The sequence below is a fragment of the Pan paniscus genome, chromosome 2 (genome assembly GCF_029289425.2).
Source record: "Pan paniscus chromosome 2, NHGRI_mPanPan1-v2.0_pri, whole genome shotgun sequence".
In the NCBI taxonomy this organism is placed as follows: Eukaryota; Metazoa; Chordata; class Mammalia; order Primates; family Hominidae; genus Pan; species Pan paniscus.
Genome location: NC_085926.1, coordinates 123,434,720 through 123,578,898, shown reverse-complemented (window position 1 = coordinate 123,578,898; position 144,179 = coordinate 123,434,720). Strand labels below are relative to the sequence as shown.

General features: G+C 40.2%; 2 protein-coding genes and 1 non-coding gene across 3 annotated transcripts in view; 2 read left to right on the top strand and 1 right to left on the bottom strand.

Annotated features, from left to right (window-relative positions):
- The window catches only part of OSBPL11 (oxysterol binding protein like 11), a 69,762-nt gene extending 17,361 nt beyond the window's left edge, over window positions 1-52,401 (top strand). Inside the window, exons 6-14 of the mRNA XM_063602553.1 lie at window positions 1,789-1,965; window positions 10,566-10,767; window positions 14,330-14,475; window positions 17,654-17,794; window positions 25,508-26,006; window positions 30,685-30,871; window positions 39,612-39,794; window positions 49,234-49,387; window positions 50,677-52,401. Coding sequence (XP_063458623.1) covers window positions 1,789-1,965; window positions 10,566-10,767; window positions 14,330-14,475; window positions 17,654-17,794; window positions 25,508-26,006; window positions 30,685-30,871; window positions 39,612-39,794; window positions 49,234-49,387; window positions 50,677-50,742 — 1,755 coding nt within the window. The 3' untranslated portion in view covers window positions 50,743-52,401. The remainder of the gene's footprint in view (window positions 1-1,788; window positions 1,966-10,565; window positions 10,768-14,329; window positions 14,476-17,653; window positions 17,795-25,507; window positions 26,007-30,684; window positions 30,872-39,611; window positions 39,795-49,233; window positions 49,388-50,676) is intronic.
- Window positions 52,402-62,318: 9,917 nt separating this feature from the next.
- SNX4 (sorting nexin 4) lies at window positions 62,319-135,857 on the top strand. The gene is made up of 14 exons (XM_003825223.5): window positions 62,319-62,600; window positions 77,869-77,990; window positions 84,410-84,545; window positions 84,621-84,770; window positions 85,216-85,263; window positions 93,136-93,191; window positions 102,270-102,342; window positions 105,817-105,878; window positions 113,038-113,103; window positions 121,721-121,810; window positions 125,206-125,305; window positions 128,620-128,765; window positions 131,182-131,296; window positions 134,679-135,857. The coding sequence occupies exons 1-14, from the start codon at window positions 62,460-62,462 to the stop codon at window positions 134,724-134,726; spliced, it is 1,353 nt and encodes a 450-aa protein (XP_003825271.2). The 5' UTR covers window positions 62,319-62,459; the 3' UTR covers window positions 134,727-135,857.
- Window positions 135,858-136,345: 488 nt separating this feature from the next.
- On the bottom strand, window positions 136,346-136,448 carry LOC112439484 (small nucleolar RNA U13). The gene has a single exon (XR_003027759.1). It is a non-coding gene; the product is annotated as a small nucleolar RNA U13 (small nucleolar RNA).
- Window positions 136,449-144,179: the final 7,731 nt, after the last annotated feature.

The window sequence follows — 144,179 nt, the reverse complement described above, 5'->3', positions numbered from 1 at the left end:
TTTTTAATCCATCAATTGGTGGACATTGGGTTATTTTCATTTTGTAGGCATTATGAATAATGCTGCCATGAACACTTTCAAGTTTTCATAATGAAAACATTCATTATTTTAATGAATAACATTATAAGTGTTCAAGTTTTTATGTGAACATATGATTTCATTTCTCTAGTGTCTGGGAGTGGAATTGCTGGATCACATGATAGTTCTATGTTTAACTTTTTGAGGAACTGCCAAACTGTTTTCCAAAGCGGCCACACTTTTTTACATTCCCATCAACAATATATGAGAGTTCTAATTTCTTTTTTTAATTTCTTTTTTTTTTTTGAGATGGAGTCTCACTCTGTTACCCAGGCTGGAGTGCAGTGGCACGATATCAGCTCACCGCAACCACCGCCTCCCGAGTTTAAGCAATTCTCCTGCCACAGCCTCCCAAGTAGCTAGGACTACAGGCACCTGCCACCACGCCCGGCTAATTTTTTGTATTTTTAGTAGAGACGGGGTTTCGCCATGTTGGCCAGGCTGGTCTCGAACTCTTGAGCTCAGGCAATCCACCTGCCTCAGTCTCCCAAAGTGCTGGGATTACAAGTGTGAGCCACCACGCCCAGCGAGAGTTCTAATTTCTGTACATCCTTGCCGACACTTGTTATTGTCCTTTAAAAAAATTATTATGGTTATCTTAGTGGATATGAAGTGGAGTCTTATTGTGGTTTTGATTTCATTTTGCTAATGACTAATCATGTTGAGCACCTTTTCGTGTGCTTATTGGTTAGTCATTTGTATATCTTCTTTGGAGTGTTTTTAAAAATATTTTTCAAGGTGAAAGGAGAGTCTCATTACTTGAAATCTGAGGTTAGAGATGTCTAAAAATTAATATATGGGCAGCATATTTAAAGGATTTCATACCTAGGTGATAACTTGGCTTTTACTATTTTTTTTTTTAATCGTTCTTCCTGGTGGTTTCCCCCAGAAGTGAATTTTTAAAAACTGTTTGTAATTTCGGCCTAAAACCTAGTCTTCAGGATATCCAACACAACAGCTTTTCTCATACTGCAAGGTTCTAGTCATTGTCAGTGAGAAAGTACTAGTTTGTATCAAAGGATACTTGGCATGTTACATTAGGAAATGTATTATATTGCTGAGTGCATTTTCTGTGTTAATCATGGTGTTTAAGGCCGGGCGCAGTGGCTCACGCCTATAATCCCAGCACTTCGGGAAGCTGAGGTGGGCAGATCACCTGAGATCAGGAGTTCAAGACCAGCCTGGCCAGCATGGCAAAACCCTGTCTCTACTAAACATACAAAAATTAACTGGGCATGGTGGTGCATGCCTGTAATCCCAGCTACTCAGGAGGCTGAGGCAGGGGAATCGCATGAATTTGTGAAGCAGAGGTTGCAGTGAGCCAAGATCACGCCACTGCACTCCAGCCTGGGTGACAGTGTGAGACTCAGTCTCAAAAAGAAAAAAAAAAAAATTCATGGTGTTTAAAAAATCTGAAATTAGAAACTTCTTGTTATTCTAATATTTATAAAATGTGAAAGAATATTTTTTGACAGCACAAAGCTGGAAAATAATTTTCTAAATAAATTACCAGTTTCCTTTGGGATATGTAAAATGCTTAAACTTTGAGTATCTCAGATTTTATCTTTGGAAATGTTCTCATAGTCAATTCTGAAGTTAATTTAATTTTAAACGCTGCTCATATGTAAATCTTAAGTGTATGGTAGTTTGATGGTTAGAAATCCTAAATTAAAGAAGAAAACAAAAGGAATGATTTTCTTTGTCTAACAGAATAATCCTCCTCTGAAGTCACGGAGCTTCTCACTTGCATCTAGTGGTAATTCTCCTATATCGCAGAGGAGACCAAGTCAAAATGCCATTTCTTTTTTTAATGTTGGACATTCCAAACTGCAATCAGTGAGCAAAAGAACTAATTTACCTCCAGACCATCTTGTGGAAGTCAGAGAAGTAAGTATGAATTAAAGTCAAGTTAAAATGCACAAAATGATTTTACCTGCTTGGTTTTGTCACAAAAAAACTTAAATACTGTTTGTGTCTTTAAGGGCCTTCATTGTTTCCTATCTAGTATGCTGAGATAATTTTTAAGTTGTAAACATTCCCTTAATATATAGTGTCCTAAGTTTCCTCATGTCTGTCACGTACTAGGTACGTGGTCATTTTTCAAAAGTGTGTATCTTTCAATTCTCAAGTAAAAGTACAGACTCCTTTTATGTAAATTTTATGATCAAAAGGGTAATTAAGCCTAGTGGGAAGACTGTATAGCCAAACAAGTGATTCTTTAAAAAAACAAACTGATATAGGCCAGGCATGATGGCTCAAGCCTGTAATCTCAGCACTTTGGGAAGCCAAGGTAGGAGGATTTCTGGAGCCCAGGAGTTTGAGACCAGCCTGGGCAACAAAGTCAGACCCCGTCTCTAAAAGAAAATTTTTTTTTAAATTTTAGCTGGGGGTGGTGGTGTGCACCTGTCGTACCAGCTACTGTAGTGGCTGAGGTGGGAGAACTCCTTAAGCCTGGGAGTTTGAGGTTGCAGTGATTTATGATTATGCCACAGCACTCCAGCCTGGGTAGCAGAGTGAAACCCTGTCTCAAAAAATAAAAAAACAAACAGTGGTAGGTCGTGGTGTCTTATCCCTGTAATTCCAGCACTTTGGGAGGCTGAGACAGGAGGATCGCCTGAGCCCAGGAGTTCGAGACCAGCCTGGGCAACATAGTAAGACCTGTCTCTAAAACAAAACAAAACAAAACAAAACAAAAAACTTATATATATATAACTGATATATGTATATATAGAAATGGATATACATATAGAGAACATTTCAAACATATAGAATCATTAAATCTTTGATGTTGCCTTATATCACCATTTCTTTCTTTTAAACTGTGTACCAAATAATTCTAGTTAATAAAACACGCAGTTTGTTAAGTTCTAAATATTAAGTTCCAAATATATGTATAGAACATATAGAATATATATATTACAGAACACAACAGAATTCTCATATCTGTTTCTGTATTCAATCTACTGTAGTATGTTGTTTTAGTTGAACTACAGGATGAAAATTTGGCCATTCACAGATAATGTGTTTGGAAAAAAGAGGAACATGTAATAGCCTTTTTATATAATTGTGGCTATTCTTTGTTACTATACCAAAACTTGACAACTGATAGTTTCTTAAATGTTAGATGCCGTGTGGAATCTAATATATATCGGTGAACTTTTTGTATTTTGTTACATGAAAATCCATTGGTCTGTCCTGCACTTTGAATGGATCTTTAACCTGTCCATGATTTTGTAACACTGTGCAGGCATGCATTAGTCATTTTGGAGATATTAGTTTACAGAGTTATGCATATCTTGCAAATATTGATCCATTTTATTATTATACAGTGAGTAAAATTCATATTTATTAACATCCCCAGTGTCATCAGAAAAGTATTGGGAAGCTGTCAGATATACCAGGTGGTTGTCCGAAATTCTGATTTTCATTTTAAAGCTCAAATTTTGTAATTGGTAACAAATACTGTCTTTTTTTAATTGATAACCTCATTTTATTCAATCTTGAGAAAATATCTACCTCATTCCCCAAACCTGAATCTCCAAGGTTTCTTTCTGTCATTCTTTCACATCTGAATAGTAGTCCACAGGAAAAAAAAAAAAAAAAAACAGCTAATCAGCTTACAAGTCAGTCACAGAGGTGCTTTTTCTCTAGGCAACCTCTGTGTATTGGTATGCAACAGAAGTGCTTTATATGTACTTCCCACTTTTTATATAGAGAATTTTTTAAATGTGTAGTTGAGTCAAGATGTAGTAAATTTAATTATTTTTACTGCTTTACAAGGACATTCTTCAGTAAATTGGCTTTTTTTTTTTTTTCCTGTGAGTTCATGGCAGGTAAAGAATACAGTGACCACTAGTGGGTTTGGTGTCACTGCCTTTTCACTATCATTCCAGAAGTTCTACCCACCATTGCTTTTACACCATTAATGCAGATGTCACCACAGTGAAAAAGGCCAATAACTTCTTTGAATTCTTATAAAAATAGTTTGACTTCACAGACTCTCTGAAAGGAGTCTCACAGGGGTCTCTGCAGAGCACACTTTGAGAATTACTGTTCTAGAATTATCCAGTTCCAGGAGGTTGTGATGCAAAGATATAAATTGGTGTGAGTTTGAAACGAACATTTTAATCAAATCTATGGGTAAGTTTAGTGTTAGATTAGGTAGCAGTTTGTAAAAGCAGTTAACTTCTTTTTTTTTTTTTGAGACGGAGTTTTGCTCTTGTTGCCCAGGCTGGAGTGCAATGGCACAATTTCAGCTCACTGCAACCTCTGCCTCCCAGGTTCAAGTGATTCTCCTGCCTCACCCTCCCACATGGCTGAGATTACAGGCATGCTGCAGGCATCCACCATGCCCGGCTAATTTTGTATTTTTTTAGTAGAGATGGGGTTTCTCCATGTTGGCCAGGATGGTTTTGAACCCTTGACCTCAGGTGATCCACCTGCCTCGGCCTCCCAAAGTGCTGGGATTACAGGTGTGAGCCACCGCACCTGGCCTAAAAGCAGTTAACTCTTGTGAGTAGTATCATACTGTCCTTGAAAATGAATTTATTACAAAAGCTTTACTTTATTAAAATCATCTGTTTCCTATTTACTGTTTCTTATTAGTACTACTTATCAGTTCCCTTCCTTTTCAGTCCATGCTTCATGCTGGTACTATGCTATGCCCTGTGAGTAACTCAAATGACCATTCTAGTAAGTGAGACAGAAACTTAAAACACAAGTGATAATTTGGTTTTCAGACAAATTATATGCCACCTGAGTGATATACTCCTATCACTATGATTGCCATTTCTAGCTACAAAACACAGGTTCACCAAGTTTTCAGCTTTCTTGAAGTTTTCTTTTTTTTTTTAAAGGAACTGGTTTTATAGTATCAAGGAACCATCACTAAAACAGTTTCACAAATCACTTTTCCATTTCTTTGAATATATTTGATTAGCTAATTTGTTTTGGAGACAGCCATTACCAACTTTTAACATTTATGCTATAATTATATACTTTGTTTTAAAGCAGACTGCAAGTTATATATATATACACACACACATGCACACTATATATACTATATATATCTTACTATAGATATATATCTTACTATATTTATATCTTGCAGTCTGCTTTAAAGTATGTGTGTATGTGTGTGTATATATATACACACACTTTATAATATGTACATATTATATATATAAAAATATATAAATATATAAATATATATAAATAAAATATATATAAATATATAAATAAAATATATATATACATAAAATATATATGTATAATTAGTCCATATTCATACTGCTGATAAAGACATACCCGAGACTGGGTAATTTATACAGAAAAAGAGGTTGGATGGACTTACAGTTCCATGTGAATGGAGAGGCCTCACAATCATGGCGGAAGGCAAGGAGGAGCAAGTCACGTCTTACATGGATGGCAGCAGGCAAAGAGAAAACTTGTGCAGGGGAACTCCTCTTTATAAAACCATCAGATCTTGTGAGACTTATTCACTATCACAAGAACAGCATGGGAAAGACCTGCACTGATGATTCAGTTACCTCCCACTGGGTCCCTCCTACAACATGTGGGAATTCAAGATGAGATTTGGGTGGGGACACAGCCAAACCATATCATTCTGCCCCTGGCCCCTCCCAAATCTCATCTCCTCACATTTCAAAACTAATCATGCCTTCCCAACAGTCCCCCAAAGACTTAACTCATTTTAGCATTAACCCAGAAGTCCACAATCCAAAGTCTCACCTGAGACAAGGCAAGTCCCTTCTGCCTATGAGCCTGTAAAATAAAAAGCAAGTTAGCTACTTCCTAGATAATGGGGGTACAGGCATTGGATAAATACAGCCATTCCAAATGGGAGAAAAAGGCCAAAACAAAGGGGCTACAGGCCCCATGCAAGTCAGAAATCCAGTAGGGCAGTCAAAGCTCCAAAATGATCCCCTTTGACTCCATGTCTCACATCCAGGTCACCCTGATGGAAGAGGTGGGTTCCCATGGTCTTGGGCAGCTCCGCCCCTGTGGCTTTGCAGGGCACAGCCTCCCTCCTGGCTGCTTTCATGGGCTGGCATTGAGTGTCTGCGGCTTTTGCAGGCACATGGTACAAGCTGTCAGTGGATCTACCATTCTGAGTTTTGGAGGACAGCGGCCCTCTTCTCACAGCTCTACTCAGTGGTACCCCAGTAGGGACTCTGTGTGGGGGCTCTGACCTCACATTTCCCCTCCACACTGCCCTAGTAGAGGTTCTCCATGACAGCCCTGCTCCTGCAGCAGACCTCTGCCTGGGCATCCAGGTGTTTCCTTACATTCTCTGAAATCTAGGCAGAGGTTCCCAAACCCCAATTCTTGACTTCTGTGCACTAGCAGGCTCAACACCACATGGAAGCTGCCAAGGCCTGAGGCACCTGAAGCCTCTGAGGCCACAGACGAGCTCTACGTTGACCCCTTTCAGCCATGGCTGGAGCACCTGGGACACAGGGCACCAAGTCTCTAAGCTGCACACAGCATGGGGACCCTAGGCCCGGCCCATGAAACTACTTTTTTCTGCTAGGCCTCCGGGCCTATGATGAGAGGGTCTGCCATGAAGACTTCTGGCATGCCCTGGAGACATTTTCCCCATTGTCTTGGGGGTTAACATTCAGCTCCTAGTTACTTATGCAAATTTCTGCAGCCAGCTTGAATTTCTCCTCAGAAAATGGGGTTTTCTTTTCTCTTGTGTCATCAGGCTGCAAATTTTCCGAACTTTTATGCTCTACTTCCCTTATAAAAATGAATGCCTTTAACAACGCCCAAGTTACCTCTTGAATGCTTTGCTGCTTAGAAATTTCTTCCACCAGATACTTAGATCATCTCTCTCAAGTTCAAAGTTTCACAGATCTCTAGGGCAGGGGCAAAATGCCACCAGTCTTTTTGCTAAAACCTAACAAGAGTCACCTTTGCTCCAGTTCCCAACAAGTTCCTCAATTCCATCTGAGATCGCTTCAGCCTGGACACTATTGTCCATATTGCTGTCCGCATTTTGGGCAAGCCATTCAACAAGTCTCTAGGGAGTTCCAAACTTTCCCACATTTTCCTGTCTTCTTCTGAGACCTCCAAACTGTTCCAACCTCTGCCTGTTACCCAGTTCCAAAGTCACTTCCACATTTTTGGGTATCTTTTCAGCAGCTCCCCACTTCCGGTACCAATTTACTGTATTAGTCCATATTCATGCTTCTGATAAAGACATACCAGAGACTGGGTGATTTATACAGAAAAAGAGATTGGATGGACTTACAGTTCCACATGGCTGGGGAGGCCTCACAGTCATGGCGGAAGTCAAGGAGGAGCAAGTCACGTCTTACATGGATGGCAGCAGGCAAAGAGAGAGAACTTGTGCAGGGGAACTCCTCTTTATAAAACCATCAGATCTCATGAGACTTATTCACTATCATGAGAACAGCATGGGAAAGACCTTCCCCCATAATTCAGTTACCTCCCACTGGGTCTGTCCCACAACACACAGAAATTCAAGATGAGTTTTGGGTGGGGACACAGCCAAACCATATCATATATGTACTTTGTTTTTGAGAGACAGTGTCTCATTGTTGCCAGGGTGGAGTGCATAGCTCACTGCAGCCTCGAACTCTTGAGCTCAAGTAGTCCTCCCTCCTCAGCCTCCCAAGTAGCTGGGATTACAGGCACACACCACCACACACAGCTTATTTTTTCTTTTTTCTTTCTTTCTTTTTTTTTTTTTTTTTTTTGCTAGAGATGGGTGTCTTGCTGTGTTCCCCAGGATGGTCTTGAACTCCTGGCCTCAAGTGACCCTCCCACCCTGGCCTCCCAAAGATACAATTATATTTTTTTTAATTTTATTTTTTCTAGCAAAGAACATTACTTTCTTTGACCACTTCTAACACCATTACTAGCAGGTGGCTCTTTTGGGCCTTCTACACAAAGAAACATACTATTTTCTCTTTCAAGTGTTTTTATATTGTGACTTCTGATTATGCTGTGAATGTCTTAAGATTCTTTTTCCTTTGTTAAACTTTTATTGGCTTATAACATACTATAGAAAAGTACACAAATTGTAAGTGTGCCTCTTGTAATTTCTGCATAACCACCTCCTGGATCAAGAAGTTAAATGTTACGAGCACCCTAGGGCCACTTCTGTGCCCCTCATCACAACACCCTTCCTCACTATCCTGACTTCTAACACCATAGATTTATTTTGCCTATTTTTGATGCTTCTAAAACTGGAATCATATAGTATGTACTCCTTCGGGTATGGCTGCTTTTCAGTTCACTGTATGTGTTTGAGATTTACTTAGGATGTTGAGTGTAACTGTTCCTTTTCATTGCTATACAATATTCACTGTATGCTTATGCTATAATATTTTTTATCCATTCTGGTGTTGATGGACATGAGTTGCTGAACATATGCATGTATATATCTCTTGGTTAGGTAGCTAAGAGTGTAATTGTTGGATCATAAATTATATTTACTTATGTCTAGTAGATATTGCCACACTGTATTTCAGAGTGGTTCTGCGTGTTCATAAGTTTGGATTAGTGGGAGTTGGTTCCTAAATTTGTATACAAAAACATTTATACACACACAAAGCACACTATATATGCATGTATAAATGTGTATATATTAATAGATACCATCATACCTACATACAGTTCATCCTCTTATGAAACCTTTTTTTCTGGGATGGGTAAATGTTTGATCCTTAACTATGGTACATGTTTTCAGGGACTGTTCCATATATGACACTGATTTGCTTAGTAGGATCATTTTGTACACCTCTTTCACTTGCCCCCGATGAGCCATATTAAAAATCACCTGGGCTGGGCTCAGTGACTCACGCCTGTAATCCCAGCACTTTGGGAGGCCACAGTGGGTGGATCACTTGAGCCCAGGAGTTTGAGACCAGCATGGGCATCATGGCAAAACCCTGTCTCTACTAAAAAAAATACAAAAAATTAGCCAGGCATTGTGGCACACACCTGTAGTTCCAGCTACCCGGGAGGCTGAGGTGAGAGCCTCAGAGCCTGGGAAGTCAAGGCTACAGTGAGCCGTGATTGCACCACTGCATTCCAGCCTAGGCGACAGAGTGAGACCCTATCTCAAAAAAAGAAAAAAAAAATCACCTGGAACAGAGCCTCTGAAAGCTAAAAGAGTCTGTCCACTAAATAGAGTTTCTATGTGAACTAAACTAGTGTTCAAAGGATGGTCCATTAGAGAGCCTTCTGCTCACACCTGAAAGTCATTAAGCATCATAAATTCACTTTTCCTCTAAAAAATTGGCTTGCTCATCAATCATTGTTACTCCATTGGTTCTGTTAGGAAAGCTGGACAATGCTCCTAATAAAAGCAGAGTGTATTAAAATCTTTTAAACTGAAAAGCTTGCATCCAGTACTTGGTCCAAAAGCAACATAACAGGACCAGAAAGTTTGGTTAGGAAAGAGGAAGCAGGAAAGCCATTATGCACTCATAGTAGGTTCAAATTGAGCCTGACCAAAGGTATAAGAAGTAAGTGGTTGAGAGCCCAGACTGGAACTTAATTTAACTTTGGAATGAAGTATTTGATTTTCCTGTTAAGGATCTTCTAGAATCTTTCTGATAACTTGATGGCTTAATATTCCCTTTTTTTTTTTTTTTTTTTTGAGACGTAGTCTCACTCTATCGCCCAGGCTGGAATGCAGTGGCGCGATCTTGGCTCACTGCAAGCTCCGTCTCCCAGGTTCACGCCATTCTTCTGCCTCAGCCTCCCAAGTAGGTGAGACTACAAGCGCCTGCCACCATGCCTGGCTAATTTTTTGTATTTTTAGTAGAGACAGGGTTTCACTGTGTTAGCCAGGATGGTCTCGATCTCCTGACCTCGTGATCTGCCTACCTCAGCCTCCCAAAGTGCTGCGATTACTCTTAATAAAAAGTGCCAGGTCTTTTAAGTTTTGTTGCTTCCAAAGAAAAATTGCAGCTGCCTTAGATAACAATCTTTTGCCCAATTGATAAGCACCATTAAATGTTCATTAAATGAAAATAGCTAAACGAACTTTTTAAAAGCCTAATATGGCCTAATATGTCTTTTTTTTTTTTTTAGACGAGGTTTTACTCTTTTGCCCAGGCTGCAGTTCAGTGGTGTGATCATGGCTCACTGCAGCCTCAACCTCCTGGGCTCAAGTGATCCTCACACTTGAGCCTCCCAAGTAGCTGGGACTACAGGCATGTGCCACCATGCCTGACTAATTTTTAAAATTTTGTGTAGAGTTGGGGTCTTGCTATGTTGCCTAGGCTGGTCTTGAACTCCTGGGCTCAAGTTATCTTCCCACCTCAGCCTCCCAAAATGCCGGGATTATAGGTGTGAGCCACCATGCCTAGCCTAGTAGGTCTTTAAAAATGGCTCAGAAGCTGAATCTGGTAATTAAAATGGCAACTGTATGTATACATGTTTTACAGAAATCATGAGTAGGACCCACAGAACTGTTTTTTCCTTAGATGATGTCTCATGCTGAAGGACAACAAAGAGACTTAATTAGACGAATTGAATGCCTTCCTACTTCTGGCCATCTTAGTTCCTTGGACCAGGATCTCTTAATGCTCAAAGCTACTTCCATGGCAACTATGAACTGCTTAAATGACTGCTTTCATATTCTCCAGTTACAGCACGCATCACATCAGAAGGGCTCATTGCCTTCAGGTAAGTTGTCGATTAAAGGTAGGGCTTCACAATGAAGGCCAACACATGGAAAGGACTGTATTTGTTGTAATTCTAATTTCAGAAAATCTTAACTTAAAAAAAGGAGAAGAAAACCAGAGCCTGTTGGTTTTTAATTATCATGTTGATGTTATACAAATTCTTAATGATTGTGTCCTTTTTTTGAATCTAAAATGATTTTAGGACTAATGTCTAATACCACTGAACATTCCTGAAGAGACCTCAAGCTCAACATGTCAAAAACTGAACTCAAAATGTGCATCTCCTATATTTATGTTAAAATTAGTGGCATCACTATCCATCTGTTCATCCAGTTGACCAAAGTAGAAACCTTGGCATTATTTTTTGAGTTTTGGCTTAGTCCACTGTCATTATTTTCAAGTATATAAAAGTCTATCAGTCACTTTTCAGTTTGAAAAATAATCTGTAGCTAGGCGAGGTGGCTCATGCCTGTAATCTCAGCTACTTGGGAGGCTGAGGCAGGAGGATCCCGAGCCCAGGAGTCCAAGGCTGCAGTAAGCTATGATCCCACCACTGCACTCCAGCCTGGGTGACAGAATGAGACCCCATTAAAAAAAAAATATATATATATATATATATACACATATATATATGTCCACTATTTGAGAACACCTATTTGTTGAAATTAATTGTGCTAGGGAAATGTTATTGCACGGGACTACAAAAAATGAGTCTTTCTATAAATAAGATGCTCATCACATTGTATGAGCAATAACTTAATAATGCTAGTGGTGATAGTAACTTAATACCTTACATCTCTTTGTTCTGTTATTTAACTAATTCACCTTACTCATAAAAGAAAGGTATTTTAGAAAGGTAGAGTCTCTGCTCAGGAGACAGTTTCCCTTACTCAAATGGATATAGGATGGACCTCATCCTCATGTGTGCCTAAATTCAACAATTCCGGCCAACAAACTGTTTTTAGTGGCAATTGTAGTTGCAGGTTAGGGCACTATTGAGAGAGGCCAATCAGTTATGTATGTTCCTCTTAAAAAATTCATAGTCCACTTAGGGAAGAAATATGTAAATAGTAAGTATAAAATAATGTGTAGGGGCCAGGCACGGTGGCTCACACCTGTAAGCTCAGCACTTTGGGCAGCTGAGGCAGGCGAATCACCTAAGGTCAGGAGTTCGAGACCAGCCTGGCCAACATGGTAAAACCCCATCTCTACTAAAAGTACAAAAATTAGCTGGGCGTGGTGGCAGGCACCTGTAATCCCAGCTACTCAGGAAGCTGAGGCAGGAGAATCGCTTGAACCCAGGAGGCGGAGGGTGCAGTGAGCCCAGATCGTGCCACTGCGCTCCAGCCTGGGTGACAAGAGTGAGACTCCATCTCAAAAATAATAATAATAACGTGTAGGGTGCTACTACCAAAAGGAACAAACTGTGGGAGAATAGCTGAATGACTGGTAGAAAGAGTTCTGAGAAAGGCACAGAGAAGCTGCAAAGACTGATTAGTTTAGGAGTGAGAGGTAGAGGGAAGGGCATTCATAGTTTAGGAGTGAGAGGTAGAGGAAAGGGCATTCATAGTTTAGGAGTGAGAGGTAGAGGAAAGGGCATTCCAAAGTGATAGAAGAGTCTAAATTGTGAGTTGTGAACGTGAATTCATGACTTGTAGGAATTGTAAGTAGTTCAATATAAATTTTCTCTTCTTACAAAGCAACATACTCATTATAGAAAATACTGTAGAGTCAAAAGAAGAAACAAAAAATATGCATTGTCCTACCAACCAGAAACCACCACTGTTGATATATTAGTATACTCCCCATCCCAGGTTTTCTCTTTTTTCTTCTTAGTTTTTGTTTCTTTTGCCCTGTTGTTATTGGAAAATATGTTTGTATCTTTTTTCACTTTATATCAAAAATGTTTTCCAATCATATGCTATTTATAAATTTGCTTAGTATTTATATTCCTTTGAGGAGACAAATGTATTTTGGTTTACTTAACTATATCCCTGTGTTGAACATTGGATGAGTTAGGCTTAGCTATGAAATTTGGGTTAATTCTAGTGTTGGTAATCATAATTCTCAGTCAAATGAAACAGTTTGTTTCCAGTTTATACTACTTAATTATTTGCTTATTTTTAAGACAATATATTATATATTTTTTATTTTATATTTTTTCTCACTCTGTTGCCCAGGCGGGAGTGCAGTGGCACCATCATGGCTCACTGCAGCTCAACCTCCCAGGCTCATGCTATTCTCCTGCTTTAGCCCCCCAAGTAGCTAGGACTACAGGCACATGCCACCATGGCTGGCTAATTCCTTTTAGTTTTTGTAGAGATGGAGTCTGTCTGTGTTGCCCAGGCTTACTTAATTTTTTAAAAGTATGTCAAGTAACACAGCGCTAGATATTAGATGCTCAATAAATACTTGATTAATTAAGTACTAAATTTCATTTGTGGCCGGGCATGGTGGCTCACGCCTGTAATCCCAGCACTTTGGGATGCCGAGTCAGGCAGATCACCTGAGGTCAGGAGTTCAAGACCAGCCTGGCCAACATGGTGAAACTCCGTCTCTACCAAAAATACAAAAATTAGCCAGGCATGGTGGTGAGCACCTGTAGTCCCAGCTACCTGGGAGGCTGAGGCAGGATAATCACTTGAACCTGGGAGGTGGAGGTGGAGGTTGCAGTGAGCTGAGATTGCACCACTGCACTCCAGCATGGGCAATAGAGCAAGACTCTGTCTCAAAAAAAAAAAAAAAAAAAAGGATAATACATTTCCTACTCCTACCTTTCTGCTGTAGTAGTCTGAGCGTCCCTTATTATAGCACTCTATAACCAAGCTTCTGTGAAACCTAGATCAGCCACTGAAATCAAATGGAACATTTTCCATTATTGATTAGGCATAGAATCCACTTTGTTAAACTAGTCGAGGGTAACAAGAGACATTTGAATCATTAACCGAGAAGATGACAGGTCTCCAAATGTGACCACTGTCTTCACTGGGTCAGTTATTATTTATTCAGTAGAAGAGTCTTTCAGTTTAAGTTGTATGGGGCTTTTTAAAAATGATTTCGAAAAAGGACATGTATTTGCAATTCTTAAATTAGATCCGGGGGATTATTTTGATTGGTTAGACAATTGTTGCTGAGAGTAAGACTCGATCCCAAATTGAAACAAATCTTATTGTTTCACAGTCCCAGACTCCTCCTGTAGCTGTGCCTCTCTAAAGCCTAATTGCATATTTTTTAATCAGTAGGGGGACAAAGACAGCAAATCAGCTGTTAGGTTGGGAATATACTTCGTGATTCACAGACTTGTCCAAGAAGTAAATTCAGTCCTATTCAGGGTTGATTTCTTTTAAATAGTATCTGATATCAAGTTGCAAGTTGCTCTGTTGTAAAATACCCAATCATGGTGCTCATGCTAATGAGATATAAGTGGCTGTCTTGCAGGGTCTCTTAACAGGTTTAATTGCTTTTAGGCTTGTAGGCTCAAAACAAAATTGTTAAAATCCACATCTGCCGAACTTTCTAGATTATGAGCAAGTTTCAGCGAAAGTTTTCTCTTACTCCATCAGGAACGACAATCGAGTGGTTAGAACCAAAGATATCTTTATCAAACCACTATAAAAATGGAGCTGACCAGCCCTTTGCAACTGATCAGAGTAAGCCGGTGGCAGTCCCAGAAGAGCAGCCTGTTGCAGAATCTGGACTATTAGCGAGGGTAAGGTAATATAAAAATATGATTTTGATGTGAAAAATTAGGTATCACTGAAAAAGGGTCAGTTTTCTTTTCATTGTCAGCTCATGCACATCAACTTAACACCTGAGCAACACTCTTGAAGATTCTAAAACATTTTAAACTGCATTGTTTTTGAAGAGGTCTCTTATATTAAATTTGTTGAATTTTCCAGGTTAAATTATATGCCCTTTTAACTTTTAGTTTACTTTTGCTTGATAAAAATATATTTTAAAAATTGAAATTTATGTTTTTCTTTGTCTAGAAAATAACTTATGAGATTTGCACAATGTTTGTCTCTTATGTTTCTTAACCTATTATCTTAACATTATTTATTATTAAGTTTATAATCTTAAAAGTTGAGTCTTTTTCATAGTAAGCACTTTACCAAGCCAGTTGTTTCAAGTATTACCCTACTTAAAATAGCACATAATCTTAGGGTTTATATTTTTATAAACTATTATTCATTTCACATTTCTTAGAAGCTGAAGAGTGTTTTATTCTATTCATAATCTACCACTGTAACAAATCATATTGATATTTTTGCCTTTTGTGTTCACATCTGTTATTTTAAGCTATTTTTACTTGATAAGCATTTTCCTATGTTGTACTGGTCTGTATAATTAAAGGTTGAAATAGTCTATTGAGTTAATGTCCCTATTGTTGAATATCTAGATTGTTTGGAGGGTTTTTTTTTTAATTATAAATAACAGTTTATTATCTTGTTTCCAACTTTTTCTCCTTTTTTTTTTTTTTTTTGAGATGGAGTTTCGCTCTTATTGCCCAGGCTGGAGTGCAATGGTGCAATCTCAGCTCACCGCAACCTCCGCCTCCGGGGTTCCAGTGATTCTCCTGCCTCAACCTCCCTAGTAGCTGGGATTACAGGCATGCGCCACCATGCCCGGCTAATTTTGTATTTTTAGTAGAGATGGGGTTTCTCCATGTTGGTCAGGCTGGTCTCGAACTCTGGACCTCAGGTGATCTACCCACCTCAGCCTCCCAAAATGCTGGGATTACAGGTGTGAGCTACCGCACCCGGCCTTCTCCTATTTTTTTTCTTAGGTTATCTCTTTAAGTTATATTACCAAGTAGCATTACTGAGTCAAGAGTAATGCATAGTTTATGGTACTTTATATATTCGTAAATTACTTCTTTAAAGAAATATATGGCACAGGGACTTCCAAAGTTGGCAAAAGTTTTGGCTTGATAAGACAGGCATTGCAGGCAAGAGTTGGCAGGGGAGAAGAAAAAACAATAATGTATAAAATGCTTATTTCTGTGTAGCTGTTTGACTGGCTTATTTGTAGAAACAGCAGTTAGTAAGTATTTATTAAGCTTAGTATATGGCAAGTACAATGCTAAGAATTAGAGGAGAAGCAAAAATTAGAAGATACAGGTTTTTCACTGAAGAGACTTATAATCTGCTTGGAGTCACAACATATACACTAAAATGATGAGATGATAATATAAAGCAATATATTTTTTTCTTAATTGATACCATGTAGGCTATTGGGATAGGGGCATTCAGAGAAAGGAAGAAGACATATTGAGTCGGGTACATGAGAAATGCTTTGGGGAGAAAGTGGGATTGGAATTGGGCTTTGCAAGGAGACAGGATTTGAAGGGAGGAGGAAGAGAATGGGAATCTCAAGATGAAGGACTAACACTAGCAAGGATCCTAAGGCATGTGTGTTTATTGAAGAGAAAGCTTGCCTGGTAATTTTGAACCCAGGCTATGCCATTCACTGACATGTGAACCAATTAATTAACCACTCTTAGCTTCAACTTCCTCATCGGTAAGGTAGGGATAATACTACCTTGTAAGATCCTTATGAGGATAAAATGAATTTAGTAGAACATCTGGCTTATGGGAAGTGATCACAGTATTTTTGGATTTTACAACTCTGAATGGCACTATTCATGTTGTACTCTGTGGAATGAAGCTTCCAGGAGCACTGCTCCATAGAATGCAGTGTAAATTGTGCCTCCAAATAACATAAAAATAATGCAGAAGGGTTTAGTCTTAATGACAATAGCGTCATGATCATGGGTAAGAATGTACTATGTTTAAGAAGATTGGTACATGATACGACTTGGAATAAAATGTGAATAGAAGGATATGGAAGTAGACATGAAGGCAAATGAATAGATTATGTGCATTTCAAATGAAAAATCAATTGGATTTGTGACTGACTGGATATAGGTTTGGATCAAGTCAAGTCCCAAGTTTTTGACTCTCAGTGGTTAGATAAAATTGTATTGTCATTCACAAAGGAAAATTAGGAAGAAAGAGTCTTTTAAGAAAAAAGGTTTAGTATAATTATAAACATGTAAATTTTACAAGAGAGGAGGTTATGTGATTATAAATGTGTATAAAAAACAAGGGGCCGGGTGTGGTGGCTCATGCCTATAATCCCAGAACTTTGGGAGGCCAAGGCAAGTGGATCACTTGAGGTCAGGAATTTGAGACCAGCCTGGCCAACATGGCTAAACCTCATCTCTACTAAAAACACAAAAATTAGCCAGGTGTGGTGGTGTATGCCTGTAGTCCCAGCTACTTGGGAGGGTGAGGCAGGAGAATCACTTGAACCCAGGAGGTGGAGGTTGTAGTGAGCTAACACCACTGCACTCCAGCCCAGGCAACAGAACAAGACCCTGTTTCAAAAAGAAAAAAGCAATTAAGGGACTGGGCATGGTGGTGGGCACCTGTAATCCCAGCACTTTGAGAGGCCAAGGCGGGTGGATTGCTCGAGGTCAGGAGCTTGAGACCAGCCTGGCCAACATGGTGAAACTCCAACTATACTAAAAATACAAAAATGAGGTGGATGCAGTGGTGCATGCCTGTAATCCCAGCGACTCTGGAGGCTGGAGGAGACATTCTTCACTCTTTTTGAAAAATTCTATTTTCCCCCCAAAAAAGAAAAATAGTTCTTATGTGATATATATGGCAAAACTGCAATATGTTCAACATCAGCAATAATGGGGCTCTCTGAAGGAAATTTATACCATGGACAAATAGTTGTATTTCTGAAAGATTTTTGCCCATACTCAGATTCACTTAGGTCAAATACAAATGTCTTCAAGTCTGATATTTATTGTTTTGTTCTCAATGGATATGAATAGGTAGTTAAAATACTAGACTTTTGCTTTGTTTTCCATCAAGGAGCCTGAAGAAATAAATGCAGATGATGAGATAGAGGATACATGTGACCACAAAGAGGATGACCTGGGAGCTGTAGAAGAACAACGTAGTGTCATCCTACATCTCTTGTCACAGCTTAAGCTGGGCATGGATTTAACGAGAGTAAGTAATGGCATAAGCTGGCTATGGAGATTGTTAAGGGCTGTACCAGTAATTGTTCATGTTTATGTCAGGACTTTTTATTTATTTACTTTTTAAATTTAAATTTTAATTTTTTTTTGAGACGGAGTTTTGCTCTTGTTGCCCAGGCTGGAGTGCAATGGTGTGATCTCGGCTCACTGCAACCTCCACTTCCTGGGTTCAGGCGATTCTCTTGCCTCAGCCTCCTGGGTAGCTGGGATTACAGGCGCCCACCACCATGCCCAGCTAATTTTTTGTATTTTTGGTAGAGATGGGGTTTCACCATGTTGGCCAGGCGGGTCTCGAGCTCCTGACCTCGTGATCCTCCCACCTCGGCCTCCCAAAGAGCTGGGATTACAGGCGTGAGCCATTGCACCTGGCCGGTCTTTTTATTTTTTGTGATTTTTATTTTTTATGATTTTTTTTTTTAGTCTCCTGATCAGTATTTTTTATTTTCATAAAAAATGGCTTTCTTGGCCAGGCACAGTGGCTCATGCCTGTAATCAAGCTGGCCTTGAACTCCTGATCTCAAATGATCCACTCTCCTCGGGAGACCGAGGTGAAACCCGTCTCAGGAGGCTGAGACAGGTGGATCAATTGAGGTCAGAAGTTCAAGACCAACGTGGTGAAACCCCAACTCAGGAGGCTGAGGTGGGCAGATCACTTTAGGTCAGGAGTTCAAGACCAGCCTGGCCAACGTGGCAAAACCCTGTCTCAGGAGATGGCTGAGGTGGGCGGATCACTTGAGGTCAGGAGTTTGGGACCAGCCTGGCCAATGTGGTGAAACCCCGTCTCTACTAAAAATACAAAAATTAGCCGGGCATGGTGGCCTGTAGTCCAGCTACTTGGGAAGCTGAGGTGGGAGGATCACTTGATCCTGGGTGGTGGAGGTTGCAGTGAGCTGAGATTGTGCCACTGCGCTCCAGTCTGGGCAACAGAACGAGACTCCATCACTAAAAAAAAAGGCTTTCTGGCTTTCTTGTGCAGCAGGAAGTTGTCTGGCAAGTAATACCAATTGTCTTTGAGTTTCAGAACAAAATTAAAGAGTCCATTGGTATACTATACTGGAAAATGTAGAGAAAATTATGTAATCCTACAGAACTATGAAAGACATTGACACTTCCACTTACTTCCCACATGCAGATCATACATTTGGGGTATTATCTATAACAGGAGTCTGCAGACTTTTTCTGTAAAGGGCCAGATAGTAAATATTTGCAGCTATGTGGACATAGGTCTCTGTTGTAGCTATTCAACTCTGCCTTTGTAGTATAAAAGCAGCCATAGACAATATACTGGATGGGGCATGGCTGTATTCCAACAGAACTTCATTTACTAAAACAGGAGGCCAGATTTAACCCAAAGACTACAGTTTGCAGATTCCTGGCCAAAAGCTTTGCTTCTTTAAGTGTGATCTGAAGACCAGTAGCATCACCATCACCTGGAAACTTGTTAGGAATGCAGAATCTCAGGCCCCAGTCCCAGACTTAGTGGACCAGAATCTGCATTTTAATAAGATCCCTGATGATTCATATATACATTAAAGTTTGAGAAGCACTAATCTGTAGTTTTTAATTTCAGTCCAGTTTTCTCTGTTCCCAGTTTAACTAGTGTGCCTTAATTTGTCTTAACAATTAATCCATGACATTAATTTAAAAAGCCAATCAAGTTCAAAACCTATATATGTCAAATATTTATTACTGTAGGATTATTTACTTTGAATGACTGATGAAACAATTTTACATTAGTATGGAATTTCAAAATTGACTTTAGGAGGTAGATGTCAATTGGAGATTTTTTTGATGCCATTGAAGGTAGATTTAAAACATTGTTTCCAACGAACTGTTCATCTGAAAATATAACTTAAATAGAAAGCATAAGAAGCAGACATTGTAGGAATTAATAAAGAAACCCATAAAGCTTTCATTATTTATATAGCTTCAGTATTTCAACTGGGAATCATTTCTGATCTAGAAATATTTTCATATTAATGGTTCAGAAAAGACCTCATAGTTGTGAAATTGGTTAAAAATGAATAGTCTTCTGAAGAGGTTGTTTGGTATTAGTTAGCATGGTGTTTGCAGTCCCTGAGTAGATTTGCATTTATAAGGCACAAGAGCAGCATTGAGGTTTATGAGGCATAAGAGCATTTGAAAAAAGTGTGCTGTGATAGTAATCCACATGGTAGAAGTTCTCTCATGGCATGAATAAGTGCATATACTATACTTTCTCTACATTTGTACCTTGTTGATTAAAAAGTTGTATGTGGCTGGGTGTGGTGGCTCATGCCTGTAATCTCAGCACTTTAGGAGGCCAAGGCAGGTGGATTACATGAGCCCAAGAGTTCAAGACCAGCTAGCCAACATGGCAAAACCCTGTCTGTACCAAAAATTACAAAAATTAGCTGGGCATGGTGGTGCACGACTGCAGTCCCAGCTACCATGTGGCTGAGATACAAGAATTGCTTGAACCTGGGAAGTGGAGGTTGCAGTGAGCCAAGATTGTGCCACTGCCAGCCTGGTCAACGGAGTGAGACCCTGTCTCAAAAAAAAAAAAAAAAAAAAGAAAGTTGTATGTGTTACACATATATTACATTAACATTAACCAACCACAAATTAAGAACATCTATACAACATTTAATGGAATGATACTTTTCAGGCAATATTAAAGAGCCTGGTGGCTGGGTGCCATGGCTCACACCTAATTCCAACACTTTGGGAAGCTGAGGCGGGTGGATCACTTGAAGTCAGGAGTTGGAGACCAGCCTGGCCAACATGGTGAAACCCCGTCTCTACTAAAAACAAATTAGCCGAGCATGGTGGTGCACACCTATAATCTCAGCTGCTTGGGAGGTTGAGGCAGGAGAACCACTTGAACCCAGGAGGCAGAGGTTACAGTAAGCTGAGGTTGCGCCACTGCACTCTAGCCTGGGCGACAGAGCTAGATTCTGTCTCAAAAAAAATAAACAAATAAATAAAAATAAAGAGCCTGGTGACTAAACTGCAGTCACAGCTACCTCTTATCTAAAAATAACACTTAATTAACAAATATTTACTGGGCCCCTGTTATATTCCAGACACTGTGCTAGGTCTTGGGACAGGAACAAATAAGATAACCATGGTCCTAGCCTTCATGTTGTGAATAAGTAGTATGCATTTTCCTACTGTTCATTTTGTTTCTTTTTAAATAATATTATGAAATTATATAAACACAAAATTTTAGAAAACTAAAGAAAATCTATCATTTTACTACCCTAACATAACAGAGCTCTCACTTTTATCTTTCTTCACATTGTCATAGTTTATATGGAATTTTGTTTTACTTCCTTTTTTCAGTTAATTTTTGTGTGTATGAAATGTGTTAAACACACAGAAGACTGAATGGTATACATATAAACATTCAAAGAAAAAAGATAAAATGAATACCCATGTATCTACCTCTGACATTAAGTTGTAGAACACTGCCTGAACTTGGAATCTCTGAGTTCCCCTCTAATTTATAGTCCTCTACTTTTTCCTCCATAAAACAATTTACTTGACTTGTGTGTTAATTAACCCTCTACTTTTTGCTATAGTTTTACTGCTTTTTGGTACTCCATAATGATGTTTAGGAAAAAATGAATAGCTAACATAAGCTTAGCATAAGGAAAGGACTGTGTTGCCATTTGTAGAAAGCAGCTCCCAGAAAAAGACAAGTTAAACATTGGAGTCTCTGGCTTTAGCTTCTTATAAGTTGTTGAGAAAGTTTAGAAGAGCCCTTTCTTGTGAAATTATAAGGCAAAGTTGTGAGTCCTGTAAAATATACATCCCAGAGCATTTGGTGTGAGTCAGCTACAGGAGGAATGTGGGCTGGGGGGGAGTGAGCTGCTCAGTATTTTCAGTTTCAAAGCAAACTGTGACCTACCTCCAACTCTGAGGAATAGATTGAAGTCAGAAGGCTTCTTTCGGGGAAATGAGCATCTTCAGCCAATCCAGACAGCAGAACATGGAGAGGAGACTAAGAACTTCACCAGCAGATAGTCAACACAAGCCAAATACAGATACGCTTGGAATCAGTTTCACTAGGCTATTTTATCCTGAGGTTTGAAAAGATGATACAATGGCAGCATGAAGCATGTGGATGACAGTTTTCAGTACGTCTGTCTCTTGAGTCACATCACTCTAATCTGGACCAGTATTTCCTTTAGCATTCTCTTTGGCTAATCCATTTACTGTATCCGTTTCTTCTTTCTTGGTTGCCTCTCATTTTGTTGGAATATATCCTCCATTAATTTCTCAGAAAGATTTGTAAGAAGCAAATGTGAAAATGTGTGTCTGAAATGTCTGTGTTGCCCTCGTGTTTCATTGCTGGTTTAGATAGAATTTGTTACTTGTGGCCAGGTGCAGTGGCTCACGCCTGTAATCCCAGCACTTTGGGAGGCCAAAGCAGGCAGATCACTTGAGGCCAGGAGTTCGAGACCAGCCTGGCCAACATGGCGAAATCCCCTCTACTAAAAGTACAAAAATTAGCCAGGCATGGTGGCACATGCCTGTAATCCCAGCCATTCAGGAGGCTGAGGCGCAGGAATCACTTGAACCTGGGAGGTGGAGGTTGCAGTGAGCTGAGATGACGCCACTGCACTCCAGCCTGGGTGACAGAGCGAGACTCCATCTCAAAAAAAAAAAGATAATATCTCTGTGCTGCAGGGTTCTAATGAAAAGACTGAAGTCATTCTGATTCCTGATCTTTTGTTTGTGACTTGTTTTGTATGTTCTTCTCTCCAAAATTGTTTAGAATCTTCTCTTTATCATGTCTTGGTATTGTGACATTGATGTAGGTTTCTTTTATCCATTGTATCTGGGCACTTGGTGGGCCTTTTCAGTGTGACAACTCATGTTTTTGAGTTCTCTGAAATTTTCTTGAATTATTTCTTTGATGATTGTATTAGGGTTCCTAGAAGCACAGAAATAAGAGGATAGATATATATATAAAGGGGAGTTTATTAAGGAATATTGACTCATACAGTCACAAGGTAAGGTCTCATAATAGGCCATCTGCAAGCTGAGGAGCAGGGAATCCAGTCCGAGTCCCCAAACCTCAAAAGTAGGGAAGCCAGCAATGCAGCTTTCAGTCTGTGGTTGAAGGTCCAAGAGTCCAAAAGCGAAGAACTTGGAGTCCGATGTTCAAGGGCAGGAAGCATCCAGCAGGGGAGAAAGATGTAGGCCAGAAGACTCAGCAAGTCTAGTCCTTCCATGTTCCCCTGCCAGCTTTTATCCTCGCAGCTGATTAGATGGTGCCCACACAGATTGAGGGTAGGTCTGCCTCTCCCAATCCACTGACTCAAATGTTAATCCCCTTTGGCAACACCCTCACAGACGCACCCAAGAACAGTACTTTGCATCCTTCAGTCCAATCAAGTTGACACTCAATATTAACCATCACAATGATTTTTCTTTCTTCTATTTTGTTTGTTTGTTTTTTTGTTTGTTTGTTTGTTTTCTCTGAAATCCTTATTATATGGCCATTGAACTTCCTGGTCTGGTCTTTTATTTTTCTCTCATACTTTTCTTTTTCTCTCTTTGTCTGTCTTCTGTGTTATGGGAGATTTCCTCGCCTTTTATCTTTTAACTCTTCTTTTGACTTTTAATTATTGTCATGTTTTTAAATTTTCTGATTTTTTTAAAAAGCATTCTTGTATATATATAATATCTTCTTAATTCTCTGAAGATATTATTTTTTATTTTTGTTTTTTCCCCTCCTTTGAGGTTTCTGTTTCCTCCAAATCTGTTTCTTTATTTTGTTCTTTATATTCCTAGTTAGAGGTTTTCTCAGAAATCAGATCTTCTGCTCACGATTAAGTTTAGGGAAACTAAAATCTGATTTTAAGCTTTAACACGTAAGTGGCACCTATGTTTTTCATTGTCCCATAATCTGGATGGGCCATTTGTTGGGAAACTTGGTGTCAGTATCATTAGGTTTTTCTTCTAGGTTTAGTCAAATTTCCCAGAAGAAAAATTTTTTCATCTCATACTTGGTGAGTCCAAAAGGAGTTAAAAAGGAGAAGAAGGCTGCATGAGAGAGGGTGTTAATAGCTAACGTTTAGTTTATATGGAGTTATTAAATGCCCTTGTTATGTATCACTTGGTATCCACTCTCTTAGAATTCCTTGCTATTCTCCAGTCTAGAGAATAGACCACCTTGTTTATCCAGAGGCTAAACCTCTAGACTTTGAGGTCCAAGAGGGTAGTTACTAACAGTGTGGAGTTGGGGGTTTGAGTTAGGCATCTAATTGCTTTCCATACAGATTTTACTCAGTTATTTTTATTTTATCATTTCTGTGACTCCCCAGATCCAGAGGTACCTAGTGCGATCAGCTCCTGAGCCTTCTTAGGAATCTGTGCATATTGTAACCTACTGCCTAAGTTTCAGCTTTCTAGTTAGGAACTCTCAAAATTTTGTTGTTTTGTCTACTTTCCTGGTATCTCTGGGTTTGTCTTTATATGAAGTTAATTTAATTTCAGTGGAATTTCGACAGAAAGTGAAATTAAGATGCATGTGTTCAATTCACCAGCTGAACCTGCAACATCCACTGTCTTTTGTATTATTTGTATCATCTTCAAAACCGTCTTTTTAAATGACTATAATAGTCAATTAAATGAAAGTTCCCTACTTCAGTTAGCTAGAACCGTAGTTTAAAATGCAGGTTGTTCTAATTATTTTTTCACATTGCTTTTCCTTCATTCAATTATTTATTTCCTAAGGCTAGATTCTTGGAATGTAAGTACTAGGCTAAATGGGTAAGAACATCTTAGGGCTCTTGAAAAATATTGCCAGATTTTGCTTTCTCAGACGTTTAAACCATTTTGCAGTGCCTCTCCCAACTCTGCTTTAAGTAAAATATTTAATCTTTCTTACACTTACCTGGTTTTAAGTATAAAAAGTTCTCTTATTGGAAATAGTTCTCTTGTGCTTAAGATTAAATATATGTTGCAGTTTTTGCTTCGGTCTGTGATCTCTTTAGTCTGTTCTCAGGGAATGACATTTATTGACTTTTCTCATGTCTTGGTCATTCATCTACAATTTAATTTTAACATAGGAAAGGAGCAAAGGCATGGCTAACATTTACTTTGAGTTTTAACGCCATTTCCCTGGTGATACTTTTATCCAGTCTAGAAGTTTGAGGATTTTTTTGAAGTTTCTTCTGACTCTCTTGAATTTATGTTTAGTCTTGGGCAGATTTGCGTGTCCTTTTAAGAATGCTTTTTTGTTGTTGTTGTTAAGACAGAGTCTCACTCTGTTGCTCAGGTACAAGTGCAGTGGCGCAGTCATGGCTCATTGTAGCCTTGACCTCCCAGGCTCAAGTGATCCTCCCACCTCAGCCTCCTGAGCAGCTGGGACCACAGGCACAAGGCACCATGCCCAGCTAATTGTTGTATCTTTTGTAGAGACACGGTTCCACTATGTTGCCTCAGCTGGTTTCGAACTCCTGTGCTGAAACAATCCTCCCAAATTGGCCTCCCAAAGTGCTGTGATTATAGGCATGAGCCACTGCGCCTGGCCAAGAATGCTTATTTTTTAATGTGACTGAATACTTTTTCTTTGTGACTTTGTTTTTAATACCCATCTAGAATGAAATGTTTTCAGAGAGAGAATAGTTGTCTACAGATATGCTACACGTGGATTAAATTTCCCCTCTTTCATTGATTGTTGTTTTAGGTGGTGCTTCCTACATTTATCCTAGAGAAGCGTTCCTTGCTGGAAATGTATTCAGACTTTATGTCTCATCCAGACCTATTTATAGCCATCACTAATGGAGCCACAGCTGAGGACAGAATGATTCGCTTTGTTGAGTACTACCTTACCTCATTTCATGAAGGCCGTAAGGGAGCCATTGCTAAAAAACCATACAATCCTATCATTGGAGAAACATTTCACTGTTCCTGGAAGATGCCAAAAAGCGAGGTAGCATCCAGTGTTTTTAGCAGTTCTTCCACCCAGGGAGTCACAAATCATGCTCCTTTATCAGGGGAGTCTTTGACCCAGGTGGGATCAGACTGTTACACAGTCAGATTTGTTGCTGAGCAGGTTTCTCATCATCCTCCAGTCTCAGGATTTTATGCAGAATGTACAGAGAGGAAGATGTGTGTAAATGCGCATGTCTGGACTAAGAGCAAGTTCTTAGGCATGTCAATAGGCGTGACAATGGTTGGAGAAGGTAAGTAGAAAAATTATTTTATATATATATATATATATACACACATATATATATGTATTTTTTTTTCCAAGCAGGAATGAAAGTTTACTTTAAAAGGCTTTAGAACAGGAAAGAAAGGAAAGTTCGCTTGGAAGAAACCCAAGCAGGCACGTGAAGGTCAAGTGCCTGTTTTATAATTTTTAATATCAAACTACAATCTTAAATTTAGGAACCCCAGATAAATATTAACTCTAAGTTTAAAATATTATGTTACTTTTTCGCTCCAATTTCTAGAGTGTTCCAGAATGCTTCTTGGGGGGATGGGAGGAGTATATCTATAAACTAATGTAAATTCTTTTTTTAAATTATTTTGTTCTGATTTTAAATATTTCTTTTCGTTTGTTTTCTTTTCTTTTTTTTGAGATGGAGTCTCGCTCTGTCGTCCAGGCTGGAGTGCAATGGTGCTATCTCCGCTCACTGCAAACTCCACCTCCCAGGTTCAAGCGATTCTCCTGCCTCAGACTCACGAGTAGCTGGGATTACGGCGCCTGCCACCATGCCACCACATCCAGCTAATTTTTATATTGTTAGTAGAGATGGGGGGGTTTCACCATGTTGGTTAGGCTGGTCTCAAACTCCTGACCTCTGATGATCCACCCACCTTGGCCTCCCAAAGTGATGGGATTACAGGCATGAGCCACCGTGCCTGGCGATTTTAAATATTTCTTATCAAATATTTGGAAAACTAGAAAAGTACAGAGCAGAAAATAAAAGCTTCTGTAATGCCTGCATCCATATATATATAAATTTAATATTTTATACTTTTTCTGTGTGTGTATGTTCATACTTTTAGCCTTATAAAATTAGAATTAATAATATATATAGTTTTGAGTCCTGCTTTTTAAATTAAATATATTCATTTTATCATGTCATTGATAAAACATATTTTAATGACTGCATAATATTCTATGAAATAGATCTTCCATCTTGTATTTAAACATTTCCCTTTATTTGGACATTGAGGTTGGTCCCAAATTTTTATTATTATAAAAATCACAAAAAAATCTAGGTAAATCTTTTTTTTTAATTTAATTTAATTTTTTTTTTTTTTTTTTTTTTTTTTTTTTTTTTTTAGAAACAGGGTCTTGCTCTGTTGCCCAGGCTGAAGTGCAGTGGCATGGTCATAACTAACTGCAGCCTTGACCTACTCGGCTCAAGCCATCCTCCTGCCTCAGCCTCCCAAGTAGCTAGGACTACAGGCATGCACCACCATGCTAGGCTAATTTTTTTAATTTTTATTTTTAGAGACAGGGTCTCAATATGTTGCCCAGGCTGGTCATGAACTCCTGGGCTCAAGTGATCCTTTGGCCTCCACCTCCAGGCATTAGCCTGTAATCTCAGCACTTTAGGAGATGGAGGCCAGAGGTGCTATTCATAGAATATTTAGGTGCTATTCATAGAATATTTAAAAATATATACTGATAAAAGTTAATTCTACTTCATCAGAAGATTATGAAAAAATTATTTTTGGAAATGCAGTGTTTTTTGACCAAGAATATGAAACAAAAACAAAAATCTCCACAGAAATTATTGAAGAGTTAATGAAAATATAGTGATAGGAAAAAAACTACCACTTTTATGTTAAAGGAAAACTCTTATGCAAAGAACACTTTGCTCTGAATGTCATCTTACAGTGTAAGCATGGCATCATTAAGCCAATCTAATATTTTGAGATTGTGTTGTAGTCATTATGAAGAAAATATCCTCTTTTTCAGTTTTCCCCATTTTTAAGTTCTGTTGTAATATGTCTTACCAATTTCCAAATAATATTTCAAGTTAATTACAACTTTTATAACACTAGAAAGTACTCTCTCTCTCTCTTTTTTTTTTTTGTTTGTTGTGTGTGTGTGTGTGTGTGTGTGACACGGTCTAGCTGTGTCGCCCAGGTTGAAGTGCAGTGGGGCCATCTTGGCTCACTGCAATCTCTGCCTCCCAGGCTCAGGCCATCCTCCCACCCCAGCTTCCACAGTAGCTGGGATTACAGGCGTGCGCCACCATGCCCAACCAATTTTTGTATTTTTTGTAAAGATGAGATTTTTGCCATGTTGCCCAAGCTGGTCTCAAACTTATGAGCTCAAGTGATCCACCCACCTCAGCTTCCCAAAGTTCTGGGATTACAGTTGTGAGCTACTACACCCAGCTGAAATCATTCATATTTTATTAGTTAAAAAAAAAAGTTTGCTACCCTCTGTTATAAGCTCCATAACGTTAGCCTTAAGCACTTCATAGATCAACTTGCTTATTTTATAAGTGAAAAAAAACTGAAGTCTAGAGATGATGAGACATGTCTAAGGTCATAAATGTTAAGGAATAGACACATTTAGAACCATATTCTTTGACACTCTCCCAAAGGACAGTTAATCTTATCAGTTCATGTAACAGTAAGAATCTGGAAATGGTAGCCTCTCACACTGCAAGAAAGGAGGTACTTCAAGAAGTGAACAAAAGCCCAGCACAGTGGCTCACACCTGTAATCTCAACACTTTGGTGGGCCGAGGTGGAAGGATAGCTTGAACCCAGGAGTTTGAGACCAGACTGGGCAACATAATGAGACCCTATCTCTACAAAAATTAAAAAAAAAAATTAACTGGGCATGTTGGCTTGCTTCTATAATCTCAGGTACTTGGGAGACTGAGGTGGCAGGATCACTTGAGCTCAGGAAATTGAGGCAGCAGTGAGCCATGATCATGCCACTGTACTCCAGCCTGCATGACAGAGGAGAACCTTGTCTCAAATGTAAAATTTTTTAAAAAGAAATGGAGAAAAGCATTCATGTCTTAACCATGCTTTAATTATAAAGGAGGTATGTAAATAATTTTTTATTGTGCTGCTACATATTAATGGAATATATTGGAAATTTAATGGTTATTGATATCCTCAACAGAAAGTAAGTAAAAGTCAGGAATGGGGCTGGGCGTGGTGACTCACGCCTGTAATCCCAGCACTTTGGGAGCCTGAGGTGGGTGGATTAGCTGAGGTCAGGAGTTCGAGACCAGCCTGGCCAACATGGTGAAACCCCGTCTCTACTAAAAATACAAAGAAAGTAGCCAGGCATAGTAGCAGGCACCTGTAATCCCAACTACTTGGGAGGCTGAGGCAGGAGAATCGCTTGAACCCGGGAGGCAGAAGTTACAGTGAGCTGAGGTCGTGCCATTGCACTCCAGCCTGGGCATCAAGAGTGAAACTCCATCTCAAAAAAAAAAAAGACTTAAAATATATACAAGTATGTTGTCTGTCATCTGACAGCTCTCATTATGTATAAATATAGCCAGAACCATGTTTTTTGGGAAATGGCTCAATAAACCTTAATTTATTGTTGCACTTTGTGAAGACTATTAAGAGCAATACAAAAAAAAAAAGTTGATGTTGCTTTGTGTAGGCTACTTTAGAATCTCATTTTGTCTATTTGCTTATCCTAAAAATTAACTATATTAAAATATTTATCATACACTTGCCCTTATTTGTGAACATTGAGAACTGAGTGCTTAACGAGCATTTATTAAGAGGGAGATGCCATAAAAATTTGGACTAGTAGTATATATCCACTTCAATATGTGGTCTGTTGATGACACAGGTAATGAGTTTAGAAGGTTAGTAATGTAGCTCAAGTATCCTTAGTATCCCTTAATTATCTAGTATACAGTGATTATTTATTAATATAGTCCCCTTTTTATAAAACCTTTTAAACCATCTTTAATTAGCATCACTTAATATGGAACAAGCTCTTTCTCCATTAGAATAATATTTGTTTGAAAACCACCACTATTATCTCTTCTAGCTTCACCATAAATATTTTATAATTTGGCAAACAAAATTATTATGACCATAGTTTTTATAATCAAACAACATTTTTTCTTTCTTAATATACATAGAATAGAATGAAGAACAATTTTTTCCCATTATACTGTCTTAGATGAATGTCTATGACTTTATAACATTGAATATCTAGTTATTCCCAAACTGTTAAAAAGTTATTCATACTAATGATAAAATTTTAGCATACCATTGTCTTAAACTCTGACTGAAGGCCTTTTTTAAAAAATTATTTTTAGGGGCCGGGCACAGTGGCTCACGCCTGTAATCCCAGCATTTTGGGAGGCCGAAGCAGGTGGATCGCCTCAGGTCAGGAGTTCGAGACCAGCCTGGCCAACATGGTGAAACCCCGTCTCCATTAAAAATACAAAAAAATTAGCTAGGTATGGTGGCGGGCACCTGTAATTCCAGCTACTTGGGAGGCTGAGGCAGGAGAATCGTTTGACCCAGGAGTCGGAGGTTGCAGTGAGCCAAGATCATGCCACTGCACTCCAGCCTGGGCAACAAGCACAAAACTCCGTCTCAAAAAAAAAATTATTTTTAGGAGCATTAGAGAAAACCCTTGAAATGTTTCCACTGTAACATTTACTGGGCTCATGAACCTCAAATTGATGGAAAGGTCATGTCATAGTGAAAGTAAACCTGATTCACTATTGCCTGGTAATGTCAGATATAGTTATAAATGGAGTCAGTTTCATTGAAAGTTAAATGAAGGTTAGGAAAAATAATGATGCTTATTTACTAGACAAGAAAAAAATTAATATGGATTTTTTCATTAGCTGTTTCTTTAAAAAGATGTTAACCACCCTCATGTTTTCACATTCAGGTATCCTTAGTCTGTTGGAGCATGGAGAAGAGTACACATTTTCTCTACCTTGTGCATATGCTCGGTCAATTTTGACTGTTCCTTGGGTAGAACTGGGTGGCAAAGTCAGTGTCAACTGTGCAAAAACTGGATATTCAGCCAGCATCACTTTTCATACCAAGCCATTTTATGGTGGCAAACTGCATCGGTAAGAACATTTTAATGATTATCTAGTTCTTATTCTTCCACTTTGATTTTGTATTACAACTCCTTATTCTTTTTCTGCTCTGTTTTATGTGAAGTTGGATTTGTATTAATGTTTATTTCTTATTTAAAATATTTCATCTTTTAAGGCATTCTGAAAATCATGCTCTATTTTTAAAAGTAGTAACATTAAGATATCTACTCTTAAAAATTTTCCTGATGAAGTAACTAGTGAGCTTTACAGTAGAATTTCTAACAAGTGAACATGCAGTCTCTGGCCCAATTCTGCCTTTAAGGGATACAGATTTGGATCTGGACCTCAGTGAAGGCAGCTATAGCTATAAGTTAGGGTGGAAATATATCTAATCATGAAGAATGGTTCAAGAAGCACAATGATTAAAGCCAGTGTATGTGCTTCATTAGATGCTTAGGTGGAAGCAACTTGCAGTATAAATTTCCAGATCCAGCACTTCTTATTGTCAATGATATTGATGTATTTTTTTTTTTTTGTCATTTGTTTTTTTGAGACAGAGTCTCACTCTGTCGCCTAGGCTGGAGTGCAGTGGCACAATCTTGGCTCCTTGCAGCCGCCTCCTGGGTTCAAGCGATTTTTGTGCCTCAGCCTCCCAAGTAGCTGTGATTACAGGCATGTGCCACCATGCCTGGCTGCTTTTTGTATTTTTAGTTGAGATGGGCTTTCACCATGTTGGCCAGGCTGGTCTCAAACTCCTGGCCTTAAGTGATCTGCCTGCCTCAACCTCCCAAAGTGCTGGGAGCCACCACACCTGGCTAATATTGATGTATTTCTTAGTCACATGTGATTTTTTAGTCATGGGTGGATCACCTGAGGTCAGGATTTCGAGACCAGCCTAGCCAACATGGCGAGACTCCGTCTCTACTAAAAATACAAAATTAGCTGAGTATGGTGGCGCATGCCTGTAATCCCAGCTATTCAGGAGGCAAGGCTGGAGGATCACTTGAACCCAGTAGGCAGAGGTTGCAGTGAGCTGAGGTTGCACCACTGCTCTCCAGCCGGGGTGACAAGAGTGAAACTCCGTCTCAAAAAAAAAAGAAAAATTGGCCGAGTGTGGTGGAAGGTGCCTGTAATGCCACAGGAGGCTGAGGCAGGAGAATTGCTTGAACCTGGGAGGCAGAGGTTGCAATGAGCCGTGATTGTGCCACTGTGCTCCAGCGTGGGTGACAGAACAGGACTCTGTCTCAAAAAAAAAAAAAAAAAAAACACACACACAAAAAAAAAACGAAATAGACTTTCCTATTCTTTTTTTTTTTTTTTTTTTTTTAAGAGACAGGATCTCCCTATGTTGCCCAGGCTGGTTTTGTACTCCTGGGCTCAAGCAATCTTTGGCTTCCCAAAGTGCCAAGATTACAGGCATGAGCCGCCACGCTCAGCCAACTTTCTTATTCTTGACACCTTTTCTTCTTTGTGCTTACAAATTATTGTAACTAAGGTCTTCTTCATGTCTTTATTTAATGCCCATGCCTCCTTCCTCAGACATAGCCTAGTTTTTTTAACTGCTCTCTGCAGTTGGGACAGACACATTATCTGCTGTCTGCATTTGTTATAAATATATTATATTCTACCTGTCTTCCCTTACTCCCTTAGTTTCCACATCTATCTCTCATGCAGCCAAGTGAGCCTGCTTAACTATTCCCCATTCTCATGTCCACCTTCTGTTCCCATTTTCCACACTCACTTTAGGATGCCTATATATATAGTGTGTGGTGTAATATCATAAAGATTTTAGGATATGTAGATTACACAGACACACACACACACACACATACATATATATACATATATCTATATACTTTACTGCATACTAGAGATACAGAGAAATAAAAATAAAGACTATCTTTGCCTACAAGAAGCTTTCAGTCTGAGATTATAATCCAGGATACTATTTTTGGAAAGCATTTGTAAGGCTTTTAGGAAAAACTCATATGTAATAGTTAAAGATAAAGTCTGTCATAATACCATAAAGATGGGTAAGGACAATGGTACTGTGAAGATAGGATTAGATGGTTACTGTAGCTAAAAAATCAATTTTTAGTTCTGATTCGTCTGTTAAAGCAAATAAAGAAACATGATGCTCAACATACTTCCCAAAGTCTGATGAAGGAAGCATATCACTTTTTCGAGATAGACAAACTGTTTTCCTGGCACTAAATTCTAAAGGGATTTGTTGCATGTGTCCTTACATAGTGATATCGAGTAACATAACAGACAGTGTCTTCTTCAGTAGCTCTCCATAAAATGTAATTATGCTTCATGTGAATTTTTTATATATACCATGAAACCCAAAGCTAACTTTCAGTCAGTAAAATATTTTCTATTTGAAGCTAAGTTAACATAACCAGTGGTTTTCTGGTATCTCAGGGAGCTCTTAGAGACAGGATCTAGAAAATCTAAAAGGCTGATTTGTCAAGTTTTTAAAAAGCAAGAAAGCATATGTTTTATTATTTATCAATTATTCTTACTTTAGAGATGAATGGGACAAGAATGTAAGATTTAGCTCTTTGCTAACTATCTTAAGGGCAGCATATTCTGTATTCTATGTCATTTATTGATACAAGATGTACATAGTTGAGATATTGTAGATTTGGTCAAGAAACCTTTTTTTTCTTTGAAAATAAAATTTTAATTGCATTCTCACCCGCATATAGGGCCATCTCATCTCCATAAGCCTGAGTTGTGGAGAGAGGCAAAGTTTTTATCAAGGAGAAAATTCTGATCTGCTCAAATCCTAGGCAAGTGCTTTGTTGAAATCTTAGATTTCTGTGTTAGAAATATTTTTTAACTTTAAGACAGCCTTTCAGTTGCCTCAGTCATAAAGGATCCAGAATTTGACTTGGATTTGGAGAACTTGCCTGATGGTTAAGATATTAGCACCTAGATAGCAACCACAAGAAGCCGGTACCTTAGCCTGTTAAAGGGAATTATTTAATATCTTATTTTTGAATATTTAACTTTGGTTTTGGCAACATTTATATAACTGTTTTTTATAGGATATAATTAACCATTTGGTAAAATTGCTTCTTAAAACCATTCTTGGCCAGGTGCAGTAGCTCACGCCTGTAATCCCAACAGTTTGGGAAGCTGAGGCAGGAGGATCACTTGAGGTCAAGAGTTTGAGACTAGCCTGGTCAACATGGTGAAACCCCGTCTTTACTAAAAATACAAAAAATAGCTGGGCATGGTGGTGCATGCCTGTAATCCCAGCTACTTGGGAGGCTGAGGCAGGAGACTTGCTTGAGCCTGGGAGGCAGAGATTGCAGTGAGCCAAGATGGCACCATTGCAAGAGTGAAGCTCTGTCTCAAAAAAAAAAAAAAAAAATCTTGGTTCATAAGGATGCTCATCAAAAGCAATGGTTAGATGATTAGTACAATTTATTTGAAGTGTTTTCATCATCTCAGTCAATGATAGTCCCAGATAAATTAATAACTCAGTTATTGTCAAATGAGAGATAACAAAGTGGTTATTTTTATTTTTTTTAATTTTATTTTTGAGATAGAGTCTCACTCTGTCGCCCAGGCTGGAGTGCAGTGGTGCGATCTCAGCTCACTGCAACCTCCGCCTCCCAGGTTCAAGCTATTCTTCTGCCCCAGCCTCCCAAGTAGCTGGGATTACAGGCACGTGCCACGATGCCCGGCTATTTTTGTATTTTTAGTAGAGACGAGGTTTCGCCATGTTGGCCAGGCTGGTCTTGAACTCCTGACCTCAAGTGATCTGCCCACCTTGGCCTCTCAAAGTACTGGGATTACAGGTGTTTGAGCCACTGTGCCCACCCAAAATGGTTGCTTTGAGACAAAGCTTTGCAGGGGACGAGGATATATCAAATTGACATATTCCAATGAAACTAGAGCTTTTGATCCCAGCTTTAACTTCTTGTCTACTATTGATGGTCACATTTAAAAATTTACTTAAAACAAGTAAATAAGTGTTTTTATAAATATTATCTAAAATATCTTACTAGGCTGGGCGCGGTGGCTCATGCCTGTAATCTCAGTACTTTGGGAGGCCGAGTCCAGTGGATCAACTGAGGTCAGGAGTTCAAGACCAGCCTGGGCAACATGGTGAAACTGTGTCTTTACTAAAAATACAAACATTAGCTGGGCATGGTGGCACGCACCTGTAATCCCAGGTACTTCGGAGGCCAAGACACGAGAATTGCTTGAACCTGGGAGGTGGAGGTTGCAGTGAGCCGATATTGCACCACTGCACTCCAGCCTGGGCAACAGAGTGAGACTCTGTCTCAAAAAAAAAAAACAAAAAATCTTACTAGCCCCAGGAGGGAAAGGTATTGGTTTTATAGATGAGAAAATTGAGACTCTTTAAGACCCTCAACAGAACTGGTCTATCTGATTCAATAACCATTTCCTTTCTACTCTTAACCAGACAGCTTTTAAAGAATTATCAAGTATTTCAGAATTTCGCTAAGATTAAGAATCACTTTCGGCTGGGCGCAGTGGCTCATGCCTGTAATCTCAGCACTTTGGGAGGCCAAAACAGGCAGATCACGTGAAGTTGGGAGTTCGAGGCCAACCTGACCAACATGGAGAAACCCTGTCTCTAATAAAAATACAAAATTAGGCTGGGCGTGGTGGCTCACGCCTGTAATCCCAGAACTTTGTCAGGCCGAGGCGGGTAGATCACAAGATCAGGAGATCGAGACCATCCTGGCTAACACAGTGAAACCCCATCTCTACTAAAAATACAAAAAAAATTAACCGGGTGTAGTAGCAGGCGCCTGTAGTCCCAGCTACTCGGGAAGCTGAGGCAGGAGAATGGCGTGAACCCGGGAGGCGGGGCTTGCAGTGAGCTGAGATCGTGCCACTGCACTCCAGCCTGGGCGACAAAGTGAGGCTACGTCTCAAAAAAAAAACAAAAAACAAAATTAGCAGGACATGGTGGCACATGCCTATAATCCCAGCTACTCAGGAGGCTGAGGCAGGAGTATCGCTTGAACCTGGGAGGCAGAGGTTGCGGTGAGCCGAGATCGTGCCGAGCCGAGATCGCACCATTGCACTCCACAAGAACGGAACTGCATCTCAAAAAAAAAAAAAAAAAAAAAAGAATCGCTTTCCATAACCTAACTTCTTTTGCTTTGTGTTAATCATTGGCGTAACTTTTTAAATATACCTTTCTTACGGTAGTTTGGTACAAGCTTTTACTTTTAAATTCCTAAGCTCTGCCTTTGTATCTTCTGTTTATGCAGGAAGTCTGTTTCTGTTACATGCTGCTGCATGTAAGCAGAATGACAGATTTGAATCGGAGCAGAATTTTATTTCTTCGGGTTATTTTCTCAATTTCCCTTTGTCCTGTAAAATATTTCTCTGAAGTACCTAACTTTTATGTGTATATCATAGCTACAAAATAATGGTAATGTCAGACCTCAGGTCAAGTTGTTTTAAGGAAATTTGTACCTAGAAGTATTGGGAAGAACCGGACTTTGGAGTCCTTTAGACATGTATTCAAATGCTGACTCTATTATTTACTAACTGCAAGATTTGGGGGCCGGGTACAGTGGCTCACACCTCTAATCCCAGCACTTTGGGAAGCTGAGGTGGGAGGATCGCTTGAACCCAGGAGTTTAATACCATCCTGGGCAACATAGTGAGACCCACTCTGTACAAGAATAAAAATTAAAAAGTTAGCTGAGCATGATGGCACATGCCTGTAGTTCCAGCTACTCAGGAGGTTGAGGCGGGTGGATGGCTTGATCCTAAGTGGTCAAGGCTGCATTAAGCCATGATTTCACCACTGAAGTCCAGCCTGGGTGACGGAGCAGGACTTCGTCTCCAAAAAAAATAATACAGAAAGAGATTCGGGGCACCTTACCTAAATTTTTGAGCCTTAGTTTCTTCATCTACAGAAATGGGATAGTCACAAGGCTTGACAAATAATTTATGTAAAATGCCCAGCATATTTTAAATGTTCAAAAAATGTTAACTCCCCCTCCATGCACACATTGGCACCCTTTTGTGTGTGTATGCTTTTGCTCACCCTTATGCTATGTAGTGATAATATAATTGAGGTTTTGTTTTCTCATTCATTAATTCAGGCAACAGTTATTAAGCACTTACTGTTTATCAGGCATTCTGCTAAGTGCTATCTGGGGCTATAGAGATGAGACCCATTCCATGCCTGTTAAAGAGCTTACAGTCTTGGGGAGGGGCAAGGATGGCAAACCAATAATAACATTACTGTGTGATCAGTTCCCTAAGGACATACAATGGAAGTAAAGAGCTCAGGCCATTAATGACACCTGTTTTTGTAAATTAAATTTTATTGGAACACAGCCATGCCCATTCATGTACTTGTTTCTGTCTGCTTTCATGCTACAGTGACAAAGTTAAGTAGTTTCAATAGAGATGGTCTGGCCTGAGAATCCTGAGATAGTTACTTTCTGGCTCTTTATGGAAGAAGTGTGATGATTGCCTTACACTGTTGTGAAGAATTGTTATAAGCAAAGTGACGAGGCCTTCCTCCTCCTCGTGCTCCTTTGCAAGTTCCTCATGGCCTACCTATAGTATATGTGATTCCTGTCCCCTGCCCCATTTCTCTTCATGCTGTTTTTGCTGTGTAGCTGCTCTAAACAATAGGGACACTGTAATACCCAGCAGTCATGAGCAGGGCCCTAAGATTGTCCATTGGAAAGCCTTATGGGAGATAACAGTAACTTGAGAGATGCGCTATGGTAGTAAAAGAAAGATCAAGTGAGGAACTGATTATCTTAGAATATCATTCTGGGTGTATGTGGATGGGAAACAGACTAAATAAATGTTCAGTGTCACTTCCTCATGTCCTGTTTGATAGAGATAAATTTTCAAGTAAGGGAAGGATGTTGGCAAGTGGGATCAGAGAGGAAGCATGCAATGACATCACAAGAAACATTCACACTGGCAAGAAACCAGGGCAGTTATTTAAGTGTGTATGCTTTGAGGCATAACCCAGAATTCCCATTCCTGCTGTAATCAAGTTGACTGATAGTCGTAGTGTTCTTTGTGTCCAGTGAGCTACAACTATACAACTACTCTTTTTTTTTGAGACAGAGCCATCCTCTGTCGCCCAGGCTGGAGTGCAATAGTGCAATCTTGGCTCACTGCAACCTCTGCCTCCTAGGTTCAAGCAATTCTCATGCCTCAGCCTCCTGAGTAGCTGAGACTACAGGCCTGTGCCACTACGCCCAGCTAATTTTTTGTATTTTTAGTAGGTAAAATTACTCTTAACTCTTGATTGTGAATGTTTGATTTGCTCTTAGATTCCAGAGATCTGGTTTATAAATAATTTGCTTATTTGGCTCCTTACACCTCTGCCTTGAGCTGAGTTCGCAGACCACTCGCTGCAAAACTGAAACTGGACTCCCTGAATTCTACTTTGTCCTTCTTGTTCCCTTAGCTTATGCTGGACAGATGCTACTTGGGATTCCTGAACTGTCACTTGAACCTCTAGGCTTTGGTCTTTTGGATTTCCTTTTGAATCTAGATAAGCCATATTCTCTTGTACACTGATTAGACCCTAACCTTTGCCTATCATTCCCTAAGTTCTGAACCTCTGTCTAATCTGACCCTGTTGTTATCTGTGTCCTAGAGTGAACATAAAATACCTCACTAAAAATAATTACAGTCCAGGCGCAGTGGCTCACGCCTGTAATCCCAGCACTTTGGGAGGCCGAGGCACGCAGATCACCTGAGGTTGGAGTTCAAGACCAGCCTGGCCAACATGGCAAAACCCCATCTCTACTAAAAATACAAAAATTAGCTGGGCATGATGACGCATACCTGTAATCCCAGCTACTCCAGCTACTTGGGAGGCTGAAGCAGGAGAGTCACTTAACCCAGGAGGCAGAGGTTGCAGTGAGCCAAGATCACACCACTGCACTCCAGTCTAGGCAACAGAGCAAGACTCTGTCTCAAAAATAATAACAATAATAACAATTACACCTGTTCCGATTCCTAGCCTGTTCCTATTGATGTATTTGTGCTGCATCAATACAGCTATCTGCTGATAAACAGCCATATATATAGCTATTTTATATATATATATATATATATGGCTGTGGTGACTCTTCATTAAACTTCAATAGCGGTAGTGTTTAAGGTCTCTCTCAGTTCTGTGGTGATAATGATAGTTTTTGTAGACCAGTGCTCTTTTAATTTTTCTCTTTTGGCAAGAGAATTTTAAACATTTTAATGTATTATTTTATGTTTTTCTACCTCTTATTGGTTTGTGTGGTTTCTAAATTTAAAATTAGGCTTATGTAGTTTAGTACGGGATTGATGTATCCAGAACTTCAAATGTAGGGATGCCAAATATTTCGATAAGTAAAATTAACTAGTAAAAAAAAGTTAAATAGATTGTAATGTTGTAACACTTTTAGACTAATAAATATTGATTTTTTCATATTTCTATTTAGTTTTAATATTATAGTTTTGTTTGTAGCAAGCATTTTAAAGATAACATTTTGACATTAATGATAATGAAGTCTCTGATTTGACTCCTGGCCTTTTTTCTAAAGATTAAAATTGATATTATTTGAACAAATTATGAAGGAAGCTGTCTTAGGACATACAAAGAATCTAACTTTGGCACTGACATATTGAAGTGAGGTATATAACTAATTTCAACAGGATTCACAGGCTGTGTTCTTGGGTTTCAGATCTAAGAAACAAACATGATATCACTTATTAGAGCATATCTTTCTTTTCTGTCTGCTTCTAGGGTTACAGCTGAAGTAAAGCACAACATCACCAACACTGTGGTATGCAGAGTGCAAGGGGAATGGAATAGTGTTCTTGAGTTCACATATAGCAATGGAGAGACAAAGTATGTGGACTTGACTAAATTGGCAGTGACGAAGAAAAGAGTGAGACCTCTGGAGAAGCAGGATCCATTTGAATCCAGGTATGTCATCCTTGCATCTATCCAGGAAAGAGTCAGATGCTCTGCATCTTAATCTAAGCCTTTTCACTAACTGGTGACCTTGGCCAAGTCACTTCACAGGTTGCATCAGCTTTGTAAATTGAAAGCATTAGTCTGATCTGTTGTTAAACCCCTTGCCAGCTGTGAGATTCTTTGATATACAGTCACATTTTAGTAAAAACCAAACATTGTAAATGGAGCAAAAATATTAAAAACATTTACTGTCAAAGAATTACTGTGTGTATCATAAAAACTTTATCATAAAAAATTTTGTTATATTATTAACAAAAAGTCAGGCACCCCAATACAAAAACTGGGCAAAGGATGTAAAGAGGTGGTGCAAAAATATCGGAACATCTTAAATGGTCAACCAAGGAAATGAAAAATTGTTTAGGGTAATTAGAATTCAGAGGTACAAATTAATAAGACAAATTAGTTTTTAAAATAATACTTCTTTGGGGAAAAGGTGTGAGCAAATGGGCATTTTCATGCTGCTGATTAGATGTTAAACCAGTGCAATCTTTGTAGAGGTTATTTTGGCAGTATGTGTCATAGACCTTGAAAAATAAAGTGGATCTATACGTGTTAATAAGGGACAGCTTCCAAAATGTGTTGACAGTGGTTGCTTCTGGAAAAGAGTACTGGGATCTGGAATAGGAAAGAGACTTAATTTTTACAAGATTCCTATTTGTACTGTTTAAATTTTATGTCATGAGGGACATAAAATGTCCCTCTATCAATTAAAAATAGAAAAAAAATATGCAGGGAACCACTAAACATCTTACATTAAGATCACATAAATAGAACCAAACAATTTCTAACTAGGTGTGAAAAGGGATTAAATGTCCACAATCAAACATTCAGAGTGGGTCAAAAAATACAGCAATAATGAATTTTTAAAGAATTCTTACAGGGATTTATCCTAAGGAGAGGGTCTCAAAGTTTGCTTTGCAGACCCCTGTTGGGTCCTTGAGACCTTTTCAGGGCATCTGCTAGTTCACAATTTTTTTATAACAATACAGAGATATTATTTACCATTTTTCACTCTGTGGGCTCTTATGATGGTGCAAAAGGAATGCTGTGGGTAGCACTGGTGGGCCTTAGGACTAATCTAGGCAGTGGCACCAAACGTCACAAGCAGTCATTATATTCTTCACTGCCATGTACTCGCATGCCCCTTTCTCTTAAGATGTCCTTGAAAAAGCAATACAAATTATTAGTTTTTTAAAAATCTGGATTACTGAGTACATGTCTTTTTTTTTTTTTTTTTTTTTTTTTTTTTTTGAGACAGGGTCTCACTCTGTCACCCAGGCTGGAGTGTGGTCGGGCGATCTCGGCTCCCTGCAACTTCCACCTCCTGGGTTCAAGTGATCCTCCTGCCTCAGCCTCCTGAGTAGCTGGGACTGCAGGCATCGACCACCACGCCTGGCTAATTTTTTGTATTTGTAGTAGAGACGGGGTTTCACCATGTTGGCCAGGCTGGTCGTGAACTTCTGACCTCAAGTGATCCTGCCACCTCAGCCTCCCAAAGTGCTGGGATTACAGGCGTGAGCCACCGTGCCTGGCCGAGTACATGTCTTATTAGTATTCTGTATGACAAATTGGGAATATAAATAAGTATTTGTGCTGGCTACCGAAGAAATATAGTAGTTATCTGGAGGAAGAGCACTTGTAAAATTTTTTGAGTTACAAGCAGAATTAATCACTTTGTTCATGAAATACCATGTTTACTTAAAAGAATGATTGATAGACAAACTATGGTTCTTCTAATTTCAATGTTAGGTAGACATTTTTCTTGTAAATGAAAGACGTGAATGTGATACTTAAAGAAAAACAATTGATGGTATGTTACTAATAATAAAATTTGAGCTTCAAGGCAAAATTAGAATTTTAGAAAATTGTATCTGCCACCATGAACTTGAAAACTTCCCAATTAGTTTTCTGGTGAACTTGGTGCTTATATTATTGAACGTGATTTTTTAAAATATTGTATAGTATGTCAACATCTGGAAGATCTGCATAACTCAATGAACCAGTATTTTTCAAATGACTAATGCATGATATTACAGAATCATGCATGGATAAATGATCCATTCAGGATGCACATTAGACCAGTGGATTTCCATATAAGTTATTTGAAAAAATATTGACATTCTTAAATTTTCCACATTGCAACTAGCCTTTTTAAAATTACCAGTTGTCGAGTTTTGAAACAGTATGAAAGAATTGAATTATTTGAAAAATCTGTAAAAATATTTCTTCTCTTTTTCAAACTGTATCTGTGTGAGGCCAGAATTTTTTTTTTTTTTTTTTTTTGAGATGGACTCTCACTCTGTCACCTAAGTTGGAGTGCAGTGGCATGATCTCGGCTCACTGCAACCTCTGCCTCCTGGGCTCAAGCGATTCTCATGCCTCAGCCTCCCAAGTAGCTGGGATTACAGGTGCACACCACCACACCCAACTGATTTTTTTGTATGTTTAATAGAGATGGGGTTTCACCATGTTGGTCAGGCTGGTCTTGAACTCCTGATCTCAGGTGATCTGCCCACGTCGGCCTCCCAAAGTGCTGGAATTACAGGCTTGAGCCACCATGCCCGGCCCAGATTTTTCCTATATATACTTTAAATCAATATATCACCACAGATTGAATGTATGGGCAGATAAAGAGATGCTTCTGGGCTGGTGTGGTGGCTCACGCCTATAATCCCAGCATGTTGGAAGGCCAAGGCGGGTGTGTCATTTGAGGTCAGGAGTTCAAGACCAGCCTGGCCAACATGGTGAAACCCCATCTCTACTGAAAATACAAAAATCAGCCAGGCATCTCTACTAAAAATACAAAAATCACCTGGCGTGGTGGCGTGCACCTGTAGTCTCAGCTACTTGGGAGGCTGAGGCATGAGAATCACTTGAACCCAGGAGGTGGAGGTTGCAGTGAGCCGCCGTTGCACCACTGCACTCTAGCCTGGGTGACAGAGCCAGACTGTCTCAAAAAAAAAAAAAAAAAAGATGTTTGTGAATTTTATTTGCTAAAATTTTGTAATGAATTTTATAGTTTCTATATACATGAGGGATATTGCTCTGTTCTTTTCTTTAGGGGAAGGTTTTGAATTACAAATTACGTATGTTTAATATATAGGGCTGTTAAGGTTTTCTGTTTCTTCAGTGAGCTTTGGTAGTTTGTCTTTCAAGGAATTGGTTCATTTCAGCTAATGTGTCAAATTTATTGTCATATAGTTCCTAATATTACCTTATTTTTTTATCTGTGTAGGATCTGTAGTGATATCCCCATACTTATTCCTTATATTTGTAATATCTTTTTTCTCATCAGTGTGACTAAAAGTTTATTAATTTTACGCAAAAAACCAGATTTTGGCTTCACTGATTTAATCTATGTTTGTTTTCTTTCTCATTGAATTTTGCTCTTTTATAAAATCTCTTTTTTTCTCCTTACATTGTAAATAATTTGCTTTTTTTTTTTTTTTTTTTTTTTTTTTTTTTTTTTTCTAATTTCTTACAATGGAAGCTTAGGTTAGGGGTCAGCAAACTTTTTCTGTAAAAGGCCAATTAATATTTTAGCCTTAGTGGACCAAACAGCCTCTCCCACAGCTACTCAACTCTGCCCTTATAGCATGAAACATCCATAGACAATAAGTCAATGATGAGACATTGTTAAATTGCAATAAAAAATTATTTACAAAAATAGGCTGTGGGCCATAGTTTGATCCCTGGTTTAGCTCATCAATATTTTTTTCCTAAATGTTTAATGCTGTAAATTTTCCTCTGAGGACTGCTTTATTTCTATCTGATGACTTTTTATGTGTTTTCATTTCGAAATATTTTCTTATTTCCTTTGTGGGTTTTTTTTTTTTAACTCATGAACTTATTTACAAATGTGTTGATGATTTCTAAATGTTTAGAGATTTTCCAGCTAGCTTTCCATTATTTATTTCTAATTTAGTTTCATTTTGGTCAAAGAATATACTTTGTATGATTTTAATTCTTTATTTAGGTTTGTTTAATGACTCTGAATATGTTCTGTCTTGGTAAATGTTTCTTTTTTTTTTTTAAGACAAAGTAGTGTCTTACTCTGTCGCCCAGGCTGGAGTGCAGTGATGCAGTCTTGGCTCACTGCAACCTCCACCTCCCTGGTTCAAGCGATTCTCATGCCTCAGCCTCCCGAGTAGCTGGGACTACAGGCGTGTGCCACCACACCCAGCTAATTTTTTTATATTTTTAGTAGAGATGGGGTTTCACCATGTTGGCCAGGCTGGTCTCAAACTCCTGACCTCAAGTGATCCACTCACGTCGGCCTCCCAAAGTGCTAGAATTATTCATGAGCCACCGCACCTGGCCTTGGTAAATGTTTCATGTGCCCTTGACACGAATGTGTATTAAGCCCAAGAGTTTGAGACCAGCCTGGGTAACATGGCGAAACTCTGTCTCCACAAAAAATATAAAAATTAGTTGGATGTGATGGCATCTGCCTGTAATCCCAGCTACTCAGGAGGCTGAGGTGAGTGTGTTCTATAAACGTCAGGTCAAATGAGTTGACAGTATTTTTCTAGTCTTCTGTAGTCTTACAGATTTTCTGTGTATTTATTCTATCAGTTGAGTTTAGTTATTGAGACTGGTTATTAAAATTACCAATTACAATTGAATATTTCACTTTGTAGTTCTGCAAGTTGTTACTTCATTTTATTAGAAGTTCTGTTATTAGGGCAGGCATTTATATTTAGGATTGTTATGTCTTGATGTTTCTGTTTTTGTTTTAATGTCTTTCGTTATTTATGGAGAATTCCTTATAAATTCATTTTTATGTTTGAGCCATCTCATGTATCATATTTTTTTAAAAGGAAATTTGATACTTGATTTTCAGAAATGTGTTAGGAAACCTTTTGGAGCCATTAAGATACATATGTAGCCTTAATTCTTTAAACTATAAGACCTTTGGCATACTATCCAGCACTTTGGGAGGCCGAGGTGGGCGGGTCATTTGAGGTCAGGAGTTCGAGACCAGCCTGGCCAACATGATGAAACCCTGTCTGTACTCAAAATACAAAAATTAGCCGGGCATGGTGGTGCATGCCTGTAGTCCCAGCTACTCAAGAAAGTGAGGCAGGAGAATTGCTTGAGTCCGGGAGGCAGAGGTTGCAGTGAGCTGAGATGGTGCCACTGCACACTCCAGCCTGGGTGACAGTGAGACCCTGTCTCAAAAAAAGAAAAAAGAGAAGAGACGAGAACAGAAGAGAAAGAGGGAGGGAGGGAGAGAGAAGGGAGGGAGGGAAGGGGAGGAAGAGAAGGAAGGGGGGAAGAAAGAAAGGAAGAAAGAAAGAAAAAACAGATGTTTAGTAACTTTCTCGAGTAGTACAGTCATTACCATAAATAAGTTTTAGAATATTTTCATCCTACCGTAAGATCTCTCATGTTCATTTACAGTTAATCCCCATTACCCCCAGCCCAGAGAACCACTAACTTTCTGTCTATAAATTTGCCTTTTCTGGATATTTCATAGAAATCATACAATGTGTGATCTCTTATGCCTGGCTTATTTCCTTAGTATAACGTTTTTGAGGTTCATCCATGAAGTATTAATTGCATGTATCAGTGGTTCATTGCTTTTTATTGCTGAATAGTATTGCACTGTATGGATATATCACATTTTGCCTATCCATTTACCAGTTGGGGGCAATGATGAATAATACTGCTGTGAACATTCTCCTACAAGTCTTTGTATGGACATTTATTTTCATTTTTCTTGGGTAAATACCCAGGAGTGGAATTGCTGGGTTTATGGTAGTTTTATGTTTAACTTACTACATTTTTTTCACATGTATATCCAGTTGTCCCAGCACCATGTGTTCAACAAACAGTTCTTTCCCTAAAGAAGTGTTGTGGCAGTTTTTTGTTTGTTTGTTTGTTTGTTTTTTGCTTGAGATTTGTTAAGCTTCCCTCTCCCTGTGCGTGGCCTAGAAACACTCTGGACAGCGAGTTAGAGCACTCATAGGACTCCCCTCATTTGTTTCCTTTCTCAAGGATCACTGCCCTGCACTGCCTTTTGCTCAGTATCTGAAAACCACTATTGTATTATATGTTGCCTGGTTTCCTGGTTGATGAAGGCAGGAAAATAAATGTGTTCCCCATTATTTCATCATGTCCAGAAGCACAGTTAGTCTTGCTTACATTTTTTTTTTTCTTTTTATATCTCTTGCAATTTTTTTTTCTTTTTTTTTTTTATTATACTTTAAGTTTTAGGGTACATGTGCACATTGTGCAGGTTAGTTACATATGTATACATGTGCCATGCTGGTGCACTGCACCCACTAACTCGTCATCTAGCATTAGGTATATCTCCCAATGCTATCCCTCCCCCCTCCCCACCACAGTCCCCAGAGTGTGATATTCCCCGTCCTGTGTCCATGTGATCTCATTGTTCAATTCCCACCTATGAGTGAGAATATGCGGTGTTTGGTTTTTTGTTCTTGCGATAGTTTACTGAGAATGATGGTTTCCAGTTTCATCCATGTCCCTACAAAGGACATGAACTCATCATTTTTTATGGCTGCATAGTATTCCATGGTGTATATGTGCCACATTTTCTTAATCCAGTCTATCATTGTTGGACATTTGGGTTGGTTCCAAGTCTTTGCTATTGTGAATAATGCCGCAATAAACATACGTGTGCATGTGTCTTTATAGCAGCATGATTTATAGTCCTTTGGGTATATACCCAGTAATGGGATGGCTGGGTCAAATGGTATTTCTAGTTCTAGATCCCTGAGGAATCGCCACACTGACTTCCACAATGGTTGAACTAGTTTACAGTCCCACCAACAGTGTAAAAGTGTTCCTATTTCTCCACATCCTCTCCAGCACCTGTTGTTTCCTGACTTTTTAATGATTGCCATTCTAACTGGTGTGAGATGATATCTCATAGTGGTTTTGATTTGCATTTCTCTGATGGCCAGTGATGATGAGCATTTTTTCATGTGTTTTTTGGCTGCATAAATGTCTTCTTTTGAGAAGTGTCTGTTCATGTCCCTCGCCCACTTTTTGATGGGGTTGTTTGTTTTTTTCTTGTAAATTTGTTTGAGTTCATTGTAGATTCTGGATATTAGCCCTTTGTCAGATGAGTAGGTTGCGAAAATTTTCTCCCATGTTGTAGGTTGCCTGTTCACTCTGATGGTAGTTTCTTTTGCTGTGCAGAAGCTCTTTAGTTTAATTAGATCCCTTTTGTCAATTTTGTCTTTTGTTGCCATTGCTTTTGGTGTTTTGGACATGAAGTCCTTGCCCACGCCTATGTCCTGAATGGTAATGCCTAGGTTTTCTTCTAGGGTTTTTATGGTTTTAGGTCTAACGTTTAAATCTTTAATCCATCTTGAATTGATTTTTGTATAAGGTGTAAGGAAGGGATCCAGTTTCAGCTGTCTACATATGGCTAGCCAGTTTTCCCAGCACCATTTATTAAATAGGGAATCCTTTCCCCATTGCTTGTTTTTCTCAGGTTTGTCAAAGATCAGATAGTTGTAGGTAAGTGGCGTTATTTCTGAGGGCTCTGTTCTGTTCCATTGATCTATATCTCTGTTTTGGTACCAGTACCATGCTGTTTTGGTTACTGTAGCCTTGTAGTATAGTTTGAAGTCAGGTAGTGTGATGCCTCCAGCTTTGTTCTTTTGGCTTAGGATTGACTTGGCGATGCGGGCTCTTTTTTGGTTCCATATGAACTTTAAAGTAGTTTTTTCCAATTCTGTGAAGAAAGTCCTTGGTAGCTTGATGGGGATGGCATTGAATCTGTAAATTACCTTGGGCAGTATGGCCATTTTCACGATATTGATTCTTCCTACCCATGAGCATGGAATGTTCTTCCATTTGTTTGTATCCTCTTTTATTTCCTTGAGCAGTGGTTTGTAGTTCTCCTTGAAGAGGTCCTTCACATCCCTTGTAAGTTGGATTCCTAGGTATTTTATTCCCTTTGAAGCAATTGTGAATGGGAGTTCACTCATGATTTGGCTCTCTGTTTGTCTGTTGTTGGTGTATAGGAATGCTTGTGATTTTTGTACATTGATTTTGTATCCTGAGACTTTGCTGAAGTTGCTTATCAGCTTAAGGAGATTTTGGGCTGAGACGATGGGGTTTTCTAGATAAACAATCATGTCATCTGCAAACAGGGACAATTTGACTTCCTCTTTTCCTAATTGAATACCCTTTATTTCCTTCTCCTGCCTGATTGCCCTGGCCAGAACTTCCAACACTATGTTGAATAGGAGTGGTGAGAGAGGGCATCCCTGTCTTGTGCCAGTTTTCAAAGGGAATGCTTCCAGTTTTTGCCCATTCAGTATGATATTGGCTGTGGGTTTGTCATAGATAGCTCTTATTATTTTGAAATACGTCCCATCAATACCTAATTTATTGAGAGTTTTTAGCATGAAGGGTTGTTGAATTTTGTCAAAGGCTTTTTCTGCATCTATTGAGATAATCATGTGGTTTTTGTCTTTGGCTCTGTTTATATGCTGGATTACATTTATTGATTTGCGTATATTGAACCAGCCTTGCATCCCAGGGATGAAGCCCACTTGATCATGGTGGATAAGCTTTTTGATGTGCTGCTGGATTCGATTTGCCAGTATTTTATTGAGGATTTTTGCATCAATGTTCATCAAGGATATTGGTCTAAAATTCTCTTTTTTGGTTGTGTCTCTGCCCGGCTTTGGTATCAGAATGATGCTGGCCTCATAAAATGAGTTAGGGAGGATTCCCTCTTTTTCTATTGATTGGAATAGTTTCAGAAGGAATGGTACCAGTTCCTCCTTGTACCTCTGTTAGAATTCGGCTGTGAATCCATCTGGTCCTGGACTCTTTTTGGTTGGTAAACTATTGATTATTGCCACAATTTCAGCTCCTGTTATTGGTCTATTCAGAGATTCAACTTCTTCCTGGTTTAGTCTTGGGAGAGTGTATGTGTCGAGGAATGTATCCATTTCTTCTAGATTTTCTAGTTTATTTGCGTGGAGGTGTTTGTAGTATTCTCTGATGGTAGTTTGTATTTCTGTGGGATCGGTGGTGATATCCCCTTTATCATTTTTTATTGTGTCTATTTGATGCTTCTCTCTTTACATTTCAACTTTGAGAATTTACTTCTCTTTTTACTCGTTAATTTCTAAGTTTTCTAAAAACAAAAAATCCTCCTTTTATAACCTGGAAAAATACAAATTATTTTTAATTTAAAAAGAAGCAGAAGGAGCAGCATCCTGGACATAACCATCAGCAGCACAGTATCATTATTCTTGGAATTCATAAGCATGACATTGTAGATGTGATTTAGGAAATGTTATTTTATAAAATTATTGTAATTTTGAGGGTATTGATTCTATTTAATTATCTCTTTTAAAGAATGCTTGTAAAATGTGTGGTTTTTGGATTTCAGGCGATTGTGGAAAAATGTGACAGACTCGCTGAGAGAATCTGAAATTGATAAGGCCACAGAGCATAAGCATACCCTGGAAGAACGTCAGAGGACTGAAGAAAGGCATCGTACTGAAACAGGCACACCTTGGAAAACCAAATATTTTATTAAAGAGGTATGCTGTACATGTGTTCAAGATAAAAATGTATCTACTTGGTTGAGAACTTTAGCTTACTAGGCTTTGTTGAATTGCTATCACTTATCCATCTTTATTTTAAAAGTAGTGTGGCTGTATATAAATACCAACTGTTTTTGAGACCAGCCTGGGTAACCTATAGCAAGACTCTGTCTCAAAAAAAAGGCAGATATACCAGGAACAGATTCTAAGAAAGAAGAGTTTCTAAGTGAGAACATCTCTATATCATTAAAAATGAGCTAGGGGGTGGCCGGGCTCGGTGGCTCATGCCTGTAATCCCAGTACTTTGGGAGGCCGAGGCAGGCGGATCACCTGAGGTCAGGAGTTCGAGACCAGCCTGACCAACATGGAGAAACCCCGTCTCTACTAAAAATACAACATTAGCCAGTTGTGGTGGTACATGCCTGTAATCCCAGCTACTCGGGAGGCTGAGACAGGAGAATTGCTTGAACCCAGGAGGCGGAGGTTGCAGTGTGCCAAGATTGCGCCATTGCACTCCAGCCTGGGCAACAAGAGTGAAACTCTGTCTCCAAAAAAAAAAAAAAAAGAAAAAATGAGCTGGGGGGCCTGGCGCGGTGGCTCACGTCTGTAATCTCAGCACTTTGGGAGGCCGAGGCGGGCGGATCATGAGGTCAGGAATTTCAGACCAGCCTGGCCAACATGGTGAAACCCCCATCTCTACTAAAAATACAAAAATGAGCCGGGTATGGTGGCACGTGCCTGTAATCCCAGCTACTCGGGAGGCTGAGACAGGAGAATTGCTTGAACCAGGGAGGCGGAGGTTGCAGTGAGCCAAGATTGTGCCACTGCACTCCAGCCTGGCTGACAGAGCAAGACTCCGTCTTGGGGGGGAAAAAAAAAAAAGGAAAGAAAAAAAATGAGTTCTGGGGTGCCAGTGGAGACAGGGAGAACAGTTAGTACCTTCCCGATCATTTCTCTGTACTCCACCTGCTGCCCATAACTCTGTGAGTGAGGCTCAATCTGTAGCATCTTGGCGAAATTGGCAAAATTGCTACAAATGGTTCTTGCAAAATTAAATGTTCATGGGTCACAAACTAGATCCTCCCATACCATGCCTTCTCACCTAAATCCTAGCTAAACCACAGGCATTGTTTGATGTCTTAATCACAAAGACTTTATTCCTTCACAAAAACTTGTTTTTGAATGTGAAAATAGAATTCCATTTCAGTGAAGGTGTTGCTTCTAGTTTTGGTTACTGATTTTGATAATATTAGAGGGATGATTCTTTATCTTTTTATTTGTTTCAGGGAGATGGCTGGGTTTATCATAAACCACTTTGGAAAATAATTCCAACAACACAACCAGCAGAGTGACACATACTATCTAAAACTCGACCAAATGAGGTTCTTCTCTGTTTACCCTAAATCCTCCCAGAATGGAGTCATTGCACTGAGTGACCTGCTTCCTGATTGCGCAGACTGAAACTAGCTAAACCTGAATGTACCTACTAGGGCACCATAATACTGCAGCAAGACCAAAGTGGTAAAGAAACACAGTGGACCTTTTACCAACCTGTTCATGTGATGTGAGCAATACCATCTTAAAACTTGTTACCTGAATCAGTAGATGAATCTTTTATCCAGTTCTTGCTCCTAAAGTTAAGTTTGAATCCCCTATTTTTGCACAGGGGCAGCAGATACACACAACAATGAGAACTCAGTGACTTTGATTTCTTTGTAGTGAAAAGTGAAGTCTCCGTTTCAGAGTTTGTGTCTTTCTTTCTGTCCATAACTGAAGTATTCACTACTCTTGTAAACCAACCAAGAGGAGGAGAAAGATGACCCAGAAGTGGATTCAGCCATTGTGCCTGAAATCAGTGTTTAAAAAAAAAAAAATCAACCAGGTTGTGGTAACAAGGCATTCTATTTCTTCAAAAAGACTGTATGCCTGTGTCTGAGGAACTTACCCATTACCCACCTCTGTTGGAACTCTCTTTTAAAAAGTACATTTATAGATTGATCAGAATTATAACCATGGAGAATTTTTTCTTCTGAGCATTTTAATATACTTGAAAACAACATTGACTTGAAAAATTTCAGAACATTTTTCAGTACCTAGTTTTATTAAATATTACACTTGAGAGACACTTTTTAAAAATGTGTTAATGTCAATATGATGAGATTTTAGCCTTTCTCCAGAACTAAGGCATTAAAGAAAATAGCAAATATTAAAAAATAAAACTGTTACTTTTTTCCTTCTTTCTTTTCACCTTTAGGTTAATATCCAGTATTATGTGTTATCCCTTTGGATAAGTATGCTTTATTTTACCTCTGTTAAAAATTAAAATAAATGATTCTATTCATATTTGTCAGTAATTCAAAACTTATATGTGTAACTGAACACGCATGTAAGGTATGGTTTTATTTATTTATTTTTTTTTTGAGGAAATTTAAATGCTAAAGAAACAACGAAATGAAAAGGTATCAGGAAAAAAAGATCAGGAAGTTGTATTCAGGTACAAATCTTTTTTTAAATAAGTATTTTGTTGAGGTTGAAGAATTGCTGGCAATTAAAAGAATAGAGCTAATTATGGCTTTCATCATTCATTCATGTATTTATTGAGCACCTACTTATTATGGTGCTCAACACTTGTTACTGCAAGCTACCTTAATTTCCCAAGAGTGGTGCCTTACTCTGTTTTTTCTGATATGGTCTTCCAATCAGTGTGTGTAACATACCTGTTGTTTATCAGCCATTGTAGGTGGCTGTGTCTGTTGCATCATCATAAGAAGTTTAAGCTTTGTGCTCTGATAAATTGTGTTCTGTTAAAGAGGTTAGTAGGATGAAAACAGCAAAACAATAATTTTTTCAACAAATTGTAAATTATAAGAAAAAGAGTTGGTTTGTGTACAACAATTTTAATGATTCCCTTGTTCATTTTTGCTGTGAAATGCACTGAAAAAAATCCTCAAAATGAGTTATAGTTCCTGTGTTGGGAAAATTGACAAATAATAAAACTAGAGAACAAACAATAATGCTTCTGTCTCTTTTATGAATGGAGAGAGAAAGTTTATATTCAGTAGAGTTATTGCCCTGTTCATTTGAGAGGGGCATGGATTTTCTGTTTAAGTCCTTCAGGAATCTTCAGCTAGGTGGTAAATTTAATAAGAGTTTCTAAAAATTGAAATGTTTAACTTTTAAATATTCTGGAGATAGAAGAAGAATATAAAATGAAACCAGGCTGATCTGCATGCAGTGGCATTTACAACTAACTGATCACAACCAATTATAGATTCCTTATTTTGTTTATTGTGAGGCAGAGTCTGACTCTGTCACCCAGGATGGAGTACAGTGCATAGCTCACTGCAGTCTTGACCTCCCAGGCTAAACCAATCATTCCACTTCACCCTCCCAAGTAGCTGAGACCACAGGCACACACCACCACAACCAGCTGATTGTTGTACTGTTTGTATAGACTGGATCTCACTATGTTGCCCAGACTGGTCTTGAATTCCTGAGCTCAAGCAGTCCTCCCACCTCAGCCTCCCAAAGTACTGGGATTACAGGCATGAGGTACCTCGCCCAGCCCCAGTTACAGATTTCTTCGTTCCTTCTCTGCTCCCACTGCTTAACTTGATTAGCCTTTAAAAAAGAAATAAATAAAAATTTTTAAAAATAAAATGAAACCAGAGATTTTTGTTTCATTTGAATTGTTTGAGTGCTGTGTCCGCTTTCACACTGCTGATAAAGACATGCCCAAGACTGGGAAGAAAAAGAGGTTTAATTGGACTTACAAAGTTCCACACGGCTGGGGAGGCCTCAGAATCATGGTAGGAGGCGAAAGGCACTTCTTACATGGTGGCAGCAAGAGAAAATGAGGAAGATGCAAAAGTGGAAACCCCTGATAAAACCGTCAGATCTCGTAAGACTTATTCACGAGAACAGTATGGGGAAAACTGCCCCCATGATTCAAATTACCTCCCACAACATGTGGGAATTGTGGAGTGGAAGTACAATTCAAGATGATATTTGGGTGGGGATACAGAGCCAAACCATGTCACGTGCCCATTTGTTTCTTTGGATTGTTGAGCCATTTTAAGAATTACTGAAATATTAGTTTTAAAGTTATTATGGAAAGTAATACATTTATGAGTAATGAAATCTCCCCCACATTATTGGGTTGAACTGTTTGACAAGAATGAATTGTTATGCTTCGGGCTGACTGTTTTACCTTCTCCCTATCTAATTGCCTTCCCACTGCAGGGCCCAGAGAGTAAGGAAGGAGCAACATCTGCTTCCAGAAGCTGCAGCTTACACACCTCACGAGAGCTAGAGGCTTTTTCTATTTTGATTTTTTTTGTCTACGCCTTGGTACTATTTGGCTAGGGAAACAAGTCTTTGTGGCAGTTGTGCCATATTTGTATCTCTTTCATTTGGGCCAGAATTTTAAATGTACACTTCCTTCTGGTGGTTAGTGATTGTGTTAAGAAGTCCAAGACTGCTAGGCATCGTGGCTGATGCCTGTAATCCCAGCACTTTGGGAGGCTGAGGCGTGCAGATCAGGAGGTCAGGAGTTCGAGACCAGCCTGGCCAACATGGTGAAACCCCGTCTCTACTAAAGATACAAAAAATTAGCCAGGCATGGTGGCTCATGCCTGTAATCCCAGCTACTCAAGAGGTGAAGCAGGAGAATCACTTGAACGCGGGAGGCAGAGGTTGCAGTGAGTCGAGATTGCACCACTGCACTCCAGGCTGGGCAACAGGGCAAGACTCCATCTCAAAAAAAAAAAAAAAAGTCCAGAAGTCCAGGGTGGCCGGCCACAGTGGCTCATGCCTATAATTCCAAAACTGTGGGAGGCCGAGGTGGGTGGATCACCTGAGGTCAGGAGTTCGAGACCAGCCAGAGCAACATGGCAAAACCCCATCTCTACTAAAAATACAAAAATTAGCCAGGCATGGTGGCGTACGCCTGTTAGTCCCAGCTACTCGAGAGGCTGAGGCAAGAGAATCACTTGAACCCAGGAGGCAGAGGTTACAGTGAGCTAAGATTGTGCTACTGCTCTCCAGCCTGGGCGACAGAGTGAGACTCCATCTCAAAAAAAAAAGTCCAAGACTGAAAGTAACAAAAAGAGAGTGTTCCAGCCATATATTTGGGCTTTTAATTTTTTTTCTCATGGTGATGACACTATACCTTCTGCAAAATATTTGTATTTAAGCCCCCGGTCATGTTCCAGTTAGACAGTTTTTAAGCCTCTAAAGGTAATTTTTTATTGTATATTCGGTAAGTTATGGCATATCCGTATTGATTCACTGAACTCAGTACGTTATGGTCATCATTATCTCCAATACCTGGTTGTCACCAAAAACAATAAGTAGTATTGAATTTCTCACCCCACACACAATTCTAGTCCTTATGCTTAACTCCCACTACGAATGTCTACTACTTGATTAATAACTTCTACAGATTCTTAGAAGGACTTATTATGGGGAAAGACTATACTTTTATGTTTTTATTTTTGCTTGTTAATATTTCCTTAATTTAAAAAATGATTGCCGGGTGTGGTGGCCCATGCCTGTAATCTCAGCACTTTGGAAGGCTGAGGCAGGTGGATCACTTTTTGAGGTCAGGAGTTCGAGATCAGCCTGACCAACATGTGTTTTGTTTTGTTTTGTTTTTTGTTTTTTTTTTTGAGACAGCGTCTCACTCTGTCACCCAGGCTTGAATGCAGTCGTGTGATCTTGGCTCACTGCAACCTCCGCCTTCCAGGTTCAAGCGATTCTTGTGCCTCAGCCTCCCGAGTAGCTGGGGTTATAGGCACGCGCCACCATGCCTGGCTAATTTTTGAATTTTTAGTAGAGATGGGGTTTCATGGTGGCCAGGCTGGTCTTGAACTCCTGGCCTCAAGTGATTTGCCCGCCTCGGCCTCCCAAAGTGCTAGGATTACAGGCGTGAGTCACCACGCCCAGCCGAGTTATCGTTATTCTGAATATAGTCATCATATTTCTCACTTCTACAGAAGCATCCTTAGTGAGTTTTATTGGGTGGGAAAATGACACCCTCATCCACATGACTGTCCATTCCATAGAGGGACACAACCCTATCTAGCCAAACCCAGAAGAACACAGGTGCTTATACAACTTTTCTCAGAGAGTCAAGAAAACCCAAAAGTGGTCTTTGGGCTTACCTTAAATCTGAATGGAATCTACCACTATGAGATGGTTATAATAGGGACACTATAGTTTGCACAGGTGTTACAGGAAAGGGGTCCCAATCCAGAACCCAAAAGAGGGCTCTTGGATCTCGCGCAAGAAAGAATTCAGGGCAAGTCCACAGTGCAAACTAAAAGCAAGTTTCTTAAGAGAGTAAAGTAGTAAAAGAAGAGCTACTCCATTGACAGAGTAGGACATTCCCGAAAGTAAGAGGAGAAACATGTTCACCCTAGGTACAATGCTTGGGTATGTGGGAGAGTGTGGTCTGCTACAAGGGTTTATGATAAATGATTAATTTTCTTAATTACTATATTTTGCGAGAATCGATATTATTATTTTTAAAGCAAAATCAAGAATGCCTTTGTTCTCCAGATATCGGGATACCTGGACACTCCCAAGTCTGGGTCTGTTTAGTAAACATTATTAATTTGTTCCCTTAACTGTAAACATCTAGAGGCTAGGAATGCCTGACTTTCTGGGAATGCAGCCCAGCAAGTCCCGGCCTCATTTTCCTAGCCCTCACTCAAAATGGATTCGCTCTGGTTCAAACGCCTCTGACACAGGGAGTGTGCAATCAGTATACCTGAGGATGGAGGAGGAAGAGGAGTTGGGACTGAAGGGAGGTGGTACATCATAAGCACCGAGCTACACAAAGCTCAGGCTCCATGGGCCTTGCCGTGGCTTACAGGGGATGATCTGCAGTCAGCGGGCAGGTTGTGCATGCAACGTGATTTCAAATTCAAACTAAGTTCCACACCACTAGGAGTTTTCATGGCACGCAATTCCAGAGTGCAAATGGCTTGCACTTGTGCAGTTTTTTGTTTTGTTTTGTTTTTTGTTTTGAGACGGAGTCTCACTCTTGTTGCCCAGGCTGGAGTGCAGTGGCATGATCTCGGCTCACTGCAACCTCTGCCTCCCAGGTTCAAGTGATTCTCCTGCCTCAGCCTCCCAAGTAGCTGGGATTACAGGTGCCTGCCACCACATCTGGCTAATTTTTTTGTATTTTTAGTAGAGATGGGTTTTCACCCTGTTAGCCAGGCTGGTCTTGAACTCCTGACCTCAGGTGATCCGCCTGCCTCAGACATGTGCAGTTTTAACAGAGATTAAGGCAAGACCATATCCCTCTCTCACACTGGGTATGTGCCTCCTGGTGGGCAGTTGTATGCAAGAGGCGGTTATTGTCAGACCTCTGAGCCCAAGCTAAGCCATCATATCCCCAGTGACCTGCACATATATATCCAGATGGCCTGAAGCAACTGAAGATCCACAGAAGTGAAAATAGCTTTAACTGATGACATTCCACCATTGTGATTTGTTTCTGCCCAACCCTAACTGATCAATTTACTTAGTAATCTCCCCCACCCTTAAGTTTCTTTATAATCTCCCCAACCTTAAGAAGTTTCTTTGTAATTCTCTCCACCCTTGAGAATGCACTTTGTGAGACCCACCCCCTGCTGCCAAAACATTGCTCTTAACTCCACCACCTATCCCAAAACCTATAAGAACCAATGATAATCCCACCACCTTTTGCTGACTCTTTCGGACTCAGCCCGCCTGCACCCAGGTGAAATAAACAGCCTTGTTGCTCACACAAAGTCTGTTTGGTGGACTCTCTTCACACAGATACGTGAAATAGTTATGGGCTCCCCTGGGATCTCCACAATGTGGAAATGGTCCCCCGAGAGTTGTGCTTCATGTGTCTGGGGCCCGGAGTTGAATGGGAGGTTGCTGGTGGGAGGTGAGAAACAAGTAGCCAGGCTCTTCTGAGTTTCCAAAATAGCCTTACAGGTAAGCTGTTATTACTCATATGCACAATATTAGTTGAGAGGTGCCACAAGACTCACTTGTCTGGAAGTACTTTGGCCAACCTGTGCTTCCTCCTAACCTGTCTGGTTTAAATTTCTTAGCTGTAAGTGACTATTTGCCTCAGAAGGTCTTTATCAAAGTGTATTTAAGTTACCCGTCTAGGGAGAAAAATTTCTACCTTGTAGAGGCTTCCATGTTTTTAGCTGTTGAAGATTCTGGTAGCTGGCTTGCTGTAGCACTTCGGGGAGTTTCTCAAGCAATAGGGGTTGAGGATATGGTTTTTCTGATTCTGGGTATATATTCCAGTCTTCTCCAAGGGCATAGAACCATGAATCAGTCTGGAAAATCACCTTGGCTGACACTGAGACTGCCAGGGACAGAGTAGATATTTCATAAATATTTACTGCATGTTTAGTTGAGTAGATGAGTGCTTCACTGCAGCCGTTACAGCTCTAGGTTGCATAGAACAGAGACCAGGGCCAGGTGCTGTGCCTCATGCCTGTAATCCCAGGACTTCGGGAAGTCCACGTGGGAGGATCCCTTGAGCCCAGGAGTTCAAGACTAGTCTTGAAAACATAGTAGAACCCCATTTCTACAAAAAAAAATTAGCTGCACATGGTGGCACGGGCCTATAATCCCAGCTACATGGGAGGTTGAAGTGGAAGGATAGCTTGAACCCAGGAGGTTGAGGCTGCAGTGAGCTATGTTCATGGCACTGCACTCGAGCCTGGGTGGCAGAGTGAGACCCTGTCTCTTAAGAAAAAAGAAAAAAGAACAAAGATGAACTCTAGTCATATAAAGCAAATAGAGAAATAGGACAGGAATTCACAGAATTAAGGCTGGTGATTCTGTAGAAAGTTGCAGAATCAAGGTAGCTCCAGACACTTGGCACAGAACACACAGGAAATTTGACTTGGCAAAAACCTGGCCCTAGCACTGCCACAGGCTCAACCTCCAGTATTCCCTCCGACCCAAGATTCAAACTCTTGGGAGTTTAAGGGTCTGAACTGGTGAGTTGAAATAATCTTCCCAGAGGTGGTACAAGAAGGATATGGGCTCCTCAACTCCTATGATGGGAGGCTACAATAGAGGTACATATTAAAAATTGCTCCCCACACAAGTCCTCACACAATGAGGAATTTGCTCCAAAAGAATATGGTGGTACTGATAGGAGGGTGGGAAGAAAGATCCTGTGCTGTGACCAAGGGCAAATGTCATCCACACTGACACTGAAAGGAGAAATGGGGTGGGGTTTGGGTTTGATTGCTGCTGAGAAGAAGGGGATAGTTTCAGAGGAAGGAGACAAAAGTGACTGTCACAGTCCCTGGGAGGCTGGCCAGGCACCAGGAGGAAAATCCTGGGAAGAGGGAGAACAGAACCTGGACGATGGGGACCAGAGAATAGATATTTCTTGGTGTTCCCAGGCTAACATGGGAGCTCAATAAATGTTAAATTAATGACAAATTGAAATCTAAAACATGCTGTTGACATGCAAGGGACTGAAGTACCTTCTGCCTGGCTAGTCATTCCTGCTCCTGAGGCTTTCCCATTCACTCCAGAGCAGGTCACCACAGGCTCTCCCCTAGTGAGGGCTGTGAGGGGGAATTCCTTCCCTTCCAGAGTCAGAAGAAAGGGGAACATCTATTTCCATAATCTCCATGGAGTTAGCCTTGGGCTTTCCCAGACCTCAGCACACAGGTGTGACTTTGCCTTCATATGCCAAGGAAACCTGCTTTTCTTTGTGTGTGTTCACATAAGGAATCAATTCTCAATTTCCGCAAATTATTTGCATCTTCTCTAGAAGAATCTCTCTTCTTCCTCTCCCCCATGAAGAGAAGCAGCATGGCCCAAGAGCTTGGGTTCTGGGTGTCCTACAAATCTGGGTTTGAATCTCTTTCCCTTATTTAATGGCTGTGTGACTTTGTCAAATATTACTGAGCCTGCTTCATTGGTGAAATGGGGAAAATAATGTCTTTTTTGTTTGTTTGTTTGTTTGTTTGTTTGTTTGTTTGTTTGTTTGTTTTGAGACAGAGTCTCTCTCTGTCACCCAGCTGGAGTGCAATGGCACAGTCTCCGCTCACTGCAGCTTTGGCCTCCTGGGCTCAAGGGATCCTCCCACTTTAGCCTCCCAAGTAGCTGGGACTACAGGGGCATGCCACCCCATCTGGCTACTTTTCGTATCTCTTGTAGAGACAGGGTCCGACTATGTTGCCCAGCCTGGTCTCGAACTCCTGGGCTCAAGCAATCACTTCGGCTTCCCAAAGTGCTGGGATTTTTTTTTTTTTTTAAGAGTCAGTCTCATTCTGTTCCCTAGGCTGGAGTGCAGTGGTCCTATCATGGATCACTGCAACCTCAAACTCCTGGACTCAAGCGATCTTCCCACCTCAGCCTACTGAGTAGTTGGGATACAGGCACATGTCACCATGCCCAGCTTGTATAATGCCTGTCTTGCAGGGAGGGGCACTGCATGAAAAAGTATTAATATGTGAAGTGCCAAGCACATAAAAAAACTGCAGCTATCATGATTCTGGCCATTGGGCAGGGTGTCCCAAACATGGACCCATTAAAAAAATTCAAAATGCCAGCTACCCTCCCACCTCAGGCTTTTTACATAACCACTAGTTGCTATCTCTTTATCAAAAATAATTTGTTAGCCTATAGACAGCCCCAAGAATAAGGCATATTATCTAGTGCAGGGGTCCCCAACCCCCATGCTGTGGGCTGGTACCAGTCTGTGGTCTGCTAGGAACTCTTGATTTCAAGCAATCTGCCTATCTTGGCCTTCAAAAGTGCTGGGATCACAGGCATGAGCCACCGAGCCCGGCCAAAAGAACCCTTATTTATTTATTTATTTATTTTTGAGACGGAGTCTTGCTCTGTCACCCAGGCTGGAGTGCAGTGGCATGATCTCGGCTTACTGCAACCTCGGCCTCCTGGGTTCAAGCAATTCTCCTGCCTTAGCCTCTGCAGTAGCTAGGATTACAGGTGCATGCCACCATGCCCGGCTGATTTTTGTATTTTTAGTAGAGACGGGGTTTCACCATGTTGGCCAGGCTGGTCTCAAACTCCTGACCTCAAATGATCTGCCCACCTCGGCCTCCCAAAGTGCTGGGATTACAGGCTTGCGCCACCGTGCCCGGCCTTGTTTCTCTCTTTTTTTTGAGACAAGAGTCTCACTCTGTTGCTCAATTCACTGCAACCTCCCGCCTCCCAGGTTCAGGCGATTCTCCCTGCCTCAGCCTCCCAAGCAGCTGGGACCACAGGCACACAACACCATGCTCGGCTAATTTTTTGTATTTTAGTAGAGACGGGGTTCACCGTATTGTCCAGGCTGGTCTCGAACTCTTGGCCTCCAGTGATCTGCCCACCTGGGCCTCTCCCAAAGTGCTGGGATTACAGGCCTGAGACTCCCGGCCAAGAACCATTTTTTATTTTATTATTTTTCTTTTTTTCTCACTCTTAAATTGTGGCTTTTAATTTTTTAATGCTCAACTTTTCTAATTTTCCCACAATTAACATGTATTATGTGTATATAAAATAGGGGGAAATAACCATCAGATCCATTCTGCCCTGATTTTAAAATCTATTTTTTTTTGAGACGGAGTTTTGCTCTGTTGCCCAGGCTGCAGTGCGGTGCCACGAGCTCGGCTCACTGAGATCAACCTCCGCCTCCCGGGTTCAAGTGATTCTCCTGTCTCAGCCTCCTGAGTAGCTGGGGTTACAGGCGCCCGCCACCACGTCCAGCAAATTTTTTTAGTAAAGACGGGGTTTCACCATGTTGGCCAGGCTGGTCTCAAACTCCTGACCTCAGGCGATCCGCCGGCCTTGGCCTCCCAGTGTTGGGATTACAGGCGTGAGCCACCGTGCCCAGCCCATAACAGATTTATGAACAACTTAGCACTTGAAGATTATAAATGAGCTGAGGTTTTAGGAATGAATGAAAATTTGCTCCCAGGACAGATAAAGCATTCCAGGAAGAGAAAATTGTGTGTTACAGCTTGAAATAACTAAGTGGGCAGAAAAATGTTTCTGTACTTGAAAAATTGAGACCCGACTTTGTATAGAAAGTACTTTAAGGTACCACAATCTGTTACCACCAGTGAGCATTTCCCATCCGGTTGCCATAGTGAAAGCTTGTCAAGGAAGCAGGTTTGGAAAATTTTAAAAAGGGATGTTTGTAGAAAATTATCAGAGGTCTCCAGGGCTTCATGAAACACTTACAATAGAACTCAAGCCCTGCTTCAACAGAACGCTTCACTTTCCTCAAAACCTTGCAAAGGCCAGGCGCGGTGGCTCACGCCTGTAATCCCAGCACTTTGGTAGGCCGAGGCGAGCGGATCACAAGGTCAGGAGTTGCAGACCAGGCTGGCCAAAATGGTGAAACCCCGTCTCTACTAAAAATACAAAATAAATAAATAAATAAATAAAAATTAGCCGGGCGTGGTGGCGGGCGCCTGTAATCCCAGCTACTCCGGAGGCTGAGACAGGAGGATCGCTTGAACCCGGGAGACGGAGGTTGCGGTGACCTGAGATCGCGCCACTGCACGCCAGCCTGGGCAACAAGAGGGAAACTCCGTCTCAAGAAGAAAAAAAAAAAAAAACTTGCAAGTATTACCTTTTGCTGAATGTGTTACTCAACCTGCTGAAAGTTAACAATTTATAGAGCTCTGATCTTTCCGGGAGAAAACAGACCCAATAATAACTGGCAAGGCAGAGGCCCAGAAGGAGCAGGTCAGACTACGCCTCCAATTTCTTTTGAGTTTCGTTGGCTTTAGGATCGCCGTGCCTACTTCAAGTGTTCACTTTCCCCTTGCCTTTCTCTTTGTCTCTCTCTTCACCAGCTGCCCCTGCTTTCTGGGTCTCCTGGCTTAAGCAGCTGACCAGGTCCTCCGCGGGCTTGCGTGTCCTCCCACCCCGGCTCCGCCTCTAGCTGCAGCTCCGGGAGCCCTCTAGGTTGACAAGAGGGGCGAGGCGATGGCTAGCGGAGGGGCGGGCGTCGCTAGCTGAGAGACTGGTTGGCCGCGGGCGCGGCGGCGGCGCAGGCGCACTGGGTTCGCCGCGCCGAACTGCAGCCATGGAGCAGGCACCTCTGGACCCCGAGCGGCAGCTCCAGCCGGCGCCCTTGGAGCCGCTGGGCTCCCCAGACGCTGGGCTGGGGGCTGCGGTCGGCAAGGAAGCGGAGGGGGCCGGAGAAGAGAGCTCTGGGGTCGACACGGTGAGGAGAAGGGGCGGCAGAGCCCTCATGGCCTGTGTGGTGGCCTAGCGGGCCGGGCCGGGCCGGGCCGGTGGGCTCGGCCGTGGAGGCCCAGCAGTGACGGGGAGCGAGGTGGAAAGGCGGGGTCCGCAGGTGCAGTGAGAGGAGGCTTAGTGGAAAAACAGGGTGCTGGGTGTGGGGCGAGCGCCAGGCGCTGCGGGTGACTGAGGGAAGTGTCGAGACTGCGAAGGGGAGGGAAAGGGACGCGGGGGGGCGCCCCCGCAGGCGTGGGGGTCTGGGCCCCGGATGGGCGAGGCTGGAGGAGGGGGTTTTCAGTGGTCGCGTAGCTGGGAGATCTGGACCGTGAGAAGAACGCTGATGTTTCAGCCAGTTGCTAAGGGGTTTTGCTGGGGAGTAGCTTAAAGGGACACAGTGGGGAGTGGGCAACAGTGCTTGAGAAGGAAGGGAATGGGGGACTAGAGTGAGGTGCAGGTCAGGGCCAATAAGGGTAGTTGGCCTGGTGCTGCCTTCAGGAAATTGAAGAAAATGTCAGCTTCAAGAAAAGGTACAAATGAGAAAACATTTTTTAGACTCCTCATTTGGCTGTAATTTCTTTGTTTTGGGGGAAGTGCTGTGTTTCCCATTGGAGACTTATTGATAACCCATGTACTTTTTGAAGACCCTTTAGTAATTAGTGATTTTCATTTGCTTGAGGAAAAGGGGAAAAATGTATCATCTTATATTTGTAAGTGCTTTCATTACAAAGTGTTTGCATATATAATGCAAAATTTGTAGACCTGCTTATATTGAAACCTTTAAGAAACTAACTGCAGTGCTCCACATCAGACCACCCTGCCCAAAGTCTCCTTTTGTGTGCATTGCTCACACAGCTCACTTCACCCTCGACCCCCCAGGCCCAAACAATCCTCCTGCCTCAGCCTCCTGAGTAGCTAGGACTACAGGCACACACTACCACGCACGGCTAAATTAATTAATTAATTAATTTATTTATTTATTTTGAGACATAGTCTTTGTCACCCAGGCTGGAGTGCAGTGGCACGATCTCGGCTCACTGCAACCTCTGCCTCCCAGGTTCAGGCGATTCTCATCCCTCAGCTACCTGAGTAGCTGGGGTTACAGATGGGCGCCACCACTCCCAGCTAAATTTTTTTTTTTTTTTAGTTTTTAGTAAGGATGGAGTTTTGCCATGTTGGTCAGGCTGGTCTCGAACTTCTGACTTCTAGTGATCCACCCTCCTCGGCCTCCCAAGGTGCTGGGATTACAGGTGTGAGCCATCATGCCCAGCCAAATTTTTGTATTTTTTGTAGAGATGGGTTTTCACCATGTTACCCAGGCTGGTCTGCAACTCCTGGGCTCATGCCCACCTGGGCCTCACAATAGTGCTGGGATTATAGGTGTGAGCCATGGTGCCCGGCCTGAAAGACTTTTAAGTTTAGAGACCAGCTAAGCAGGGACTTCAGGATTTGAAAGTTTTGCCTGCTGTGGAACATACCTGGGTATATAAGGTAGCATGAAGACTTTTTTGGATGTGCTTTTTTTTTCTTTGAGACAGGTTCTCACTCTGTCTCCCAGGCTGGAGTGCAGTGGCACAATCATGGCTCACTGCAACCTTGACCTCCTGGCCTCAAGTGAGCCTCCTGCCTCAGCCTCCTGAGTAGCTGGGACTACAGATGCATGCCACCACACCTGGCTAAGTTTTGGGGTTTTTTTTGTAAAGATGAGGTATCTCTGTGTTGCCCAGACTTGCCTTGAACTTTTGGGTTCAAGCTGTCTTCCTGCCTCAGCCTCCTGAGTAGCTGGGGTTACAGGTACACACCACCACACCCTGCCATTAGGTATTTAATTAATATGAAATTGCAACTAGAATATAAAATCTGTTTATGTTAATTTAAAAGGCATTATATATGTCTTTTATTAATTGAAATAACACTATGTATATGTAGTTCTAAATATTTGAAAACCCAGGGATGCTATCATGCAGTATAAGTTGTAGTTACATACTACTTCCTGACATTTTTATTCTTTTTTTTTGAGCAGTCTCTTGACCTGTCACCCAGGCTGGAGTGCAGTGGCGTGATCTCGGGTCACTGCAGACCTCTGCCTCCCAGGCTCAAGCGATTCTCATGCCTCAGCCTCCTGAGTAGCTGGGATTACAGGTGTGTGCCACCATGCCCAGCTAATTTTTGTGTTTTTAGTAGAGTTGGGGTTTCATCATGTTCGCCAGGCTGGTCTCGAACTCCTGACCTCAGGCGATCCGCCTGCCTCAGCCTCCTAAAGTGCTGGGATTACAGACATGAGCCACTGCCCTCGGCCTATGTGGTTTCTTAAAACAACTCCCTAATTTAGTAATTCATAAAGAGGCACAAGCCATTTGGGCAAATATTTCAGAATTACTAGGTGTTTAAACAAACATACATTCAGTGCATTCCTTCCCCTTCCCCTCCTCTCCCCTCAAAGAGAAAATCAAACTAAAAACCCGTCCTTTGAAGGTCTTCACATCCCTTCACTTCTCTCCATACTCTCACTCAGTCTGTCTTCAGTTGAAAATTACTGTAATGTTTTTATGGCCTCATTGTAGCTGTTACTGATAGGAATTTGGTCTCACCAGAAAAGTAAGTTAGTTTTGCGTGTGCTGTGCACAGTGGGGCTCTACTTTTCATTTAATTCCCAAAATTACTTCCAATAGATGGGTAAATGGAACCAGCCAGAGGCTCATAGAGAAGTAATTTGACCATGGTCACAAGCTAGTCAGTAGCATGGCTGGGATTTGAATCTAGGTTCACCTGGCATTGAAATCAGTGCTTTTTCCATTAAGCCATTTTGCTTCATTAAAAAAAAGTTTAAAATAGTCTTGTACATTGTTTCAATACTGTATTTTAAAGTTTTTAGTGTAGTTAACACTAAGTTGTAATTTTTTTAGACTAGTCAAGTGCAGTAGTGAGAAGGGGGGAAACAGTAGAACAAAGAGTTTGATCTGTAACTGATTGTGAAAATAAATTGAGATAACTTACTATCTTCAGACCAGCCTAAGTTGTAATTTTGGAAAGGAAAAAAAGGTTTGAAAGATGTGTTGATTTATCCATTTTTTTACTACAAAGATGTCTAGGCAAATAGTGTTCAGAGATGAAAAAACAGCTTGCTTAACCACCATTTTTTTTCTTTTTTGAGACAGAATCTTGCTCTTTGGCCCCAGCTGGAGTGCAGTAGCAGGATCCTGGCTCACTGCAAACTCTGCCTCCTGGGTTCAAGTGATTCTTGTGCCTCAGCCTCCCGAGTAGCTGTGGTTCAAGGCATGTGCCTCTACACCTGACTAATTTTTGTATTTTTAGTAAAGAGGGGGTTTCACCATGTTGGCCAGGCTGGTCTCGGCCTCCTCACCTCAAGTGATCCACCCACCTCAGCCTCCCAAAGTGCTGGGATTACAGGCGTGAGCCACTGTGCCTGGCCCAACCTTATTTTTGACTGCAGATTTTAAGAGGGAGAGTAATTTATACCAATTATCCTACCCCAAGAGGTTGTGGAAACTGCACTGCCAAAGAGTCACAAGACTCTTCTGGTTTTAACACCACTGATCAGGATTCTTTAAACTCTATGTAAGCTCTTTTTCTGTACAGTTTTTTAAAGCTATAGTCAGTTCTATTTAAAATAATTTGGAAAATGGAAAATATGAGAAGGGAATTCATTCTCTAAGAAAGTAGTAATTAGCCCGAGCAGAAGGAGAGGAAATAGCAAGGGAGTAGAGGACAGAGTAGTTTTTTAGATTCCATTGAGTTGGCAGTTAACAGACAGGTATTTGCCAGAGAAAAACCATTTACAGTATTTGCCAGAGAAAACTCATTACCTGAGGAATTCATAAGTGATTTTTAGGGAGAGTGCTCTAGACCTGGGAATGCTGATGGAGCAGAGTGATTGAGCAGCTGGTGGTTAAAAATTCCCGTGCACATTGACTACCTTCACTGATTGGCAGCAGAGAACTAAGTGGAGTAGACCAGATTGTCAGTAAGGTTTGAGGCATTCTGTTGGTAAGGATAACATTAAAAAGGAAGATAAAGATTATAGGCATAATTACAGAATTCATCACTTTAGCAGCAGATGATAAAATCATACTCAGTAATTTTTTATTGATTGAGAAGAGGTCTCACTTTGTTGTCCAGGTTGGTCTCAAACTCCTGGGCTCAAGTGATCCTCCCATTTCACCTCCCAAAGCACCAGGATTACAAGAGTGAGCCACAGCACCCAGCCCCAAGAACTTTTAAAAACCATTTTCTACCTCAGTGGCTCTCAGATTTTTTTGAAGGTGATTCACAGCACAAAATACATTTTCTTTTTTTTTTTTTTTTTTTTTGAGGCCAAGTCTTGCACTGTTGCCCAGGCTGGAGTGCAATGGCATGATCATGGCTCACTGCAGCCTTGACCTACTGGTCTCAAGCAGTCCTCCCACCTCAGCCTCTGGAGTAGCTGGAACTACAGGCATATACCACAATACCTGACTAATTTCTTCTATTTTTTTTGTGGAGACAAGATCTCCCTATGTTGCCCAGGCTGGTCTCAAACGTCTGGGCTCCAGTGATCCTCCCACCTCAGCCCCGCAAATTGCTGGGATTACAGGCGTGAGTCACCATGCCCGACCCAAAAATATATATATATATTTTTTGAGACAGAGTCTCCCTCTGTCGCCCAGATTGGAGTGCTGTGGCATAATCTCGGCTCACTTCAGCCTTCATCTCCCGGGTTCAAGCGATTCTCCTGCCCAAGCCTCCCGAGTAGCTGGGACTATAGGCACGTGCCACCACGCCTGGCTAATTTTTGTATTTTTTTTAGTAGAGATGGGGTTTTGCCATTTTGGCCAGCCTGGTCTCGAACTCTTGGCCTCAAGCAGTCCTCCTGCCTTGGCCTCTCAAAGCAAAATACACTTTTACATCATAATCAGCATACACATACTTTAATATGTGATTGTTGTTTCAGGAAACAATACTTAGCCATTACTGCATGCAACACTTTCTGATATTTTTCTTTTCTATGTTTTTAAATTAAAAAGAAGCCTTGGGCTGGATGCGGTGGCTCACACTTATAATCTCAGGACTTTAGGAGGCTGAGGCCCATGCCTTGAGACCAGTATTGGGAATGTAGGGAGACCCAGTCTACAAAAAATAAAAACATTAGCCTAGTGTGGTGACCTGTGCCTTTGGTCCCAGCTGCTCAGGAGGCTGAGGTGGGAGCAAGAACCAGGGAGGTTGAGGCTGCAGTGAGCCATGATCATGTCACTGTACTCCAGTCTGGGTGACAGAGCAAGACCTTGTGTCAAAAAAAGTTTTGGAGGCCAGGTACAGTGGCTCACACCTGTAATCCCAGCACTTTGGGGGGCTGAGGCGGGCGGATCACCTGAGGTCGGGAGTTTGAGACCAGCCTGGGCAACATTGTGAAAGCCCAGCTGTACTAGAAATATGAAAATTAGCCAGGCATGGTGGCACATGCCTGTAATCCTAGCTACTTGGGAGGCTAAGGCAGGAGAATCGCTTGAACCTAGGAGGTGGAGGTTGCAGTGAGCTGTGATCATGCCACTGCACTCCACCCTATGCAATAGAGCGAGACTCGGTCTCAAAAAAAAAAAAAAAAAAATGTTGGTCACAACCCACCAAATTAATTTCATGGACCATGAATATGTTACTCAGTTTGGAACACTGTTCAAACTTAACATATTGTTGTATTTAAAAATTAATGTTTTCTGAATAGCTCTGCTGTTATTTTAAAAGTATTTTTATAGAAAAAAGCACAAGAGAACTGGTTATATGTTATAACCCTATTTTTCTTAGTTATTGCTTTGGATTGAATGTTTCTGTCTCCCCAAAATTCATATGTTGAAACCTAATCCCATTGTGATGGTGTTTGGTGGAAGGGCCTTTGGAAGGTGATTAGATCATGAGGAAGGAGGCTTCGTGAGTGGGATTAGTGCCCTTTAAAAAAAAAAAAAAAATCCAGAAGTCTCCTTTTTTCCAGCCATATGAAGATACAGTGAAACACAGCTGTCTGTGAACCAGGAAGCAGACCCTAGCGGAATCTGCCATTTCCTTGATCTCTGACTTCCCAGCCTCTGGGACTGTGAGCAATAAATTTCTGTTGTTTACAAATCACCCAGTCTATGGTCATTTGTTATAGCAGCCTAAACTAAGTTATTTACAGCTGAAGTAAGCATCACTATTAGTAAACACAACATTTTTAACCTAGTACCAGCTACCTCTGATCTGTGTAGACAGAGCCCCAAAGGGAAGTGATTTCAATAGGTGGTTCTTATCCTTAACTCTCTGAATGTTTCAGTAACACGGAAGCATCACGCCTAGAAAAAAGGTGATAAGGAAGTATACCATTATAGTAACAGTGGTTAGTGCTGGGTTGTGGGATACAGATGATTTATATTTACTTAATTTTTTTCAGTGTTTGTACATTTAGCATGTATAATTTTCATCATCAAAAAATTTAAATCTAAAAATAATGGCAGAAAAGTAATACTTGAGCTCTTGCTATGTGCCAAGCAACTTTAAAAACTCTTGATATGCATTAACCCATTAAATGTTCCCGATGACTTTGTGAATTAGGTACTGTCTTAGTCTGTTGGGGCTGCTATAACAAGGTACCAAAGACTGAGTGGCTTATAAACAATAGCAATGAATTGCTTACAGTCTTCGAGGCTGGGAAGTCCAAGATTAAGGAACTGGCAGATTCAGTGACTGGTGAGGGCTGCTTCCTGGCTCATTGTAGGCTGTCTTTTCACTGTGTCCTCACATGGTGGAAGGAGTAGAGGAACTCTCTGGGGCCTCTTTTATCAGGGCACTAACCCCACTTATGAGGGCCCTACCCTCATGTCCTAATCTTTCCAAAGGCCCCACCTCCTAATACCATCACCTTGAGTGTTAGGATTTTAACATACACATTTTAGGAGGACACAAACATTCCATTTATTGCAGGTACTATTATCTCTGTTTTCCACATGAGGAAACTGAAGCACAGACAGGCTAAATTACTTGCCCTGCCTGGCCATCATGGCGAAACCCCATCTCTACTGTTAATAAAAATATAAAAATTAGTTGAATGTGGTGGTACACACCTGTAATCCCAGCTACTTGGGTGGCTGAAACATGAGAATCACTTGAACCCAGGAGGCAGAGTTTGCAGTGAGCCAGGATTGAGTCACTACACTCCAGCCTGGGTGACACTCTGTCTCAAAAAAAAAAAAAAAGTTGTTGTATCTGTTGACCCTGCACTGAGGTGAGAGGATTGCTTGAGCCCGGGAGTTTGAGACCAGCCTAGGCAACATAGCGATACCTCTTCTCTACACATAATATTTAAAAATAAAATAAAAATTAGGTGTCTCTTTAAAAGGTCCCTGGTCTCATCTGCCATTCAACAAGCCAGTCCATCTTTAAATCTGTTGAATGTGTCCTTTTAACAATTATGGTGTTCAGTTGTGTTATTCTTGGCACTGTTCTGTACTTTACTACTGACAGTTTCAGTAATTTTATATCATCTACCAACCCTACTGGTATTATTGTTGTGTGCCTGTTTGTATTCTTTAGCTTTTATGATAGCTGATTTTATGCTTTTATCTTTTTTCCTTCTTTGGAACTGGATGGTATGACAGGGTCAATTTATGATTCATATGTCTTATCTTTTTGACTGGGGAGATATTAATAACTTGCTTTATCAGGATGTGCTTTCAGAATTCAGCGAATTTGTCACTGGAGCAGATGGTAAATCAAAATGCTTGGCTGTGGGCCAGAATGTATTATTAATACATGTATATATGTATGTGTCAACCAATGAGGGCTTCATAACCAACCCTGATGTTGGGTGGCTTGTGCTTAGGTGATTTCTTGAGCTTTCTTTTGGTTGATGATTTCCTGCTGTCTCTCTTATTTTCTTAGTACATAAATATATAAAAACTTATATTTTATAAAAATGCCTTGAGGACTGAGATTTTTGTTTTTGTTGGCTGATTTCAACCCACTGGGTTGGCTCTTTTTCTTTATCTTCTTTTAGCATTTTTACCTTCTTCCTCATTTTTCCTGTACATTTTGGGAGAGCTATGTAGTGTATCATCTGTTTTCATTCCTGATTCATATTTTTGCACTGTCACAGACCTCTTTCAGACCTTATAGTGGCTAGGTTTAATTTGATATGTGTAGCTTTTTCTTTTACCCTTTGCTGCACTGAGTTTCTACTTTTATCTCTCCTTCATAAAACACTCCAATTATAATACAGTACAATATTTTAAATTAAGTTAAAACCCACCTCAATTTTGACAGTGAGCAAAGAAGAAAAAAAAAGCCATAGCATAGCAGTTATCCTGTGGTCTCACTTTCTCTTCCTTGTTTAGACTTGGAGTTAGTTTGGGTGTATTTGAAACCTTTCTGCAGTGATGCACTTTCTGAAACATACGGCCTAGGGTCTGCCAGTGGTGTATTTATTGTTCTTTTTCACCTTTCGGTATAGACCTGAGATATTCTAGTGGGAAAAGAAAGGAGTCTGCTCTTCTTAAAACTCTCCTGCCTCAAGGGTGGAGCCTATTAACCACTGCCAAAAGTTTAGGTGAATTTAAAGTTTAATATAAGATGACTCCTGATTGTTAAAAAAAAAAATTATGCTGACTGCTGATAATCTTGCCTTTCGGCATATGTATAATATTTGACTTTTGAGAGAGAGAGAGATTCGATTTTGGTTAAACCCCAAATTAGATATCAATATTGAGGATCATTCATATTTGTATAATGTGTTTATTCTTCAGTTTAAAAAATTGTGTTAAACTGGGCACGGTGGCTCATGCCTATAATCCCAGCACTTTGGGAGGCCGAGGTGGGTGGATCACCTGAGGTCGGGAGTTCGAGACCAGCCTGACCAACATGGAGAAACTCCGTCTCAACTAAAAATACAAAATTATCCGGTGGTATGCATGCTTGTAATCCCAGCTACTCGGGAGGCTAAGGGAGGAGAATCGCCTGAGCCCAGGAGGCTGAGGTTGCGGTCAGCCGAGATCGTGCCATTGCACTCCAGCCTAGGCGGTAAGAGCGAAACTGTCTCAAAAAACAAACAAATTGTGTTAAAATATATATGATATAAAATTTACCATCTTGATGGTTTAAAAATGTTCAGTCATAAGTACATTCACATACGTTGTACAACCAGCCTCCAGAACTCTTTTCATCTTGCGGAGCTGAAATTGTACCTGTTAAACCACAGCTACCTATTTCCCCCTGCTGCAGCTGCTGGCAGCCATCATTCTACTGTCTGTATGATTTAGACTATTCCGAGTACCTCATATCCATGGAATCATACAGTATTTGTTTTTATGTGACTGTTTTATTTCACTTATCATAATGTCTTTAAGATACATATATCCATGTTGTAGCATATGACAGAATTTCCTTCCTTTTTAAGGATGAATGGTATTCCATTGTTTGTATATATATCACGTTCAAAAAATCCATTCAGCCGGGCGCGGTGGCTCACGCCTGTAATCCCAGCACTTTGGGAGGCTGAGGCGGGTGGATCACAAGGTCAGGAGATCGAGACCATGCTGGCTAACACTGTGAAACCCTGTCTGTACTAAAAATACAAAAAATTAGCCGGGCGTGTGGCGGGCGCCTGTAGTCCCAGCTTCTCGGGAGGCTGAGACAGGAGAATGGTGGCGTGAACCCGGAAGGCGGAGCTTGCAGTCAGATCGCACCACTGCACTCCAGCCTGGGCGACACTGCAAGACTCTGTCTCAAAAAAAAAAAAAAAAAAAACCATTCATCTGTTGATGGACATTTGCATTGCTTCCTTGTTTTACCTATTGTGAATGATGGTACCATGACATCATGGATATGCAAATATCTCTTTGAGACCCTGCTTTTAATTCTTTTGGATATATAGGCAGAAATGGAATTGCTGGATTATATGGTAATTGTATTTTTAATTTTTTGAGGCACCACTGTACTGTTTTCTACAGCAGCTGCACCATTTTACATTCCCGCCAATAGGGCACAAGGGTTCCAATTTCTCCACATCCTCACCAACACTGATTTTCTATTGTTTGTTTTTCATAGTAGCCATTCTGATAGGTGTGAGGCAGTATTTCATTGTAGTTTTGATTTGCATTTACCTAATGATGAGTGATGTTGATTATCTTTTCATGTGCTTCTTCAGAAAAATAAATGTCTGTTCAAGTCCTTTGCTCATTTTTCCATTTTTGAATTGGGTCTTTTTTTTTTTTTTTTTTTTTGAGACAGATTCTCGCTCTGTCACCTAGGCTGGAGTGCAGTGGCGTGATCTCAGCTCACTGCAACCTCTGCCTCCCAGGCTCAAGCGATTCTCCTGCCTCAGCCTCCCAAGTAGCTGGAATATAGGCAACTCACCACCACACCCAGCTAATTTTTTGTATTTTTAGTAGAGACAGGGTTTCACCATGTTGGCTAGGCTGGCCTTGAACTCCTGACCTCAGGTAATCCACCCGCCTTGGCCTCCCAAAGTGCTAGGATTACAGGCGTGAGCCACCACGCCCAGCCCAATTGGGTTGTATTTTGTTGTTGAGTTTTGGGAGTTCTCTAAATAGTCTGGATCCGTGAGAGAAAATACTTTCTTCTGTTTTTGGGTTGCCTTTTTACTCTAATACTGTCCTTTCTCTCTTTTTTTTTTTTTTTTTTTTTGAGACGGAGTTTCGCTCTTGTTGCCCAGGCTGGAGTGCAGAGGTGCAATCTTGGCTCATCGCAACCTCCACCTCCCAGGTTCAAGCGATTGTCCTGCTTCAGCCTCCTGAGTAGCTGGGATTACAGACATGACACCACGCCTGGCTAATTTTTGTATTTTTGTAGAGATGGGGTTTCACCATGTGGGCCAGGCTGATCTTGAACTCCTGACCTCAAATAATCCTCCTGCCTCTGCCTCCCAAAGTGCTGAGATTACAGGCATGAGCCACCACGCCTGGCCTGTTAATATTGTCTTTTGATGCACGACATTTTTAATTTTCATGGAGTCCAATTTGCCAATTTTTTCTTTTATTGCCTGTGCCTTTGGTGTCATATCCAAGAAACCATGGTTAAATCCAGTGTCTTGAAACTTTTCCCCTGTGTTTTCTTCTAAGAGTTTTATGCTTTGGTCTTTGAACCATTTAAAGTTAGTTTTTGTGTCGGTGTTAGGTAAGGGTCCAATTTATTTTTTTTGTATGTAGATATTCAGTTTTCCCAGCATCATTTGTTGGAAAAATTGTCCTTTTCCCATCGAACTGTCTCGTCACAAAATTGTTTGACCATATATTCGAGGGTTTATTTCTGGACAATCTGATTTCATAGGTCTATATACCTGTCTTTATGACAGTACCACGTTGTTGTTATTACTGTAGCTTTGTAGTAAGTTTTGAAACCAGGAAGTATGAGTCCTCCAATTTTATGCTACATTTTCTTTTTTTTTTTTTTTTTTTGAGACAGAGTCTTGCTCTGTTGCCCAGGCTGGAGTGCAGTGGTGCGATCTCGACTCACTGCAAGCTCCGCCTCCCGGGTTCACGCCATTCTTCTGCCTCAGCCTCCTGAGTGGTTGGGACTACAGGCGCCTGCCACCACGCCCGGCTAATTTTGTGTATTTTTAGTAGTGACGGGGTTTCACCGTGTTAGCCAGGATGGTCTCAATCTCCTGACCTCCTGATCCGCCGCCCCAGCCTCCCAAAGTGCTGGGATTACAGGCGTGAGCCACCACACCTGGCCTTATGCTTCATTTTCAAGATTGCTTTGGCTATTTGGGGTCCCTTGAGATTCCATATGACTCTTAGGATGAGTTTTCCTATTTCTGCAAAGAATGTCAAAGAATGTCATTGGGATTTTCATAGGGTTTGCATCGAATATATAGATTGCTTTGGGTAGTTTTGATATCGTCATAATATTAAATCTTCCAAATCATGAACATGGGATGTGTTTTCATTTATTTATCTTCTTTTAATTTCTAGCAGTGTTTTATACTTTCCATTGTACAAGTCTTTTACCACCTTAATTCCCAAGTATTTTTTCTTTTTGATGCTATTGTAAATGGACTTATTTTTATAATTTCATTTTCATTATTTTTTTGTTTTGTTTTCTTTTTTTGAGACAGAGTGTGACTGTTGCCCAGACTGAAGTTCAGTGGCGTGATCTTGGCTCACTGCAACCTCCGCCTCTTGGGTTCAAGCGATTCTCCTGCCTCTGGAAATGTCTTAATTTTTCCCACACTTTTGAAGGACAGTTTGCTAGATATAGGATTCTGGATTGACAGTTATTTTTATTTTTTAGCACTTTGAAGATATCAGCTCCCTGTCTTCTGGCCTCCAAAGTTTCTGATGAGAAATTTGCTGATAACCTTATTGAAGATTCCTTATATATGATCAGTTGCTTCTGTCTTGCTGCTGTCAAGATTCTGTCTTTGAAAAGTTATAAAGTGTCTCAGTAAACATCTTATTTGGAATTTGTCAAGCTTCTTGGATGTTTATATACATTTCTTCTATCATATTTGTGAAATTTTCAACCATTATTTCTTCGGATACTGTCCCTTCTCCTTTTTCTCTCTCCCCTCTCCTTACTACCACAGTGCACATGTTGGTCCGTTTGATGGTGTCCTGCATGTCCCTTAAGCTCTGTTTACTTTCCTTCCATCTTTTTTCTGTTCCTTGGACTTGATCATTTCTATTCTCCTATCTTCTAGTTTGCCAGTTCTCTCTTGTGCTTGCTCAAATTTGCCTTTGAACCCCTCTAGTGAACTTTTAATTTCAGTTATTGTACTTTTCAGCTCCAGAATTTCTTTTTGGTTTCTTTTTTTTTTTTTTTTTTTTTGCCCTATCACCCAGGCTGGAGTGCAGTGGCGTGGTCTTTGCTCACTGCAACCTCCACCTCCTGGGTTCAAGTAATTCTCCATGCCTCAGTCTCTGAGTAGCTGAGATTGGGATTACAAGCGCCCGCCACCACACCCAGCTAGTTTTTGTATTTTTAGTAAAGATGGAGTTTCAACATGTTGGCTAGACTGGTCTTGAACTCCTGACCTCAGGTGACCTGCCTGCCTCAGCCTCCCAAAGTGCTGGGATTACAGGCAGGAACCATCATGCCCTGCCACTTTTTGGCTTCTTTTTAAGTTTTCTATCTCTGTACTGGATACTTCTATTTTGTTCATACAGCTTTTTTTTTTTTTTTTTTTTTTTTTACTTTCTCCACATCTTCCTTTAAGTTCTCTGAGCATCTATAAGATGATTACTTTAAAGTCTTTGTCAGCCAGGCATGGTGGCTCATGCCTGTAATGCCAGCAGCTTGGAAGGCTGAGGCAGGTGCATCATTTGAGCCCAGGACTTCAAGACAAGCTTGGACAACATGGCCTGTAGTCTCAGCTACTCTGGAGGCTAAGGCAGGAGAATCCCTTGAACCCAAGAGGTGGAGGTTGCAGTGAGCTGAGATCGTGCCACTGCACTCCGACCTGGCGATAGAGCAAGACTGTCTCAGGAAAAAAAAAAAAAAAATTAGCCCGGTATGGTGGCACAAGCCTGTAATCCCGGCTACTCAGGAGGCTGAAGCACAGGAATCGCTTGAATCCAGGAGCCTGAGGTTGCGCTGAGTTGAGATTGCACCACAGCAATCCTGCCTGGGTGACAGAGCTAGACTCTGTCTAAAAAAAAAAAAAAAAAAAAAAGAAATGAAAAAAGGGATAAAGTCTTTTTCTAGTAGATCTGTCATCATGTCTTTTTTAGGAGCAGTTTCTGTTGATGTATTTTTCCCTCTGAAGGGATCATACCACCCTGTTTCTTTGTATGCCTTGTGATTTTTTTTGTTGTTGTTGAAAACTAGGCATTTGCATGTAACAATGTGGTAACTCTGGACATCGAATTCTTCTCCTACCCTGGGGGTTGCTGTTTTTGTTATTTATTTATTTATTTTTTAATTACTGTAGGCTGTCTCCATGCCAAAGATCAGCCTGAGAGAGGTGTAAACTTAAAGTCTTTATAGATCTTTCCTGAGCTTGAGCCTTTTCCTGGGCATGTGTGATTATTTTCTAATTGTCCTCACAAATCCAGTTGTTTTTAAATGTCCAATTTTTTCTTTTGAAGAGACAAAGTCTTCCTGTGTTTCCCAGGCTAGTTTTGACCTCCTGGGATGAACTGATCCACCTGCCTCAGCCTCCTTAGTAGCTAGGACTAAAGACACGCTCTACCACACCTGGCTGAAGGTCCAAGTTTTTAACATCTGGCTTACAAAAGGGGGTCAAAAGAAAAATGAAGGGAGGAAAAACAGGATGCTGGCTTTTGAAGTCCCCTGGAAGTCACTTCAGCCAGGACAAGAGGCTTGCAACAACGTGGGGAGGAGCAACAGCAATGACCACCACTTCGTCTGTGCCTCTTAGAAGAAGCAGTTGGTGATCAGAGGACAGATCCTGGATGTTTGGAGAACAAGGCCCTTTTTGCCTACCCTGGCTGCATCAGGCTGTTCCAGGAATGCTGCACAGCTGCCTGCTAGGCACTAAGGGATAGGTAGCTGAAATTGATTGAAATTAACCACATTTTGTCATCCAAGCCTTCCCCTGGGAGTTGCAAGCCTTTATTGGACTCCAGAGTTCCCAAATACTTACATCAGACAGAGTCTGCCAGTGCAGTTGTCGTCTAGGTGGGGAGATGGATTCCTGGTGCTTCCTACTCCACTATCCTCCCAGAATCCTTTGTGTCTAATGTGTTTTTAAGATATTTTCTTACCTTTTAAACTACCTCTGGAAGGCCGGATGCAGTGGCTCATGCCTATAATCCCAGCACTTTGGGAGGCCAAGGCAGGGGGAACACCTGAGGTCAGGAGTTTGAGACCAGCCTGGCCAACATGGTGAAACCCAGTTTCTACTGAAAATACCAAAGTCAGTTGAGCATGTTGGTGCGTGCCTGTAATCCCAGCTACTTGGAAGACTGAGGCAGGAGAATCCCTTGAACCCAGGAGGTGAAGGTTGCAGTGAGCTGAGATCACGCCAGTGCACTTCAGCCTGGGTGGCAGAGTGAGACTTGGTCTCAAAAAAAAAAAAAAATACATACATACATAACTAAAATACCTCTGGAAAAGTTAATGTACTTTTGTTTGTTGACAGGCTATCATTTGCTGCTGCCATTTTGCAACCCCTGGCAACTCAAGAACTATAAGTAACTATTTTGAAATATATAAACCCAATAATGGGTTTAATTTATATAGCTGAGGCTTTTTTCAGTACCATCTTAAAGGTTTTTGTTGTTGTTGTTGTTTTATTTACTTTTGTCCAGATGACACACAATAATTTTTGGTTGAAGAAGATAGAAATCAGTGTTTCAGAAGCAGAAAAACGAACTGGAAGAAATGCCATGAACATGCAAGAAACATATACTGCTTACCTCATTGAAACAAGGTGGGTAACGAAAATTACACCTGGGCAGGTAGACAGAAAGCTTTTTCTGATAGCTATTGATGCAGACTCTGCTGTATAACAGAATTTTTTAAAGGTTATTTTTTTTTTTCGGGATTGACTTTGTTTCTTTACTTTTTTTGAGACAGGGTCTCATTCTGTTGCCCGGGCTGGAGTGCAGTGGTGCAGTCATGGCTCACTGCAGCCTCAAACTCCTGGGGTCACCTCAGTTTCCTGAGTAGCTGGCATACAGGCGTGAGCCACCATGGCTGGCTAATTTTTTTTTTTTTTTTTTGAGATGGAGTCTCACTCTGTCGCCCAGGCTAGAATGCAGTGGCATGATCTTGGCTCACTGCAATCTCTGTCTCCCGGATTCAAGCGATTCTCCTGCCTTAGCCTCCCAAGTAGCTGGGATTACAGGCATGTGCTACCACGCCCAGCTAATTTTTTTGTGTTTTTAGTAGAGACAGGGTTTCACCGTGTTGGTCAGGCTGGTCTCAAACTCCTGATCTCAAACGATCCACCCGCCTCGGCCTCCCAAAGTGTTCGGATTACAAGTGTGAGCCACTGTGTCTGGCAGTTTTAAAATTTTTTGTAGAGATGGGGTCTCACTATGTTGCTCAGTCTGGTCTCAAATTCCTGGGCTCAAGTGATACTCCTGCCTCAGCCTCCCAAAATGCTGGGATTACTCGTGTGAGCCACTGCATCCAGCCCTGTGTCTTTATCTTTTAATGGGTAAACAGCTGTATCTTTTGCTGTGATACTCTTGGTAGATAGCTATATTTTAATGAATTTATTTTGTGGGGAGAGGGGAGGTTAGTGGAATACTTTTGGAATCTGGAATAAATAACATGTATCAAATAACGATACATGCTTTGGAGGATTCCTTGGTCTTAGAATCCCTGTGCAATTCTGTAAAAGAATACCAGGTTCTCTGGCATGTAGAAGTGAACTTGGGCAGGTGGAAATGGTTAACAAAGAATTCTAGGAGTAGAGAATAAGGTCTGAATCCTCTTAGGACAGTTGGGAGTTACAAAAAATTAACAAACAGAAACATTGAGATTGGTGCTTTAGAACTTGGAGTAAATTAAGAATAAAGGGAAGTAGACACCTTTAAAAAACAAAGAAAAAGAACTTGGTGAGTAAAAATAGAAAAGACAAATTATGGAGTAGGAAATAAAAACTCACCAGAAAAGTTGTCTTTTACCTCCTAAGGGAAAAGCTAAAGGAATTAGAGTTGTTTTGTCTAAGGAAAGGCAAGGGAAGACTCAATTTGTTGTTGTCAGTTATTAACAATTTATATAAAGAATAGTGTACTATTTCTTTTCTGTCTGCAGAGATTGAGCAGAAATGCTTTCAATTAAAACAAATAGATATGAGAGAATTGTTGATAGCCAGTAAAATTATAGACTACCAAACCTAGCTGGGCATGGTGGCTCATGCCTGTAATCTCCACACTTTGGGAGGCCAAGGCAGGCAGATCACCTGAGGTCAGGAGTTTGAGACCACCCTGGCCAACATGGCGAAACTCCGTCTCTACTAAAAATATGAAAATTAGCCAGGTGTGGTGGTCCCAGCTACTCGGGAGGCTGAGGCAGGAGAATCACTTGAACCTGGGAGGTGGAGATTGCAGTAAGCTGAGATTGCCACTGCACTCCAGCCTGGGTGACAGAGCGAGAGACTGTCTCAAAAAAAGAAAAAAAGAAAAAAAAAAAACTACCAAACCAAGTTAAGTGTTATAACAATGTTTTAATGTTAATACTTTTTTTTTTTTTTTTTTGAGATGGAGTCTCACTCTGTCACCCAGGCTAGAGTGCAGTGGCGCGATCTCGGCTCACTGCAAACTCTGCCTCCCGAGTTCAAGTGATTCACCTGCCTTAGCCTCCCAAGTAGCTGGTATCACAGGCGCCCGTCACCATGTAGTTTTAGTAGAGATGGGGTTTCACCATGTTGGCCAGACTGGTCTCGAATTTCTGACCTCGTGATCCACCCACCTCGGCCTCCCAAAGTGCTGGGATTACAGGCATGAGCCACCGCATCTGGCCAATGTTAATACTTTTTTAAGAAAAAAAATTTTAACCTACCGTTTTCATAGGCTTTACCTGTGAGCTTGCCTTAGTGCTGAACCCTGTGACTTTTCAAGGCTTCTTCCAGGTCTGTGTTTCTGCCTAAAATAAAAGTTTAAATCTTGGTGAAGATTGTCTACAGACAATTCTGAAAATTTAGTTTTCCTTCTACCAGAAAGAAAGAAAAAGAGAGAAAAGAATCTTCTAAAAAAAAAAGAGAAAATTTTTATACAGTAAGAAGTTTAGGAAAAGAGAGAGGTAATGTGATTCTTTTCAAAATTAGGTCATTTCATGACATATATATGTTTATGTATCCCAGAGATTTGTAAGGTTATTTTTTAAAGATCATGGCCCTGTGAGAGGATTTTTGTTTCTGTTTTTTTGTTTTTTAAGTTAAATTAGCCACTTTAAAAATAATACTTCAGAAAACAGTGTTAGCTGTAGCCTTCTAAGTAAATTTTAAGTTTACAATGAAAAAGGATATATTTGGTATATGCCTGTTTTTTCACCCACATAGGTATTGACTACTTTTACTGCTAGGAGAGAACCTTGATTTGGATAATCTGGAATAACTTAATAATGTTTGTACTTGACTTTGAAATAAATAAAGGATCATTGTTTTCTTCTGTAGCCCAGTTCTAATTTGAACCTGGGAGTTAGAAGTGACCATACATCAGTAATAGCTAGACTGTGAATACATATTTAAGTAGATCATCAATAAATGTGTGGTACACAAAAGGATTATTGAGTCAACTTTCGCAACTGTATTTCAATATAAATTTATTTTAAAACATGGATTTTATACTTAAGAACATGTTGGAATTACTTGAAAAATTGGTTAAACAACTGCAGGATTTGGGGTAGGGCCCAGGATTTTACATTTTTTATTTAAAGGTCCAGCTGCTTTCAGTACAGATGGGCGATGGACCTTTTTTTTTTTTTTAAGGTGGAGTCTCGCTCTGTCACCCAGGCTGGAATGCCGTGACATGATCTTGACTCACTGCAACCTCCTCTTCCCAGGTTCAAGTGATTCTCCCACCTCAGCTTCCCAAGTAGCTGGGATTACAGACTTGCACCACCACACCCAGCTGATTTTTGTATTTTTAGTAGAGATGGGGTTTTGCCATGTTGGCCAGGCTGGTCTTGAACTCCTGACCTCAAGTGATCTGCCTGCCTTGGCCTCCTCCCAAAGTGCTGGAATTACAGGTGTGAGCCAATGTGCCCAGCTGGACCATGATTTTTGATTGTTGTCTTTTAAACTACAAAGGCTTTCCATTTTAAGACAGGTTTATCTGTCTTTTCTCTTTATGATTTATGTTTTTTCTGTTTTAAGAAATTCTTCCCTACTCCACATCATATAGACATGGGATTTGAGAAATACTGATTTTGAATAGATTGTTTTATACTATCCCTAAGGTTAACTGACCTTCATCAACCGCAATCATCAAATTTCTTAATTTAATTATGTAGTATTGTTTCTGTAATTCAGTGTTTTGCAGACAGTTGTGGACAATATGAATATTATTGACCCTTCATGTTAACTAGAAATTCAACTTCTGTCATGTAGCTTACCTACCTACCTACCTTTTGGATACAAGTAGAAAGCCCATTTAGCAACTGTCTGTAGTCCAATTGTCGAGAGGGTTTTGTTTCTGTAATTTTTTTTTTTGTAAATTAGCCACCTAAAAAATACTTTAAAAATTAGTGTTAACTCTAGCTTCCAAAGTAAATTCTTTTTTTTTTTGAGACAGAGTCTTGCTCTGTCGCCCAGGCTGGAGTGCAGTGGCACGATCTCAGCTCATTGCAACCTCCACCCTCTGGGGTTCATACCATTCTCCTGCCTCAGCCTCCCGAGTAGCTGGGACTACAGGCGCGCAACACCACGCCTGGGTAATTTTTTGTATTTTTTAGTAGAAACGGGGTTTCACTGTGTTAGCCAGGATCGTCTTGATCTTCTGAGCTCGTGATCCACCCTCCTCGGCCTCCCAAAGTGCTGGGATTACAGGCATGAGCCACTGCGCCTGGCCAGTAAATTCTTAAGTTTAAAATTAAACAGGATGTTTTCGATATGTGCCTATTCTATAGTGTTATAGTTTAGTGGGCTAAGATTGAATAAAACTAAAGTCCCTGGTTTTTAATTCCCCAAGAGATTTTTGTATGTGTTCTTCTTCATTGAATAGGAACTCTTTTAAAATAAATATGTCTCTTTTAGAATAGGTAGTAATGCCTTGATGGCTTGGAAGGCAGTATGTTATTAATTCTTTTAAGTTGTAAAACATGGTTAATGATCATATTTTCATTGTGGGGGTTAAATATTACAAGTAAAACCATTTAGGTGCTATTGAATAGTTGTTGAGTGATTAGATAAATGAGGTAGTTTTGGGGTCTAATGAAAGTCTTCTCTGTGCTTTTAGTCAGTTTATAATGAAACTACTAGACCCTGCCTTTTTGGGTTTTTTTTTGGTGTTTGTTTGTTTTTCTTGAGATGGAGTTTCGCTCTTGTTGCCCAGGCTGGAGTGCGTTGGCGCGATCTCAGCTCAGTGCAACCTCTGCCTCCCGGGTTCAAGCAATTCTTCTGTCTCAGCCTCCTGGGTAGCTGGGATTACAGGCACCTGCCACCACGCCCAGATAATTTTTTGTATTTTTAGTAGAGACAGGGTTTCACCATGTTGGCCAGGCTGGTCTCGAACTCCTGATCCACCCACCTTGACCTCCCAAAGTGCTGGGATTACAGGCGTGAGCCACCGCATCCAACCGCGTTTTTGTTTTTTTTTTTTTAAACACTTATGCAGACCTTCTATCAGCCCTGTAGATGTACTGCTTATAGGCTTTATTTATCCACTTATTTACAAGTTTTGGGTTCTGTTGGTAGTGATTTTGAATAATTTGAAACTTGAGATTAACCCAAGTATTTTTTCAGCTGAAGTTGGGCATTGTAATTGGGATAGTATTAGTTATAACTAATGTCTAGGTATACTCTTTAAAATGAATTATGATTTAATAATTCTATTTTTTTTTGCCATGGGAGCCATTTGTGCATTTTGCATTTCATATTTTGGTTCATTTTTATTAATATGCAATGAATAAATTTAGTAGCAAACTTAAAAAATGATAAAAATGAGCATCTATTGTGCTGAGCATGGCATGATGTAAATACTTTCTCTAGACTTTATTTGGAGACTGATTTAACTTCTATGACTTTTTGTCCTAATGTACAAATACACCTTGTGCATTTCATGGAGGGCAAACAGGTTATTGTCAAGCAAATTAGAAAATAGCAAGGTCCTGATAATGTTTAGAAGACTGGTGCTTCCTAATAGGTCTTACTTATGCTGGCAAGAAATCCTAAGTAGTCAAAATATTTAAAATATCCTTTATATGATTTTACCTTAACTTTCCGCCAAAAGTAAATTGAACTTTTGTATGTATGAGACATGGCATTGCCTACCAGCCCTTTATAATTAAAAGTAAGACTGGAGATGAATTTTTATGACCCCTCTTCGCCATTCTTTCAGAGCTAACTAATATTTTGTTCTTTTGGATATTTCTTGGTACTTGGATTAATCTGATTTATTAATAACCTAAATTGAAGTTTTTGTGGTGTCTTGGTCTTTGTTGTGAATGTTATTCTCTCATTTTGGCAGAATTGAAGTTAAAAATGCTTTTTATTTAATGAAACACTAGCTAAACTAGATTTTATCATATTATAAAATCAATTATTTATGCATTAAGGCTTTTAGAGTGTTCCTAATAAAACTGTTTCTCTTATGTTTAAACAGGCTTTCTGTAACAGAAAGAAAGTGGTTAGGAGTAAGGGCTTTGAAATCAGATGGATCTGAGTGCTTTATCCACAGACCTTTGTGATCATAGGCAGAGCATATACTGTGCAACTGTGTCCTCATCTGTAAAATGAGGATAATAAATCTCTGCCTCACAGGGTTGTCATAAGGATTAAATATGAAAATACATGAGGCCAAGGCAGGAGGATGGCTTAAGCCCAGGAGTTTGACACCAGCCTGGGCAACATAGCTGGACCCCATCTTTACAAAAAAATTAAAGTATTAGCCAATGTGGTGACATGTGCCTGTGGTCCCAGCTACTCAGGAGGCTGAGGTGGGAGGATTGCCTGAGCCCAGGAGGCGAAGGCTGCAGTAAGCGGTGATTGCACCACTGCACTCCAGCCTGAGCAACAGTGGGACCCTGTCTTGAAAAAAAAGAAAAGAAAATGTATGAAAAGTTCTTTACTTAGTGCCTGGTTCATAATCATTCTGTAGTTATAATTTTAAAGGTAATTATATTTATGTGTATGTATTTTTGTTTATAAAAAATAACAAGTGTTGTTCTGTTCCTTTTCAGGTCAGTTGAACATACCGATGGTCAGAGTGTCCTAACAGACTCACTATGGCGGCGATATAGTGAATTTGAGTTGTTGAGAAGCTACCTTTTAGTTTACTATCCACATATTGTTGTGCCACCTCTGCCAGAAAAACGGGTAAGAAGTGAAATGGCAGTAGTTTAGAAGTATTCAGCGTTGAAACTATTCTTAATGATTATTTTGTTTACCTAGGCAGAATTTGTTTGGCATAAACTCTCTGCTGACAACATGGATCCAGATTTTGTGGAGAGGCGACGGATTGGTTTAGAAAACTTTCTCTTGAGGATTGCTTCACATCCCATCCTTTGTAGAGACAAAATCTTCTATCTGTTTTTAACACAGGTATTTTTCTTTTATTTAGTCTTAGTAAAATATTCATTTAATTTGGGTTTCTTAAAAAAATTGTAGAATACTTATTTTAAGGATCTTTTCATTAATTTATATGCAATTTATTTTTTGTTATGAATTTCTAATTAATGGATTATGTCATTCTTTTGGCTAACTTTTTCTATTTAAAGATACTGATGATGGTATTTTTGGTATCATTTAAATAATATTAAAATTTGTCTTCAGTATTTTGAAGCCCAGATCTATAAAATCTTGGGTTCACCTTTGGTAATCTTTTAGAAGTTGGATTGAATGTTTAATTTTGAAGTGAAAAGAAATTTTTTTAAACTTCTCTCTCCAATTCCTGCTGAAGTAAGAACAGAATGATAGAAATTTAATTTACTTAATTTGGAATATTTGCTTTGCAATAATGATTTCTAAAATTAACTTCAATTTTTAGGAAGGTAACTGGAAGGAGACTGTGAATGAAACTGGGTTTCAGCTGAAGGTAAGAATATTTATATGAAATTTGCCATGTTCCTTTACAGTTCCCAGCATGGTGCCATGCACTCATTGGGAACTTGGTATTTATTGAATAAATGAATGTTGGAAATCGTCTTACAATAAATATCATTGGTAAGGTTTTCAAAGAAACACTACAATTCACTTTTGATTTGTGTAATTTTAGTTACTTATGAGACTATAATGGGCAAATTTATTCTACAGGGAAAGAACATTTTGAAACAGTGAATTTTTTTTTTTTTTTTAGTTAGTGTTTATAGTAATGAAGCAGTAATTTAAATACAAGTTGTAGATTTTCCCCAGTGTACTAGTATTATACCTTGCCTCTTTTTTTCTTCTGTCCTGTTTCCATTCGTATCCCTGCCCCCGACAATTGCTCACTCTATCAGATATGAAAGAGTCCAACCTTAGCAGTCTAAAAGATAAGCCCTTAGTCATGCTTCTTCTGTCTGTTGAGACATGGTGGTCAGTTTGAAATGGGGACAAAGGAGTCATTTTTAAATAGTTCTAAGTTTTATCTGTTAGTGGTATAGGATTATTTAGTTTTTGTAACAGCTTTTTAAATTTAGTCATTAGAATTAGTGTTTGGGAATGAGATGATGATCTGAAAATCGAGGAGCATTAGTAGTGGTAAGCTGGACACTTGAGTTCTATGCTGCTGTTTATTTCTTCCCTAAAAGAAATACAACAAAGGTTATTACAAACTTTTTAAAGTTTTCATCTCTGGTGTAAACTGAATAGGTAAGTAGACTAACAGAATATAAATTGATATATAACATAATATAAATTGTTCAATGACTCACATGATAATACAGTACCAAAAGTTCAATATAATATGTCTAGACAAGAAGAAGAAAATTTTTTTACAGTAATTTAAAAAACACTTCCCATGCATTGGCCCATAGATATTTGAAATTTGGCACAAAACAGACTAGAAAGAGGAAAATTTTTTTCTGCAGAGAAAATATGATAAACCAGTTCTGTCATAAACTGATTCTAATTTATAAATATTTTGGAGTTTTTATGATTTTGAGACAGAGTCTTGCTCTGTCACCCAGGCCAGAGTGCAGTGGTGTGATCATGGCTCACTGCAGCCTTGAACTCCTGGACTCAAGCGATCCGCCTGCCTCAGCCTCCCAAGCAGCTGAGACTACAGGCGCGTGCCACCATACCTAGCTAATTTTAAAATTTTTCTTTTGTAAAGATGAGGTCTCACTATGTTGCCCAGGCTAGTTTCGAACTCCTGGGCTCAATCGATTCTCTCTCCTCAGCCTCCCGAAGTGCTAGTTTTACTGTGCCCAGCTATAAATATTTAGTTGACAGTTATACTGAAACAATTAGAATTTTCTTGGCTGTAATTCATCACTTTATAACACTCAGAGAGAATGGTAGAATTTGAGTTTAGGGATGGATTTGAAATAACTTGGAAGTTTAAAAACTGATTTATGTTTAGATAGAGTTTTCTGAAAAATAGTTTGATATGTTAAAAGCTAACAAGGAAAAGATTAAACTAAAATACAATCATTTTAGTGAATTCTCTTTATATAACAAAAATTTTAAAAATTCTAGTCATTAAGTCTTTACTGCAGTTAATAGTTATCAGTTTTTGTCTTTGAATACAGTTTTTGGCCGTAACTTTAGTGATTCTGAGAAAACTCTGGAGTTTCTCCATCATTATAAAATTGCTATTTACCAGTGCCTTGAATCTTATGTGTAGGTGCTGCTTAAGTATTTAGATAGAATGTTTCATTGTGGGGGAGCCTTATGTATTGTACTTTTGAAAAGTATTTGAAAGGTAATATCAGTATACAGAATTAATAATTGAAAACATCAGACTTCTAATGTAGTGAGCCAGAAATAAAATTGATGGAGAGAATTCGGAAACCCATGTGTCTTTCTGTATTCCTTATTTTGTTGTGGATGTTTCTTGTTTTAAGTCCTTCCTCCCATCAGGGAAATGGGACCTTTTTGCATAGCCTCATATACATGTGTACATCATACAAATGTCCACAATCATATGTAAATAACATACGTGTGTGTGTATGTGTGTGTGTGTATATATATATATATGTATATATATAAAGAGAGAATGAGTGTGTCACATTTCACTTATCTGGAGGTCATATATTTGACAGTTACAGCTAATCTGATCACAGTTGAAAGCTGGGACTTAAGCAAAACTGACTTCTGAGATGTTCAAGGGGATGTAACATGGCTTCCTGCTATACTTTACTACTATGGTCTTCCTGTAGCTGACCCATTAATTTTATTATAGGTATTCAGACAAATTTTGCTGTTTTTTAGGTTACAGCCTATTTTAGCAGAGGATTAAAAAGTGAGTGGAGACAGGCACATTGTGACAGTAGTGACAATTGACAGCTGAGCCTGATAGCGGAAAAGGAGGTAGCAGTGGTATGTGAGTCACACATCGCAGAATGGGTACATTTGGCGTGAGGCAAAATCCCTACCCACCTGTAACCCCTAGGGCTTCACTGTATCATAGATGAGTTCAGTATTAATTGTTTGTAATGGTTAACTGGAGGCCTCAAGAAAAAGTAGAATTTTGTTTGTGTACTCTTAATTCAGTGTGTGGTCAGCGGACTGCATGTAACTCAGTTGATGGGATTGTTTGTTCAAAATACTGAATTCATCCCAGACGTACATCCCATTAGCCTAAAACTTGACAACTATTGCTATAAGGCGATAAAGAAAACTATTTTTAGGAAGATAATTTGAGAAAGATTGTCAAAAACGGTAAAAAAGAAGAAAACTTTTTTTAGAATCTAAAACAGTTTCTTATCTGAGTATTACCATAATCATATATGCTTACTATGTGCTAAGCACTATACTATAATTATACTATGTTTATTTTGCTCAATATTGCCTCAGTACCTTTGAGGTGAGTTAATATTCTCATTTGTTAGATGAGGAACTCTAGAATGTGACTTAGCCAAGGTCACATAATTACAAGTGATAGAGGCTGAATCCAAGTCTAGACTAACTGAAAGCCCTCCTTAATTACCATCCCATATTACCTCTCTTGCTTATTAATTATATAATTAATATTTGCAGAGATGGTTGTTAAAGGAAGTGTTGAAAGCTTTATTTCTGTGAACATGAGGTCATTCTGAATGAGACCAAATAGTCATATCTTATAAGAATATTTGACCTTGGCTCTTGGATTGTTGTCCTCAAATTGAAATGTTATCTTACTTTAATTTTCCTTTTCTCAGACATATTTTGTCTGTAGTTTTGGCGTACTAGATTAATATTTTCTTTTTTTTTTTTTTGAGATGGAGTCTTGCTCTGTCGCCCCGGCTGGAGTGCAGTGGTGCGATCTCTGCTCACTGCAAGCTCCGCCTCCCGGGTTCACGCCATTCTCCTGCCTCAGCCTCCTGAGTAGCTGGGACTACAGGCGCTCACCACCATGCCTGACTAATTTTTTGTTTTGTATTTTTTAGTAGAGACGGGGTTTCACCATGTTAGCCAGGATGGTCTCGATCTCCTGACCTTGTGATCTGCCCGCCTCAGCCTCCCAAAGTGCTGGGATTACAGGCGTGAGCCACCGTGCCTGGCCGGCAATATTTTCGTAAAATTTTTGAGAGTGATTATTACACCCAGAAAGATAATCATAAAATTTAGTTTCTTTTTTTCTTTCTTTTTTTTTTTTTGACACGGAGTCTCACTCTGTCACTTAGGCTGGAGTGCCGTGGTGTGATCTCGGTTCACTGCAAGCTTCACCTCCCCAGTTCAAGCCATTCTCCCACCTCAGCCTCCCGAGTAGCTGAGACTACAGGCGCCCACCACCATGCCCGGCTAATTTTTCTGTATTTTTAGTAGAGATAGGGTTTCACCATGTTAGCCAGGATGGTCTTGATCTCTTGACCTCGTGATCCATCTGCCTCAGCCTCCCAAAGTGCTGGGATTACAGGTGTGAGCCACCATGCCTGGCCAAAATTTAGTTTCTTTTTATCTGTGTTCTATTTAACATAAGCATGAGCAACCAGTTTTTTCATCATTACTGGTTATTGACATTTCTTCTTTTTGGGGGGGTGGAATATTTATATAAATACTCAATCTGGGCTTAGTGGCATGTTCCTATAGTTCTAGCTACTTGGGAAGCTGAGGCAGGAGGATCACTTTAGCCCAGGAGTTTGAGACCAGACTGGGTAACATAGCAAGTCTCTGTTTCTACTTAAAAATAAATACATACACAAAATATAAATACTCATTTTACTTAATTCAGTGAAAGAAGGGCAAAGGGTTTATCCCTAGAGTAATGAACATATAAACTAGTTGCTTTAGTATAAAAGTAACGTTTTAACTCAGTTAACATAGTTAGTCATGAAAGCATTGTTCTAAATACCCAATCCTTAAATGAATTTAGGCTGATTCATAAGAACCCTGGACCCTGCCTCTTCCTTGGGGCAAGGACTACCAGAGCCAAGGTCTGGGCCCTTAGTTAGGATCTCTGTTAATCTCGTTATTGCACAGGAACTCTGAGAGATCCAATGTGGAGATTCCAAATGCTGGTGCCTACAGTGTGAGGTACTCTTCTAAGTGTTGTGGATACAGTAGTGAATGAGCTGGAAATACTCATAAACTCTATGTTATTGTGGAGCTTATATTTTAGTGATTGGAGACATTAAGTTAGCATTTAAATAAAAAATAAGATACTTTAAAATAGTGATAAGTAGTATAAAGGACATAAAGCATCGTCCTTGTTGGGGAATATGACAGCAGGGATTATTTTTCAGGGGTTACCCTAAGATGAGTGACCATAAAGTTTATTATCCAAATGGGACCCCTTTAGAGAGGAAATAGGGACATTTAAGATGGGGACCACATGTTGTGCTCCAGCCTGGGTGACGGAGCAAGACTCTGTCTTGAAAAAAAAAAAGATTAGGACAACAGTTATAAACCAGGACTCTCCTGGGCAAACCAGGCCACATGGTCACCCTCCTTTAAAAAGCTTACATTTGAGCCAAGACATTAGTGATGATAAGAAACCTGCAGTGAAGTCACCAGAGGCCAAGGAAGAGGAATGCTCCTTCAGAGGGAGGCCCAGACTGGGTGTGCTTTACTAGGTAATGTGTGGGGGAAGATAAAGCAGGTAAAAGTGTTGCCACAGCAGCCTTTGTACAGTCCGAGGGCCACCTTCACACTGTGCCTTTTTATGGCTCTTATATTCTTTTTTTTTTTTTTTTTTTTTGAGACGGAGTCTTGCTCTGTCACCCAGGCTGGAGTGCGGTGGCGCAATCTCGGCTCACTGCAAACTCTGCCTCACGGGTTCAAGCGATTCTCCTGCCTCAGCCTCCTGAGTAGCTGGGATTACAGGCATGTGCCACCACACCTGGCTAATTTTTTATATTTTTAGTAGAGACAGGGTTTTGCCATATTGGCCAGGCTGGTTTCAAACTCCTGACCTCATGATCCGCCCGCCTCAGCCTCCCAAAGTGCTGGGATTACAGGCATAAGCCACCGTGCCCGGCTTATGGCTCTTGTATTCTTAACGGACAGCCAAGAATCAAGTGAACAAGATGATTTCAGATAATGCTGTTTTAAAGGAAGTAAAATAGGATCATAGGAAACAATAATGAATTAAGGGGCATCTTTAGGTATTGAATGGGGAATCTGATTAGGTGGGCGATAACCTATCAGATTTGGAACAGTCCAGGTAGTTTTTCAGAGATCCAGCGGTTTGGTGACATTTTAGTCAGCTTCCCCTTTTTTATGTAATCTTGTGAAATGAGCAGATTGAGTTGGGTGTGGAGATGGACCCGATCTGACAAAACATTTGGTTAGCAAAGGTTAGAATGGTGACCTTTTACATTTATATGACTTTTAAAAAATTGGTAAATTGGTGACTTTAAAAGTAAAAAATAAATTGCTGGTGTTAAAAAGCATGAGATTCAAGAAAAGATAGAAATGAATATTTTTTTCTTAGTGTTTTATGTAGTTTCATCCTCATTTAAAGAATCACATTTTGCATGTGACTGAAGTCATGAACACTTACAAGAGCCTTTGGTTTTTAGTGATTTTTAATGTATACCTTAAATTCATAGGTGTTTTTATTTATAAGGACTTTGATGTATATTAGCTAATTTTTCCTTGAGATGTAAGAAGGATCCAGAATTTGTGAAATACTGATTTTAGAAATAGGAGAATTCCATAAGAGAATGCCCTAAAATCAAAATAAACTACTTTAGATATTCTTTAGATAGCCCTTTAAATCTCTTTTGGTCTGGAGTTCTAGGAGGCTGAACTTGTGAGTAGTATATTTGTTATATTTGTTTTTATTTTCTTAGCCAAGTAACCTGGGAAGCCTTAGTAATATTTTTGTTTTGTTTGTTTATTCATTAACAGTATTTGTAATTATGGGTTGGAAGTTGTAATAGTGTAAAATTTTCAAGGTGGGATTTTAAAAACCAGACCACATTTAGAAATTGATTCCTGATTGAGCTACCTTTTATGAACCCTAATAGTTCTTCTACCTTGGTTAGAAAAGTTGTTTGGTTGTCTTTTTTTTTTGTTTTTTTTAATGAGAATTTAGGACAGGACAGGATTTGGATGTGTTAAGTATACATTTTATGCAGTGAAATTATTATTTAGTATTTATCCCTCAGTTTCTTCTTTGAGAGTAATTATCTAGAATTAAGTGAAGAAAATAGTTAAAAAGTTGTGTTGTCTTACAACATTTTCTGCTAGCTAGAAAGTAATTGCTGTAATCTAGCTTGTTTTATTTAGTAGAGTGTTACTTAGTACATGTATTTCTTTTTTTTTTTTTTTTTTTTTTTTGAGACAGAGTCTCGCACTGTCGCCCAGGCTGGAGTGCGGTGGTGCGATCTCGGCTCACTGCAAGCTCCGCCTCCCGGGTTCACGCCATTCTCCTGCCTCAGCCTCTCCGGAGTAGCTGGGACTACAGGCACGCGCCACCACGCCTGGCTAATTTTTTGTATTTTTAGTAGAGACAGCGTTTCACCGTGGTCTCGATCTCCTGACCTCGTGCTCCGCCTGCCTCGGCCTCCCAAAGTGCTGGGATTACAAGCGTGAGCCACCGCGCCCGGCCTAGTACATGTGTTTCTATATTCTTTCTTCTAAAATATAGATTGTGAAAATGAGAAAAACCAATGTACATTTGCTTTGGAACTACCCTCAGTAGATGCAGACTCTAAAGCAGTAGTTTCTTTTTTGAGATGGAGTCTCTCTCTGTCGTCCAGGCTGGAGTGCAGTGGCGTGATCTCAATTCACTGAAACCTCCGCCTCCCAGGTTCAAGCGACTCTCCTGCCTCAGACTCCCGAGTAGCTGGTATTACAGGCACGCGCCATCACACCCAGTTAATTTTTTTGTATTTTTAGTAGAGATGGGGGTTTCATCATGTTGGCCAGGCTGGTCTCAAACTCCTGACCTCAAGTGATCCTCCTGTCTCGGCCTTCCAAAGTGCTGGGATCACAGGCATGAGCCACTGTGCCCGGCCATGAAAGCAGTAGTTTCATTTAGTTTATATATACATATCATTGCCTTTCTTGGCCTAGAGAAAAACTACTGTTTTCACATGACCTCTTCCGAATTCTAATAATGCAGAGCTATATGCCTGTTCGTGTATTGGTTGGTGTGTACAGTTGTTTTACTTTGGTACCATTGAATGCCATGTATTCAGTCTATTTTATAGTATGTTTTTGTAGTGCTTTCAAAAATAATTACTAAGCTATTTTTTTAGGCATGTTTAATGTGTTTACAACAATTGATATGAAGAAAACTGTACTTGAGCATCTTAATTCTAAAGGGAAAGTAAAATTGTTTGAATTTTATACCCTGAAATGTAATTGTATTAAGTGAACAAATTATTTTTTCCAGGCAGACTCCAGGTTAAAAGCGCTTAATGCAACATTCAGAGTGAAAAACCCAGACAAGTAAGGTTTTGTTTTAATAACAGTTACAATGTTGTTTTGAATGGTGCTATCAATCTATTTAATTTTTCATTTCTGAATGTATGCACTTTATTTGCTAAATAGTTTACATATTCACATTTAGTGAAATCCTTTTAAAGTCTAAAACTGAATTTGAAATTTGATAACTTGATTGGGGGTATGATTGTGACTGAAGTTTTATAAAATTAAACCATTGCTTTTTTCTAGAAGGGTTTGTTAAGTGTTGTTGCAAATATCAGAAAAATGAGAAAAGTAATTTTAATTTTATAGTTTTCCTTATATGATTTTGCTTGTTAAATATGCACAGCTCAAGATAAGAAAATTATATACTTTTTACATATACTTAATAATGAACCGTCTAGTTTGTATACCAAGAAAATTTCACGAAGGTATATGACAAATACTTGATTTTATCAATATCAGCTAGTATTTGTGAGAGCATTTCCATATTAAAAGAAGCCAGTGTATTCAGAAATTACTTAACATGGGGTGGGACCTATGTATTTAAGATTTTGGTTTTGCTTAATCTTTAAATTTGGTGGATAATTCAAACTCTACATTATATGGACCTTTACTTGGCAATTTGGTTCAGTTAGAGTTTTTTAATTGGATATGTGCTTAGGCAGATGAGGCTTTTTTGGTTTGGAGGACCAAATTTATGAGATCTGTTAGAATTTCTCTAGTGAATCCTTCAGCACTAATTTCTACATTGTGTAAATTCTTATCAGACAAAGGTGGGGTCTGCATATTCTGATGACCTATTATGCCTGACTTTATAAAACATAACATATTAACAAAATGCCCCTGATTTTTCATATAAATTTTGAATATAAAATCTAAATGAATATTTTTAAATTTTGGTAATTAGGAGGTTGTGATGGTAACTTGAGTTTTTTCATTTTCTTTTTTTTATTTTTTGAGGCAGAGACTTGCTCTGTCGCCCAGCCTGGAGTGTAGTGGCGTGATCCCTGCTCACTGCAACCTCTGCCTCCCGGGTTCAATCAATTCTCCTGCCTCCGCCTCCCGAGTAGCTAGGATTATAGGCACCCCCTACAACGCCCAGTTAATTTTTGTATTTTAGTAGAGATGGGGTTTCGCCGTGTTAGCCAGGCTGGTCTCAAACTCCTGACTTCAAGCAATCCACCCGCCTTGGCCTCCCAAAGTTCTGGGATTACAGGTGTGAGCCACCATGCCTGGCCTTTTTTTTTTTTAATAGACTATTTTTTTTTTACAGCAGTTACAGGTTTAGTAGAGTTAGCAAAATTGAGTGGCGTATACAGAGAATTCCCAAATACCTTCTCTCCACACCCCTCCCCATTGACCTGTCACAGCCTCCCTAACTATCAGCATCCCACACCAGAGAGCTGTGTTTGTTACAGTTGATGAACCTACATTGAAACAGCATTATCAGCAAAGACCATCATTTATGTTAGGGTTCACACTTGGTGTTGGGCAGTTTTTGAGTTTGGACAAATGGATAATGACGTGTATCCACCATTATCATTTTATACAGAATAGTATTACTGTCCTAAAAATCCTCTCTACTGCACCTGTTCATCTCCTCCCTCAACCCCTGGGAATCACTGATCTTTTTATTATCGCTATAGTTTTGTTTTTTTTTTTTGGAATGTCACATCATATACAGTATGTCAACATTGAGATTGGCTTCTTTCACTTAATTTGCATCTATGGTTCCCTTGAGGTTTTTATAAGTATTATACTAACATGCATGGTATATAAGAGGTGTTCTCTAGATTAAGAACTAAAATTATAAGTCACCCTCAAAAAAAGCTCTGGAAAACTTAGTAAGCTAAGTGTATGACTTTGGTGGCTGTACATCCATTAGAGAATCATTTTTGATTGATATTTTGATAATATTTTTGATTAATACTAGTATTTTGTCAATTAGTATTTTTCAGTTGAATGAAAAATATTTTGTCAATTGAATGTTTTTCCTCCCTTTTCTGACCCAGCCAGGTTTTCTGAACTGCTGAATTTTATTTACTATCCATATTGTGTGTAGAATTTTAAGTTTAATATGACCAATAATGTCACCAAGGCAGTTTTTTTGCCCTTATGTTCTTGCTAAAGTGTATAATTGCTGTGTAATTAGTAACAGGATTTGTTTGTCTTAAATTCTGGATAATTGTGTATATTGGTCATTGTTATATCAGATTCTTAATATGTAGAATCTCTTCTAGATCTAGCTGTTACAATAGATTTTTTATATTATTATTAAAATATATTACTAAAATAGTTTTGTTATTTCCTAAAATTCAGAAAACCAGAAAGATTGTTTTAGAGGGATTACAAAGTGATGCTTCTAGTACTCGCTTCATTCATGTTTATCTTTCCTCAAACTAGACTGTTAAGAGCAGTGAGTGGGAGGGCCTGGAGTCTTCTACTTTTATGTGGCCTTAGGTACTCTGTAAATGCTTTCTTTTGCATATTGGATTGCATATACATATATATGTATACACACACATATATATATATTTTTGAGATGCAGTCTCACTATGTTGCCCAGGCTGGTCTGGAACTGCTGGGCTCAACAATCCTCCGCCTCAGCCTCTAGAATAGCTGGAACTACATGCGGATGCCACTGTGCCTGGCTTGTATATTTTTCTTAAAAGAGATGTGCCCAAGGTCTATCTCCATTTATTGAGCATCTTATATTGTTGCAAATAAACTAAACCCACTAAGTCAAAATCTAGGTGGTAAACTGACCGGATTATATAAGTAACGTACTCTCTTTTTTTTGAGACGGAGTCTCTCTGTGTCGCCCAGGCTGGAGTGCAGTGCTGCTATCTCAGCTCACTGCAAGCTCCGCCTCCCAGATTCACGCCATTCTCCTGCCTCAGCCTCCTGAGTAGCTGGGACTATAGGCACCCGCCACCACGCCCGGCAATCTCCTGTCCCTAGTAGAAGTAAACAATACTAACCACTCATGTACTGTGCTACATTGCATAGTAGAAGTTTCATCTAATGTGGCCAGTTTTTCTTGGCTGAAAAAAAAATCTATGTAACTTATACGTAAAGTGATAGTTTTTTTCTTTTAAAAGAAAACCAGTTAGATAATTGAGGTTATGATATGTTCAGGTTATTCCTCGAGCTTCTAAATATCAGGTTATATCATTTTGTTATGCTGAGTTTGGGGCAGGAAGTATGGATAGAGAAAAATCTATATAGTGAGTTTTCTTCAAGGAGCTCAAGGTACATCGTATTAAGAATGCTTACAGAGGCCAGGTGCGGTGGCTTACGCCTGTAATCCCAGCACTTTGGGAGGCCGAGGTGGGTGGATCACGAGGTCAGGAGCTCGAGACCCACCTGGCCAACATGGTGAAATCCCGTCTCTACTAAAAATACAAAAATTAGTTGGGTGTGGTGGGGCACACCTGTAATCCCAGCTACTCAGGAGGCTGAGGCAGGAGAATTGCTTGAACCCGGGAGGCGGAGGTTGCAGTGAGCCGAGATCGCGCCATTGCACTCCAGTCTGGGCAACAGAGCAAGACTCCGTCTCAAAAAAACAGAATGCTTACAGATAGGGAGGCAAGAACCAAAGTGTAGAAACTAGAAGAAGAGGAGGGTGGGGAGTGGACTGTCATTTATGATTTCTAACAGTCACTCAGACTACAGTTTCTTTTCTTTCAGGGCTTTATCTTAGGTAATAGTTGCACAAGTTGTAAAGAAGCATAAGACAATCTGTATGGCTTGATTTATTTTCAGTATAATAGCTAGGTAGAGAAAACTACAGCCGTATGCAAATATGAACTCCAAATAAGGCCGGGCACGGTGGCTCATGTCTCTAATCCCAGCACTTTGGGAGGCCAAGGCAGGCGGATCACTTGAGGCCAGGAGTTCAAGACCAGCATGGCCAACATAGTGAAACCCTGTCTCTACCAAAACTACAAAAATTAGCCAGGCATGGTGGCACATGCCTGTAATCCCAGCTACTTGGGGGGCTGAGGCACGAGAATAACTTGAACCAGGAAGGTGGAGGCTGCAGTGAGTCGAGATTGTGCCAGTGCACTTCAGCCTGGGTGGCAGAGTGAGACTCTGTCTAAAAAAAAAAGGAAAGCCATATAAAATAGATAAGTTATACCCCAAGCTGTGTTTTTGCCTTTGTTGTTTTTGAGACAAAGTCTTGCTCTGTTACCCAGGCTGGGGTGCAGTGGTATGATCTCAGCTCACTGTAGCCTCGACCTCCCAGGCTCAAATGATCCTCCCATCTCAGCCTCCCACGTAACTGGGACTATAGGCAAGTGCCATCACGCCTGGCTGGCTGGTTTTTTGTTTTTGTTTTTGTTTTTTTTTGGAGATGGAGTCTCACTCTCGCCAAGCTGGAGTGCAGTGGCGTGACCTTGGCTCACTGCAACCTCCGCCTCCCGGGTTCAAGCAATTCTCTCTGCCTCAGCCTCCCAAGTAGCTGGGATTACAGGCGCCCACCACCACGCCCAGCTAATTTTTGTATTTTTAGTAAAGACGGGGTTTCACTGTGTTGGCCAGGCTGGTCTCGCACTCCTGACTTCAGGTGATCCACCCGGCCTGGCTAATTTTTTGTACTTTTTGCAGAAACAGGGTCTCACCAGCTCAGGCTGGTCTCAAGTGATCCTCCCACCTTGGCCTCCCAAAGTGCTGGGATTACATATGTGAGCCACTGCACCTAGCCATGTTTTTGCCTTTGAGATTGGAGAGAAGCATTCTCAAAAAGCCTTGATGGAGGGTCTTTTCAACATGAGTCTTGAGAAATGGATGACATCTGATTAGGAGAGGCACCTGTCCAGGCTTACTTACTAAAAGTATGTTAAAGAATATGGAGAATAAGGCCAGACATGGTAGCTCACACCTGTAATTCCAGCACTTTGAGAGGCCAAGGTGGGCAGATCACTTGAGGTCAGAAGTTCGAGGGCAGCCTGGCCAACATGGTGAAACCCCGTCTCTACTAAAAGTATAAAAATTAACCAGGCGTGGTGGCACATACCTGTAATCCCAGATACTCGGGAGGCTGAAATGGGAGAATCACTTGAACTCAAGGGGCAGAGGTTGCAGTGAGCCAAGATCGTGCCACTGCACTCCAGGCTGGGTGATAGAACTAGACCCCTTCTCAAAAAGAATATGGAAAATAAAGGGAAGCATAAAGCCTGTAATGGCAATAGGTGTACTTTGAGGAGAATAGAAAATATGGCTGATTCAGGCCATAGGACATATTGGGTTTGGATATAGACAACCTCAAACTAGAGTCTTATCAGAGTCTGCATTTACACATTCACTTTTGCATGTCTCTAAGACAGGGATTTTAGATAGTTAGTATTTCAGGAGGGAAGTTTTATGTCACCATCTTCCTAGTATGGACTGTCCTCTTTTTAAACTCCCTGTTTTCAAGTGAAACTGCAACATTCTGACGTTATATATGATTTTTAGTCTTTAATATTTCTCTAAGAACACCTAATCATTTATGATAAGATTCCTCATTTTAATATGCAGACATTCTAGATTTTGACTTGGGCTAAGAAGTTATACCCTCGTTTTCAGAAAATTCATTCCTTTATTTCTTAAACATACATTGTTATCTAAGACTTGATGAATTTTTCACTCTTCACCTTTAGGTCTTCTGATTTCCCAGTAATTGTGATTTTTTTCAAAGGTGCACATCTGTCTCTGTCCCCTAGGTGTTTAGAATCTTTTAGCCCTGACTTTCTGGTGATGTGATCACCTGGGGATGATTTGTGTTGTCACTCCTCTCCCCTCACAAGAGATTGTACCAATGTGTTAATCAAACAGAGAAACTTTAGTGTGCCTTTTATGTTCTGTGACCAAAGGTGTTAAGACCTTTCAACTCCAGAAACCTCTGCTTCACCTAATTTAAGTATTCTGAGGCTTACTGTTTATATTCTTATACATTTCTCATATCCAAATATGACAGCTAAGAATTTTGTAGTCATGCCAGATCCTGAGTATGGAAGCTGACAAAGAAACATTTTTAGGGGACCTAGTCAGTTCTGGAGAAGCTCCAGAAGACCTGATCTTTAGAATTTCTAGCTCCTGGGACCCAGCACAGGAAGATCTGATCAGAGTTTAACAAAGTATTAGCCTCTTGACACTTAAATTCAAATCATAAAACTTCTAAGGGAAAATTGTACCAGCTCAGTTGTAACTGGCTCTATGTAAAGAAAGCCGCTCACAGTTATCTGAGTTTTATATATTTATATAAAATACATATTTATATATATTTATATATAAATTTAATTGTATTTAAACGTTTTGGAGTACATAATATATTCTTATGGTTAACCAGATATATATGTAGATTGATAAGTACGGAAAAGTTGTACAGTGAAAAGTCTCATTCCTGTTCCTCTCTATCCATTTCCCCTCCCCAGAGAGTAACACCATGTTAGTTTTTAGGTTTATATTCCTTCAAAGTTTTATCCTACAAATGCAAGTGTACATTTTCCACCTTCCATCTTGGATATAAAGGGAGATTTGTACTCTACTTAATTGGGAGCCAGTCTTGCCAACTCTTTTATCCCTAAATTATTTTCCTTGCTGAAAAACACTGCCCTGGGGGAGTAAGAGTGGTTACGTATTTTATCTAGTGATTTGATGTCCTCAACTTCACCACTGCCTCTTTATTTCAATGAACCACAGTAACTGAATACTTGGGGTCTGTGAAAAGTTTTTTAAGCCACATTACAGAGTTTGGACTTTGTCTCAGGATCAGCGGATAACCTTTGCAGTAGAAAGCTGCTTAAAAGCAAGGGGGTGGTATAGATTTGGACTTTGGAAGATCATCCAAGCAGAGTGGACAGTAGATTAGAGGAGTGTGGGAGTGGGCTAGGAGGCCAGTCAGGAGGACTGGTGAGAGATGATGATGCTAATCTGAATTTAGGGCATTGGCAGAGAGACCAGAGAAAAGTGAGTGGATTGGGGCAATGTTTAGGAGGTAGAATCAACAGACTGGGCAATTAGTGGGATGCATGAGGTGAAGGAGAGGAGAAGGAAATACAGATGGCGCTCAGGTTTTCATTCTTTAGAGTGCAAGGGAGCACAAGGGAAAGATTTGAGGAGTAGTGGAGGATAGGTTGAGCTTTGGCTATGGAAGCAAGTACAAATGTCTACTAAATCAGTTGGTTTTATAGATCTGGAGTTAAGAGAGATTTGGGCTGATGGTAGAAATTTGGAATTTAGCAATATGTAGATCATAATCGTGAAGCTTTGTGAATGACAAGTCACATAGGAATGTATAGATTGAAAGACTGATTGGAAGATAGCTGAGGACCCAGGACTGAACCTTGAAGAATGCCAGCACTTTAAGGATGTTTTCAAAGTATGACTACCTGAGGTCAGCTGGGCATGGTGATGCCCATATGTAGTCTCAGCTGTTTGGGAGGCTGAGGCAGGTGGATCAAGGGCTGCAGTGAGCTAGGATCAAGCCACTGCATTCCAACCTGGGTGACACAGTACCGGGCCTTTAAAAAAAAAAGAAGGAAAGAAAAATAAAGTATAACCTGAGGACTACCAGCATGTGAATCCTGTGGATGAGCTATAAAATTCAGATTCAGATTCCTGAGTCCCACGAGGACCTTGATGTATTCACATCCCTCTGAGAGACCATCAGTAGTGTTTTTAAGAAACATTTCGACCAGGCATGGTGGCTCACGCTTGTAATCCCAGCACTTTGGGAGGCCAAGGCAGGCGATCACCTGAGGTTGGGAGTTCAAGACCAGCCTGACCAACATGGAGAAACCCTGTCTCTACTAAAGAGAGACGGGTGTGGTGGTACATGCCTATAATCCCAGATACTCGGGAGGCTAAGGCGGGAAAACTGCTTGAACCCGGGAGGCGGAGGTTGCGGTGAGCCAAGATTGCGCCATTGCACTCCAGTCTGGGCAACAAGAGTGAAACTCTGTCTCAAAAAAAAAAAAAAAAAGATTTCAGGAATTTTTTGCAGACTACAGTTGGGGATATAAGAGATGGGTGAAGGAAGTGAGTACTACAAAAGAAGCTTCAGGAGTGACCAGAGAGTGAAATAAAAGGAAAGCCATGAGAAAATAATACTGACAAGGAAACAGATTTTTGAGGAGGAGGATGATGTCAGCTGTTGCATTGCCAAAAGGATCAAGTAAGAGGAGAACTAAGATTGATCACTGGATATTACAACATGAAAATAGTTGGTGACTTTGTCAGGAATATTTCCCTACTATATAGTGCTGGAGGCAGAAGCTAGATTCTCATAGGCTGTGCAGTATATGGGAATGGAAGAAGTGGTTATTGCTGGGGAAGTGATGCCTTGTGAAAGCTTGGCTATAAAAGGGTTGGATATTGACAGGGTGTTAATAGCTGGGTGTGTTGTCAAGGGAGTGTGTATTTTAATCTATGAGAGACCTGAGTTAATTGATATGCTGATGAGAAGTTTATAGAGATAGGAAGTCAGGAAACAGGAATATGGGGTGTAGCTGGAATGGAATCTAGAGCGTTAGATGGGAAGAAATCCTAGTGGGAGGGAAAAAATGATGTAGATATGGGGAAGTGTGTAAGTTGATTGGCAGGAGGTAGAGGTGGGAGTCGTTCCCATCTGATGGTTTTTGTTTATCTGTGAAGCTTGGTTGTTTGGAGAATGACAGATGGTGCATCAGAAGTTTTTGGTCCTTATGGAAAATGGCAGTTAATAGATGAGGGAAGCAAATTACTTGAGCAGAATTAAGATTGAGGTTAGAGACCATGAGTTTATGATTGCACCATAATGTATCTTTTAGCTCCTTAAAGTTTTTCCTGTTTTGTATTTTCAAAGTAGTTTTTCATACCAACAGATTTTTTTTATCTATCTCAGTTCCACGAGGTAAATTATGAAGTGTGATATCTTGACTTTCAAAATATCAACAGAAAATATCATTTTATTTTACAGTTTTTTGGATTTATATTGGTGTGTAAATGTTTAAGGCCAGCATATGGTTAAATAGAATCAGTTTTGTTATTGTCGGGAACTACTGTTTTTTTCTTTCAGTTTTTGACTGCTTGTTTTCATTTGAAAAATGATGTTTTATTTGTTTCCTGTTTCAGGAGATTTACTGACCTTAAGCACTATAGTGATGAACTGCAGTCTGTCATCTCACATCTTCTTCGAGTCAGAGCTGTAAGTGGTCCCCAAAAGCTTTTTGATGCACATGCATAAGGAAGTGCTTCTCATGTAATCATTCTGTTTTCAAGTAGTAGGTGGTATTTACCATGAATAACTGATTTTTGCATTTGAATTTATATGTTCATCATCCAAACTGCACTTTTTAAAAAAATGTGCAATGGTTTCTGTCATAAACAACTCACTTAGCCTGTTTTCTCTCCATGGTTTGTAATAGAATAGTTGTTTTGGATGTTATCAAAAGGCCTGCCATTTCAGTGCTGGAATGTAAATAAGTGTAGGATTTTAGATCTACACATCATATTCTTTCATGTTTTTTTTTAAAGGTCTGTGAAATAGTTTATAGGTGTTAGGCCATCCTGTGTCTGTGCTCTTAAATTCTGCCAAATAAACTAATTTCAGATAATAGTCTGCCATGACAAAAGGGACTAGAAATCAAGGAATAATAATTATACTTAACCATATAGTTCAGCTGTAATAGGCAAAGAGGGAAATACTTCTCAGTAAATTAATGTACCTGGAAAATGTACCATCCACTCTGGTCCCTTGTGGCAACCTAGAAGGAACCTTAGAACATGCCTGTGCCAAAGGCATTGAAAGAGACTAGGATACCAGGTAAGGTCACATTTTATGCTGATTGGAATCTGGAATCCTCTTTGTTGTTGTTGTTATTATTGTTATTATTTTGAGATGGAGTCTCGCTCTCTCACCCAGGCTGGAGTGCAGTGGCACAATCTCAGCTCACTGCAACCTCCACCTCCTGGGTTCAAGCAATTCTCCTGCCTCAGCCTCCTGAGTAGCTGGGATTACAGGCATGCAGCACCATGCCTGGCTAATTTTTATTTTTAGTAGAGATGGGGTTTCACCATGTTAACGAGGCTGGTCTCGAACTCCTCCTGGCCCCAAGTGATCTGCCCACCTCAGCCTCCCAAAGAGCTGGGATTATAGTCATGAGCCACCATGCCTGGCCAGAATCCTCTTGAAATGAAATATATTGCCTGGAATTTGTTTTAATAAGAGTCCACCGATGAGCAGTGGAGAGTGGGGGCAGTTTTAGGAGAAATGAGTTTGGCCATATAGTAATTACTGAAGCTGGGTGTTGAGAAATGGAGGTATATCCTTCTGTTCTATATGCTTTTTGTATGTTTCAAGATTTCCATGACAGTACAGAAAAAATACAATAAAGGAAAAAATTCTTCTGAAGGTCTTATATTGTCTTGATCTCCAGTTTAACTGTTCAAGAGTATCGTTGGACTCTTTGAATAAATTATAAGATACCTTCTCATAAAAGTTACCTGTGAGAATTATTAGGCTAGAGTCAAGAACTGGGTATTAGAAAGGACTGTGGATTAATGAGATAAAATTTGTGGACCTTTGGTTGCCTAGAAATTACCCAGACAAATTAGGCAATAGTTCTCGTGGGAGGTGCAGATGGGGGACAAACATTCAGAGAATCTGCATTGTACCCTCACATTGCTTCTAGTTTTTTTTTTTCTTAAGTGGTTTTTCAGCAACTTCTCTTTTCTTCCATGCTTAATATCTTAGTAGAGGATGAATGCTCAGCTTTTAGGAAGGAGGTTTGGTATCTAAAAGTACAGGGATCTAGAAAAGTTAGTGTTAGAATGACATTTTCCATCATATATTCTCTGGAATGCTAACCCTGTAAGATGTTCCCTACTGCAAACCGTATCTCCCTTGAGCAGTCATGATTCATATGTGGTGTTAAAGGTCTAAAATGTCCTACAGAAAAAAAACTGTTAAATTTTATTGTCTCAGTGTTTCCCAACCTTACTTGATGATGGAACCACTTAAAAAAACAAAAGAAAAGAAAAACATTCAACACTGCACAGACTGCTCAAAAAATACTTGGGGGCCAGGCACAGTGGCTCATACCTGTAATCCCAGCACTTTGGGAGGCCAAGGTGGGCAGATCATTTGAGGTCAGGAGTTTGAGACCAGCCTGACCAGCATGGTCTTTACTAAAAATACAAAAACTAGCTGGGCGTGGTGGTGCATGCCTGTAATCCCCACTACTCGGGAGGCTGAGGTGGGATAATCGCTTGAACCCAAGAGGCAGAGATTGCAGTGAGCTGAGATCGTGCCACTGTACTTTAGCCTGGGAGACAGAGTGAGACTCCGTCTCAAAATAATAATAATAATAGTAATAAGAAGAAGAAGAAGAAGGAGGAGGAAATGACATTCTAGAGAAATTAGTTTAGAGGTCTGGGGACAACCTGTAAGAGTTTCAAGTAGGAGTAGGACTATGAGCTTTGTCCTGAAAGCTGGTTCTAATGTATGGGCCAGCATCTTTTTTCTGAAGGCCAGATGGGAGGTGTTTTCAGCTTTGTTAGCTTTATGGTTTCTGTTGCATCTATTCAGCTCCACTGTGAACCTGACAGTGCTCCAGTGAGACTCTGTTTACAAAACAAGTGGCAGACCTGTAGTGTGTTAACCCCTAGTCTAGTGGGTACGTGTTTCCTCAGAGCAGGCCAACAATAGATGGAAAACATTTTATGATCCTCATACACCTACTTGAAGTATTTGCAGTGGCGGTTCTGTCACTGTAAGATGAGATCTTGAAAGGGTTGATTTGTTCTATCATTAATGTCTAATTCCTCATACTCATGTTTGAGTAAGGAATCAGGGAGCTAATTTATCCTTAGAGCTTATACTTAGAAACTGTATACCAGAAATTTTTTCTAGAGCTTTTTGTAGGATGAGCCTTTGGTCTTCCAGTTTGTTTTCATAATGCTTTGGGGGAACGTAAAGCAAATTAATTACCATATTGAGGTTTTGTTTTAACTTGTAAAATTTCTGTGAATGGCTAGGCAGTACACATTTCAGTGATGTAAATTGTAATTCTGTTGTTATTAAAATAATGTGTTCGTTGGTTAGGAGTTATCTTTTGACAAAGTAGCATAGAAGTATATGCATGTATTCAGCATTTATATATAAAACTATATCTCAATAGAATTGAAAATGTATCCTTTCCCTTGGTTAATTCCACTTTGGGGATTTTATTGTAAGGAAACAATCTGAAGGAAAAAGGCTTATTCTCAGAGATAACTTTTTATAATACTGAAAAATTAAGAATAACTGAATCCCAACAAGATTATTCAACAAGGAATGCTTGTATGTCTTATACACTACTTAGTGGAATTTTATGCAACTATTTATAGTGGTATTTATTAAATACCTGATGGGTAAGCATATTACCACTCTTGCTGTAGGCAATTTAAAAACAGTAATTAAAAACTTTGCAGAAAAAGAAGTACAAAAGTATAAGATATGATAAATATGGTAAGAGCACTGGTTTTAGTTTTAGGAGGATGGGATTTTCAGAGATTACTATTTTTCTTTTTTCTATTTCCAAGTTTATTGTAGTAAGCATGTTTTTTGTTTTTTGGGTCTTTTTTTGGATGAGGATATAACTTTGACCTAAAAGCAATTTCTATTAAATATTTATTTCAGAGAGTAGCAGATCGACTCTATGGTGTATATAAAGTACATGGGAATTATGGTCGAGTTTTCAGGTAAGCATCATACAAACTTTAAAAATAATTAGCTTTAATTACCTTTTTGCCTGAAAACAATAATTCTTGAACATTTATGAGTGTGGAGAGAAGATTATTTCTTTTTTTGTTTGTTTTTGTTTTTTGAGATGGAGTTTCTCTCTTGTCACCCAGGCTGATGCAATGATGTGATCTCGGCTCACTGCAACCCCCGCCTCCTGGGCTCAAGTGATTCTCCTGCCTCAGCCTCCCCAGTAGCTGGGATTACAGGCATGCGCCACCACACTGGGCTAATTTTGTATTTTTAGTAGAGATGGGGTTTCACCGTGTTGGTCAGGCTGGTCTTGAACTCCTGACCTCAAGTGATCTGCCTGCCTAGGCCTCCGAAAGTGCTGGGATTACAGGTATAAGCCACTGCACCCAGCCCTTTTTTTTTTTTTTTTTTTTTTTGAGATGGAGTCTTGCTCTGTCGCCCAGGCTGGAATGCAGTGGCGCAATCTCAGCTCACTGCAACCTCTGCCTCCTGGTTTCAAGCAGTTCTCTGCCTCAGCCTCCCAAGTAGCTGGGATTACAGACACCTGCCACCACACCTGGCTATTTTTTTGTATTTTTAGTAGAGATGGGGTTTCACCATGTTGACCAGGCTGGTCTTGAACTCCTGACCTCGTGATCCACCCGCCTCGGCCTCCTAAAATGCTGGATTACAGGTGTATGCCACTGCACCCGGTTTTTTTTTTAATACAGGGTCTCACTTTGTCACCGAGGCTGGAGTGCAGTGGTGTGGTCTTGGCTCACTGCAACCTCTGCCTCTCAGGCTCTAGTGATCCTCCTGCTTCAGCCTCCCAAGTAGCTGAGACTACAGACACACATCACCATGCTCTGCTACTTTTTGTATTTTTTTGCAGAGATGGGACTTTACTATGTTGCCCAGGCTGATCTTGACCTCCTGAGCTCAGGTGATCCATTGGCTTCGGCCCCCCATAGTGCTAGGATTACAGACATGAGTCACCATGCCTGGTCCCCTACTTCGGATTATTAAAAAATTTTCTCAGCCAGGCATGGTGGCTCATGCCTATAATCCCAGCACTTTGGGAGGCCAAGGCGGGTGGATCACCTGAAGTCAGGAGTTTGAGACCAGCCTGGCCAACATGGTGAAACCTCATCTCTACTAAAAATACAAAAATTAGCCAGGCATGGTGGTGGGCTCCTATAATCCCAGCTACTCAGGAGACTGACGCAGGAAAATCGCTTGAACCCAGGAAGTGAAGGTTGCAGTGAGCTGAGATCACGCCAGTGCACTCCAGCCTGGGCGGCAGAGTGAGACTCCATCTCAAAAAATGAAAAAAATTTTTTCTCAGGTGGCGGGTTCTAGGTGGGAAAAAAAATTCTCATTTCTTCTGTATTTTGTGGTTTCATAAATTTTTGATTCAGCTATAATTTATTTGAATATAAGATGTGAGATAGAGATTTAAATTTATTTAATTCATTTATTAGAGTAGTAGGTTATCCATATGTCTTTGGTTGATCAATACATTAAAATTAAATGTCAGTTGAGACAGATCAAGGTTATATGACTTTTTTAATTAAAAGAAGCTTATTGATATTATAAAAATGTAAACTCTTCATAACTAGGACCAGGGTCTATGAAAATATATGGTCAACTGTAAAAGAATAGTATAATGGGAAGAAAGACAAATAGTATTATACTTTTTGAAGTCTACCTCATACTGTCTGACTTAATTGCTTTTAGATTTATGCACAAGTCATCTCTAATTTTTAGTATTATTCAAACTGGAACCCAATTAAGCTTGGGAACAATGCTTATTTAAAAACAAAAATTATATCCCATAGGAGACATGTGGGGGGGAATTAACATAAACTAAACATTCTCAAAGGTAGCACATTTATTATAGTTAATAAATGAACTTTTTAATTAATTTGAGAGGCAGGTAGACAAAAGATCAATTGGTTGAATCAAACTTTAAAGAAAATTATTTGCATTAATGCCACATGATAAATATTGTACATGTTTGTTTTTTTTGCCAGCTTAATAAATTATTAGAAAGCCACTTTACATTTAAAAAATTTCATGAGGCTGGATGTGGTGGCTCTCATCTGTAATCCTAGCACTTTGGGAGGCCAAGGAAGGAGGATCGCTTGAGGCCAGGAGTTCAAGACAAGCCTTGGCAACATAGCAAGACCCCATCTCTACAAAAATAGTTTAAAAATTAGGCATGGTGGCACATGCCTATAGTCCTAGCTGCTTGGGAGGCTAAGATGGGAGGAACACTTGAGCCCAGGAGTTCAAGGTTATAGTGAGCTATGATCACACCACTGCACTCCAGCCCAGGTGACAGAGCAACACCCTGTCTCTCAAAAAAATAAAAACAAAAATAGATAATAAATAAAAACATCTTAGGACAACTGAGCCAGAAAGACCAGAGGTGGTTGAGGTAATTTAATCAAGACCTGAACTACAGCAGTTGCCAGTGAAGAATAAAGAGACCTAAATGATAGACTTACCAGTGGATTTTTTTCAGTCATTCAGCATACGGTAACTGAGCTCCTGTTACCATGGTAGGTGCCAAGAATACCAAGATTTAATTTAGGGCAGTTGAGTGCCTAAGGATTTGTGATAGAGAATGTAGGTGGAATGGTGGGTTTGGGGGATGAGGTTGAGGGTTCTCATGTGGATAAATTGCATTCTAACTAAAGATTTTTATTAAGCAGTTAGAAATTTGGATCAGGAATTTAAGAAGCTAGTGAGAATATGAGTTGTATATATAAAGTGTGTCCTTATAGAGTGATTTTTTAAAACATAGAGTTAGTTGATAATATTAGAGGGTTAGAGCAAGTCTACAAGAGACTCAAGGGAATATCTGCGTTCAGGGATCAGGCAAGAAATTGATGAGGAACATGGAGTATTCAAAGTCAAGCAAGTGAAGGGAACACTTCAATAACGCTTGGAGTTATACTGTAGAGAAATTGAATTTAGGCCAGGCACAGTGGCTCACGTCTGTAATCCCACCACTTTGAGAGGCCGATGCGGGCAGATCACTTGAGGTCAGGAGTTCAAGACCAGCCTGGCCAATATGGTGAAACCTCATCTCTACTAAAAATACAAAAATTAGCCGGGCATGATGGCGTGTGCCTGTAATCCCAGCTACTTGGGAGGCTGAGGTGGGAAAATTGCCTGAACTAGGAGGTGGAGGTTGCAGTGAGCCGAGATTGTGCTGCTGCACTCCAGCCTGGGTGACAGAGCAAGACTCCATCTCAAAAAAAAAAACAAAAAAGAGAATTGAGTTTAGATGAGAAGGGGGAAAATGGGTAAGTACATCTTTGGTGTTAATTTGGAAAGCAGTTTAAGTGGTATGATGTTATGTCCTAGTGATCCTAGGAATAAGAGGAAAGGATTAAGGAAGGAAAGACAGCAAGTTATTAATTAGTCTTTTAAGAAAGTCCCTACTCATGGATGTGAAGATGGCAACAGTAGACACCGGGAACTGCCAGAGCAGGGAGGGAGGGTGGGAGGAGACAAGGGTAGACAAACTAACTATTGGGCGCTGTGCTCACTGTGTGGGTGATGGGCTCGTTTGTATCTGAAATCTTCACACCATCCAGTGTACACATGTAACAAACCTGCACATGTACATGTACTTCCTGAGTCCAAAATGAAAGTTGAATTTTTTTTTTTCAAAAGTGCCTGAGGAAAAAGATGAACTGTGGTTATTTTTGAAGGGTAATAAGACTTTTTTGAGAAGAGGCTGGGGCTGGGGTGGGATGGTGGACAGGGGAGGGATAGGAGCATGGACAAGGGAGAAGATAGGGAAGGTGCAGAGCTGTCTTAAGGCAGGGGAGAGGTGAGTTGTAGAAGGCACCGTGAAGTAGGTATCTTTTTTGAGAACAAGTTTGTGTAATTGTGTGGTTGTGGGGATTGAGGGGAATGACATTGGGCAGTCTGTCTCAAACAGTGCAGAGAATTCTCTTTTGGGGGTTGGAGGGAGGGGTGCCAATAATACTTAAACTTGTCCTACTGCAAAACCTCCTTTACCTCCCTTCACCAATTCACACGACATTGGCCAGAAGCAGCTGTACCAAGTGCAGGAACTCTCTGAAGGCTTGAGTTTTATCAATTCATGCAAAATCTACATTGTATGGATACTTTAATATTTATTTTTAAAAGTTTATTTTTCCCCACTAATGTTTAAGTAAAATTTATTCTTCAGAAAGAGTGTACCATGTCTATTATATGGCTTCCAATATTCATGATGAAAACATCCCAGCTTGAGAAGCACTGATGAAGACAACACTTCGGAATGTGGAAAGGATTGCTGAGCAGCGCCAGTTTGTGGGAGATGGTTTTTATCTTTTCAGTGCTGCTGACCTATAAGAGTAATGAAAAAATTCAAAAGTTGGGGACCACATAATCGGAAAAAAAATTAATTTGTTCTTTGGTTTGCAGTTTGAGAGGGGAAGAAATACAAAGCTGGTTTTATCAGCTTTTTTTTCTTAATTGAAATTTTTTCAATATATTCCTTAAGTAATTTTTGTAAAATTATGGCAATTGGAGGTTGGAGTGAGAGAATGGACTAAGAAAAAAGACTGAGCTGTGACTAGAAAAGGACTGACATGAAGCAACAGATGTTATGTAGGTGAGAAATGAGCAGGAATTAGGCTTACAGAGAAGAAAGGGGAAGATTTTGTAGTATGTTCATGGTGCTGCTGATGTTATGTTTGTTTTGTTTGTTTGTTCATTTAAGTAGAGGAGTTTATTTTGTGCTCTTACATCCCTAGGCCTTTTGCAGCCTCCTTCCCTTATTAATAGCACCTGACCCAATTTAGGATAAGCCTAAAAAAGGGCTATTCCCCATAGGGGCTTATAGGACTAGTTTCATGCTCAGACAGGAACTTTCAGATCCACCTGTGCAGAAATGGACTAAATACATAGGTGGGGTTCACTCTGCAAAAGACTTAGAGAAGAGGAGGAAAGAGTTTTAAGTACCAGTAACTATGCATTTAAAGCTGATGAAAGCGGTCAGGAGCTAATAGCCTAAAATGTTGTGTTCTGTTAATTGAACATTTTAAAATATTCATCTTAATTCATAGGTTGTGAATCCATATGGAAGCAACCAAAAGTAACCGTCTCTCCCAGATTCAGTGTTACAGTTCCTTTCAAGAGATTCCAGGAAAATAGACACATTTCTTTCAAAAAGCTATGTGCAAAGGCATACCAACTTGTTATGTACCTCAAAGCTCAAAGACACAAAGATGTACTTGTGTTTAATAATTCTGTAATTTTTAATTTTTTAATTATATGTATGGTAAGTGGTGAAAAGCTTTTTTTTTTTTTTTTTTTTTGAGACGGAGTTTTGCTCTTGTTGCCCACACTGGAGTGCAATGGCGTGACCTCGGCTCACTGCAACCTCTGCCTCCCGGGTTCAAGCGATTCTCCCACCTCAGCCTCTCGAGTAGCTGGGATTACAGGCGTGTGCCACCATGCCTGGCTAATTTTGTATTTTTAGTAGAGACGGGGTTTCTCCATGTTGGTCAGGCTGGTCTCGAACTCCCGACCTCAGGTGATCCACCCTCCTTGGCTTCCCAGAGTGCTGGGATTATAGGCGTGAGCCATCATGCCCTGCCAAAAAGCTCTTTTGACTAAGACAACAAAAGAAGTTAAGTGCCTTAAGTTGGGACTGGTAGATAGAGGACTCTGTTGGAGGTTGATTCTAGGCTCAGCTCTGTCTCTGATCAGCTGCCTGACTTTGAGTAAACCGTGTTAGGTTTCTGGGCCTGAGTGTCTGTTCTTAACTGTTGGGGTAGATGAGGACAGTGATTTTTAAACCTTTTTTTAGCGTGGAACTCTTATGTTTAAACAAAGTCTCGTACAGAAATATAAACAAATAGAACCTATTTCCACAGACCTGTTTGGGGCTAGAGATTTTATCCTTGATGAACACCAGACTGGGTTACTAAATTTAGCTCTAAACCTTTCTTTTTGTTGTAATTAATATTTTTCATTCCTGTCCAAAATCTTGACTCTCAGGCATTCTTGGAGTCTTTTCCTTTTTTTAATTTCATGGAGCTACAAAATACTAGAGCGACCCTTGTGGTTTTTCAGTTCGAGTTCTAGATCCAAGAGGTGAGGGTGGACTTCAGGTTGTCTGAAGTCTCTGAAATTGTACACAAAATGTTGTGTTTTTTTTTTTTTTTAACTTTTTAGGGAAAAGATACATAGTTTTCATCTATACTAAGAGTATAATACTATTTTATTTTTTATGATATGTTGGAATTGAAGATGTTTATTATACATTCTTTAAATAGCAGAAAAATTGGAAACAACCTGTATAGCCAGGAAAATGGTTAAAAAGATTGTGAGTTGCCATTTAAAATGACATTTAGAACAAATTATTTTAATAGTATGGGAAAATACTATTTAGAAAAAGCATGACACAAACTCACATATACCATATGATCTCAGCCACTTTAAATTACGCAAATAAGACTAGAAGGAGGTGTATCAAATTATGTTATCTCTTGGCATTTGGGATTATAGATTTATTTTCCCAGTTTACTATAATAAGCATATATAACTTCCATAAAAAGATTTTTAATGTAAAGCATTTCACAGAAATGACAACAAAATGATCTGTGGCTCTAGTAGCTTTCTTGTGTAATATGATTATTATTATTAAAACTTTACTCTGCACCTACTGTTTCTATACAGTTGTCTTTTTCTGTTAGCTACTAGAACAGTGGCATGTAATCAGGTATGTTCATCAGAGCCGTACATGGAGTATTTAAAAATGTACATGTCTCACTCTATCCCCACAGCTTCTGATTAAGTAGATGAAGAGTAGGGCTAGCATCCGTATTTTTTAAAAGCTTTACAAATGATTTAAATCAGCCGCCTAACTGAGAATGTTATCTATAACCAGAAGCGGTTGAGTATGATACTTACCTTCTGCTTAGCAGCAAGCATCAATGTTTGAAGCCTTCACTTCACATTTAGTTGTTAAACTTAAGGGGAAAACAGCATATTTGAGTTATAGAAAATAAACCCAAATACGGGTGCTATACATTATTTTAAAGCTAGCTAGACAAGAATCTTGAAAAGAGTCCATTTAATACTATTCCATATCTCTAATGCATGTTGCTTTTGGTTTTATCTTTTACTCCCTAGTGAATGGAGTGCCATAGAAAAAGAAATGGGTGATGGACTGCAGAGTGCTGGTCATCATATGGATGTGTAAGTACCTCGAGAACTTTTGTGAAGCCTGAGGTGAAGTCCTGTAGTGAAGCATTAGTGACTCTTCTATTCTTCTGTTTTTATCAAGTTTGCTGGCATTTATATTGCGCTCTATGTGTACATATCTGACTTAAATTTATCTCAGGAGTGCAAAGTTAGTTTAACATTTGAAAATCCATCTAATTCATATTTTAACAGAATGAAGATGAAAACATTGAAGGTATGTTCATTTCCATACATGTAGAAAAAGCATTTGATGAATTTTAACACCCATTTACAGTAAAAAGTCTCATCAACTAGGAATAAAAGGGAATTTTCTCAGTCTAAAATTTATAGCCAATATTGTACTTAATAGTGAAATATTGAGGCTTTCTCTTAAGGTCAAGAAAAAGGCAAGGTGGTTTGCTCTTGCCGCTTTTAGTAAACATTGTACTGGAGGTCCTACTCAATATGGTGAGACAAGAAAATTAAATAAGAGGCCTAAATATTAGGAAGAAGCAAAACTATATTTTCAGTTGAAAGGTCTTTTATACAGAAAACCATAAACAATCAACCAAAAACATTGTAGAACTAACAACTGATTTTATTTATTTATTTATTTATTTTAAAGAGACTAGGTCTTACTTTGTTGCCCAGGCTGGAGTGTATTGGTACAATCACAGCTCACTGCAGCTTCAACCTTCTGGGCTCAAGCACACCTTCCACCTCAGCCTCCCAAGTAGCTAGGACTACAGGTGCATGCCACCACGCCTGGCTAATTATTTTTTATTTTTTTGTAGAGGCAGAGTGTTGCTATGTTGCCCAGGTCGATCTTGGACTCCTGGCCTTAAGCAATCCTCCTGCCTTGGCCTCCCAAAGTGCTGGGATTACAGGCATGAGCCGCTGTTCCCAGATTGAATTAAAAAATTTTTTTTTCTTTTTTTAGAGATGGGGTCTTGCTGTGTTTCCCAGGCTGGTCTCAAACTTCTGGCCTCAAGGGATTCTCCTATCTCAACCTCCCAAAGTGCTGGGATTAGCGGCGGGAGCCAGCACACCTGGCCAACAACTGAATTAATTTTATTTTTTCCAACTTCTGTTATAGGTTCAGGGGTTACATGTGCAGGTTTGTAAATTGCCTGACATGGGGATTTGGTGTACAGATCATTTCATCACCCAGTAAGCTTAGTACCCGAGAGGTGGTTTTTCGATTCTCACCCTCCTCCTAACCTCCACCCTTAAGTAGGCATTGATTTCTGTTGTTCTCTTCTTTGTATCCACGTGTACTGAATGTTTAACTCCCACTTATAAGTGAGAATATGTGATACTTGGTTTTTTGTTCCCGTGTTAATTCACTTAGGATAATGGCCTCCAGCTGCATCCATGTTGCTGCATCCTTATTGCTGCATCTATTCTCTTACATGGCTGTGTAGTATTCCATGGTATACATGTACCACAGTTTCTTTATCCAGTCCACCGTTCATGGCATTTAGGTTGATTCCATGTCTTCGCTATTGTGAATACTGCTGCAGTGAACACAGGCATGCATGTATCCTTATGGTAGAATAATTTATATTTTGGGGGATATAGACCCAGTACTGGGAGACTGCTGGGATGAATGGTACTTCTATTTTAAGTTCTTTGAGAAATCTCTAGACTGCTTTTCACAGTGGCTGAACTAATTTACTTTCCCAACAGCAGTGTGTGTGTTCCTCTTTCTCTGCAACCTTGCCAGCATGTTATTTTTTGACTATTTAGTAATAACCATTCTGGCCAGGTGCAGTGGCTCACGCCTGTAATCCCAACACTGTAGAAGGCTGAGGTGGGCAGATCTCTTGAGCCTAGGAGTTCAAGACCAGCCTGGGAAACATAGCAAGAACATGTCTCTGTTATTTAAGTTAAAAAAATAATAATAATAATAACCATTCTGACTAGTGTGAGATGGTATCTCATTGTGGTTTTGATTTTCATTTCTTTAATGATGTTGAGTATTTTTTCATGTTTGTTGGCCACATGTATGTCTTCTGTTGAGAAATATCTGTTCATGTCCTTCCCCCCACTCCTTTATTTTTATGTTTATTTTTGTTTTCATTTTTTCTGAGACAGAGTCTCACTCTGTCACCCAGGCTGGAGTGCAGTGGCGCAATCTTGGCTCACTGCAACCTCTGCCTCCCAGGTTCAAGCAATTCTCCTGACTCAGCCTCCCGAGTAGCTGGGATTACAGGCGCCCACCACCACACCCGGCTAATGTTTGTATTTTTAGTAGAGACAGGGTTTTGCCATTTTGGCCAGACTGGTCTCAAACTCCTGGGCTTGAGTGATCTGCCCAACTCAGCCTCCCAAAGTGCTTGGATTACAGGGGTGAGCCACCACACCTGGCCCTTTTTTTTTTTTTTTGGAAGACAGAGTCTCACTCTGTCACCCAGGCTGGAATGCGGTGGCACCATCTCAGTTCACTGCAACCTCTACCTCCCGGGGTCAAGCGATTCTTCTGCCTCAGCTTCCCGAGTAGCTGGGACTACAGACATGTGCCACCACACCCGGCTAATTTTTGTATTTTTAGTAGAGACGGGGATTTGCCATATTGGCCAGGCTGGTCTCAAACTCCTGACCTCATGATCCGCCCACCTCAGCCTCCCAAAGTGCTGGGATTATAGGCGTGAGCCACTGCGTCCGGCTTTTTTTTCTTTTTTTAAACAGAGTCTTACTCTGTCTCCCAGGCTGGAGAACAGTGGTGCTATCAGCTTACTGCAGCCTCCTCCTCCCCGGTTCAAGCGATTCTCCTGCCTCAACCTCCCAAAAGTGTGGGATTACAGGTGTGAGCCACCACGCCTGGCCTCCTTTGCCCATTTTTAAATTGAGTTGTTTTTTGCCTGTTAATTTGTTTAAGTTCCTTATAGATTCTGGATATTAAACCTTTGTCAGATACATAGTTTGGGAATATCTTCTCCCATTTCATAAGTTATCTGTTTACTCTGTTGATAGTTTCTTTTGCTGTGCAGAAGCTCTTTAGTTTAATTAGGTCCCAACTGTCATTTTTTGTTTTGTTGCAATTGCTTTTGGAGTCTTCATCATGAAATCTTTGCCATAGCCTATGTCCCAAATGGTATTTACTAGGTTTTCTTTTTCTTTTTTTTTTTTAATAGTTCTAGGTTTTACATTTAAGTCCTTAGTCTATCTTGAGTTGATTTTTGTATGTGATAACAGGAAGGGGTCCAGTTTAAATCTGCATATGGCTAACCAACAACTGAATTTAATTAAGATGCAGGATGCAAGTTTAATATCTAAAAATCTATTATATACTAGCAACAACAATTTGAAAATAAAAAATTTAAAACAATGCTATTTATGATAACATCAAAACATAAAACTTAGGTATTAATTTAATGAAAGATATGAAAGACCTCTACAGTGAAAACTACATAAAAAATTGCTGAGATAAATTAAAACCTAAATAAATGGAAAGATAAACTGTGTTCATGGATTGGAAGGCATTGTTAAGATGTCAGTTCTCCCCAAATTGCTAATTCTAAAGTTTACATGGGCCAGGCACAATGGCTCACGCTTTTAATCTCAGCTGTTTGGGATGCCGAGACAGGTGGATCACTTAAGGTCAGGAGTTTGAGACCAGGCTGGCCAACATGGTGAAACCCTGTCTCTACTAAAAATACAAAAATTAGCCGGGTGTGGTGGCGCATGCCTATAGTCCTAGCCACTTGGGAGGCTGAGGCAGGAGAATCACTTGAACTCGGGAGGCAGAGGTTGCAGTGAGCTGAGACCACACCACTGCACTCCAGCCTAGGTGACAGAGTGAGACTTCGTCTCAAAAAAATAAAATAAAAAATAAAAGTTTATATGGACATTTAAAGAACCTAGAATAGCTACAACAATCTTGACAAGGAACAAAACTGGAATATATTACTTTCAAGATTTACTAGGCCGGGCACAGTGTATCACGCCTGTAATCCCAGCACTTTGGGAGGCTGAGGCGGGTGAATCACCTGAGGCCAGGAGCTCAAGACCAGCCTGGCTGACATGGCGAAACCCCATCTCTACTAAAAATACAAAATAAATTAGCCAGGTGTGGTGGCAGGCACTTGTAATCCCAGCTACTCAGGAGGCTGAGGCGGGAGAATCACTTGAACCCAGGAGGCGGAGGCTACAGTGAATCGAGATTGCACCATTGCACTCCAGCCTGGGTGACAAGAGTGAAACTCTGTTCCCACCTCCCAAAAAAAAAAAAAAGATTTACTGTAAAGCTAAATTATAAAGATAGTGAGGTATTGGCATAAAGTTAAACAGATTGACCAGGTACAGTGGCTCATGCTGTGATCCCGGCTCTTTGGCAGGCAAACGTGAGTAGATCCCTGGAGTCCAGGAGTTTGAGATCAGCCTGGGCAACATGGCAAAACCCTGTCTCTACTAAAAACTACAAAAATTAGGCCCGGCATGGTGGCTCAAGCCTGTAATCCTAGTACTTTGGGAGGCCAAGGTGGGTGGATTATGTGAGGTCAGGAGTTTAAGACCAGCCTGGTCAACATGGTGAATCCCTGTCTCTACTAAAAATATAAATATTAGCCAGGTGTGGTGATGTGCACCTGTAGTCCCAGCTACTCAGGAAGCTGAGGCAGGAGAATTACTTGAACCCAAGGAGGCAGTGGTGGCAGTGAGCCGAAGATTGCACCACTGCACTCCAGCCTGGGTGACAGAGGAAGACTCTTGTCTCAAAAAAACCAAAACTACAAAAATTAGCTGGGAGTGGTGGCATGCACCTGTAGTCCCAGCTACTCGGGAGGCTGAAGTGGGATGATCACTTGAGCCCAGAAAGTCAAGGCTGCAGTTGAGTCATGATCCTGTCACTGCATTTTAACCTGGGTGAGAGTGAGACTGTGTCTCAAAAAAAAAAAAAAAGAAAGAAAGAAAGAAAGATAAATAGATCAATGGAACAGAATTCTGTACAGAAATAGACTCACACTTCTATAGTTCATTTCAACAAATGGTGTTGGAATAACTGGATATCTACATGGGAAAAAAAAAGAACCTTGAGCCTTATCTTACACTTGACACAAAACTAATTCAATTTGGATCATACACATAATTGTAAAAGGTAAAAGTATAGCTTTTAGTGGAAAACATTGTTAAGAAGGATATGAAAAGAAAAAATTACTTTAAATGGCAAATTGGTCTTCATCAAATTTAAAATTTTTGTTTAAATTTTGATGACCAATTTACCATTTGATACCATTGAAGGAGCAAGAAATTGAGAGTTAAATGGGGTGCAGAGTTTCAGTTGCAAACGATGAGAAAATTATGGAGGTGGGTGGTGGTAATGATTATGCAACAGTGTATATATACTTAATACCACTGAGTTGTATACTTAAAAATTATTAACAAGGTAAATTTTATATTATGTATGTTTTACTATTTTTTAAAATTTTAATATAAATTGATACAGGGTCTCACTGTGTTACCCAGGCTGGTCTCAAACTCCTGGGCTCAAGTAATCCACCGTCATAGCCTCTCAAAGTGCTGGGATTACAAGCATGAGCCACCCCACCAGGCCTTTACTATTTTTTAAAAAGCGAGACTATTAAGACAGTGAAGAAGCAAGTATAGGAGCAAACATTTCTAACCATAGTATAGAAAGAACTCCTGTGATTCAAAAAGACAAAAAATAGATCTTAAATATTCTCACCACAAAAATAATGCTAAGTATGTCAGGTGATGGATATGTTAATTAGCTTGATTGAATCATTTCATGATGTATACATACGTCAAAACATCACATTGTACACTGTAAATACATACAGTTCTTTAATTATACTTTAAAGCTAGGAGAGAAAAAAGAAAAAATGTGTTTATCTAAATATTACTTTTCCTTAGGCCATGTTCCAAACCAACTAGCTACTTTTTTCAACTATTTTGTTTAACCTTAAGTTGTCCTGTGGTCTCTTGATTTGGCATTTCAATGTTTCCAAGAATTTAGGATTATCCCTTCAGTTGATTTATGAAAGTGTTAAATAAAATTCTGAGTACTGAGATCTAAAAATCTTTATCATTTATACTTCCCCACCCTAGGATGTTCCAATTTCTCCCTACACTGTGTTTCCTATCTTCAGGCCACAAGTCCTCTTTGTTTTCTTCACATTAACTCTTCCAGAATCATAGACTTAGGAACTAAAGGCAGGTTTTCCTACTCTTAATAGTGATTCTCAAGACTTTTTTTCAGTCACATATAAGAAATTATTCACTCTCATAGCTGTAAGTTTGTACTTACAGAATGTATATGTTCACTGCTTACATAAATCCTGTAAGCACATTGCTTTTCAAATGAACCTTAGCATAGTTTTGTTTATTTTGTCTTACAACTTCAATAAACTTGATGAGGCAGGCCTAGAGACATAAAGTATGTCCATGCGAAGGAACCAGAATTAATTTGAAAGAAGGATACCTGTTGTATCACACAGAAGTAGTACATACACATAGCCCCTGTCCTTATGGAATTTACAATGCTATCAGAGAAATAAAACCAACACACGAGGCCGACTCTAGGTGTACTGCCTATGAGTTAGTCCTGCTCCTCAAGGAGCAGTGCTCTTCAATAAAAGGTTTCCACCTGACACCACCGGCTCACCCTTGAATTCTTCCCTGGGCGAAGCTGATAACCCTCCTGGGCTAACCTCCCAATTTTGGGGCTCACTTGTCCTGCATTATCTAGATCTGGTAATTCCTTATCTAATGTCAATCTAAAAGGAACTAAACAGTGGAATGCTGTGTGTAATTAAATGTATCTGATAAACTGCAACTTGCCATGTATTTCATACAATTTTATATTAAATTACAATACCTTGTATCAGCTATGGTTTCTTCTCTTTTTTCTTTTTTTTTTTTTTTTTTTTTTTTTTTGGTGAGACAGAGTCTCACTCTGTCACCCCAGCTTGAATACAATGGCACATTCACAGCTCACTGCAGCCTTGGACCTCCTGGGCTCAGGCATTCCTCCCAAATTAGCCTCCTGAGCACCTGGGACTACAGGCATGCACTACCATGTCCAGCTAATTTTTGTATTTTTTGTAGAGACAGGGTCTTGCCATGTTGCCCAGGCTGGTCTCGAACTCCTGGGTTCTAGTGTACAATCTCCAATTACAGCTTTTCCATCTGCCCTGGCTTTAGTACCGAGTTTTCTCTTGTCACTAGATTTGTCACACTCAGCCTATCAATTGGCACATTGTAGATGCTCAACAAATAGATAATTCAAATAAATAAGAATCACTTTAAAAAAAACCAACACATGGGATATGACTTTGATAAAATTTAAGTTCAAATTGTTGATAAGGGAACGAAAGTAGAATGATGACTAAAGACTAAAGCAGTCTGGGAGAATTTCCTAGAGGTGTTGAGACATGTGCTTGTATGGTTTGGAGAAGCAATGTGGGAGCCATCACATTCTGTACAAATGAAGACTCATGCGCAGGAATGAAACTGGGATGACATTGAGGGAGTCTCCCAATCAAAGCAGAGGTTGCTATTAAGAGTTAGTATAAAATGGCCGGGCGCTGTGGCTCACGCCTGTAATCCCAGCACTTTAGGAGGCTGAAGCGAGTGGGTCAGGAGATCGAGACCATCCTGGCTAACACGGTGAAACCCCTTCTCTACTAAAAATACAAAAAATTAGCTGGGCGTGGTGGCAGGCACCTGTAGTCCCAGCTACTTGGGAGGCTGAGGCAGGAGAATGGCGTGAACCCGGGAGGCAGAGCTTGCAGTGAGCTGAGATCGCGCCACTGCACTCCAGCCTGGGCGACAAAGTGAGACTCCGTCTCAAAAAAAAAAAAAAAAATTAGCATAAAATAAGCTTCTAAAATTTTCTCCAACCTTTATTTACTCTACTTTTTCTTTTGTAGCTATTTGGCATCATTATAATAAATAATTGCAACCAAGAACATATGTATACCAATTATACCAAACTCTTATTCTTTCTACAGATTTTGTAGCCCTTTTATGTATGTCTTTGAACAAAAGATATTACAGTCTTACAAGCTTCTTAAACTGCCTATGAAAAGGACCATTTTTTTGTTTGTTTATTTCTAAGTCATTGCTGACCAAAACATTTTGGTAAAATTCAATAAAATCATCATGGTAATTACACATTGCTGTCAGTGATTCTAAACACTAATTCTCACTGTCTGTACTTATAACATCACTGATGGGTAGCAAATTGTCTGTGGGCCACACTTAGAATTGCTGTTTTTTGTTTGTTTGCTGTTTGTTTTTGAGACAGAGTCTTGCTGTGTCACCCAGGCTGGAGTGCGCTGGTATGATCTTGGCTCACTGCAACCTCCTCCTCCCGGGTTCAAGAGATTCTCCTGCCTCAGCCTCCCAAGTAGCTGGGATTACAGGCGCCCGCCCCCACTTCCGGCTAATTTTTGTATTTTTAGTAGAGACAGGGTTTCACCATGTTGGCCAGGCTGGTCTCGAACTCCTGACCTCAAGTGATCTGCCCATCTTGGCCTCCCAAAGTGCTGGGATTACAGGTGTGAGCCACTGCGCCCAGCCTAATTGCACTTCTCTAGAACCCTAATACTTTGTATTCCAATGAAAGTAACTCTATTTATGCAATGTGTGTGTTTTTTTTTTAAAACAGGTATGCATCTTCTATTGATGATATTTTGGAAGATGAAGAACATTATGCAGATCAGTTAAAAGAGTATCTTTTTTATGCAGAAGCATTGCGGTAAGTTTAATAAAAGTTCCAGGTGCAGCCACACGGTTGTTCACCACTCTCCTCGTATGCCACTGTAAAGTACAGATAGTAGAGTGTTTTTTAAATGAATGCATTCCCTCAGATAATGAATGAGGTCTCATTGTATTTCTCTGTGTTGCAGAGTGCTAGGCATAAACATGTAAGATGAGGCCTGCCCTCGAAGCATCATTTTGATAAAACCTGCCAGCCTCAGGCATCAAGTGTGCCTGTATGTTGTTGTTTCCACTTTTTCCAGTTTGAAGATTGGAAGCAAAATACAGATTCAGTGTGTGTAACAGTATCTGTTACTAGGTTGTATATTGCTATTTTTATTCTGTGTGTCTTATCAGTAGCTTGTACAACATCCTTATGTAACAAGGACTTTCTTATCTGGTCTTATGTTATCTTTTACAGAGCCAAAGGGAATTCTCTTTTAGATGGTCCTGCGTGACTAGGAAAAAGTTAATATATTTTTTTCTGATCAGTTTAGAAAAAGGAATTATTTTCCCAGAATAGGTGGCTTTTGGTCAGTTGTCCTGTCACTTTTTTTTTTTTTTTTTTTTTTTTTGGGACAGAGTAGAGTTTGGCTGTGTCACCCAGGCTGGAGTGCAGTGGCATGATCTCGGCTCACTGCAACCTCCACGTCCCGGGTTTAAACTATTCTCCTGCCTCACCCTCCTGAGTAGCTGGGATTACAGGCACCTGCCAACACACCCAGCTAATTTTTGTATTTTTAGTAGAGACAGGATTTCACCATTGTTGGCCAGGCTGGTCTCTAACTCCTGACCTCAGGTAATCCGCCCGCCTCGGCCTCTCAAAGTGCTGGGATTACAGGCATGAGCCAACACTGTCCTGTCGCTTTTAAAAGCAGTATAAGAATTCTGTTAGGAAAACAAAAGAGCACTATTCCCTTACCTCTGTGGTGATTGGTGTGAAATCATCTGCACATTGTTAGCTTGTTTTCCTTCTAGGGCTTTGAGTAGTAGGAAGTCTCACCAATGTATTTTCAAGTCACCAAGCAAAAGAAAGTTGGCTGGGTGAGGTGGCTCCTGCCTGAATCCCAGCACTTTGGGAGCCCAAGGCGGATGGATCACCTGAGGCCAGGAGTTCGAGACCAGCCTAGCCAACATGGTGAAACCCCGTCTCTACTAAAATTATAAAAAAGTTAGCCAGGCATAGTGGTGGGTGCCTGTAATCCCAGCTGCTGGAGAGGCTGAGGCAGAATAATTGCTTGAACAGGGGAGGTGGAGGTTGCAGTGAGCCGAGATCGCACCATTACACTCCAGCCTGGGTGACAGAGTAAGATTCTGTCTCAAAAAAGAAAGTTGCTGAGTACAGTGGAATTCTCTGCAGCTCTTAAGAATTATAAAAGGGATTAATGTATATTGACATGGAAAGATGGCCAGGGTATATAGCCATATGAGAAAAGATGTAGGAACCATTTGGGGTGCATGGATATAGTATTTGTCAATGCCTAGCTAAATTCTGAAAGATTATATACTATCTGGTAACACCGATTATATCTGGATAGTGGGATTGGAGGAAAGAGAGTGTTCTTGAACTTTCTTGTTGTATTTTGTATTTTTTATTTTTTTGAGTTGGAGTTTCACTCTGTTGCCCAGACTGGAGTACAGTGGTGCAATCTCTGCTCACTGCCACCTCTGCCTCCTGGGTACAAGTGATTCTCCTGCCTCAGCCTCCCAAGCAGCTGGGATTACAGGCATGCACCACCATGCCCGGCTAATTTTTGTATTTTTAGTAGAGATGGGGTTTTACCATGTTGGTCAGGCTGGTCTTGAACTCCTGACCTCAGGTGATCTGCCCACCTCGACCTCCCAAAGTGCTGGGATTACTGGCATGAGCCACCATGCCCAGCCTCTTTTTTTTACTTTTTGCATTGCTGTATTAGAATCTTTTCTTTTCTTTTCTTTTCTTTTTTTTTTTTTGAGACGGAGTCTCGCTCTTTCACCTAGGCTGGAGTGCAGTGGCGCTATCTCGGCTCACTGCAGGCTCCGCCCCCCGGGATTCACGCCATTCTCCTGCCTCAGCCTCCCGCGTAGCTGGGACTACAGGCGCCTGCCACCTCGCCCGGCTTTTTTTGTATTTTTAGTAGAGACGGGGTTTCACCGTGTTAGCCAGGATGGTCTCAATCTCCTGACCTCATGATCCACCCGCCTCGGCCTCCCAAAGTGCTGGGATTACAGGCGTGAGCCTCCGCGCCCGGCCGAATCTTTTCTTTTTACAGTGAACATGGATTACTTTTATGATCATAAAAACTAATAAACATTTCTAGGCCAGGCGACATGGCTCATGCATATAATCCTAGCACTTTGGGAAACTGAGGTGGATGGATTGCTTGAGCCCATGAGTTTGAGACCAGCCTGGGCAACATGGGCGAGACCCCATCTCTACAAAGCACAAATTAGTTGGATGTGGTGGCACATGCCTTAGTCCCAGCTACTTAGGAGGCTGAGGTGGGAGGATTGCCTGAGCCCAGGAGGCAGAGGTTGCATTTAGCCGAGATTGCACCATTGCCCTCCAGCCTGGGTGACAGAGTGAGACCTTGTCTCCAAAAAAAAAAAAAAAAAAAAATACCTAATAGACATTTCTAAATCACAAAGAAGAAAACTTTGAGGTATTATCTTTTCTAAGAACACTCAGTTGCTATGTGAGATTACAGCATTAGTTCTTACATTATGTAAGAATTAATTACGTATGTAGTTCATTATGTATGTAATTATGTATACATATGTATACATTATGTATGTAGTTCTCATACATTAAAAAATGTTTATGTATGTGATAATGGCATGTTTATTGAAAGAAATGTTCCAAGTATATGGAAAACAACTTTTTTTGTGTTAAGAATATATGACGTTTTTGGCCGGGTACAGGTGGCTCATGCCTGTAATCCCAGTACTTTGGGAGGCCGAAGTGGGCGGGGCACCTCAGGTCAGCAGTTTGAGACCAGCCTGGCCAATATGGAGAATTCCCATCTCTACTAAAAATACAAAATTAGCTGGGTGTGGTGGCGCATGCCTGTAATCCCATCTACTCGGGAAGCTGAGGCAGGAGAATCATTTGAACCCGGGAGGCAGAGGTTGCAGTGAGCCGAGATCGCGCCATTGCACTCCAGCCTGGGCAACAAGAGCAAAACTCTGTCTCCAAAAAAAAAAAAACAATATATGAAGTTTTTATGGTTAGGTTCTGCTAGATTCCATTAGATTCCATTTTTAATGTTGGGCCACTACATTTTAAACTTGAAAATTCTGGGCACACACATTCTGCCCTAGTGAGACATTGTGAATGGTTCTCCTCTACCCTTGAAAAAAATGTTTGACATGTTAAAGGAAAAGTTAAATGGCAGCACATTTTTTCATCTGTAGGGCTGTGTGCAGGAAACATGAACTTATGCAGTATGACTTGGAGATGGCTGCTCAGGACTTAGCATCCAAGAAGCAGCAGTGTGAGGAACTGGTAACTGGGGTGAGTATTTTCCTTTTGGCCTCTGATGATATTGTAGCAACACGGAATGTTCCTCACAAGCACTCACTCTGAGTGAGTAACTCACTCCTGTAGAATCAGTTCCAGTTACAATACTCAGGACGGCTGAACCTTTTACAGGGGAATAAATTGTGAGTAACTTTATAATTCTTTTATTATTATCTTGATAGAAAATGATGTAAGCCATTAAAACCATGTACTGTATAGAATTATAAGAAATTTTGCCAACATTTCTCTGGTGTAATCAGTATCATCCGGTTTCGTTTTAAAAAAAAAAAATTATTGGGCTGGGCACAGTGGCTCACACCTGTAATCCCAGCACTTTGGGAGGCCAAGGCCAGTGGATCACCTGAGGTCAGGAGTTCGAGACTAGCCTGGCCAACATGGTGAAACCCGATCTCTACTAGAAATACAAAAATTAGCCAGGTGTGGTGCCTCACGCCTGTAGTCCCAGCTACTCAGGAAGATGAGGCAGAAGAATTGCTTGAACCAGGGAGTCGGAGGTTGCAGTGACCCGAGGTCACGCCACTGCACTCCAGCCTGGGTGACAGAGCAAGACTCCATCTCAAAAAAATTGTTTTTATTAATTTTTATTTTTTGAGACAAGGTCTGGTTCTGTTTCCCAGGCTGGAGTGCAGTAGTATGATCAGGGCTCATGGAAGCCTCAAATTCCTGGGATCAAGCGGTCTTCCTGCCTCAGCCTCTTGAGTAGTTGGGACCACAGGCATGTGCCCCCATGCCTGGCTAATTTTGTTTATAGTCTCATCATGTTGACCAGGGTGGTCTCAAACTCCTGGACTCAAGTGATCCTCCCACCTCCGCCTCCCAAAGTGCTAGGATTACAGGGGTAAGCCACCATGCCTAGTCTATCATCTGGTTTCTAAGTCCAAGTGAAAAAACATGCAGTGACCTTTATCAAGTTTAACTTTGCAGGGTACTTTGCAGAAATTTTAGTTGACTTTGAAAAGCCTTACCCACTTAGAACCAGTGCATCTCGCCTAGCAGGGAGCTTTTGATGTACTTTATTCTTTAATGCTTACAGTGAGTACTTGTGAGGAAAATTCTGTACCTGATTGCATTAGTCTTGGATCATTTTTATAATCAGCTTTCTACTCCAGTTATTTCATTGCAATAAATCAGCCATCATGGTGAGCAACACACATTCTGAAAGTAGTAAACCAGCGGCAATGTCTCTACTTAGTTAATAAGCACTGTCGCTTTTTTGTTTGTTTGTTTGTTTGTTTTTTAGACGGAGTCTCGCTCTGTTGCCCAGGTTAGAGTGCGGCTCACTGCAAGCTCCACCTCCTGGGTTCACACCATTCTCCTGCCTCAGCCTCCTGAATAGCTGGGACTACAGGCGCCTGCCACCACGCCCGACCAATTTTTTTTTTGTACTTTTAGTACAGACGGGGTTTCACCGTGTTAGCCAGGATGGTCTGAATCTCCTGACCTCGTGATCCGCCCGCCTCAGCCACCCAAAGTGCTGGGATTATAGGCATGAGCCAGCGCGCCTGTCCAAGCACTATAGTTTTAAAAGTGCTTTTCACAGAGATTACCCACTGGCTACATCTGTGAAAAGTCACAGATATATGTGGGGAAAGACTTGTGACCAGGACACATGTGTAAACTAGGCCCTTGGTTTATTTTTAAAACTCAGTGGGAGAAGTTCCCAGGCCATTTTCAGGGAGCTTGGTTCTCTATCCTACATGTCAAGGGAAAAGTGTTTTCTTCAGTAAACTCCAGAGAGTGAGGAAATGTTAAAGCAGTGAAGCTTGGGGTTGCCTTCCCATGCTTGGATTTAGGTATCCTGTTTTATTAATAGATGCCCAAGTTTGAGCGTTGAGTTATGCAGATTTTAAATATGCTTCTTTAGTTTGGTTTATTTCCATAGTTGCCTAGTGAATTTATCAACTTTTTTTATAACATAAAGTAATTTTTAAAATATCATTCGTACAGAGTAAGAAATAACGTCTAATATTTCACGTGGAAGTTTTCCATTTGATTATGAAATTCAAGCCGGGTATGGTAGCTTACGATGGCAATCCCGACACCTTTAGCAGCAGAGGCATAAACCCAGAATTGCTTGAGCCCAGGAATTTGAGACCAGTGTGGATTAATATAGCTAGACACTGTCTTTACCAAAAATTTAAAAATTAGCTGGGTGTGGTGGCATGCACCTGTGGTCCCAGCCACTTGGGAGGCAGAGGTGGGAGGATCACTTGAGCCCAGGAGGTTGAGGCTGCAGTGAGCCATGATTGTGCCACTACATGCTAGCCTGGGCAACAGAGCAAGACCCCATTTCAAAAAAAAAAAAAAGAAATTCAGTTAGAAGTGTCTTCTTTTTGACTACTCCATATTATTTCAGTGTTAGAAATTCTATTAGGATTCTTGGCTATGACTCTGTAAAAATAAATAAAAACTCATATAAGAGATCCCTGGTTGTGAAGCTTATGGTGGTTTTGTCTGACCTAGGGGAAATATGGCAAATGTTTTCTATTTCCTTTGTGTGTGTAGTGAAATATATATAACATAAAATGTACCATCTTGTCCATTTTTAAGTATATAGTTCAGTAGTGCAGTCATCCCTCAGTATCTTCAGTGAGATTGGTTTAAGGATCCCTTGGATACCAAAATCCTCAGATGCTTAAGTCCCTTCTATAAAATGGTGTAGTATTTGCATGTAACCTGTGCATATCCTTTTGTATACTTTAAATCAGCAGTCGCCAACCTTTTTGACACTAGGGACCTGTTTTGTGGAAGACAATTTTTCCATGGACCAGGGCAGGGGGTGCTGAGGATGATTTCGGGATGAAACTGTTTCATCTCAGATCATCTCAGGCATTAGATTTTCACAAGGAACACACAACCTGGATCCCTCACATGCACAGTTCACAATAGGGTTCGTGCTCCTAAGAGAATCTAATGCCTCTGCTGCTGATCTGACAGGAGGCAGAGCTCAGGTGGTCGCTTGCCTCCTGCTATGCAGCCTGGTTCCAAACAGGCCATGGACTGGTATCACTCCATGGCTCTGGGGTTGGGGACCCCCTGCTTTACATTATCTCTAGATTATTAATACCTAATACAGTGTAAACACTGGGGTCTCATGTAAGTGGAATCATACAATATTTGTCTTTTTGTATCTGTCTTATTTCACTTAGCATAATGTCCTGCAGGTTTATCCATGTTGTAGCATATATCAGATTTGATTCCTTTTAAAGGCTGAATAATGTTCCATTGTATGTGTATGTGTATGCCGCATTTTGTTTATCCATTCATCTGTTTCTGTTTCCTTTTAGACTGTGAGAACATTCTCTTTGAAGGGAATGACTACCAAGCTCTTTGGTCAAGAAACTCCAGAGCAGAGAGAAGCCAGAATAAAGGTGCTAGAAGAACAAATAAATGAAGGAGAACAACAGCTAAAGTCTAAAAATCTGGAAGGGAGGTAAAGATGCTGCGATGTTTAAGTAAGCTAGGCTTGTAGACTATGTGACAGATTATTTTATTTATTTATTTATTTATTTATTTTGGTAACAATTCCCAGCTTCATTGGCATCCCTGAATACAGCCTGTTCCTTTAAAATGCATTCCTAAGAAATTTGAGTTATCACGCTGGGTGTGGTGGCTCACGCCTGTAATCCTGACACTTTAGGAGGCTGAGATGGGAGGATTGCTTGAGCCTGGGAGTTTGAGACTAGCCTGGGCAACATAGGAAGACCCTGTCTCTACAGAAATAAATAAATAAATAAATAAATAAATAAATAAATAAAAATAAAAGAAAGTTGAATTATCAAAAATAATGTTATAGAAACAGTTGTTTCTGTGTGGGGGAAAGAGAAATAAAAGTTTCAACTTCATAATATTATTTTCCTGCACTATTCCTGATTTCTACCCTTTGTACTTTCCCTCCACCATTTCTTCTCCCCCTCCCCTCCTTCAGTACCCAGCTGACGTGTTACTTCATTGTGAAGCCTTCTCAGGCTATCATGGCATTTAATTCATGCCAGTATGGTATGGCAGTTTTGTATTAGATGATTGATTGTTCTGTGTGACTATCCCTGGCTAAATTTAAGCCCTTCAAAGTCAGTGATTGTATCTTTTCCACATTCACATCCCAGTGCCTTACATAGGGCTTAGCATGTAATTGTTACATAAGTATTTCTAGAAATTCAGTTCTCAGAGACCCACTATCACTGTTTGACTCATTTTTCTTATTTTTGTTTTCATCTGACAGTCAGTGAATAGACCAAGGCAGACCAAGAGTGTATTTTGGGTTTTGAGGTGGTTTTGTTCATTTTTAGAACTACTAGCACCAAATATGGCAAAGTAATAGATAGAATTTAAAAAGACAGGCCAGGCATGGTAGCTCATGCCTGTAATCCCAGCACTTTGGGAGGCTGAGGTGGGTGGATCATGAGGTCAGGAGTTTGAGACCATCCTGGCTAACACGGTGAAACCCTGTCTCTACTAAAAACCAAAAAAATTAGCCGAGCGCGGTGGCAGGCGCCTACAGTCCCAGCTACTCGGGAGGCTGAGGCAGGAGAATGGTGTGAACCCGGGAGGCGGAGCTTGCAGTGAGTGGAGATCACACCACTGCACTCTAGCCTGGGCGACAGAGCGAAACTCTGTCTCCAAAAAAAAGACAAATACCTCTCGGGATTTTAATTTTTATTATTATTTTTCATTTTTTTGAGACGGAGTCTCACCCTGCTACCCAGGCCAGAGTGCAGTGGTGCCATTGTTGCTCGCTGCCACCTCAAAGTCCAGGGCTCAAGTGATCCTCCCATCTCAGCCTCCCGAATCACTGGGACTACTGGCTACCATGCCTGGCTAAAAAATTTTTTAAACTTTGGTTGTCATTTAAAACAAGTACATGCAGCTGGCCGTGGTGGCTCACACCTGTAATCCTAGCACTTTGGGAGGCCTAGGAGAGTGGATTACCTGAGGTCGGAAGTTCAAGACCAGCCTGGCCAACATGGTGAAACCTTGTCTCTACTAAAAATACAAAAAATTAGCCGAGTGCAGTGGCGTGCGCCTGTAATCCCAGCTACTCTGGAGACTGCGGCAAGAACCCTGGATGCGGAGGTTGTGGTGAGCCAAGATCATGCCTCTGCACTCCAGCCTGGGCTACAGAGTGAGACTTGGTCTCAAAAAAAAAAAAAAAAAAAAAGCTAAACGTGATTCATAATCCATCTTGTCAAAAGAGTGTATATTTTCCAGTGACCCCTGGAAGGCACTTACTTCATTGTGACTGACACCTGTTAGGTTTGTGAGCTGGCTTAAGGAGTCATCTATGTGTATTTTATAGGAATAATTTAAAGGTAGAATCCTTGTGGCAAAAACTTAGATTATTAGGCCAGGTGCAGCGGCTCACGCCGTAATCCCAGCAGTTTGGGAGGCTAAGGTGGGCAGATCACCTGAGCTCAGGTGTTCAAGACCAGCCTGGCCAACATGGTGAAACCCTGTCTCTACTAAAAATACAAAAATTAGTTTGGCGTAGTGGTGTGTGCCTGTAATCCCAGCTACTCAGGAGGCTAAGGCAGGAGAATTGCTCAAACCCAGAATGCAGAGGCTGCAGTGAGCCAAGATCACGCCACTACACTCCAGCCTGGGCAACAGAGTGAGACTCTGTCTCAAAAAAAAAAGAAAAAGTAGATTAAAAGGTACAAGAATATATGACTGTCTGTCTGCTTTTTCCCTAACTATACTTTTTAGGAAAATAAAAAAACTCTTATACAAGCAATAACTCTTCCTTCTACATAGGCAATTAAAAACCAACGCCAATGAGAACTGGTTAACTTTTTAGTACACAGTTTATTTAACTTAAATAAGAATAATAATGGCTATACCTTTTATTTCAGAGAATTTGTGAAAAACGCATGGGCTGATATTGAACGCTTCAAAGAACAAAAGAACCGAGACTTAAAGGAGGCCCTCATAAGCTATGCAGTCATGCAGATCAGTATGTGCAAAAAGGTAGGTTTTTTCCCGTTTCAATGAAGATATATGTATATTCAGAAGTGCTTATACATTTATTTAAATTACCTGACCAAAAATTTTTTCATTTTTATTCTTCTCTTGTAGAATGTTTACCAATTTCTCTATTTTAATTTTGTAGGATTTCTGTTTTATTTTGTTTGGGTTTTTTTATTTTAAAATTTTAAATATTTAAAAAATAGATATGGGGGTCTCGCTATGTTGCCCAGGCTGGTCTCGAACTCCTGGCCTCATACAGTCCTCCTGCCTCGGCCTCCCAAAGTGCTGCAATTACAGGTGCGAGCCACCATGTCCAGCCTCTACTGGTGTTATAACCAGTATGCCCATTACTGAGTCTCCACTCATCTAAAGTCCAAATTTGTATCCCCCATTTATAACTTGTATTTGAGAATATATACCAAGATTATTTAGATCATATGGTACTCTTGGACCAGACAGTAAAATACCATTCCAGGTATATGCTTTGATTGGAAAATAGCTTGAACATTATTTCGTGAAGACCTGGTTATGATATGCTTCCTCATAAAGTAAATCGTTTGTGTTGCTGATATCCATAGTGAAAGATACAAACATTGAAGCTTATTCTAGTTAAAATAAATGTTTGACAATGATGGAAGACTTTCTAAAACGTTGGTTTAAGAACAAAATAGGGAACATTCCTTAACCTCTTTTTTATAACCTAAGATCTGCCAGTGTGACTACCAGTACCAGTGCTTTGATTTGTATCACCTGTCATAATTTATCAAGCACTTTTACATGCATTATCTCAGTAAATTACATGGTAAGATGAATTCTCACATTTATAGGGCAAAATCACACTCATATAAATATATATACAATTCTTATGCTTTAGTTTGTCCCAAAATTTTATTTTTTGGCTGTGGGCCATCACTGAGAGAACAAAGATATTTTGAGGCATAAACACCATACGCACTCACTGGTTAAGTGGGCTCCATTTGGTTTGGACAAATTCATATTTATGCTCAGTGAATTATAAGTTACTGTATACCGTGGATCTTTGGAGTCACTTAAAACAAGTTTAGATCGTGACTGGTGAGTCTGTAGGTGCTAAAGGTTGAGTATGTTGTAGTTTGGTAGCATCTCTGTCTTTTTTTTGCCTTCATTCTGTCACCTCTTCTTGCCTGCAGCTAGGTGCTAGATATTTACAATCCATTGTCTTTTTCTTTTTTTGTTGAAATGGGGTCTTACTGTGTTACCCAGGCTGATCTTAAACTCCTGGGCTCAAGCAGTCCTCCCGCCCTGGCCTCCCAAATTGCTGGGGTTATAGGCATGAGCCACCACACCCAGTTGTACAGTCCTTTTTCCAATCTAACTTTTTAACCTCAAGAAATCTGAAAGACCAGATAACAAAGGTTTTTAGTTTTTTTGTTTTTCCTGTAAAAGACTCATTAATAAGCTCCTTGTGATCTCTCATTCACTTCTTTCCAAAGTAAAGTGCAAGACCTTTATATAATGTCTCAAAGGACTTTCCCCCTCCGTTTTGTTTAGGCTGCAGTGGTTGAGGGTGCTAGAAATTTAATCTGTGAATATAAAAGATACTACTATAGCTGTATTTGGACATACTGGTGGATATTTTGTAGGTTTATTCACAAATCCTTAGATAACTAGTAAAACAAAAAGTTTAATAAGAGTTTATGTTCACCTTGTTTCCCAAGAATGGTACTATGCAATTTTGTCGTTTTATTTTCTTGCCTAAGTGATATAGATTTTTATATGTGATCCTAGCTATTTGGGAGGTTGAGGCAGGAGGATCACTTGATCCCAGGAGTTCAAGACTAGGCTGGGCAACATAGTGAGACCTTCTTTCTTTCTTTTTTTTTTTTTTTTTTTTTTTTGAGACAGAGTCTCACCCTGTCACCCAGGCTGGAGTGCAATGGCATGATCTCGGCTCACTACAACCTCCGCCTCCCGTGTTCAAGCAATTCTACCTCATCCTCCCGAGTAGCTGGGATTACAGGTGTGTGTCACCATGCCTGACTAATTTTTTTGTATCTTTAGGAGAGACGGTTTCACCATGTTGGCCAGGCTGGTCTCAAACTCCTGACCTCATGATCCGCCTGCCTCCACCTCCCAAAGTGCTGGGATTATGGGTGTGAACCACCGCACCCGGCCCGAGACCTTCTTTCAAAAAGAAAAGAGAAGAAAAAGAAAATTGTTCAAAACCTTAATAAATGACACACTTTAATGATTAAGTATTTAAAAGTTCCTTTCTCATAAATGAGCAATTATTGGAGAATATGTATCTTATTGAAAAAAATACCTTATTGAAAAAAACCCTTGCCGGGTGCAGTGGCTCACTCCTGTAATCCCAGCATTTTGGGAGGCCGAGGCAGGTGGATCATGAGGTCAGGAGATCGAGACCATCCTGCCTAACACACGGTGAAACCTCGTCTCTACTAAAAATACAAAAAATTAGCTGGGCATGGTGGCGGGCGCCTGTAGTCCCAGCTACTTGGGAGGCTGAGGTGGGAGAATGGTGTGAACCCGGGAGGTGGAGCTTGCAGTGAGCCGAGATCGCGCCACTGCACTCCAGCCTGGGCGACAGAGCAAGACTCTGTCTCAAAAAAAAGGAAAAAAACCCTTAAGTTTTACTGTTACATCTCTATAAACATGTATTTTTGCTTATGCATATTAGGCCATCTATAACTGTGCTAAGTAACTTCAGGTACTAAGAGGGATTCAGTAATTTAGTACATAATTAGTTTTTATCAAAACTTTAGTTATTAGATTGATAATTTAATAACTCAATTTATATTTGTTAGACTAATGAAGTTTTTTGTTTCAAATATTACATTGAAAAAACCGAGCCGGGCACTGTGGCTCACACCTGTGATGCCAGCACTTTGGGAGGCAGAGGCAAGCAGATCGCTTGAGCCCAGGAATTCCAGACCAGCCTGGGTAACATAGTGAGATTCCATTTCTACAAAAAAAAATACAAAAAATAAGCCAGGTGTGGTGGCGTGCACCTCCAGGTGGATTATACTCCAGCCTGGGTAACAGAGTGAGACCCTATCTCCAAAAAAAAAAAAAGACTGAAAACTTGTTTGATTTACAAATAGAAATTACTCGAGTATGTGATATGAAATGAATTAACTCAGTTGTCCAACAAGTTGTAGGAGTTCTTTTTCCATTTTGAAGATAAGTTCGTATTAGAGATTCTGTTTCTCTTTTCAGAAGCATTAGACATTTGCTTATATTAGCCACTTCCCAAAATAGTGTCATATTTTCTCGACTTCTTAATTATTCCAAAAAGCAAAACTTAGTGTACCACTAAGCCAAGTACTTGGGTTTTCAGATTCCTTCCAAACTCACATTTTAAAGTTTTTATTTTTATTTTTAGGGAATTCAAGTTTGGACCAATGCTAAGGAATGCTTTAGCAAGATGTAATCCTGTGAATTGAATTTCTCTTCAATCAAAGTGCCCCAAAACAGAAGCACAAGTAAATAAAAGAAATTTAAGTCGCTATCTAGTATACATAAACATATACAATAAGTTAAGTAAATTCAGCTTTCTTTAACTCGATTGTAGTCGTGTTAATGTAGCACAAAAAAGATATATTTTAATGAAGATTAAATATTATAATTTGAGGTTTTGGGGACTGGTGCTGATTCCAAAAAGTTAATTTAATAATATATACCAACAGATTGTTTGTCACGCTTCTGAACCAATGACTGAATGTCAAGATGTTCGTTAATTTCTAGATGTTTGTTTCAAGACCAGCTGTTTCAGATCTATTAATGTAGGGAATTTTTCCCTAAGATTGAATTCCTATATTTACTTGGTAAGATCCACTAATCTGTTATAGGGAGTTGTTTTCTCTTGCCTTATAGTTGAGCTATTTGGTTTGACAAAGCTCAGCAGAAACTTGATGTGAAAAATCTACGATTTTCTTCTACATTCATTGATGCCCCTTGTAACGTTTGCATACACTAGAAAATGCCTTCAATTTGTGTTTTACCAGAATTTTGATACTGGTCAGAAATTTTATACTGCCAACAAAGAAGACTCAACTTCTCAGATCTATAATGGGATACATTGTCATCCTCTAGCAATTCCTATATAGAAAGTTTTAACTGAATATGTTACATATAAGAATTAAATTCTTCTCAAATAATTCTTAACCTCAGTAATGAGCCTAAATTTACTCTGCTTGGCTCTCTACACATGGCATTTCAGGGTATAAGATGTAGCATTTCAATGTGTAAGATATATGTACTAAACATATGTGTTGCTATCTTCATCATTAACATCCTTCTTTTCTATTGCTTGGCTGTAATTTTTGTAAAGATAAATTATATTGTTTTTTTGTATGTGTGTTTGTAGTATATGTTCAGAAGACAAGCGTCTTCATTTTGCTAGCTTTGCAGAATCTTAAAATGTGTACTCGTTATTTCTAATGATGTAAAAAAAAATCCCTAGTCCTGTTTAGCATTTGACTTTTTTATATGTTTTAAATGTTGCTGGATTTTTGTGCTGTTTGCCAAACTTATACAATAAATAAATGAAATATTGTGCTGATTTTCAGATGATTTTTGTTAATTTAACAAAGTGATCCATACATATTAATATCTGATGCTCTGTAAGAAAATGATATCTGTCATACTATGTTTTAAAGTGATTAATGCCACATGTTCTCACTTATCAGTGAGAGCTAAACATTGAGTACACATGAACGCAAAGATGGGAACAATAGACACCAGGGCTTCCTTGAGGGGGCAGATTCGGAGGAAGGCGAGGGTCGAAAAACTAGCTATTGGTTACTATGCTCGCTCCCTGGGTGATAAAATCATTTGTACACAAATCCCCAGCAACACACAATTTACCCATGTAGCAAACCTACACAGGTATCCCCTGAACCTAAAACAAAAGTTGAGGAAAGAAAAAAAAATAAAGTCATTAATGGTATAAATTTGTCATCTACCAAAATATTGGTTTTTAAAAATATAAGATGCTGAAATATAAGACATGATTTTTAAAATTTTACTTTTTTTTTTTTTTTTTTTTACTGTCAGATGGGTAATGGTTGAAGTTGTAACAAGGTTTGAGGGAGGCACATCTCACACGTGGGTGTGAATACCCAATCATCATGCTTATGAACCACAAAAGGATCATGAGTTTTTCTTGTTTTTGTTTTTGTTTGTTTTACTTTAAAAAAAAAAAAAAAAATAGAGACAGGATCTGATGTTGCCCAGGCTGGTCTGAACTTCTGAGCTCAAGGAATCCTCCTGCTTCAGCCTCTCAAAGTGCTGGGATTACAGGCGTGAGCCACCCTGACCCGGCCTGTTTTGTTTTGAGACAGGGTCTCTGTCGCCCAGGCTGGAGTATGGTGGCACAATTATGGCTCACTGCAGCCTCAACCTCTGGGGGCTCAAGTGATCCTCCCACCTTAGCCTCCCAAGTAGTTGGGACTACATAGCTACACTACCATGCCTGGCTAATTTTTTTATTTTATTCTTGTAAAGATGAAGTCTCACTGTGTTGCCCAGGCTGGTCTCAAACTCCTGGGCTCAAGCGATCCTACCCCGTTGGCTCCCAAAGTGCTGAGATATAGGCAGGAGCCCCCTGTACCCGGCCATGTCAGGGTTTTATAAAAGATAAAATTGGTAGAAGCAAAAGTCATCTATGTGGATACACATTTTATTCCACTGAATTGTATCATCTCTTGACAGATAAAATACCTTTCCCCTTGGCATTTAAAGATCAAAAGCCTTTTCCCCCAAACTAGCTTTGGACTCGATGTAAAATGTTAGACTTTTTTCTACTAGCTGACTTAATTTGAGAAGGCCATTATTAACTATGTTTCAAAAATGATTTAAGTTCCATGGCTCATGCCTGTAATCCCAGCACTTTGAAAGGCTGAGGTGGTTCGACTGCTTGAGCCCAGTTCAAGACCAGCCTGGGCAACATGACGAAAACCCATCTCTACAAAAAATACAAAAATTAGTCGAGTGTGGTGGTGCACACCTATGTAATCCCTACCCAGCTACTCAGAAGGCTTAGGTAGGAGCATCACTTGAACCTGGGAGCTTGAGGGTACAGTGAGTCATAATCACACCACTGCACTCCAGCCCAGGCAACATAGCGAGATCCTGTCTCAAACCAGCCCAGGCGACATAGTGAGATCCTGTCTCAAAAATAAATAAATAAAAAGATTTAAGAAAACTCTAGACTGGGTGCAGTTACATGCCTGTAACCCCAGCACTTTGGAAGGCTGAGGCAACTTAAGGCCATCTTAAGGAGTTGAAGAATAGCCTGGTCAACATAGCTAGACTCTGTTGCTACAATTAAAATAACAAAAATTATGTTATTTTCTCTAAAATATACAAATGTACATTTGGTTATGTGTATATTTAACTAGGAATATCTTGACGGGGTTCCTTTTGAAAATTGTATTGCTGGGTGTGGTGGCTCACACCTGTTATCCCAGCATTTTGGGAGGCCAAGGCAGGTGGATCACCTGAGGTCAGAAGTTCAAGAGCAGCCTGGCTAACGTGAAAATACATGAATTACAAATACAAATACTCTCCTAAAAATACAAAAATTAGCCAGGCGTGGTGGTGGGCACCTGTAATCCCAGTTACTTGGGAAGCTGAGGCAGGGGAATCGCTTGAACCTGGGAGGCAGAGGTTGCAGTGAGCCGAGATTGTACCACTACATTCCAGCCTGGGCAACAGAGTGAGACTCTGTCTCAAAAAAAAAATAAATAAAATTGTTTCATTTTCTAGCACAATCATTCCTTTAAAAAAAAAAAAAAAGAATTTTATGATGGAAATTTTTTTGTACTATCCAGACTAAGTATAAAGAAAATAACCTTTGTTATAACCCTTTTAAGTGTTTAAAAATCGGAAATTAAAATGAATTATTAAAAAGATGGGAGAATTAGTTCACCAAAGATAAATATTAAAAGGTAATATAAGCAATAACTAAAGAAAGGTGACTCATCAAGTTAATGTAATTAGAAAGGAAGATTGCATCTTGACAGTGTATTAGTGATGCGGTTGGTATGGTATAGTTAAAGCATTAAATTAACCGGAGTCATATTTAACCTTCATTTATATCCAAAAACTTGAGTATAGATGAATGAGTCACTGGTAATTACAACATAGCATTCAAAAAGGAACTGAGGGTTCCTAAAATTCAAGTATCTTTAGAATAAACACAGCTTGGAATGGAATGAAAAAGAACAGGAATATTAGGTTTTTTTTCTATCCTTACAATCATTCTCTGGATTTTTACATATACTCCCTTCCACCCACCATGGGTAGTATTTCCTGATTCTCCTAGAAAGTTTTCTCTTAAATTCTTGCCAATGTAGCCTTTAAAAAAATAAAAAGTAAAGTTTTCTCTAAAAAAAGAATTGGAAATGTATTTCAAGATTGAGTAGCCCAGAGAAATAAAATAATAAAAGGCTAAATTAGTAGGTTGTACTTGCTTCCTAAATGATATATTAATAGCTTTAAATATCTATATATTTGAAAAAAAGTAGCTACAGGACAAACAAAGAAGAAAGGAAATACTAAAGATAGAAGCAAAATTAACGACATTGAAAACAGATGAACAATACATTTAACAAAGCCACAGTCGATTCTTTGAGGAGATTAATAAACCCCTAGCAAAACTGTAAGAAAAAAAAAATAAAACAAATTATTCCTATTAGTAACAAACTAGGAGATATTATTATAGGTCTTACAGACATTAAAAGGATAATAAGGGCCAGGGCCTGTGGTTCACACCTGTAATCCCAGCACTTTGGGAGGCTCAGGCAGGCGGATCACCTGAGGTCGGGAGTTCAAGACCAGCATGACGAACATGGAGAAACCCTGTCTCTACTGAAAATACAAAAATTAGCCCGGTGTGGTGGCGCATGCCTGTAATCCTAGCTACTCAGGAGGCTGAGACAGGAGGATCACTTGAACCCGGGAGGCGGAGGTTGTGGTGAGCTGAGATCGTGCCATTGCACTCCAGCCTGGGCAACAAGAGCAAAACTCCGTCTCAAAAAAACAAAAACACAAAACAAAACAAAAAAGGATAATAAGGAAATACTATGAACAACTTTAAACCAATAGATGAAATCAACATATTCCTTGAGAAATAGAACTTACTAAAATGTACACAAGGTGAAATAGAAAACCTGAGTAGCCCTATATCAAAGAAATGTGTTATTAAAAAAAATCTTTCTACAGGCCCAGCTACTTGAGAGGCTAAGACAGGAGGATACTTGAACCCAGGAATTTGCGTTCAGCCTGGGCAACAAGGTGAGACCCCATCTCAAAAAAAAAAAAAAAAAAAACTCCAAAGAAAACTAGGTCCAGATTGCTTTATTCGTGAGTTCTATCAAACATTTAAGAAAGAAAAAGCTCCAATTCTATGCAAATTTTCAGAAAATAAAAGAAAAAGGGAACACTTCCCTCCCACCTCTTTTTATGACGACAGTATCACCACAATACCAAAACTGGCCAAAGACATTTCAAGAAAAGAAAGTGACTGCCTAAATACATCATGAACATAGATGCAAAATCACTGAACTATTAGCTAATTGAATCCAGCAATATGCATTATGACCCAATAGAGTTTATCTCAGAATGCAAGGTTGTTTTTGCATTTAAAGTCAATTGTTACAATCACTATATTACCAGAAGAAAAATTTTGAAGTTAATATATGGAGATGGAAAAACAAAAATTCAAATGGTGCTAAAGGCCTACAAGTGAAAAGTTGTGTCCTTCTGCTCATTCCCTGCCCCTCAGTCCCCCTGTTTTCGCCCCAGAGGAAACCACTGTTACCAGTTTCCTATGCATCCTTCCAGAAATTACCTATCATATACTGACACGTACACCTTCCCCAACAGCACACACAAATGGGGGAATACAGTACACACTTCACATATCTGGAAGATCGGCCCAGGTCAGTACAGATACCCCAGTCTCTTTTTGTCAGACCATAATTCATTTCATTTGCCTTGTAGTAATGGAAATGACAGTGATTTCCAGTTTGGGGCTATCGCAGATGATGGCCAGGTATGGTGGCTCATGCCTATAATCCCAGCACTTTGGGAGGCTAAGGTAGGAGGATTGCTCGAGCCCAGGAGTTTGTGACCAGTCTGGGCAACATAGTAGGACACCATCTCTATAAAAAAAATTTAAAAATTAGCCAGGCTGGGTGGTATGCTCCTGTAGTCTCAGCTATTTGGGAGATTACTTACCCTAAAATAAGACATAAAACTTTATTTTAAAGAATTCTCATGAAATTTAACCTACAGATATGCTCTCAATCGAGCACTGAGATACTCACTGCATCATCATTTGGGCGTTTTGGGTTGGTTGGTTGGTTGGTTGGTTTTTGAGACAGGGTCTCCCTCTGTCACCAGGCTGGAGTGCAGTGGTGCAATTTTGGCTCACTGCAGCCTCTGCCTCCTGGCCTCAAACGATCCTCCCACCTCAGCCTCCCTAGGAGCTGGGACTACAGGCACGCACCACCAAACCCAGATAATTTTTTTATTTTTAGTAGATACAGGGTCTTGCTACATTACCCAGGCTGGTCTTGAATTCCTGGGCTCAAGCTATCCTCCTGCCTCAGCCTCCCAAAGTGCTGGGACTACAGGTGTGAGCCACTGCACGCAGCTCCCTTGCGAAGTCTAATTCCTAGTCATGGCTCAGCAGTGGCTCAAGGATGCCCACCTCTGTTTCTTTCCACCTTGCAGCAGCCCCAGAAAAGCAACAAAAGGGACAATATCCTCCAATTAAGAACTTCCTGAAGCTGGCTGAGGCAGAGGACCCCTTGAGTCCAGGAGTTTGAGACCAACCAGGGCAACATAGGGAGACCCTGTCCCCCACCTCAAAAAAACTAAGTCGACTTTTGAAATAGACCCAATTCTTTAAATAAGATCCCAGAATCTTCAGCTAGAAATAAGCTTAGAGATGATTTCCTGTTATTTTAAAAAGGAAGAAACTGAGGACCAGAGAGGGGAAGTGACTTGCTCCTGGCCACACAGCCAGTCCGTCCAGGTTTCTGCTTTCCAGACAAGACTCCTTCTTTATGGCTTCTCTCTCCATAGCTGCTGAGCTAATGGGCCTGTGTGGCTTGCCCAAATCTCTCTGGCTCTCACATCTCCCTGCCTGCTCAGTAGTCAGGAAGGAGAGACTGAAAGGAGGGTAAAGTGAGGCCCCACACCAGGTGAGAGGGTACCCTGAGAGTGGTTCTTGGGGAGGACACAGGAAGGCACTTAGCTAAAATGAAGGTTTGGGCTAAACACTGCATTTCACTTACTCAGAGACTTTGGACAGGTAGTGTTGCAAACCCCTCTAGAGTTCTTTCCTAGACCTGAGCTCACGTGTGTGACAGCTTGGCATGCTGAGCAGGAAGCCAGTGATAGCTGTGTTAACATTGCCTGAGCCCCAGAGAAACTATGTGTGAGCCTGGGCGGGGCAAGGGCTGGGAGTCCATGTTGCTTGAGCCAGCCTGCAGGGAGGCCCTCCAGGCTTTTTAGGAGTAGTAGAGGATGGGGAGGGGCTTCCTTAGGAGGTGGTGGGGCCTCAAGGGTCCTGCATCCTGCCCACCTGCAGGGAGCTCCCCAATCCTGCCTGACATTGGAGCTCTGGGCAGCTCCTTTTCGGGCCCAGCTCATGTTCCTTTCTGGGCGACATGCCCTGGCTGGATGGTAACTGAAGACCCCCATCTCCTGTTAGAGATGGAAACTGACCGATAGCTTTTAGTGGGGCCCCTGCAGATGCATGTCAGGGCCCCTGCCTGGAAGCAAGAGGTGAATTCTGGGAAGGGATTTGCAGTTCCCTAAACTCACTTCTGTTTGCCTAGGGGCCCTCAGACCTGCTGTATGCCCTGCCTGAGATAGCTCAGCCTCCAGCCCCACCTCCTTTAGCTGGATAACTTATCTTCACAAACTCAGCCCAGTCATAACCTTCTCTGGGAGATCGTCCCTGAGCCTCTGATTCCCAAAACTCCCTGTACTTCCCCTTAGAATTTAGCCCCACATACTGAAATAGTTGGTTTGCGTTTATGTGTGTGTGTGTGTGTGTGTGTGTGTGTAGTTAAGTTTTATAAATCTTCTATATCTGTCTTTGTTGTTGTTTTAGAGACAGGGTCTTGCTCAGTCGCCCAGTCTGGAGTGCAGTGGTGTGATCTCGGCTCTCTGCAGCCTCGACCTCCCAGGCTCAAGTGATCTTCCCACCTCAGCCTCTGTAGCTAGGACTACAGGCTCACACCACCATACCTGGTTCATTTTCTAATTTTTTGTAGAGATGGAGGTCTCCCTATGTTGCTCAGGCTAGTATGGAACTCCTGGGCTCAAACAATCTGCCCGCCTCAGCCTCACAAAATGCTGGGATTACAGGTTTGAGCCACTGTGCCCAGACATCCCAGATGTGTTTGAAAAGAACATGTATTCTCCAGCTGTAGGGTGCAGTGTACTATGCAGGGCCCTCATATTAAGCTTCTAAATTCTATTGTTCAAATCTTTTCTTGTTTAAAATTTTTTTATTTTTTGAGACTGAGTCTCACTCTGTCACCCAGGCTGGAGTACAGTAGCGCAATCTCAGCTCACTGCAACCTCCGCCTCCAGAGTTTAAGCGATTCTCTTGCCTCAGCCTCCTGAGTAGCTGGGATTATAGGTGCCTGCCACCACGACCAGCTACTTTTCATATTTTTAGTAGAGATGGGGTTTCTCCATGTTGGCCAGGCTGGTCTTGAACACCTGACCTCAGGTGATCCACCCGTCTCAGCCTCCCAAAGTGCTGGGATTACAGGCATGAGCCATCACGCCCGCCCTCTTTTTTTCTTACTGATTTTTTGTCGTTGTTGTTGTTGTTGGAGGTACTCAGGATTTTATTTTTATTTCTCACATCTCTTCCATCTGGCTGTTTATTGGCATCCTTTAAATTTTCCTTTGTAATAAATCAGGAATAATAAGTAAGCATTCCCTAGGTTTGTGAGTCATTCTAACAAATTATTGTAATTGCCTGATAAGTGCACAGACAAAATCAATTCACTGAGACTGAGGTATTGCAGTAAACGGAGTTATTACTCAAATCAGTCTCCTGACTTTTTGTTGTTGTTGTTACTGTTGACTTGATCTATAAATTACTGGGAGAGGTGTATTAAAGTCTCCTAAAGTTGAACTTGTCCATTTATCCTTGCAGGGTTGTCAATTTTTGCATTATAAATTTTGAAGCTATCTTATCAGATGCATATAGGCTTTTGTTATATCTTATCTAATTCTGCCTTTTATCAATGTGTCCTCTATTTGTAATGAGAGCCCGATTCTCACCATCCCCCTCAACTTATTTCATGTGCATTTCCCTTTGAAAAATTTAAAGGGCTGCATGGATAAACCACAATTTAACTTTTTGTCTGTTATTGGACATTGTTTCTAATTTTTCATTTTTATAAACCACACTGAAGTGAGCATCTTTGTATGCAATTGTTTCTGATGATTTCCTCCTCTGGGTAGATTTCTTGTAGTGGAATTACAAGGTTAGGCTGTATGAACATTTTAAAGACTTTTCATATATGTTGTTCCTTCATGGCTGTTGATGAAATTAGAATTTTTGGTGCCTGTGTCACCCAATTGGCTCCTGTTGAGCTATCTGTTCCCAAAATCCCTCAGTGTTTTTGACTTGGTCTTTTTTTTTTTTTTTTTTTGTCCCTCACCCAATATGTGTGCACTTGGCAGACTTTATGTGTCATTTGGAACTTGCATTACTCCTCTTACAATTTAATCCGTTAGATTGGGCCCGTCCCTCCAAACCGTAAGTCTCTCCCAGCCTCTGACCAGCAGAGTGTCGGCCATGATGCAGGCGCCGTGTCTTCTGTAGCTTTGCTCCAGTCAG

What these genes read in the sequence shown, in the direction of transcription:
- SNX4 (XM_003825223.5), top strand. Translation starts at nt 62,460, where the DNA reads ATGGAGCAGGCACCTCTGGACCCCGAGCGGCAGCTCCAGCCGGCGCCC. An exon ending in AAACTGGGTTTCAGCTGAAG is followed by an intron (nt 85,264 to 93,135) that starts GTAAGAATATTT and finishes TATTTTTTCCAG; the next exon opens with GCAGACTCCAGGTTAAAAGC. An exon ending in AGATCAGTATGTGCAAAAAG is followed by an intron (nt 131,297 to 134,678) that starts GTAGGTTTTTTC and finishes TTTTATTTTTAG; the next exon opens with GGAATTCAAGTTTGGACCAA.